The 144,179-nt window shown below is 34.2% G+C and overlaps 4 protein-coding genes and 1 long non-coding RNA gene across 10 annotated transcripts; 1 reads left to right on the top strand and 4 right to left on the bottom strand.

Moving 5' to 3' along the window:
- Positions 1–4,296: 4,296 nt before the first annotated feature.
- LOC143227992 (transcription elongation factor, mitochondrial-like) lies at positions 4,297–15,990 on the bottom strand. The gene is made up of 3 exons (XM_076459342.1): positions 15,484–15,990; positions 13,774–13,920; positions 4,297–5,163 (listed from the first exon to the last, which is right to left on the bottom strand). Exons 1-3 carry the CDS (start codon positions 15,988–15,990, stop codon positions 4,759–4,761), a joined length of 1,059 nt encoding a protein of 352 aa, XP_076315457.1. The 3' UTR covers positions 4,297–4,758.
- A 6,801-nt stretch (positions 15,991–22,791) lies between these two features.
- Positions 22,792–59,504, top strand: LOC143228861 (mechanosensory protein 2-like). Of its 6 annotated transcripts, none has more exons than XM_076460264.1 (9): positions 22,792–22,983; positions 36,028–36,141; positions 48,685–48,788; positions 49,274–49,346; positions 52,316–52,398; positions 53,988–54,247; positions 54,525–54,603; positions 55,248–55,479; positions 59,270–59,504. In XM_076460264.1, exons 1-8 carry the CDS (start codon positions 22,914–22,916, stop codon positions 55,443–55,445), a joined length of 981 nt encoding a protein of 326 aa, XP_076316379.1. In that variant the 5' UTR covers positions 22,792–22,913; the 3' UTR covers positions 55,446–55,479; positions 59,270–59,504. The 6 variants fall into 6 exon arrangements, 4 of the variants coding, with proteins under 4 accessions (XP_076316379.1, XP_076316378.1, XP_076316381.1 ...); XM_076460263.1 differs by lacking the exon at positions 59,270–59,504 and adding an exon at positions 55,700–58,874; XR_013015484.1 differs by lacking the exon at positions 59,270–59,504 and adding an exon at positions 56,677–58,874 and having other exon boundaries at positions 22,793–22,983; positions 55,248–56,609.
- Positions 42,013–46,906, bottom strand: LOC143228864 (uncharacterized). The gene is made up of 3 exons (XR_013015485.1): positions 46,211–46,906; positions 42,413–46,086; positions 42,013–42,275 (listed from the first exon to the last, which is right to left on the bottom strand). It is a non-coding gene; the product is annotated as an uncharacterized LOC143228864 (long non-coding RNA).
- A 1,891-nt stretch (positions 59,505–61,395) lies between the features above and the next one.
- Positions 61,396–65,159, bottom strand: LOC143228863 (uncharacterized). The gene is made up of 3 exons (XM_076460268.1): positions 64,846–65,159; positions 64,594–64,736; positions 61,396–62,364 (listed from the first exon to the last, which is right to left on the bottom strand). The coding sequence occupies exons 2-3, from the start codon at positions 64,675–64,677 to the stop codon at positions 62,128–62,130; spliced, it is 321 nt and encodes a 106-aa protein (XP_076316383.1). The 5' UTR covers positions 64,678–64,736; positions 64,846–65,159; the 3' UTR covers positions 61,396–62,127.
- A 3,037-nt stretch (positions 65,160–68,196) lies between these two features.
- LOC143228860 (nose resistant to fluoxetine protein 6-like) lies at positions 68,197–129,393 on the bottom strand. The gene is made up of 10 exons (XM_076460261.1): positions 128,470–129,393; positions 101,481–101,683; positions 100,673–100,787; positions 97,717–97,801; positions 96,859–96,974; positions 82,001–82,094; positions 75,125–75,217; positions 73,068–73,233; positions 68,649–69,447; positions 68,197–68,301 (listed from the first exon to the last, which is right to left on the bottom strand). Exons 1-9 carry the CDS (start codon positions 129,128–129,130, stop codon positions 69,364–69,366), a joined length of 1,617 nt encoding a protein of 538 aa, XP_076316376.1. The 5' UTR covers positions 129,131–129,393; the 3' UTR covers positions 68,197–68,301; positions 68,649–69,363.
- Between the last annotated feature and the right edge of the window lie 14,786 nt (positions 129,394–144,179).

Genomic DNA, 144,179 nt, shown 5'->3' with positions numbered 1-144,179 from the left:
TTCGAACCCACGACCCTTGGATTGCGAGTCGAGTGCCTTATCCACCTGGCCATGGCAGGGCTCGATGTGTAGGAAGTCCACTGAGTTTCCCTTCCCAATCCGAGGGTGGCGGGTTCGAATTCCCGTCGTACCAAAGATGTCAGCCCCTTCTGCCGTGAGGGCGTTATAATGTTTCGGTCAATCTCACTTTTCGTTGATAAGAGTTGCCCAAGAGTTGGTGATGGGTGGTGATGACTATTTGCCTTCCCTCTGGTCTCACACTGCGAAATTAGGAACGGCTAGCGCAGATAGCCCTCGTGTAGCCTTGCGCGAAATACCAAAAAACAAAACAAACGTAATACTAATAATAATTATAATAATCACATTGTTTTAAAACAGTAACAAATTAAATAAACATTGATAATAATTTGTCATCCAGTGGGCAAATTTATGGATTTACAGCGCGAAAATACGGAGCTCCATTCCCTAGGGTGAACAAAGCAGAAATACTTCACTGTATAGCTTTGCACCTAAATAAACAACAGGCTGAAGGAATCTTGAGATAAAATATACAAATTGTTTAATCGAGAACATAAGATGTATTTAGAATAAAATAAAAATAGGTTATTTTCATATGTTACTAAAAATAATCAAGTCAAAGGCAAAAAAAATGAAATCAATTATTTTTAACGAGAACAGTTTTACAAGTGGAAGGAGATAATAAAATGTAAAGTTTTTGAAATTCTGATGACCTATATTCATATATATTACAAACGGCAAATAATTCCAAGAAATCAATACAAAATTACATTTAGGCGAAGAAACGAAACGACAATGGCGAAGAGGAAGGGTCTCAAACGATTACTTTTACCACAGGAAAATTTATAAAATCACCTGGTCTGCAACACCCACCGCCAACTGTTGCCTGACCGAATAGTGGGAATTACCCGTCACCTTTTAAAACTCAAATTATTGACTTCTTTTCTTACCCAGTTCGGGTCTGTACTCTGGGTTATATTTAGTAATGCTACGTTGTTGTTACACCACTCGGTGAAAATAAATTACTACAAAAATCAGGTGAAATCATTAGTTCTGAACATAAGATAGATCGTAGGGGTCTCGGCAGTAATTATAAAACGGACAGTATTTTGTGCAATGGAACAACATAGTCGGTTGCCAAGTTATTAGGGGTGTCAGTACCAATGTGGTTGTTGTCTTAATTTCTGGGCATGTCACCAGTTGAGCTATCCCCAGCCCTGTTTATGTAGCTATGTCATGATCTGTTCAAAAAACCAACGGTTATGGAGTCGCATGCAATTCAACTCGTGAATGGTTGAGAAATGTGTTGGAAAACTGATACTGGGGTGAAATTAGAAAGTTATAAATGGGTGTTACTTTTATTTTTTTAAAGAAAACTATACTTAGGGAGTCAACAAGTATCCAAGGACTGTTTTTGAAATTTTCACTAAAAATGGAGATTGTTGTTACACCCTTTAAATACACAGATACGATAAGAACCACATCGGTGACTTTAGGGTTAAGAACAAATTCCAGTTTCTAGTACAAATCTGTCACTTGAAAGGTCTCAACTGATAGGCCCCGCATGGCCAAATGATGAAGGCACTTCATTCGCAATATGACGGTTGCAAACACTAATTCGTGTCATATAAATATTCTTGCCCTTTCAACCATGGGCACGTTATAATGTGATAGTGAATCACATTATTCGTTGGTAAAAGAGCAACCCAATAGTGAGCAGTGGGTGGTAATAAATAGCTGCCTTCCCTCGAGTCTTACATTCCTAAATTAGGGACGTCCAGCGTAGATAACCCTCGAGCAGCTTCGTGCGAAATTCGGAAAACAATCAAACCGCAGTGATAACACATCCAATTGTTGTAATGCGATGACAGAGCTGAGTTTCATAATAGAACATTTATGTAACTACACAAGTGAGGTGAATGGATGACATTTGATTTTAAAATATACTATTTAAAGCTAGATTTTCATGTTAACACAGCTAACCTGCCTCAATACATCTTTAAAACTATTTAGCCAAATAATGGAAGTTTTTTTTTTTAATTTCGTACAAAGCTACTCGAGGGCTATCTGCGCCAGCCGTCCCTAATTTAGCAGTGTAAGACTAGAGAGAAGGCGACTAGTCATCACCACCCACTGCCAACTCTTGGGCTACTCTTTTACCAACGCCCCCACGGCTGAAAGGGCGAACATGCTTGGTGCGAGGGGGATTCGAACTCGCGACCCTCAAATTACAAATCGAACGCCTTAACCCACATGGCAATATCGGGCCCAATAAAGGAAGTGAATATCTCGAACTGTATACCACTTACGTGATGTGTGTGTGTGTATTCTCTTCTTGAAAGTAAAATAATAATATACGTGAGATAAGAAACAGTTTACAAAATTTGGTTTAACACATTATGTTTAAACTACACACCAGGCCATCTGTTGTATACAATTAAAATACATTTGTCTTAAAATATTCTTTTTATTATTTAAATAAAAGGTCTAGCATGGCCTAATGGCTGGGTTCTGAACTCTAAATCTGTGGGATCGAGAGCCGTCGCTGAACGTACTCAACTTGTCAGTTGTGGATATTTTACAATTCTATTGTTCTTTGTTAAAGAGTAGCCCGGAAGATGGCAGTAGTTGTTTATTTGCTACCTTTTTTTCTAGTCTTGTTCACCACATTTGCACGAAATTCAACAAACAAACGATCTTTAATATACAGGGGGTGGACAAAAACACAGTGGTTCCCCTTGATAATGTTTTTCATTTGTTATACATTTTATTAGATAAAAATAAAATATACAAAACATGTTAAAATGCACTCGAGGACATCTCTTCAAACATGGTCTCAAATCATAATTTTAACTCTGGCTTTCATAAATACCTGAACTTTTCACAATTTTCGTAACATATTTTCATAAACAGTTTTGTGTACTTACTGAAGTTTCTAAAATCTTTTTATTCCAATTAGCCTAAAAAAATGACAATATACGTTTATCTGTAATTGTGGAGTCAATAAGACTGAATAACTATGTTTTGTTTTGAATTAAGCACAAAGCTACACAATGGGCTATCTGTGCTCTGCCCACCACGGGTATCGAAACCCGGTTTTTAGCGTTAAAGTCCGCAGACATACCGCTGAGCCACTGGGGGGCTAAATAATATTGTTGTTGTTGTTGTTTTGAATTAAGCACAAAGCTACACAATGGGCTATCTGTGCTCTGCCCACCACGGGTATCGAAACCCGGTTTTTAGCGTTAAAGTCCGCAGACATACCGCTGAGCCACTGGGGGGCTAAATAATATTGTTGTTGTTGTTGTTTTGAATTAAGCACAAAGCTACACAATGGGCTATCTGTGCTCTGCCCACCACAGGTATCGAAACCCCGATTTTAGCGTTAAAGTCCGCAGAAACACCGCTGAACCCCTGCGGGGCAATTATGTGTCGAGTCAAACCGATTAACAATATATCACAAACTGAACGTGGAAGATGAACTTTTTGAAGTACTCATAGAAGGATGGCAGTCAGTCAGGAATGTCTGTATAAACATATTGATAACATGTGACGTCGATATGAAGCAGTACTGAAATATCAGTGAATGTTGACTAAATATTAACTTGTGAATCTGTTTTGTGTTGTCTTGAGTTTCATTTATTACGTTAGATTATTCCACAGAATCTTGTCTGATCATTTTGTAGGTTAATTAGAATAAGATCAAAGAAACTACAGCACGTGCTCAACACTGTTTATGAGACAATGTAACTGAAACCAAATAAAACCTCAGGTGTTTACAACATCCAGTGTTAATATTAGGATTTGAGATCACGTTTAAAGAGATCTCATCCAGTGCATTTTAAAAATATATAGCATTACATATTTTTCTGTTAACTAATAAAGGATATAACAAATTAAAAACATTTTCAAGGGGGTACACTTCTTTTTGTCCACCCTATGTGTGTGTGAGATATAATTAATTTAAAAACAAAGTTTATGTGGTGTTTGTATCTATTTAGTAAAATGTTTGTTTGTTTTGAATTTCACACAAAGCTCCTTGAGGGCTATCTGCGCTAGCCGTCCCTAATTTAGCAGTGTAAGACATTAAGAGGGAAGGCAACTAGTGATCACCACCCACCGCCAACTCTTGGGCTACTCTTTTACCAACAAATAGTGGGATTGATCATCACATTATAACGCCCCCATGGCTGAAAGGGCGAGCATGTTTGGCGACGGGGATGCGAACCCGCAACCCTCAGATTACACTCTAATACAGTGAAAGTAATAAAATAACTATGGAAGCAATTTGTAGTTTTATTTAAAATCAAAAAATTCTATATTCCATTGTTTAGGATGCATTTTATAAGTGAAAGGTATATCCACTTGTTAGTTTTAACCAATCTCTGTGTGCATCTCTCTGATGTATATATTATACACATTTATGTAAAACAAAAAGTTTTATATCTATGAAAGATAGACTGATTCCATAACGTCCGTATAAATGTTGTGACTGCTGGAGAAAACATCTCGTGACCTTTCAACTTTGGTTGTTATTTACCTAGAAAGCTACAGGCTTAATAATATAGAGTTACCATTTTCCATTCTGTAATTTTTGACATTATTTATGAATTAATTATTAAATTTTTCACAAATTACAGATTAATAATAAATATGTTTATTGCTACGAATTAAACCTAGATTTATTCACAACAGTGACAGTGCTTGTACAAAATTTAAACATGTTACTGTAGGAAAAAGTTAACTGTTTACGCTAAAAATACAGTCATAAAATGCCATCCCCAGGAGAAGAACATTGCACATGTATTCTTTGTTAACTCGACTTTCTTTTCTGTAAGCTTCTTGTAGAGAATCTGATACATATATTGTGGGGTAATCACTAGAGTTGTTGAGTATTTTTTCTGCTACGTGTTGACCACTTGCACGTTCACTTCCTACCTGAAGGCTGAATAAACTTGCAACTGTCGTGTCTTTGATGCTGTAAAAATTACACTCTTGTTCTCTGTGTAACATACAAAATATCATTGATTCTATGGATGCTTGAATTAGTAGAAATGGAACATGAGATAGATGTTTGGGTCGAGAAACCTTCTGCTCAGTAACATACAGATCAGCATTAGGTAATACTTCCACAGCATATTTTGCCTAAAATTAAGAAAACAAAGTTAGGTTGTTACAATAAACTTACCTTAAATTATTACATTAAACTAAAATATTTATATGTAACACATTTGATTACACTATGTAACACAAACTTTGTTCCTGGATAGTAAGTGTTATTTATTAATTACTTATGTTGTAAAAGTACAGGAAATGGCCATTATTCCCTTCAAACTTTGCTTTTGTGGCCTGGATATTGAAATTTAGAAATTAACCTATTTTCTATGTAAAAACGGGCAAATTTGAACATTTTCATTTACATAAGGTCTGAATAAAACAACATATGAATCAAGATTTACATATATTTATACTAAAGTTTTACATAAATGTTTAGAAGTGAGTAGCTTTTCGAGATTTGCGACTGTAATGTAAATCACTTTCACGTATCAGCCCCCGAATATAATCTCCCATCATGTTTTCGTTATACGCTCCCAGGTCACAAAATCTAACTTTGAAGAGAAAAATAGGTCTTTTCCATTTACTTTAGGCATAAGCAATTGGGAAATAACACTTTCTGTCCAGGAACAAAAAAAGGTAAAAATTCTGTTACATAGTGTTATGACTATACGTAAAAATGTTTCGAAGACGTTGCAAAAAAACTGGAGAAGAAACGTACAATTAAAGATTACTAACTTTCTACTGAGTAGCTAGATTTACACACGCTTTTGTTCCTCAGTGTTGAAACGTTATCACACATTACAGTTAACTTAAGAACATTTACTGCACAGCAATTTCTAACTCTTTCATTGGTCAAGAAGAACAAAGAAAACTACAGTTTTGCTATATGAATCTTGAATACTGAAAATCACTGTTGGCAAATCTGATAGCATTTCTTTGTACTATATACATACTGTTTTATAATTACAATAAAAACAATTATTCATTTCATAAATAGCTACATGTTTTCATATTGGTATATCTATTTTTCAGATCTTTAATAAAACACCTACACAAGTCATGAAAACAGTACAGACTGTCACTTTTCACAATAAAAAAAATTCAGGTCAATATTGCTTGAAAACTCAGTTTTGAAGAGTGAAATTTAAAGCATATTAGTTTCTTTGGTCATAAAAAACAAGAACTCCAAAAAAACATTCATACTGGAAGACAGTATACCTCCTAGAACTTAAATAGTTGGTACATTAAAACATACCCACTAATAGAAAGAAATACAAAATATGTATACAGTTTCAATTAGCAATGAAACTAATGACAGATAATTACAAGGAAGTGTCTCATACAGATAGAGGGAGCAGCACAGGTTAAAGAACGTAGGTTTTCGAGCTTAGTGTTTGTAGCTGAGCACAAAGTTACACCATGGGCTATCTGTGTTCTGCCCACCACTGGTGCCACCAGAGGACAGAGTTTTGTGAACAATAAATTAGAAATACTTGTAGTAATTATATATAATAGTATAATTCTTTAGGAGAAAAGTATTTCTTTGGTACTATTAAAGTTTGCAAGCTGCTGTTTTAGTATACTGCAACAGAATTAGCTGTTTTTAGATTTTATTTGTGCAAGAATAACTAAGTTATTACATTAGATCTAGAACTGGAAGATGGTTTTTACTGATGTTACAACACCTGGGAGTTACCCAAACCATCACCTTCTTGTTAGCAAAGTTTAAATCACCATAAAATGCCAGTAAAGAGTCATTTAATTAAACATGTTAAAATGTTGTTTCAGTACATAAATATACATTTACTTCTAGTGTAACATGCATATGACAATATCTAATGTACAAATGATATATCTATGTACTGAAACAGCATTTTTAAATAATACATATAATGATATATTTAAAATAATGAAGTTCTGAAGGAAGGTGATTCTTTGATACAAGCCTCAACTATATTTATTTAACCTATCTAATCCAAAGACAAAAAAATCACTGATTTGTTAAACACAAAACATTTAGGTCAATAGTTTCCTGCATTATGAACAATAATAAATCAGAATATTTAACTTAAAAATAAATTGTATTAGAATTGTACAGATTTTTACAATATATGAAACTTTGGTATTGGAGTCTTACTGTAATTTATGTTGTTTTTTTTATAACTAATGATGATTAAACCATTACCCACAGATTACTTCTCACAAAATTATTAGTGTTAACTATTACCTAACAATTTAATTGTCTTCTTAATTTTACACTTTAAATGTGACATTTCTTTACATCACTTGTTCCTTTAAAATACTGCTAATAAAATATCAATTTTTTAAATCTAAATTTCAATTTCCTTTATATCAAAACTCATATGAACATCGTACAACCATACACACCTATCACATCAAAGGTAAACAGAACAGTACACACTCACACTAGCTAGCCTATTTTTAACCTGAACCTAAGTACCCTTTAAAATGACATGACCTTCAGGTGCAAACAATAGTGATCACATGATGCATCAAATGGTCTGTGAAGCACCATAAATGACCAGGACAAGCACATGTCCAGCCAAACAAATACAGGGGTAAGACAGATATATTACACAATTCAAAACAACCATGATTATTGGTACACAACCAGCAGATGCCTTATTGGCCAAAACAGTACTACTGGTAGGACGTCCTTAGACGTCCATCATTTGTGTTTTATCAGCAATGGAAGAAAAAGTTGAATGTCTGGTATAAATGGGAAATTTTGACTGCAAACCCATAGTGTGAGGAATTAGAGAAAGGCTGATAGATAGGATGGTAGAGTTGAACTATAAACCAACTGTCATTTGCATTCATACCTTGTAAAAACACATTGTGACAACTGGACTATAGCAGTGGAAGACCACAGCTTAAACACTCTAACTTGGTTACCAACAAAAACAAACCTTTTGAGTAGTGCTAATATATATTGGGCTAGTGAAACAGGTGCAGTACGATGAACAAAGCGTTACCATTTTTTGCACAGTTTGGAAAAATGCACAAGAATAACTCAACTTCTCTTTTGTGGTCCCAACTGTCCATGCCTGTGGTGGTGGAGTCATTGTTTTAGATACATCTTTCTAGCATACCTCAGAGCTCTTCAGCCATTTCAATAGCAGAACGTCAGAGCTTACCTCGATATTTTGGATCAAATTCGCATAAAAATGACTCATATCCATCCTGATAGGTACAGTTCCTTCTAAGGCAATAATGCTTTCACCCATTGTGCATGCATGGTTTGAGAACATAATGAAGACTTCAAATGTCTCCCATGGACCCATAAATCCCAGAATCTCAGTTCAAATAGACATCTATGGGATGAACTTGAAACACGCGTTTGCTGTTACGATTCTCTGCCTACCTCAATGAATGAACTGCATGCAGTATTAATAGATGAATGAGAAATTCTTCAGGACAATTTCCAACCGCTTGTGGATTCTATACAACATACTGAATTGCGATTGTTATGCAGGCAAAAATGTAATCTAATACGTTGTTAATTTGAGATCCTAATGAATTTGCCAGCCAACCAGAGTTTGTGTGTGTGTGTGTTTAAATAAATAGCTCTAATACTATTAATTATATTAATTGTTCATAGGTGATTAAATCAGCTCTATAAAATAATGAACTTAACATAAAATAAGTTTTACAGAAGAATTGCCATTGTCAGTCCTAGTTGTCAACTTGGTATCATAATGGATAATCCATGTGGTAATACCACCCGAACACATTTGGGAAATCCCATCTATCAAACAAAATCCTAAAGTTGATGTTAAACTAGCCAGCTATTGTGGAAAGTCAATTAAAGGTACAGAGTTGAGTGCTTACACCCTCAAGGTATTAAAACTTACTGTCTGCAGCCTGTTGGGGAACAGCAGTAACACTTGGTGTTCTTAAAGTCAAAATAAAACCTCTCTAAAATTTCTACTATGTGAAACTCTCAACCTCCACCCTTACAAAAATATATTAAATAGAACTAAGTGGCTTTAAAGATAAATAAAAACCCAATCTTAATAGTTTTTACAAACCTAAACTTTTCCATTTTTATTAATAATTTATTCAAGTGCAACTCAGGAAAAAAAAAAGAGAGAGAGAGAGAGAGAGAGAAAGACAAGTATACAATTTTAGTCTTTTTAACTAAGAAAAGAAATTAATTTACTGGAAGGGTTTCACAGCAGGGTTACTATGATGAATCCACAATATCCTACAGATAACATAAGATCACTCACTTTCTAAAGAGAAAAGGAAAGTCAGTAGTAATTTTACTAAAGTTTACAAGATTATCTGGAAGGCAAATAGGAAGGAAGCCTCCAATTTATTTGCACTATCTTCTGAAGATAAGACAAGATAATGAAAATTTAAGATATGAAAAAGCAGTCTAGACTCCAGATAAAACAGTTTTATTTTTTTAAACAGAATAACTAACTTATTTAATGGCAAAATATCAGCACTAATAGAGGTGAACACTTCTCAGAAGTTAAGAGAAACTGATCATGTCTTGAAAAGTAGAAAAAAATGATGGGTTTACATTTTTACTTTTCTCAAGTATGTGAGTGAAAGGGCAGCCTTAAGGAATCAAGTAGTCCCATAAAGTAGTCCCTAGTTGTCCACAGTTTATACTATGTTAAGAGTTGCAACCAAAATGACTGTCTAGTTATTACATCAAATATTGAAGCCCTTACTTTGCGAAGCAGTAGTGGTCAACTTTTGATTAAAGTTGACTCTGAAACTGATTAAATGTCAACAAAAAATATTTTCATTAACTAACCACCAATGAGGTCAAACTATTGCATCGTCTAACCTATATAAAAGTCAGTGGATGTCATGTCACACTTGATTTCTCAAAAGAGGAAGCACCCTGGCAGAACAGTTTGATTACTGTCTGCTCTTTACAACTTTAGAAAGGTGGTGGGAAAAGGGCCATGAAACTCTATAAGTGTAGTAAGTGTTGTTACAATGAGCCTAAAGTATAGTGTATGATCACCAAACCTTGAGCCAAGTTCATAAAATTTATCACAAAAGTAAAAATAACAATTTACTTACAAACTTAAATTGTTTCACAAGCTATTTTCTGTTGTGTAGCTAACATTTCCAATTGAAAAAAAAACTCTTTAATCAACAGAGACTGGCATATCGGAAAATCAAAAATACTCTACCAGCTTTCTTGTCAAAATATTTAATTTTTTTATTTTCAGTACATGAACAAATAACAAAATTAGATTATACTTCTATTGCTAAGCAACATGACATAAAAGCCATTCTTGGAAAACAGTGGCATCAAACTGAACTGGCTTTCCAAAATATTATAAGCTGTTCACCTAACTGATTTTTAATAACAATTCTCTGAATGCTGTATAATTTCATTTCATGAAAGATATAATACTGATCGACTCAGAAAGGAATTTACCAATGTTTGATTGTCTTGACTGCACCTTTCTGCCTCTTTGTAGATCAAGCTTGACTTTACAAAACTTATTTCAGTTAGAACGAACCCATTCCAGCTGTCTCAAGAATAAATCTTCACTTCAAGTGGGTTTCTCGTCATCATGAAATGTGGGTTTAGGGCAAACTAGGGTAATACTTGTCTGATCATTTCTGATGGACTGAGCACGAGTATTGAATACTCAAATTTATTTATAACTGGCAAAAGAATTGGATGAAATCACTGAGTTTTATGTAACATACACTTGGAACTCCAGTAGCAAATAATTGGTTTAAGAGCAATATTGATGATACTATAGTTTTAAAAAAAACTTATCTCATATATTATTATGGGCTCAGTAACCAACAACATTTACTAACAGTTTAGAAAGAGGTTTAAAATACTGATTGGTTCTTCACCTCTTTGGTACATTAAATATGGTTTAAAATACTGATTGGTTCTTAACCTCTTTGGTACATTAAATATGGTTTAAAATACTGATTGGTTCTTCACCTCTTTGGTACATTAAATATGGTTTAAAATACCGATTGCTTCTTCACCCATGTGGTACCTTAAATATGGTTTAAAATACTGACTAGTTCTTCACCCTTTTGTGTTACATTAAATAAGGTTTAAAATACTGATTGGTTCTTCACCTCTTTGGTACATTAAATATGGTTTAAAATACTGATTGGTTCTTCACCTCTTTGGTACATTAAATATGGTTTAAAATACTGACTAGTTCTTCACTCTTTTGGTTACATTAAATATGGTTTAAAATACTGATTGGTTCTTCACCCTTTTGGGTAACATTAAATATGGTTTAAAATACTGCCTCTAGCCTAAAGTGCTCAGAGAATAATCACTTGAAAGCTATAATTTCTAACATTTTCTTCAGAACTTTTCAACACAGCAATTTATGAGTAATTATTATTATAAAACAAATCTTACAATGCTTTGAAGGAGGTAATATTGTAAAAAGTAGAAAGCATAAGTCAAGGTTATAAACCTCTCCTCAGGTTATTTAAAAAAAATTATGGAGCACAAGAATTCTGTTTACTTGAGAATAAAAATCAAGCACTTAAGTTCAAAAGATAGTTTCAAGTTTGTTATTTCATAAAAGGTTACTATAAGTACTGCCTTTCATATAAATCAAGATTCAAATCTGACATTCAAGAGTTCTTTGAACTGAAAGACAGATAAAAGCTGAGAATATGGTCAAACTATACTATATTATGAACTATTATGACTGACATAAGGTGTACAGTTTATAGGAGGATCCATTGACAGATAATAGTTAGATATAAACTGATTAAAAATGTTCTTTAAAAAATTTGCTTCAAAGTTAAAGCATAATTTAATTGGGATCTTTTGTGACAGAGTAGGATAGAATGAGTTCCAGAGAATAATAACACATGTCATGCACTTATCTTTTAGGGCAACCAGTATTCTATGGTTCAACACCAAAAAAACCCAAAATACAAAGGTATCATGTCAAATACAAATAAAAGAAATATATTTTAAAAAATAGTATAATAATACTACTACAAGTTTCAATGGCTTTAGACTGGAATGGGGAAAATATGGCCCATGGATCCAGCCACGACTCCCAGTAATTGATGTTAAGATAATTTATTTACTATAGTAGAAATATGGTTTCCCTGTAATAATTACTGCCCTCCCCTGCTTTAGACCATTACAACATTAGTTGTTCAAAAATCTGAGACAACTAACAATCAGAGGAAAAATGAAACAAAAACAGAGAGGCTTTACAGAATGTATAAAAATAGTACAAGCAACCTTGTCCAACTTAAAGGTGAATTTTCAACAAATTTAATAATTGTCTTAGAAACTGTACTTTGGTCAGGTATAATTCCTGTGTGGTTGCCATATTTTTAAACACTTTAGTTTTTAAGTAAAAATGAAACAAAATATGAGAGTCCTCGAACTCAAGTTCCTCTCGGTTGTTCGGCTGTTTCCGTGACGTTTCACAACTAAGACGTAGTCGTTGCCAAACACGCTTTGTTGCGTACTGACCATTTTGTTCCTTTCAGTGCTGGTGTTTTATGTAAATCTATCAGTGCTTTTTTTGGATTACATACTTTTAATTGGTTTGACACCTTGTCGTATGAGCTACAACAAACGCACTCTCTCCGGTTGGCATCTGCTCGCATAAACCACACCTACACCTTGCACAAACATATGGAATATGTCATATAAATTATACATTTATGGTAAATATTAAATTAACTATTCAGACTGCTACATCTAGTGTGATTTTATAGACAGAATTATGACGTATAATTGAAATTCATTTTGTTACGAGTCATAAATAGATGGTACAATGATTGTGGAAGGGCCGAGTATTAGTTACCATAGTCGGCAATGTATAAACAAATAAAACCCAGTCTGCAATACCAATAATTTATAAACATCAGACAGGTTTCGAGATGCTTAAAACTGCACGTGAAATAATACAGACCATATTTGTTGTCGTGACTTAGGCTTACCATTCTTCCACTGGAGGTATGACCGACTCGCAACAGGTCTGGGCGCTATCAGTATCACTCACAGTTCCGCTGCTCTCGCTCGTGGAACTGTCCTCAACACTAGAACTTGTCAGATCTGTGTCAAAAGTAACTGTTCTAGGTTCGTTCAGAGTAGGTTTGAATTGATATGGCACTACTCGACATTGTTCAGAACACAAAGTCAAAACAGACTCCGCCTCTGTTTCTCCGTATGCACTGGCCATGTTAATTTGTTCGGCAATTATTATGTCACAGTACTTTTCCTAGCAGCAAACATAAAAACTAAAACGTTCGGATTGCCGTTCAGAAAGGGCTCTTTCTGCACCAAGTTCTATGTTTCATTTATTAGCACATATTTTTTATAAAAATTTGAACCTGCAAAATTAATCAGTATGAGTAGTTCTTTTGATTGCAAAGGTTTCTTTTTTCTGTGAAATTCACCTTTAAGATTAACAACAGTTTTATGTAACAAGCTTCAACTTGAACCCACGAGTGTCATGGCAAAAATTAAATAGATTCTACTTACTAAAACTTCTCACACAAGTCTTCAAGTGATTCACTATTGAGTTGTTGAAAACTAACATATATTACGATTATTTAATTTCACGTATCATTTCAAAGTTTTGTTTGCTTTTATAACTTACAGTAACTGAATTAAAATATTTTAAGTGTTATGCAAAAAGACATTCTTTGAACACTGTTCTCAAAAAGAATCAAACTCACCACACTGTAGCAAGATTGAAGGTTATTTTTAGGTGTCACAGTGTACAGAAGTTTCCTCTCCCACGAGTAAAGCTTCATGTTACGATCCAAGTGGAACCATGTTATGTAGGGCAGACTGACATTTAATGCCAAAATGGTATTTACAACCTACAGAATGAATAGCCACTGGTTACTCAGTGTGACATTCTAAAGTGCAAAAAGTTTAGTTTTAGAGTAATTTATATTAAGTCACTTAAAAGTATCCTTACTTACAACTAAATCATTTATGTGTCATAAGTAATTTTCACTCTATTCAGAAATATACTGTTAAACATGTTTAATAAAAACCTAAAAAGAAAAAAAGACAATCAACTGGAAGATATAAACAACAAATCTGGGCTCTGAAATTCCATCTTAATAACTGTTTAAACTTTATAGATCTGTCTTTAATTAGAACTAAGCTTATATTCAAAACACCTAGGGTTTAAAAGAGTGAAATTTAGTATACTATGAGTTAAGATACCGAACATGCAGTACATTTGTTTTACACTTATGTATTTCTGAAGTACAATAAAACTTTGAAGATTCTATAAGACAAATATATTTCAACATTTGGACTTTACACAGATACAGTCTTAAGCAAAAAGAATAAACATTTTCTTCCATTGCTAACGTAATTTTTGTTCAACACACAATCACAAATTCTGAGATCCCTCTATTTTATCAGTGTCCACATGAACACTGACACCGTTTTCAGATATCGCAAAATGCATAGTTTGTGTGACACGTTCCTCATTTTACTTTAACTGAATCTCCGTGTTGGTCAGTCGCAGTGGTCCCCAAACTTATAGATTGGGGCTCCCTTGATGTGAATAAAAATGTGAGAAACTTCCTAACATATAACTTTATCAATGTGATTGAAAAACAGTGCCATAGTAAAAACAATAACATCTCCTTTCTTAACATTGAATTAATTCAATGTAACTTTCTTATTGTTTGTGTGGAACCAAAACTAATTCAGTATCTTTGTTGTTGGATCCACAGAAAAAAATAAATAAATAAAAGTTCCAGGAGAGGAAGGGGTCATGGCTCCCACTTTGGGAAACACTCGTCTGTTGGACCAACCTGATACGTGAAAAGATACGTTGACCATAATGCTTAGTAAAATGCTTTCTTGAAGATGGATAATCCTTTCAATTGAACTTTTTTCTTGAAACGTTTGCTATCTGTCCTTCCATTGTCTAGATATTCTTACCTTAGATTTCAGGAATACATTTGATGCTGTTTCATCAAATTTTGTATATTTTTAACTAGTATTAAGTAGAATTTTAAAAGACAGTATCTAAAGAAACCATTAAAATTACTGATTACAGTTTGTTTTGTATTAATTTCACGTAAAGATACACAACTGTTATGGTAACTGATTATGTTACTACTGCTTTATAATGACACATCAACAAGAGAAAAATGTCTTCGGATTGTTTATTATGCTACTCTTATCAATTATCGGTACTTTAGTGTGTGAATTGTGTCTTTAGAAGGATTGCATATCTCATGCTTTTCCTTTGAAAGTGATGGAAAAACTACAGGTTTTTTATCAATCTTCAGTGTGTGAATTGTGTCTTTAGAAGGATTGCATATCTCATGCTTTTCCTTTGAAAGTGACGGAAAAACTACAGGTTTTTTATCAATCTTCAGTGTGTGAATTGTGTCTTTAGAAGGATTGCATACCTCATGCTTTTCCTTTAAAAGTGATGGAAAAACTACAGGTTTTCTATCAATCTTCAGTGTGTGAATTGTGTCTTTAGAAGGATTGCATACCTCATGGTTTTCCTTTGAAAGTGATGGAAAAACTACAGATTTTCTGTCAATCTTCAGTGTGTGAATTGTGTCTTTAGAAGGATTGCATACCTCATGGTTTTCCTTTGAAAGTGATGGAAAAACTACAGGTTTTCTGTCAATCTTCAGTGTGTGAATTGTGTCTTTAGAAGGATTACATACCTCATGGTTTTCCTTTGAAAGTGACAGAAAAACTACAGGTTTTTTGTCATTCTTCAGTGTGTGAATTGTGTCTTTAGAAGGATTACATACCTCATGCTTTTCCTTTGAAAGTGATGGATAAACTACAGGTTTTTTGTCAGTCTTCAGTGCTTTACATTTCTTCAAGGAACCTTGTGCTTGGATGCTATCACAGAAGTGTCGAACACTTTGTAACTTGAGTCTCTGCAACTTCATCATTTTTATAGAAAAAGGAATCTGAAAATATTAGGGCAGAATGAAAGCTCTGTTTGTTTGTGAGTAAATACATTGTTGTAAACACTAAACATGAGCAAAAAGTGATTTTACTATAAATATAGTGATCATTTTATAACTTTACTTCAATATCATTAAGAAAAAATATTTACTATAAATTGCTGGCACAGAGCTAAACAATAAGACAATAACATTACTTGTGGAAATAATAAATATGTTCACATATAAGAGTAAATTAGAATATTAACAGCTGACCAGAGCTTTAACACATGCTGATAAAAGTACATGTTACAAAACAGCAAAGCACAGTTGTTAACTACCTAAAAAATCAAGTGTTCTCCATGTGAACAATCATTACTCCAGGTTATATACATTGCTGGTTTGGTTGTTGAAAACTATAACAAAACTCCGACACTCAATTTTAATTTGAATAAAAACTACAAAATGTTTTACAAATGCAGGCTAAAAAGATTTAAAGCCTTATATTAAAAGATTATCATATTTAAATTCATAATTAACCAAGACAGTGCATATCTTACTACCAGCAACAAAAAGTACAAATGGAAATCAAAACTTTAGCCTATTAGCTTCCATCTGAAGAACTACTGCTAATTTAAGCCACCTCATATGTAACATTTCACGTAAACCATACATCCAAATAACAAGAGATTCAAATAATTTAATCTAAAAGCACCAGCGAAATCACAAGGGAAAACTTTTCACCAGTTTATAAGTAATGAAAAAGATAAGATTCTACATGCAGAATGCATCTAGGTTTCCACAGTTTAACAGTTACAAAACTCTAAACCTCTTCTCAGAATCCAAAGTAACGATTGTTAACTCATTATACAAGTTCTACTCATAGTAATAACAAATTTCGAAGATAGTGCACCTAAAGATTTTTATAAAGGAAAAATTAAAATTGTTATTATTACATGTTGCTCCATTTTTTACTATCTTACTTTAAAAATATAGCATATGGATAATAGTGTACCAATACAGATTTAAAATCTGTTCTTACACATCCACTCCTGAAGAAAACCAGTTTATATCCCATCTTTTTGTTTTTAATAATTCATCAGTTTCTCTCTTAAAATTCTATTCCATCATCCCACCTCCACCCACAGGAAAGTTTTCCACAAGCTAATTTACAAATACTCCTAAATATTTATCTCAATACTAAAAGTAAATTCTCTGACTTGAACTACAGTATACAGAACATGCTATGTACTGTAAACATCCAGAAAACTACTGATTTAAGTACATTAGTTGCTGGAATGTATCTATTAATCGTAGTAGTCCATCTCTCAGCTCTTTTCAACATGTTAATACAGGGTGTGAAATTGTACTCGCATGTAATTTCCCAAATGAAGTCTCATCAGAAACTTAAGTTTGTTTAATCCAATCATACTTGTTTGTTATTTCCTCTACAGTTAAATACTTGGAAGAGTAACTTAACATTTTACCAGACTTCTACTTTAACCACATCTTTGTTCCTGTCACACAAACCACTAGAGCATAACTTTACCATTCTGAACAATCCATCATTCTCATGTGCACACTCTATCTAGCCCAGTGTTTCTAAAGTGGTTGGTAGTGACACCACTGAGGGTTGCAAAGGAGGTTCAGAGAGGTCATGAGTCAACTTCTTTTTTGAGTCCACTAGGCGTCCAAGAGGAGCACGTGTCACCTTCATTTTGGACTATGATGAACTGCACTATGAAACACAAGTTTTTTTTCATCCGTGTAGACATAACGAGGGGTCGCAGGGATCATCTGGCAAATCTCACTGATAAGCATCATTCTAGCCCATTCAGCATGCCCAGAAATCAGCCCTTTCTAACAGGTATAGGTATAAAAACTTTAGAGAGTTTTCAAGTGTCAACAACTCTCTGTTAACCTGAAGATGACCTAAGAAGGTTAAAACATTGCTCTGTACTTTACTTTAATTAAAGTTTTAGTATCCATACCAGCCATCTTTGTATACATTCAAACTTAGAAATACCAGAACTACACGAAATAGTCATTCTTACCATTATCATAATTAATGAATAGGAAATGGCTTAAGTAATTCATTTTTCATTATCTGAGGTCAGAACTTGGGCCTTTTTACTTAACTTAAATGATACTTAAAGTGGCACTACTGATAAGTTAGTAGTTTGATGAAAGAATTAAAAATCTCGAATATTTTTAGCTGTGCTGAAGTTGCCGAGGTACTACAGAGTGACTTGAATGTTTTGTAAACAACCTTTAATAATAGAAAATGCAAGGCAAAGCATTTCTGTTATCATGATTTTGATAAAGGAAAAGAAACCTCCCATGTTTAATAAAGAACTGAACCCTCTCAGTACTGGGACTGAAGAAAAAGATTTTATCAAAGCCACTCAAAACAACAAGGCAGTGACCATTTGCTAGTATTATAGCTAATAAACTTTTAGGGTGTATTTATAGACATAAATGGTTTTGACTAACAACAGAAATAGTCATCTCTCTGTCAAAATCACTGTTTAAGCCTCACTTGGTATGAACAAAGTACAATAATAACTTATTAAAATGGGCAAAAAGTGTTTTTATTGAAGTTTGAGATCATACAAAGTGATCATTGACTCTTGTTTTCTTTATATAATTATATTTTGAATAAAGCAGAACAAAATTTAAAGATTTGGGAAAAGATGAGGTTGGCTCTAATTAGACTATTTTACTTTTCAACAAGGTTTTTAACTTATGAAATGTTCAAAATAAGAGGGCAACCAAGAAACAGATGGATTTATGAGTTTCTGGAATATAAAACTGATATATTTATATTTTTTACCATCTTTAAGGATAGATATGTAAGACCAATTGTGAAGGGCCAAGTGGTTATTAATAAAGATGGAGACTGTCAAGAAAACTCCAACTTAAGATACGAAAATATATTCTTATAAGTCATACTAAGAATAATTTATCAAATGGTAACTTCAAACTGAAAACAATTTCCCACATTAATTGACAATAAGCTTATGACTTGTCAGATTCCCTAGATCTTTTATTTCTTTTCTTCAAATAAACACAAAGATTATGTAGGCCTTTCTCTTTCAGTCATTATCAATTTTCCTAGTGTCAAGAAACTTCAGAAAGTAAGTTAGAAACGCTAGCATTTGCTAAGCTTCTTCAAAGTTTTGAGGCAAGTATCATTGTGACTAAATTTTATTTATAAGAAATCATATTTACTTTAAAAAAAAGAAATTTAAGCTCAGATGTATAATTATTAAGTTACTATCTCTTATTCAAAAATATTACTGATTTAGAAACAGTCGAAACCCATGTCACTAAAGATAAAATTAAAAAAACACCTAGAGCACAACATAAATTATAAAATAATTATGCACAGCTAATAATAACTAATAGTAATAATATTAGCAGTATTATTTCAGGGCTTTTAGAAACAGTATTAAACGTTACAAATTAACTAACGTTTGTGTTAAGTTGTCCGTCACCATTATTAATACTACAACAGAATTTCGCCAACTTCTCGAAATAAACTATCTGTTAGGGTTAAGCAAATTATATTTTAGTTTCTGCCTTCAACACCACATCGTATTATTTTAGTCATACTTTCAATCATCTAAAAACACTTGCATTTTTTAATACAAAAAACTCTACCTAACTACTTTATAATTACTAAGTTTTAATTTTTCACAATGAACGTATTCATATGTATATTCCATCCTGAGATTATTAAAATGTTTCTGAATATTCTAAGAAATAATCATAAAAATGTGAGAAAAATCTAATTATAGCCTCGAACCACAATAAAATATTAAAAGTTTTCAGGAAAGACACAACCGAGAACCTTAACAGGTATATTAATATTTCCTAAGAGCAACACCGACAGTATATATCACTTATAAATATAAAATAATTATATCTTATTATAAATGTTTTAAAATCTTCAAATCTAAATATAGTTTGAAATCTGTCAGGGAGAAAGAAGAATGAAAAATAAATTATCTAGGGTAAATAGCATTGGTGTTTCCAACCTGAATGATACCTCATGTGCTCACTGCTGCCAATTAGAGGTTTGTAGGATTCAGGTCTAGCTATCCATAATTTAGGACCGAATAAAAGGATTTACTGCCACTACTGTAATGTACCCAGTGCTGAATTTGTGGAGCGCATTCAGAGGCATAATGGCACATACCTTGATTGTACTGGCCTAGCACTTGGGAATGCCAAGTTCCTAAAGTAACTGACTAATTGTATTTTGTTTGTTTGTTTTGAATTTTGCACAAAGCTACTCGAGGCCTATCTGTGCTAGCTGTCCCTAATTTAGCAGTGTAAGATTAGAGGGAAAGCAGCTAGTCATCCCCACCCACCGCCAACTCTTGGGCTACTCTTTTACCAACGAATAGTGGGATTGATCGTCACTTTATAACGTCCCACGGCTGAAAGGGCGAGCATGTTTGGCGCGAAGGGGATGCGAACTCGCTACTCGCATATTACGAGTCGCACACCTTAATACGCTTGGCCATGTCGGGCCTAACTAATTGTAACTTCATTATAAATTAATAATAACTCAATCAATTTTATATTTTTACTTTTCATATAAAATCAAAACATTGATCATTAACTATAAAATATTTATTCACTTTATCTCTCTGTCGGAAACGCGTCCACGATCCGTTTTTTGTTTTTTTTTGATAATGCTCAAGAATATAATACATCGTAATTTATCAACAAAACGATCAACTGATTCTTCGTAGGCCAACTATGGTAATTATGTTGACTGATCAATATTCATATTGATTCATTATAATGTTTTGTGTTATTCCTTGTTCTTTATACTTTCGGTGATATAACTGCAAAACAGTTTAATTAAAATTTTATATGATGTTGAGTTGTAGCCAAAAACAAAATACAATTTATCATATAGTGTTTCAGCTAAGCCTTACGTTATGAATTAAATTAAACTACAAATAAGTCTATTATTACTAAAGTTATAGAGTCGGTGTTTTAAAAATTTGAAGTGGTGAATAAATATTTATAAATATTATTTTGGTGCTTAAACACTTACATAATCTTACTGGCCTTAAAGCATAAAGAAAAATAAATGTTTAATACTGCCGAATATCTTTTATCCTTTGGGCAGTCTAAAGAGTTGAAATTTGGTGCTGAAATATCCACACTATGTTTTCTATTTCCTGATCCCTCGTGGCCTGGCATGGCCAGATGGTAAGGGCGCTCAACTCGTAATCTAAGGGTCAGTGTTCGAATCCCCATCACACCAAACGTGCTCGCTCTTTCAGCCGTGGGGGCGTTATAATGTGACGGTCAATTCCACTATTCATTGGTAAAGGAGTAACCCAGAAGTTGGCGGTTGGTGGAGATGACCAGCTGCCTTCTCTCTAGTCGTTCATGACTAAATTAGGGACGATTAGCGCAAATAGCCCTCATGTAGCTTTGCGCGAAATTCAAACTAAACAAAACCAATCCTGAGCTAGAATATAGTGAAAAGACTCAATAGGGCTATTTAAGTCTCTTTCAGAGTGCACATTTACTTTTGGTTGCAATAACATTTCATTTTTCTACGTAGTTTTATACCAAAAATGTGGTGATTAAAAAGAATTATTTCGAGACTGATGAAATAAGTGAAAAGTAAGCGCATTTTGGAGGTACAGACAAATTCGCTTTAGTTAAATTCTATACTTTTTTGTTAATGGTTAAACAATGGTTTCCCATCATATTTGCCAGTCTCTTACAGTACTTCATCGATAAGGTTCTTAAAGGTATCGTGCTTTTAACTTAACTCAAAAATGTCGTTTACACTCACAACTAGGCTTGACATTTCGGAAAAAAAATTATACAAATTATTCAGGTCTTGTTGGAAAAATAATGTAAGCCCAATATGTAAAATATTTTATTAGATTTTCATGGTAATTTTGTGGTATAAAACTATCGAAGTGTGAGTAAAGTCCAGTTTTTGTTGGTTTATGATAAACTTTAAGTTCAAACTTCCATGTTTATTGTACACAAGTGTGCCAATAAACGGTGTTTTTTCCGCCAACATCCAGCATTTAAAACCGTACTTTTAGTATTACACTGACTATATTAATAACATTTCAGAGTATGTGTGTGTTTACTCATAACAAAGACACATTAGGCTATTTGCCGTGTCCACTAAGGGGAATCGAACCCCTGATTTTAGTATTATAAATCCGAAGACTTAGCGCTGTTCCACTGGAGGACATATTTCAGAGCAACTTTTATTTCTCTTTGTCGGCTCAATTAATGTGTTGCGCTGTTTATTAATGGCCTTTCTTTGTGAAGACAAAGGAAAAAAACAACCTAAAAGTTATATTTACATATCTCTATTATGGAAGTCGAAAAGAACAAATAAGAGGAACATGGTAGCAGCAAAAAGAGACATACTTAAAAAAAGGAAGAAAATTATGCGGAGCCGTCAAGATTAAGAATGTTATAAATAAAATAATACGCTTACATATTGTCATCGAAAACACTGAAGATCCGTACGAAACACCTTCACTCAAATGACATAAGAAACGTTTTATGAAAACAAGAAATATTTTCTTTACTTAAAACTGTTTGGTTAATTATGCTCTTGAATTCAGTTCACTGAATGATAAACTAATTTAGTTTTGTGTAAAAAAGGATCTCAACTTATCATTTTTAATTAATAGGTCGTTGTTGTTGTTTTTACAAAACCGTCGTTTCAGGTTTTACTGCAAACCAAGTTCGAAAAAGGAAAAACAAAACAAAAAACGACTCAGGCGTGCAATCCTTGTTTTGTTTACGTGTTGATCGTCAACGACCAGGATATTTCAGTTTCTAGGCAACAGGAGTAAACGGTCTTAAGTCAATGAAGTTGCCGATCTTGATCTAAGTGGAAAACCAGTTCTCTAAGACAAGAAATGTCAGGAAACCCACAAGATATTAAAGAGAGTGGATATGAAATATGTGAATATAGTGGCTCCCATGCTGGTAAGCGAAACAAATACTTTATATATCTATATATGAACCTCTACATTGTTTAATAAATTGCTCTGTACCAAGAGCGACTGTCCTCTCTCTCTCTTTTTTTTTAAATATATAGTATCAATCCAAGGCTATCACAGTAGCTCTTAATTATCAAAAGTTTGTTGTAATCTACTCAAAAATTATAAATAATTATTGCTGTTTTATTTTGCTTTTCATATTATTACCTTTACGAATCAAATGCATTTCCGATAACTTGTGTTTACTCAGCTGAAGGAACGGTAATAAAGTAACAGAACGTACATTTTGAATTTTTAAAATATAAATTAGCCATTATTTGTACTCGTATCTTTGATTACAAAGGCTAGAGTTGATCAGTTACACTTCACCATAATAACATGACCATTTGAAACATGCGTTTAAAGACATTTGCGGCAAGATAGAAAGATTTCGCTTCGCGTTACTTATTAATTAATAAATCAATATTCTTCCTTCGCCGACAAAATTGAGTACTTGTGAAACTGTCGGTCAGTGATCAATAATCTGTCGTTTTGTTTTGTGTAACACTATTAAAAACATTAGCGGTATTAACTTTAATTATAATGATCTCTACGTGTGTTTGTTATGCAATAACATCATTACATAAATCATTTTTACATAGCTATTGAGGTTACAGTAAATTTAACGAAGTTTTTGAAAATTATCTGGCTCGTTTGTTTTGTTTTTTCTGAAGTTGTTTATTTTCTGAATATGTGCAAGTTTGTGTTTGAAGAGCAGACCTTTTTTCTCTGTTTTTGTTCGGCCGACATGGCCAGGTGGTTAAAGCACTTGATTTGTAATCTGAGGGTCGCGGATTTGAATCTCTGTCACACCAAACATGCCTGCTCTTTCAGCCGTGAGGGCATTATAATATGAAGGTCAATCCCACTATTCGTTGGTAAAAGAGTAGCCCAAGAGTTAACGGTGGGCAGTGATGACTAGCTGCTTTCTTTCTAGTCTTACACTGCTAAATTAGGGACGGCTAGCGCAGATAGCCTTCGAGTAACTTGGCGCGAAATACCAAAAAACAAACAAGCAAAACAAACCAACCCTGTTTATGTTCCAATTGTAATATATAAAACTGAAGAAAAAATTCTTTATTAATTCATTTTGTAACTTTCTACGAATAAATATAAATACAGCTAGCTAGCTTTTCCCACAGTAAGACGATGCTTGTCACCTGGAGATGACCTTATTTATATGGGATGCACGTGGAGTTAAACGTTCCATTAAGTTGGTTGTCCAATATGTGGATAATCTAAGAATAAGCTTCCAGAATTACTTTGCTGAAGTCGAAGTTGATATCGAAGTTTGCTTTCCAAGATCATTGTGGATTCTGGGAGTGCCATGTTTAGCTTTGTATGTATCTTTACATCTTTGTCGAGTTACGTCCTCTCCCACGTTTGGAAGTAGGAGGACCAAACTTGGCAGATGGACTCGAGGTGAGTCGAGGGAGTTCCTCATCTATATGGCGTAACCACCATACCGCAGGGGGCTAAAATCCGCCCCAGAAAGTTAATGAATCGTTTATCATTTTTCTTTTTCCAGATTATCGAAACAAGTGAGAAAATATTAAAGCAGAACTCCCTAGAGTGAACTAATCAAATTTCGAAATGGATTTTTTTTTTTTCAGTGCAAGGTTGTTGCAAGATAACGTGCTAAACAATTATTTATATATAACAGAAATACGAGTACTGCAAACCGAAAAAAAAATATCTGTACTCTATCCATCGCAGGAAATCGAATCCCGGATTTTATTGTTGTAAGTCCGTGAAAATACTCCTGAATTACTGGGAAAGGTAGAAGGGATAAAAATAAGAAACAACATGATATGAGCAGAGATAATTATTTTGAAAAAAGAATCCAAGAAAGATAAAATGAAACAAAGGATATTATTATTTGAAATTTTAAAATACTAAGTGGCATGTATGTTTCGTTAGTTGTTTAATTGAGAGATTTTGATTGGCAGTATTCGATATTGTATGTATAGTTTTGGTAGCTAATAGAAAACTGCACAAATGTCTTCCGCTGGGACAGTGGGAAGTCTTCGGAGTTACAATACTAAAATCAGGGGTTCGATTCCTTTTCGGTGGACACAACAGACAGACCGATGTGGTTTTGCTATAAGATAAACGCGCGCACACACACACATAATTGCACAAGCTATAACACTAAATTTATCAAATAATATCATACCTAAGAGGCATTCACTGGTTGTGTGGGCGGTTGTCACTACTAATGACGTATATCATTTACTAATTACTTAAAGTGCCAGTAGCACCTGCCAGGGTATGTTCTAACCAGTTGATACAGAGAATAAGATGACATAGGTAAGTTTTTGAATATCATATTAATCTCTGTGTTATGTGATAGTTTGTAGGAGTCGAGGCTTTTTCGCAATCTTGTGCTAGGTTATGCGACTTTCGGTACTAGGTTAGGCTTTCATGCAGTCTTGTTGTAGTTTACATAACTTTTAGAACTAGCCTAACTTTTGTTAAACTATTGTCATAAGTTAAGAGCCTGTCAGGACTAGTCTGAGGTTTGTTTGTTTTTGAATTTCGTGCGAAGCTACATGAGGGTTATCTGCGCTAGCTGTCACTAGTTTTGCAGCGTAAGACTAGAAGGAAGGCAGCTAGTCATTACAACCCACCGCTAACTTTTGGGATACTCTTTTACCAACTAATAATGGGATTGACCTTCACATTATAACACCTTCACGGGTGAAAGAGTGAGCATGTTTGGTGTGACGGAGATTCGAACCCGCGACCCTCGGATTATGAGTTGAACGTCTTAACCCACCTGGCCATGCAGAACCCAGTCTCGGTTTTAATACACTTTTGTGATAAGAGACTGCCAGCACTAGTCTGAGTTTTAATACATTCCTATGATAAGAGACTGTCAGGACTAGTCTGAGTTTTAATACATTCCTGTGATAAGAGACTGTAAGGACTAGTCTGGGTGTCAATACACTCCTGTGATAAGACACTGTCAGGACTAGTTTGGGTTTTAATATATTCCAGTGATAAAAGACTGTCAGCACTAGTCTGGGTTTTTATACAATTCTGTGATAAGAGACTGTCAGGACTAGTCTGGATTTTAACACACTCCTGTGATAAGAGACTGTCAGGACTAGTCTGAGTTTTAATACACTTCTGTGATAGGAGAGTGTCAGGACTAATCTGGGTTTTAATACATTCCTATGATAAGAGACTGTCAGGAGTAGTCTGAGTTTTAATACATTCCTGTGATACGAGACTGTCAGGACTAGTCTGAGTTTTACTACATTCCTATGATAAGAGACTGTCAGGACTAGTCTGAGTTTTAATACATTCCTGTGATAAGAGACTGTTAGGACTAATCTGGGTTTTAATACATTCCTGTGATAAGAGACTGTCAGGACTAATCTGGGTTTTAATACATTCCTGTGATAAGAGACTGTCAGCACTAGTCTGAGTTTTAATACACTTCTGTGATAGGAGACTGTCAGGACTAATCTGGGTTTTAGTACATTTTTGCCATTGGTTAGGAAACTAGCAGTACTGGTCTAGATTTTGATACACCCTTGTGATTTGTTTGGAGACCTACAGAACGACTTCTAGAATTTATTACACCCTTATGATTGGTTAAGAGACTGTCAGTACAAGTCCAAATTTTAATACTGCCTTGTGATTGGTTAAGAGACAGGGCGTTCACTGTAGTTGCCCGAAGGAACTCGATGATCACTGAGTAAATAACTTTTTTTTTTTTAATTGAGATGAACTTGCGAACATTCCAAACTTTTTGGAACATACCTCGGATATTATGTAAAGGATTTTTTTTGTACACATTTAAAAAGTTGATGAGTTTTATATAGTTTTTCCAAACTATTCAGCTTTGTAGTTTATCTGTACCTGTTCAGTAATTTGCAATTATTAGAACCTGCGTTTAGTTTTGTGTTTGGTTTGCTTTTTCTAATTTCGCGCAAAGCTACACTAGGGTATCTGCGCTAGCTGTTTCTAATTTTGCCGTGTAAGACTAGAGAAGGGCAACTAGTCATCACCACCCACCGTCAACTGTTGGGCTACTCTTTTATCAACGAATAGTGGGATTGACCGTAACACTATAACACTCTCACGGCTGAAAGGGCGAGCATGTTTGGTGTGACGGGGCTTCGAACCCGCGACCCCCAGATTACGAATCGAATGCCTTAACTCACCTGGCCATGGCGGGCCCCTGCGTTTAGTCAAACACTCAAATTGTATGTGGATGGAACAGAATCTCAGGAGTTTTTTTTTATAATTCTTTACCCACCACTAATGGCTTGGCATGTCTAGGTGGTTAAAGCATTTGACTCGTAATCTGAAGGTCGTGGGTTCGAATCCACGTCACATCAAACATGCTCGCTCTTTTAGCCGTGGGAATGTTATCATGTAGTGTGACCACTCTTCGTTGGTAAAAGAGTAGCCAAAGAGTTGGCGGTGAGTGGTGATGACTAGCTGCCTTCCCTCTAGTCTTACACTGCAAAATTAGGGACGGCTAGCGCAGATAGCTCTCGTGTAGCTTTGCACGAAATTCAAAACAAACCAAACCCACCATTAACAACATAAAATACTTTATACAACACGTGACACATCACAGTAGTTGATTATTGGTGAGTGAAATAATAGGTTAGGCCTCTTTGTTGTGTTTTTTTCTTTCTTTCTCTGTAATTCCCGTTTGGATGAATTCCCTATAAGACAATTAATAAATAAATAAATTGCCAGGCTGTTATTTCCTGCACATCAGCATCGTGTTCGTCTTGTCTTTATACGCGCACGTGCATTAAACAGCAACTGTGAAAACATTTAACGGGCCCAATTAAGAGATAACATTCTGTCGTTTGGAATGAAGTTTATTTTTTTTACAAAAACGACTCCATTTTCCTGTCCTTTGTTTTTACGAGCGTCAACCATTTCCGTTTTACCCCGTTGTTTCGAGAATCAGCAAGCAGTTAGAGTTGTTTTTCTACCAGAATGAAAACAATTAAGATTTCAAAACAGAGATGACACCACGAATGGTCAGGAATGTTAGTGTTAGCAAAAATAACATTAGCCGGCTGGGTATGTTATTTCAACGTTCATCATTCAGCAACTGAAGTTTTAAAAACACTCAGAAAAGTTAATTCTTATACTCTCACACGTGATTATAAAACCTGCTAGTCCGTCATTCACAACGTCCAGCAACAGTGTTATTTATAATATAATAAAGTTACAACAATTGCATTATAAATAACGTAACTGTATTACAAATATACGAAAGGTTTAAACCTCGATGATCGTACTATGCAGTTACGAGAGAAAATGTTCGTACCTCTGCGTCGAAAGTAGTTTTTTCCTCAAAGTTTAAAAAGTATCACGATTAGGATAATGAAAGTAAAGTATAATATAAATATTATACTATCACACATCTACATAAATTTTTATGTAAATTGAACGACAAATAAACTGTTTATGTACAAATAACCAAACATAGGAGGGGCAGAAAGTGTTCGTGTGTCTACTTTAATGGTCAGTTGTGTAGCCTTTCAGGTGAATTACTTGGCGCAATCTCTCCTCATAGCCCTCCATGATCGTTTGACAGTACTCGACTAGTATTTTCTTCCATTCTTCTTTACAGAAGGTCTCCAACTCTTGCAAGTTTTTCGGATGATGCTGATGAACCCTGGTCTTCAACTCATGTCAAACGTTTTCAATTGGGTTGAGATCGGGTGACTGCGATGGACACTCCAGAACGTTTATATGGTTCCTCTGCAACCAGAATTGCACATATTTCGATATGTGCTTAGGGTCATTGTTGTGCTGGAAGATCCAACGACGCCCAAGCCGCACGTTCTTTTTTTATGATTCCGTTGACGCGGTGAAGGCTGCCTACAAGAAGAGCTGAAGGAACCTCATAGCATGATTGAGCCATCTCCGTGTTTAACTGTAGGGACGGTGTTCTTTGGAAGATTTCGTTCCCCCTTCTTACGGAAAATATAGAGAACATCATTGTAGCCGAAAAGCTCGATTTTAGTCTCGTCTGACCAAAGAATACTCTTCCAATAGGTAAAGGGTTTATCTACATGCTTTCTTGCATACCTCAATCGTGCTTTTAAAAGAGCAGGCTTTAAATATAGAGTTCTACGAGGACGGCATGCTTTGAACCCAGAAGAGCGTAAAATGTTCGTAACTGTAGAGGTGCTTACTTCAACCCCAGTTTTCCCTACCAGTTTCTGTATGTCATTATGTGTTAAACGAGGGTTCCTACTAACTTCTCTGAGAACCTTCCTCTTGGTTCTCTCTGGAATTTTGGTTGGGCGTCCACAACGAGGGAGGTTAGCAGTTGATCCTGTAAGCTTAAACTTGGCAATTATGCTTTGAACAGTATATTTCAGCACATTAAGTTGTGTAGCAATACCGGAAACACACGAGACACACGAGACTTGCATTTTACAATAATTCGTTTTTTAAATCACTGGATAGTTGTTTCCTGTTCGTCATGATGACCAAGCAGATAATGACGGAGACGGCGCTAAATTGCCGGAAGTACATTTTTTGCTGGCTAAATTCCAATAATTATGAACCCAGTGTCTAGTTTTGGAGTGGTATAATGTAGTTTATTCGCCAAACTAAACAAAATATTTACGGGAATATCAGTTTTTTTCACACGTTCTGAACTGTACGAACACTTTCTGCTACTCCTATTTTTGATTATTTGTTTATAAACAGTTTATTTGTTGTTTAATTTACATAAAAATTTATGTAGATGTGTGTTAGTATAATATTTATAATATAGCATACGTCTATTAGTCTAATCGTGATACTTTTTAAGTTATGAACAAAAAACCATTCGGGACCCAGGGGTACAAACACTGTCGTAACTGTAAATTACGTCACAGGACAATAATTTGATAAATCGAATCTTGACGACACTTATGTCTCCGTAAAAATAGACATAATTTTTTCGTTTTTTTTCTTCTTATTTCTATCTATCTCTTTTCATTGGACTGTCATTTCTTCATTTCTTGTTGGGTTGGCCTGGTTGTTTTATATCTTATTCCAATACGTTCAGAAACCTTTCAACTTTTTATATATCTTTTGATTTAGGCCTATTTAAGTAATGTATGGGATCGAAGGTCAGAGAACTAAAATGTACATGTTTGGCTCATGTGCGATCATATTTACACCAGTCGTGATGAAAATTGGTACAAATATAAATATTCATGCGCCTAACACACTGAAATACAATTTGTTTGTTTGTTTGTTTTTAGAATTTCGCACAAAGCTACTCGAGGGCTATCTGTGCTAGCCGTCCCTAATTTAGCAGTGTAAGACTAGAGGGAAGGCAGCTAGTCATCACCACCCACCGCCAACTCTTGGACTACTCTTTTACCAACGAATAGTGGGATTGACCGTCACATTATACGCCCCCACAGCTGGGAGGGCGAGCATGTTTAGCGCGACGCGGGCGCGAACCCGCGACCCTCGGATTACGAGTCGCACGCCTTACGCGCTTGGCCATGCCAGGCCCCTGAAATACAAAGAATGCTGGATTTGCTCATTTGAAGTCTCGCTATACGGGTAAGAGGTCGCAGTAAACACAATTTTGGTCTTTTCAGTCAGCTACTCCTCGACCATATTTTGACCAACTTCGTAATTGAGGGTCGCGGATTCGAAACCTCGTGACAGTAAACATGCCCACCACTTCAGCCGTAGGGGCGTTATAATGTACGGTCAGTTCTACTGTGTATGTGTGTGTTTTACTATAGCAAAGCCACATCGGGCTATCTGCTCAGCCCACCGAGGGGAATCGAACCCCTGTTCTTAGCGTTGTAAATCCGTTGACATGCATCTGTACTAGCGGGGAGGGGCAGTTCTACTATTTGTCGTTAAAAGAGTAGCCCAAGAATTGGCGGTGGGATATGATGATTAGCTGATTTTTTCTCTAGTCTTTCACTGCTAAATTTGGGATGGCTAGTGCAAATAGTATTCGTGTAGCTTTGCGCAAAATTCAAAACAAACCAAAGAAATCTGCTGGTTACGGACATCTGAAAACATTTAATTTTAACCTACGTGTTCTTCAAAACAATTTAAATGAATATCTTTTTTTTTTAAATAAAAACTTTATATTTTATCTGTTATTTCCACTACCCAATGTTAATGCGGAAACCTGTATGGACACTTGACCTGGAATGGGTCGGAGCAAGTGTGGTTTACTTATGAGGATCATTACAAAAATTCACTTGTAAGCAAAACAGTAGTACAGACAGGACGAAGAGATTCAAGTGAACCTGTTCCTTATTGGTCTGTAAGGCCAAAATCCATTCAATTAGAAAAAGGTCCGGGACATTGAGCAATCAGTGTGAAGAACCTGTCCACTGTTATTAATCACAGGAGGGTCAAGATAAACCTAGGGTTACTTGAGAATTACTTTACGGTATTTCGTCCAATTTACATGGGATTTGGACAAAGATATCTTCTAGCAGGTTCCAAGCAATGATGTAGACAGTTTTGATTTTTCTATGTTTTTCAAGATATTTCTGGTGTCAAAATTGACCATTTTTTGAGCTTGTGTGACAGAGACGTTGTATTCGTCCGCAAATGTTAGCCTGTTTAATTCAATGATTTTTATCCAATAAGCAAAGAGAATATGTGAAGTGTTCACAGATTTTTATTGGTTATGAGAATAATACAATCTCAACGTGCAGTTTGGATTGGTTTGAATTTCGCGCAAAGCTACACGAAGGCTATCTGCGCTAGCCGTCTTTAATTTAACAACGTAACGCTAAAGGGAAGGTAGCTAGTCATCACCACCCACCGCTAACTCTTGGGCTACTCTTTTACTAACGAATAGTGGGATTGACCGTCACATTATAACACCCCCCCACACACAGCTGAAAGAGCGAGCATGTTTGGTGTGACAGAGATTCGAAGCCGTGACCCTCGGATTACGAGTCGAGTGCCTTAACCACATGGCCTCCTCACCGGATGTACACGTCATGATAATCCAGGTAGTGGACAAGAACAGAAAATACCTTATCTTATTTGCATTCGTGTGTCATATTTCGCTGTTCGTTAAAATTCCTAAAAACAATATATGCAACGTTCTGTGACTATAAATCAATAGTCAAATTAGCATAAATTCCCGTTTGTTTGTTTTTTGCACATTTTTTAATATCACGAGGAAAAATTATGTATTTTATTAAAAATCAAAATCCTCCAATATACATTCTAAATAAAATTATTAGTGTTTTAACTTTGGTTGCTTATAATTAATGCAGAGATAGAATTATAATTAATTACTAACAATGTAAGTAATAACTGGGACGCGCAGATAGCCTACTTGCTTTGCGCCATAAAACACCAATAACTAGAACTTCAAAATCTGTGGACGCTTCATGTTAAGTAATCAATCGTGAACATGCTGGATTTTGTATATATGAAATGCGTGAAATATTCGATACAAATACCGTCCAGACCGAATTCATTTTATCAAATTTATTATACACGCTGATGTATTTAATGATGTGTATGTGTGTAATATTTAAATACATTAAATACATCAGTATTAGTCTTATTGTATCCTCCCACCGGAACACGAAATGTTTCTTTGTTTTTTAAATTTCGCGCAAAGCTACTCGAGGCTATCTACGCTAGTCGTCCCTAATTTAGCAGTGTAAGACTAGAGGGAAGGCAGCTAGTCATCACCACCCACCGCCAACTCTTGGGCTACTCTTTTACCAACAAACAGGGAGATTGACCGCCACATTATAACGCCTCCACGGCTGAAAGGGCGAGCATGTTTGGCGCGACGGGGATTCGAACCCATGACCTTCAGATTGCGAGTCGAACGTTTTAACCCACCAGGCCATGCCGGCCCTGGAACACGAGATAACACGGCAAAATCGAACTCAATGAACTGTTTGTTGTGTTTTAGCCACTATGACTTCAAAATAGTGGTAGCTGAGAATTGAAGTTAGGATGGAGGAAGAGGACTTTTTGCACCTGACCCTCATGGGTATAAAATTTTCAACAAATCCAAATACACATAAAGAAGAACGATAAAGAAGTTTTAGCCAGGTTAACAGAAACAATCATCAAACGTTTCAATAAACACCAATTCATTGTCACGTGTTTTCTCCATGTAGAGAAGGCACTTAACGTTATACAGGGTGTTCGGAAAGTCACTGTGCAGTTTTGTAATCATATTTTATTCAGTCTATTTCAAGCCAGAAACTGATAGCGGTGTTTAGAAACAAAATAAGAAGGATTCAGGCCTATATTGATGTCAACGGGGGTCACTTTCAACATTGTTTATAATTGTCATTCATATTTACCTCCTTTATTCTATATTGAAACATGTCTGTTAATAAATATATAAGTGTACAGTGACTTTCTGAACACCCTGTATAAAAGAATGGTCTTAGGTCCCGAACGTATCAGCTGGATCTACCACGAGACATTATTTGCTGGCTATCTAACATTTTGGACAATGGAACATGCAGAATTATTTTAAGATACAGAACACTGTAATGAAAATAAAATTATTTGTTAAGCACCTAATATCGATAAATGTAAAATAAAAAAAAGCCGTTTTAATACAGAATTATTGTGGGGGTACTTACTCAGAATACTTTACTCCAGAAGCAGGTGTTCCCAGGTAAAAGTGCTTCACCCCATTTTATTCATCGTGTATGTAAGCGACATGCCATTTAACAGACGCAAATTTCTGCTTCCGTTTGCAATTTGGAAGAGGCCCGGCATGGCCAAACATGCTCGCCATTTCAGCCGTGGGGCGTTATAATGTGACGGTCAATCCCAATATTCGTTGGTAAAAGAGTAGCCCAAGAGTTGGTGGTGGGTGGTGATGACTAGCTGCCTTCCCTCTAGTCTTACACCGCTAAATTAGGGACGGCTAGCGCAGATAGCCCTCGAGTAACTTTGTGCGAAATTCAAAACAAACAAACAATTTTGAAGAGCTCCCAAAACACCGTCCATGGCAGCCACAAACCTACAATCTGTATTAAATCAAATAGCAGAGTATTGTCAAAAACAGAATTAAAATTAACGTTACCTAAAACATAAACAGTCTTATTTACGAAAATAACAAAACTACTCGGATATTGAAGTTAAGCACAAAGCTGTACAATGATCCGCTTACCACGGGTATTGTAACCCCATTTCTAGCACTATGAGTTCCCAGGCATACCGCTATGCCACTGAGGACTGCGCTGAGAAAATACAATAAAATGTATACAAATTAAACTCTTCCAGAGATCACCACGTCACTTAGATTTCCAGCTGTCATGTATCATCTAAAGTAAGGCCCGGTAGAGCCAGGTAGTTAAGGCACTTCACTCGTAATCTGAGGGTCGCGGGTTCGAATCCCTGTCGTACCAAACATGCTCGCCCTTTTAGCGGTGGAGGCATTATAATATGGCGGTCAATCCCACTATTCGTTGATTAAAGAGTTGGCGGTGGGTGGTGATGACTAGTTACCTTCCTTCCTATACTACTGAATTACGGACGGCTAGCGCAGATAGCCCTCGTGTATCTTTGCGCGAAATTAAAAAAAAACAAACAAACATTCTCTAAACTAAATTAGAAAACCCATATTAACTAGCTTCAAACCAAAATTTGAAGACCCACAAGTTATGTCTAGAACCTGATATCTGGGACATCACCACAGAACGATATTAAAACATACAAAATAATCAAATACATCAGTCCAGCATGGATGGACATTTCACCAAGTTTAATCAGAAGACAATTACAACTAATACATCATACATCACTGGATACTCCCTGCACTATACAAAGATACCTAGAAAAACAAGTTTAACTTTTCTGTATAGATATATAGACAGTAAACTACAGGTTCTTATATTCATCAAATTATTATCTTAAAAGAACGCTGAATGAGAACTAATTGCTGACTTCACTGTATCATACATGGTGGAATTATGCCTCAATGTCTCTACCCATTAAATATATACTTTAAGAGTAGCAACAGGTCACGCAATGCTAGACTTTAAATATAAGTATTAGTTAACTAGTTTATAATAAATGTATTATTTAGGGTATTTATATCTAATACTCTTGTCATAAATTAGTGAAATGAATGTGTTGTGATATACGGAACGATTCGTCATCCAAATAGTGAAATGTTTACTCCTGTTCAAGATGCTACACGCGGTGTATGGCTTTGAAAGGGATTCTTATAAGTAAAGACTGTAAACACTGTACAACCCTCGCGTGTCATTCATTGATTTGGTATTTAGCAGACACGATGGTATATTTTTCACGACAGTTACAAGAAGCATGCTAGAATGAGGAAGATGTCCGTATAAGCATCTGACCCTACCAGGTCCTGATTAAAAGTTTGCTTAATTAATTAAAAAAGCTACACGATCAGGAATCAAACCCTTAATTATAACATTATGAGCTATATTTCGCACTTGCTTGTGATAAATATAAATTTCCGATCCGATTAAGCTACGAAAGTGGTTAAAGAAGGAATGGTGTGACTTTTGAGAACTGAGACAGTACAATAATGTAACTGAGGGGGCACACAACATAAAATAAGTCGTATTACATGACTGAAACTCTGACCTGGATCCTCTGGAGCCATGCCAGTGTGACATGATTATAGAAGTTTCAGTAATTTGCTCCGTGAGTGCTAGTCCCACTTAGCATTATTTCTATGTGTTCAACCAGAGTTCACCAAGTTTCTTACTGATGTACTTTATATTAACGTTAAAACCCGAATTATATGCTTTATACTGCCAACTTCATAGTGTAAGTCATAAACTAAAGTCCAGCTGTTTTTAAATCCAAGTTCTTTACTCGAGCCCTCAGCAACAATTTTAAGACTCAAACTAGTTTCTTTAGGGCTTCATAGCAACTTAAAAACCTGGATTATCTTCTGAACTATTTTTCACACAAGTAATTTTACTATAGTAACATTGTAATCTTTAAATAACCACGTTTTTAATATAATATTTATTTTTCCCAGGGTGCTCTTCGACAGACCAAGAGTGTTCTGCTGTATCTTTGCTCCACTCGGCCCCAGGTAACGCCGCCATTTATAAAGGTGCTCAACACGAAAATATTTTACGTTTTACAAGAGGTAAGCAGAAAGACCTGACTGGGAGTATTCACAAATACAGATTTATGATCGGACAACATGTCCAGACATGTATAAAACCACTGCCATTAAGAATATAAAAACATATTTTTAAACCTCGGATTGCGAGTTCGAATCCCCGTTACACCAAACATGCTCGCCCTTTCAGCCGTATGGGCGTTATAATGGTACGGTCAATCACACTATTCTCTGGTAAAAGAGTAGTCCAAGAGTTGGCGGTGGGTGGTGATGACTAGCTGCCTTCCCTCTAGTCTTACACTGCTAAATTAGGACGGTTAGTGCAGATAGCCCTCAAGTAGCTTTGCGCGATGGACTTTGCAGTTAGGACAACTAATGATAAGACAGTGCGTGGTGTAAAAGGAACAACCAGAAACTCTATGACATCAGTAAAATCGAAGAAAAACAAAGACTCGCTATTAGTTACTTCTAGTTAGTAGTAGCTGTGGATCAGGTTTCTATAACAAAAGTAATGTAGTTAATTAACTGACGTAAAAGATGTTGAAGACCAGAAAGGTTAATAATTTGCTTTTGAATAGAGGAAGTCAGGGTTAACAATACTGGAAAAAGAAAAAAAAAAACATGGCCAAGGGTGTGAGGTAAAGAAATGACCCGGTTACGAAAATTACTTATCTTCGAATAGCCATCAGGACAAAATACAAAAACACCAAAAATAAGTCTGTAATCAAATTCAGTTTGTACGTGCTTGCATGTGCCCAAACGTAACATTCCTGTAGAACGCGATCCATACTACTTGCAGGTTGTAGTTAATGTAGGAATCCTCGAGGTTGAACAAACCTTCAGCTGGAATCTCCTAGGTCGTCAAACTAGTCTAGATCTAGCTTGTAAACTGTGTTCCCCGCACTAACATCTAGTTGTTGAACCAACATAACTTTGGTTTAATAGTAAAGAATTGTGAGAGTTAGCACACACTATCGACTGATATGTATGAAACATGGATGACTATCGGCTGATATGTTTGGAACACTAGTTGGATGACTATCGACTGATATGTATGGAACACTAGCTGGATGACTATCGACTGATATGTATAGAACACCAGTTGGATGACTATCGACTGATATGTATAGAACACCAGTTGGATGACTATCGACTGATATGTATGAAACATGGATGACAATCGACTGATATGTATGAAACATGGATGACTATCGACTGATATGTATGGAACACCAGTTGGATGACTATCGACTGATATGTATGGAACACCAGTTGGATGACTATCGACTGATATGTATGGAACACCAGTTGGATGACTATCGACTGATATGTATAGAACACCAGTTGGATGACTATCGACTGATATGTATGGAACACCAGCTGGATGACTATCGACTGATATGTTTGGAACACCAGTTGGATGACTATCGACTGATATGTTTGGAACACTAGTTGGATGACTATCGACTGATATGTATGGAACACCAGCTGGATGACTATCGACTGATATGTATGGAACACCAGTTGGATGACTATCGACTGATATGTATGGAACACCAGTTGGATGACTATCGACTGATATGTATGGAACACCAGTTGGATGACTATCGACTGATATGTTTGGAACACCAGTTGGATGACTATCGACTGATATGTATGGAACACCAGTTGGATGACTATCGACTGATATGTATGGAACACCAGTTGAATGACTATCGACTGATATGTTTGGAACACTAGTTGGATGACTGTCGACTGATATGTATGGAACACCAGTTGGATGACTATCGACTGATATGTATGGAACACCAGTTGAATGACTATCGACTGATATGTTTGGAACACCAGTTGGATGACTATCGACTGATATGTATGGAACACCAGTTGAATGACTATCGACTGATATGTATGGAACACCAGTTGGATGACTGTCGACTGATATGTATGGAACACTAGCTGGATGACTATCGACTGATATGTATGGGACGCCAGTTGAATGACTATCGACTGATATGTTTGGAACACCAGTTGGATGACTATCGACTGATATGTATGGAACACTAGCTGGATGACTATCGACTGATATGTATGGGACGCCAGTTGAATGACTATCGACTGATATGTTTGGAACACCAGTTGGATGACTATCGACTGATATGTTTGGAACACTAGCTGGATGACTATCGACTGATATGTTTGGAACACTAGCTGGATGACTATCGACTGTTGTACATGTTGTGTAAAAGTTATGAATGACTCTGTATTCTCCGTTGTATTCTAGTTGGCTTGAAACGCCTCATCAGAAATGACTGCAAGTAATATACTGTGGTTGAAATAGTGTTATTATACACTTTTTTATCTGTCGAAAATCTCTGATGTCCGAGGTAAAGAATGTAGTGTTAAAACATAATTGGATTAACACTGAATATTTCACACCATAACTCATTTCGTTTCCTTGTTCAATATGCATTAGATTAGATTATTCTCTTAAGAACATTTGTAACTGATCAAGCGAATATTTTGCTTTATATTATACATTTAGCAAGTTCTAACACCTTTTGAAAAACAAAACAAAAAAATTAAACTTAAAAATGACAGCTCTTTTCGATTGCAGTTTTAAAATATAGATGTCAGCAGCGAAGGATTTCTGGAAAACACAGTCAGAACCTGAGCGAATAGCATTGATGGTTTTTGAAAAGATATAATTTTATTTTATGATTTTTTAGTTAATATACAGCCTTCCTCACTCGTTTTGTTATAGAAAATAAGAATAAAAACAAATAGACAGGTGAAAAAAATTCATCAGATTCAGCATGGCCTGGTGGTAAGGGCGTTCGACTCGCATTCTGAAGCTCACGGTTTCGAATCTCCGTCACACCAAGCATGCTAGTTCTTTCAGCCGTGGAGGAGGCGTTATAAAGTGAGGTGAATTCCTCTATTCGCTGGTAAAAGAGTAGCCCAAAATGTGGCGGTGGGTGGTGATGGTTATCTGCCTTTCCTCCTGTCTTAAACTGCTAAATTAAGAACGACTAGCACAGATAGCTTTCGTACAGCTTTACGCAAAATTGAAAAAAAAAAAAAACATAAATATTCGGTCTAATAGAGCAATAAAATAGTTTCATAGGGGAGACCAAAATCTCGAGCGCTTTGGAAGAGTTTACTGTTCTTTTTCACGAAAATAAAGGGTTATGGTTAATAAATATGATGAAATATATAGGTACGTATGTCGATGTCATGTAAACCGGATGTTTAAAATGAGGTGGCCTTGAGAACTAGCCAATCATAACCTGCAGTTCTTGATGTCAAGTTTAGTTTGTGCCATAGATGCTTGTATAGTATACATAAGACTTAAGTGTGATAACAGTTATAAGAAATATTAACTAATCTTTATGTAGATAAAATTGAAAATAAAAATTAGATCAAACTGAAATAACAACGAAAGATGGTGGAAATAATAATGTAGTGTTTTGTTTGTTTTTGAATTTCGCGCAAAGTTACACGAGGGCTATCTGTGCTAGCCGTTTCTAATCTAGCAGTGTAAGACTAGAGGGAAGGTAGCTAGTCATCACCATCCACCGCCAACTCTTGGGGTACTTTTTTACCAACGAATAGTGGGATTGACCGTGACATTATAACGCCCCCACGGCTGAAAGGGAGAGCATGTTTGGCGCGACTGGGATGCGAACCCACGACCCTCAGATTACGAATCGCACGCCTTAACACGCTTGGCCGTGCCGGGCCATCTTGTTCAAAACTAACAAATGATATTCAAACAGTATCTTAAAGCATTATAATTCAGTTCGTCTAATTTGGAACTCAAATTTGACGGCCAAAAGGTCAACCGCATGCATATCAGGTTGTAAAATGTATTTAGGTTTCTTAAAGCGTTTTAACACGGTCAGTAAATAACGTAACCATGTTTTTTTGTTTGTTTGCTTGTAAGTTATTTCTTAAAATTGCAATTCTCTTTCTCAAATAATTTCGAATTCAGGTAGATTTGGCAGTTTGCATTCGAATTTTTCTTCTTCAGAACATTCCAGAATAACAGAGCGCAAGTCTTGTCGTTGTTGGTTGGGAGGGTGTTGAGTGTTATAAATAGACATTCACAGTTTAGTATAATGTTAGTCTTGGAAACCGGCCACGATGTCATTCGCCGAAGAGCAACTGTAAGTGGGCTCAAGTGCTACGAGCATTGACAACTGTACCATCCTCAGAAATGAAAGAGTGTCCTCCGATCCCCACTAGGGGGTTTAGTTCAGCTGATTACTTCTGGCAACTTTCCCAACCCCAATACACACACACACACAAACTTGGAAAGATATCGCGTATCATAACAAATGTGGTTTTCTTTTTCCAAATTTGTACGTTACAAAGAAAATATGTAATGTTCCAGTTAGAACGTGGACCGAAATCAAGTGAGTTCTGTCATCATAGTTGAGGCCCATCCTGTCGATACTGATGTAATATTAAATATGTACGTAGTTTCCAAAGTGACTTATGTTTAAAAAATGTTTTATTCCATATAAGACAGAATAATTCAATAAACCTAATTATGAGACTTTCCTTTTTTATATTTATCAGGTTTTTCCAAAAAGAGTACTTAGAAATGTTGATTATGAGTATGAAGTATCGGAAACAAGTTTACTGTTTGACCACAGAAACAATACGCGGCCCGGAATGGCCAGGTGCTTAAGGTACTCGATTCGTAATCCGAGGGTCCCGGGTTCGAATCCCCTTCACACCAAACATATTCACCCTTTCAGCCGTGGGGGGTTATAATGTTACGGTCAGTCCCACCATTCGTTCGTAAAAGAGTAGCCCAAGAGTTGGCGGTGGGTGCTGATGACTAGCTGCCTTCCCTCTAGTCTTACACTGCTAAATTAGGGACGGCTAGCACAGATAGCCCTCGTGTAGCCTTACGTGAAATTCAGAAACCAAAAACCACACAAACGAAAATTCTAGCATTGTTAGGACTAATTTTATGATTCCAGTGTGAGAAAATATATAAACTTTCCCTCGAGGTAGCTTCTTATCCACTGAGAGAGCGCCAAGCTCCCGCCTGTCCTTTCTATCAAAGTTAACGACTTTCAAGTAATGTAAAAAAAAGAGAAAATGTGAGGAAAATTCAGATAATATGACCTTTGACCCTGGGGAGATGGGTTATTGAGTTATTCTAAAGCAGCTCAAACTATTATTGGAAAATCAAAAATATTCTTTTCCACACAACACAAAAATGTGCCCGTTTTCTTGGCTGTGGTTTCGCTTGACCTTGGCTATCAATTTCTAATATGTATTTGAACTAAGTAATTTTAATATAAAGTTTTAACGTTTTACGATTCAAGCTGTTATGTGAAATTTGGCCTAAGGCTGTCGTTACTGACAAGTAACTAATAAAGCTCAAGGTTACTTAATAGTAGCGTCAGGCTTCGAGGCAGAAACTTTCTTACCTTAGTCTTAAGACTTCAACGAATATACGTTTTACTTCTGACTTGATAAGTTATTTAAAAGAGATAAAGCGAGTGAGACTTCACTGGCAGTTTATCTGTGTTCCATGTTTGATAAAGTAATAATATTTAACAAGTTGACACACTTAGTGTACTTAATATGAAACTCTTGGAATATGGAAATATGTAGAGATTATTACGAAACTCTGGTTCTTGGGAACGTGTAGAGCTTGCTAGAAAACTGTGGAACTTGGAAATGCGTAGAGTGCGTTACGAAACCGTGAGACATGGAAATCTGTAGAATGTGATATGAAACCGTGGAACATGGAAATCTATAGTGTGATGGGAGATTCGGAGTATATGGGATAATACTGTTGCGTCAGTTTTGACATTAGATCGAATTTAAAAAATCTTTTCGAAAACTCGGAAATCATCTCGATAAATGTGCATCTTTCAGGCAATCAAAAAATATAGTTTTTACCAGAATTGTTAAATATTTAAATACAAACAAAAACAATCTTACATTCACATTAAAATTAAACACATGAAAAGCTGGTTGCACGCTTTTGTTAAACACCTTTGCCTTCCAAAAACATCCTGTTTATGTGTTTGTTTGTTTTTAAAACAAAGCCACATTGGGCCATATGCTGTGTCCACCACGGAGAATTGAGCAGCGGATTTTGGATTTGTTAAGTCCGGACGTTCACTTTTGTCCTATGGGAAAGAATACTTTGTATTAGAGATAAATAAATCAAAAATGAAATAAAATACACACACACACAAGCGGAAGTTAAAGCCTGAGTAAATATAATTATAAATGTACTTCGTCATAAAACAGAAAGTTAGCGTACACATTGTCTGAAGAAAAATGTTTACAGTGTTGCCAAGTGACTATAGCTGTTTTCCCGCAGATATACACAAACTCTGCACGTGCTTGTTTGCACTAGGAAAACGAAACCGCAGATTAAATTACACGATGGGAGCTAAGGGACCCGAAGTAACATATATGTCAGCTAGTACAAAGGTCTGTAGTTTCGTTGGGCGAAAAAAAAAAAAGAAAAGAATTTTCCCTTCTGCTGTGAACAGTTCGGTGTCACGTGATTTACATTTAACACTCTCTCATGTGACAGAGGCACGTGATTAAAAAACAAAACAAAAACAGATAACCTTGTAGAAGTACGCCTAGTAACGACGTAGCGTAGTTGTGACTTGACCAAAGAAATATATTTTAGAGCTTTTAGAATATCACGAAGATATTCTTGACGTTTGTTCGTGCTAAGACAAGACGAGGTGGAACTACTCTCCGTTATTACATAAATAACTATTAATGATAAAGGCGTTTACCATTCGTTCTTATCCTACGATAAACTATTTTCCTAAGATAATTTCGAATTACCGTCAGTCTTCACGTGCTTAGAATTACCGTCTATCTTCACGAGCTTAGAATATCGCTTTCAGTTGACAACAGAAAACGCAGCCAGGTGGCTGTACTAGTTGGGAGAACAGGTGCGTCTGTTTATCTTTAACGTCGTGTAATTTACCAAACCGTACCCTTACGTGGTTCATGACATACGTTGGAACACTCGCTTTAGAGAAAGTTGTCTTGTTATCGTTATTGCGAAAGTATGTTCATCTGTTGACTCGGTTTAACTGACAGAATTCCACGTACTGATCTGGTTGTTTTCAGTTAGAACGAGAAATTTTGACATGGAAAACTTCGATAAAGATTCTCGAAGACATCAGAACCCTAGCGGATACAGCTTGAGTGGTGAAGTATTTGCTTTAAAAATATATAATTATATAGAAATGTTTAACTATTTCGGAATTTCAATTTCTTAATAATTTTATGCGACTCGAAGCTGAAATAATAAAATAAATACTTTAAAAAGTCATTTCCATTTTGTGTTGTCGGTCATCGAAAGCTGGTGACGCATTTTTGTCTGTTTGTTTGTTTTTAATTTCGCGTAAAGCTACACGAGCCCTATCTAGTATTTAAAAATAATAGAGTTAACATTCGCGATAAAATCCACGTTTGATTGTCAACCTTTCTCAGCTCGTCCATGAATGATTTAAAATTAGGTCGTTCGGCTCAACTGGCGAGTTTTGGTACTGAACGAAACACCTTCTGGACAGTTGCTATTAATGTCTCTATGCATTGGTGCTCACGGTTGATATTTATGCATTTTGACCCCAAATTTATTTAATTTCTACTGATATGTCCAGAGTTTTTATTGGTAGTTTCATACAGAAAAGGCTGATATATTTTGAGCGTACAACAGTGTTTCTATCTGTATTTAACTCGTATATATGTATCGTTAAGTGATAAATAAACAGAATAGAGAGTATAAGTTAATATCAAGTAATTTAACAATAATTGTCAAAGCCTGTTATTAACGATGGGTAGAACTGGTCAGGGTGCACACAACTTTATACATTCTACATCTTTATCACTTAACGAAAAGAGAAAAAAAATGTTTGTTGAATTTCGATTAAAGCCACTCGAGGGCTATCTGCGCCTATTCGTTCCTAATTTAAAAGTGATAGGCTAGAGGAAAGGCACCTATCTAGTCAACACCATGCATTACCAACGCTCGGGCTACTCTTTTACTAACTAAAAGTACAATTGATCGGAACTTTATAAAGCCCCCACAGCTGAAAGGGCGAACATGTTCGGTGACGAGATTTGAACGCCATATTTTTGTATCTAATTGTGTACGCTTCTCTTTTCTTTGTACACTTGTATCATGTGTATGTATGATTGAAAAGGTTTAGAATATTGTTTCTTCACTTTAACACAAGATTTAGTATTTTGTATTCGCTATAGAACCAAATGCTTGACTCTCGATCGTATATATATATATATATATATACAAAACACCATACACCGTTCATATAAAAAAATTCAACACAGTCCTTTGGTTAACAACGAAGAGAAGTTTCCGGTATTCCTGGTATTTCATTCATGACGTATTCACACAGTTTTTACAGTCAACTTTGTACATTAATACCTCTACTTATTGTTCTGCCTAAAACTGTATGTATTTAGTATTTACAAAATATTTGATAACTCAGGGATTATAATCACTGTATTTTCTGTTCATATTAATGCGCAAATAAACTAAAGACGTTAAGCAGTGATACTGTTATTTCAACTCTCACCACAAGAGGCCCCGGTATGGCCAGGTGGTTAGGGTGCTCGACTTGTAATCTGAGGGTTACGGGTTCGAATCCCCATCACAAAACCCTTTCATACGTGGGTACGCTAGCCGTCCCGAATTTAGCAGTGTAAGACTAGATGGAAGGCAGATAGTCATCACCACCCACCGCCAACTCTTGGGCTACTCTTTTACCAACGAAGAGTGGGATTGACCGTCACATTATGACGCTCCCACGGCTGAAAGGGCGAGAATGTTTGGTGCGACGGGGATTCGAACCCGCGACCACAGGATTACGAGTCGAACGCCTTAACACGGGTGGCCATGCCGGGCCACACACACACCAAATGAACTAATGACAACTCAGTTTATATAATAAATAAATAAAATGACAGCGACAACTATCCACTCTGTCGAATCAAACTGAATTGAAATATAATTTGGTATTTCCCAATATTCGCACGTGAAGCACAATAGAGACCAGGATTAATTCGAACGCAGTACGTTTAAAATGTAATTATCCACGGGTAGTACGAAATACTTCCACCAGGGATTTTAAAAGAAAGGAAGATTTCCAAAGCTTTCGCTTCTATAAGTATTTCTAATTCAGATATTAATAATATTCGAAATTAATCCAACATCAAAAAAAAAAAAAAGATTTGATAACACGCCGCGTGTATGAGTTGTCTAATTTAACTGTGTTTTTAAGCACATATTTTAATGTAGTACCCAATATTAGTGTGAAAACCGCGATGTTAGGCTTAACATTATGCTTTGTTATGGGACTGAGGGACAGTGAGTAATACTAAAACTGTATAATGCGCTGACCCGGAAAGAGTAAAAAGAAGGACAACCAGAAGAAGTACCAGAATGAATAACATGCAAGGACAATAAAATATATATGTACAGAATTTGCTCTGGAACCAGAAAATTATTTGTTGAGGTTTAAGTGAAGCACTTATTTACAGAAGGAGTTAGAGGCGTATAGAACACATTGATAAATCGTCTTGGTCAGATGCTTGTCTGGACATGAATAACGTGGACTCTTGTTTGTAACTTTACTTACCGAAACGAGGACACACTTTTATATATGTTTAAGGACAGCTTTTCCCTAATAAACCTCTCTGAAGTGTGAGAAACACTCTGAGGGTTTGTCAAATAAACTTTGATAGACAGTTAATAAAGACTTTAGAGTGGCTTGTAGAATCAGGTTACGTGTTTGTCACCTACAAGCCTAATCAACATAGGATATATTAGCCTTCCATAGCATAGTATACACCTCTATACGCGGGAAAGTTCTTCTCAAACCAGAGCCAGTTTAATGCCACATACGAAACAAAGAATTTCTGAAACCAAAACCTCTTCAATACCTCTACAAGCGCCCCCCAGTGGCACAGTGGTATGTTCAATAAAAACCGGGTTTCGATACCCGTGGTGGGCAGAGCACAGATAGCCCATTGAGTAGCTTTGTGCTTAATTCTAAACAAACAAAACCTCTACAAGCAAGACAGCTTTTCGGAAACCGAAGTTTTTTTAACACCTTCATGTCTAAGAAAGATTTCCTGAGATTAAAACCACTTCTGAGAGAACTTTATTAAGCTGTTTATTACTTTTATCTCGTTCTTACGTTTTGCATGATATCATAGCAACTTGCTTGTCTCTCTTTTGATATTTTCCCAAAGCTACTTAAGGGCTATTCACGCTGTTTCTAATTTTGAGTTGATAGCCTAGAAGGAAGGCAGCTAGTGAATATCGCCTACCGCTAACCGTTGTTTCATCGAATAGTGGGATTTGACCTTAACTCCTCTTGTTTTTGTTTTGTTTTTTGTGGTAATGGGAAGCCAGTGAAGGACCTAGAAGTCTAACGTCCGTCCCATTAACCACTAAGCCACGCCTAACCCTGAAGAAAGAGTATTATGCATTTCAATCTATGCAATGGACATTACATACCCCTCACTAGCTCGGCATGGCCAGACGCTCGACTCGTATGTTGAGGGTTGAGGTTTATCCTTTTATCCGTGGGGGTGTTATAATGTAACCATCAATCGCACTATTCATTTGTTAAAGATCAGCCCAAGAGTTAGTGGGTAGTGTCTTCCCTCTAGTCTTACACTCTTAAATTAGGGACAGCTAGCGTTGATAGCCGTCTTGTCGCTTTGCGCGAAATTTAGAAACAAACAAGCAAAACAAATATCCATGGCTGTGCTTGCCACTTAGGGCTAACGAATGTTTCTAAGGCTCTTAACGAATGGCCAAGCGTGTTAAGGCGTTTGGCTCGTAGTAATCCGAGGGTCGCGGGTTCGAATCCCGGTCGCACCAAACATGGCCGCCCTTTCAGCCGTAGGGGCGTTATAATGTGACGGTCAATCCCACTATTCGTTGGTAAAAGAGTAGCCCAAGAGTTGGCGGTGGGTGGTGATGATTAGCTGCCTTTCCTCTAGTCTTACACTGCTGAATTAGGGACGGCTAGCGCAGATAGCCCTCGAGTAGCTTTGCGAGAAATTCACAACAAAGAAACTAAATTTTTTTTACGATCAGCGTAAAACAGCGTGAAATTGTAAAAAAACAACGAACAAATATTGTTTATATATTATGTTAGAATATATTCTAAATAATTATAGGATTATCGCGATATCTGGTTATTCAGAAATCTTTATTTGTATGTCGGGTCTTGGACTAACAATCCCCATGTAGTACACAACCGTATTGCCGATGCCTGGTAATAGCGTAAATTCCCCAAACACAAAATAATTAACACACCTTATTCCATTAAGGGCGGTATAAATTGTGGGAAATCAATTCTATATTTTTGGTCGGAGTTTCTCGGAACATTGTAGATTACGAGTTGAGTTCTTTAACCCTAACACGATGCCAAGCCTGCCTCTGAACAATAATATTTGTGTAATATATATATGTGAATTTCCTGCAAGTTTGTTTTAAGTTTTTAGGTTTGTTTGTTTGCAGTTTCGTGCGAAGCTACATATTGTTTATCTGCGCTAACAGTTTCTAAATTAACAATTAAAGAGTAGAGTGAGGCTAGCTAATCTCCACCACCTACCGCCATCTCTTGGGCTACTCTTTTAACCAGGAATAGTGGGATTAGTTGATACATTATAACGCCCTTACGGCATAAGATCTGCAGTGCAACATTGACCATTTTCACCTATTAAAAAAAAGCCTAAAATATTAATGGAAGTCAATTTTGTGTACAGACTTAACTGTGCGCAACAAAAATCCATTATGAGTGTTTCTTTTTTTTTTTTTTTTGGACTGAATTTTGCAGAACAAAACAGGATCTCTCTTGAAAACAAATCTTATTCTCAGTGGTAATGGAAAAGTATATAAGTTTGGTTTCCCAAATTTGTAAATTTACCATTCTGTATTAGTTTTCTATAACATAAAAGGCGCCTCTATTATTTACATATTAAATCTTTTTTTTATGCAACTGGCGTTGCAAGAAGTAGACTGCACCGTATCTTTGAAACATTTCCAGCAATAAAATTCTCCCCCCCCTTTGGCATAGCGATGTGTCTGCGGACTCACGCAGCTAGAAACTGGGTTTCGATACCCGTGACGGGCATAGTACAGATATTCCATTGTGTAGCCTTGCGCTTAACTTCAAACAAACAAACATTTGCTGCAATAAAATGTTAAAATTCGATGTTCGATTCCCCGCGGTGAATAGAATGCAGATAGCGTATTGTGTAGCTTTGCGCTAAAATAACAATGCGATGTTAACTTTCAGTTTCTGGTTCAAGGTTTTTCTCAGTACCTATATATATATATATATATGTTTATTTTTTTTTGGAAGTTGTGTTTTTTATTTTATACGTTTATGCTCATGTTTAATGGTATAATTTATCACTGGCCGTTTATATTATAATTTTAGGTTTTATAACGAACTGTTTAAAACGAACAACGAATGATAAGGATTATTAATTACGAAATAATAATTAATTTTCTCACAGCTGAATCTGGCGAAAGCCCGGGAATTTGCGCCTACCTTTTGACAGGAGTGTCGGTGTTACTTATAATTGTCACTTTTCCATTTTCCTTCTTATTCTGTATCAAGGTAAGACATTCTTGAACTTACCAGGCATAGCAATCATAGCTTCATATTTATAGACCCGTGCTTATGTGTTTCCACAATAATTGCATTATTTAACCCAGCAGATGATATAAAATGAATAACCGCATTCATTAAAAACAGTCGTAAGAGCAATCTTTAACTGTACAATAAATGCAACGTTTATGAATGTTTTTAGAATAGTAATAACAGGTTTCGTAAATTTAAATAATATAATTACGGATCTTCAGGAATCAGATGTTATTAATACGTTCGAATTATCTAGAACTTTCAATGTATAACAAATACAAAACAAGTACTCGTCCATCTTGGTGCTATAAAAACTGCACTACCCCGCATCTTTGAAATACTTCCTTCAATAAAACGTTAAAATTCGGGGTTCGATTCCCCTCTGTGGAGTTTAGGTGTCTCTGATTACGGTGCTTTAAGGATGAACTTTCTTCATTTTTCATTCCTTTCTTAACTGGTAGGTTGTCCAGGAATACGAGAGAGCTGTGATATTTCGTCTGGGTAGACTTCTCAGGGGTGGAGCCAAAGGTCCGGGTAAGTGTTCAGTAATTTACAATAGGTCCTAAACTTTTCGTAGTGTTAGTGACTAGTACTTGTAATACCAAATCTAAGGTTTGGTTTGAATTTCGCGCAAAGCTACACGAGGGCTATCTGCGCTAGGCGTCCCTAATTTAGCAGCGTAAGACTGAAGGAAAGGCACCTAGTAATAATCACCCACCGCCAACCATCGGGCTACTCTTTTTATCAATGAATAACGGGATTGACTGAAATATTATAAAGCCTCAACAGCTGAAAGGGCGAGCATGTTTGGTGTGACGAAGATTCGAACCCGTGACCCTCAGATTGCGAATCAAACGCCTGAACCATTAGGTCATGCCGGGCCAGTTTATTTGTATTTAAGCATAAATCTATACAATGGATTATCTGTGCTGTGCTTAACACGAGTTTCGAAACGTGGTTTCTATCATTGTTAGTCCGCAGGCATCCTCTGTGCCATTGGGGCAAAGGGGACAAATGTTCTTTATAACATATAATGGGGGACTAATGTACAAACACAGCGATGAACCTAATTTGCTGAATTATTCGAGCGTTACGGACGATTGTTTTTCTCATAGCGAAGTGATATATAAGTGAAAGTACTCACACTGCTGAATAAAAATCATAAAAGGAACGAAATATGTAACGATATATTCGTGACCAAGCATAATAATATTTCTTTTTGTGTTACCATAACTCCTAGCGCAGCCTGGTGGTTAGGGTGCTAACTCGTAATCTGAGTGAGGGTAAGGAGCTCGAATTCTCGTCACCGAACTCGTTCAACGTAGCAACGTCAGATGTGACGTAAATCTCACTATTCGTTGGTGAAAAAGAGTAGATCGTGAGTTGGCGGCGGATGGTGTTGACCTGTTGCCTTACTTCTAGTCTATCACTGCTAAATTAGAGACGGCTAGCGCAGATAGCCCAGACGCAGCTTTTTGTAGAATTCAAAACAACCCAAACTAGGGTTACATAATGATTTTCAATATTTTATTTCTATTTTAGTTGTTGTTGTTTTTCCACAAGAGGGATTTAACATTCACAACGTGATTACGGTCTTCTGGTCACCTGATACGTTTTTGCTTTGCTTAACAAGTATTTTAGTAGAGTTTGTGGTTGTATTCATTTAATTCAGCTGCATGCTTTTGGATAAGTGTTTGTTGTATTTTAAGTAATAGAGGCTTTGCGTTTAGTGAAAACAGGACACTTGTCACGTGATTTCTTACAAAATTTGGCACCATGCCTAAAAGAATTACGAAACATTTCTTGTGAGAGTTAGGTCACGAGCGTGCCTGTGGTCTTTCACAGTGTACTGGAGTTACAATTAACTATATTGTTGGACACGGGCATGTGTTGCAGGATTTATTAACACGTAGAGGTTCACAAGGTTAAAGTTCACTGACATAAAATATACTTTCTATGAGGAAAGTTGGCTTCGTGGAGGTGCTTGGCACAAGAGCTGGTAGATGTGATACAGAAATAAAGGTCCGTTATATTCCCCATGTTAAGGGACGATTAAATTAAAACTTTGGCCTAAAGTGAGTCAAGGAACAGATCGAATGACGATTGCACCATTTGTCACATGACTAAAATGATTGGCTAAAAGTCGTTTATATTTGTTGTATTTTTTTTATAGGATACAAAGAAAAACTAACAATCACATTATTCTAGTTTTTTTCATAAGGTTACAAAGCTCAATATTTGAAAGGGAAGGTCGTGGTTAAGGCACTTGACTCGTAATCCGAGGTTCACGGGTTCGAATCCTCCTCACACCAAACATGCTCGCCCTTTCAGCCGTGGGGCGTTATAATGTTTTGGTTAATTCCACTATTCGTTGTTAAAAGCGTAGCCCAAGAGTTAGCGGTAGGTGGTGATGACTAGCTGCCTTCCCTCTAGTCTTACACTGCTAAATTAGGGACGGCTAGCACAGATAGCCCTCGAGTAGCTTTGTGCGAAATTCCAAAACAAACAAACATCACTGACGTCACACTTAATTCAAGAAGTCTCTGCCATGAAGATATGTTTACCGTAAGCATTAATTATTTACATCTAGTTTGCTATGTTGCTTTAATAATAATAATGTTATTATTCTATATCTTAAGACGTTATTACCAGTTTCAGTATAAATAACACAATGGTTATACGTAATATTAGTGGGATAGTTCAATTAAATAACTCAATGTATGTATTTAGTTTCATTCGTCTGGTTTCGCGTGTAACTCAATGTCTTTATTTAATAACACATGGCATTAAATAATTCAATGTGTGTATTTAGTTTCATTGACCTGGTTTCGCGTGTAACTCAATGTCTTTATTTAATAACACATGACATTAAATAATTCAATGTGTGTATTTAGTTTCATTCACCAGGTTTCACATGTAACTCAATGTCTTTATTTAATAACACCTGACATTAAATAACTCAATGTGTGTATTTAGTTTCATCGACCTGGTTTCGCATGTAACTCAATGTCTGTGTTTAGTTTCATTAACCTGGTTTCACCAAACACCTCAGTGGTTATAATTAGCATTTTATATCTATTCACCATCCGTTTGGTGGCACTAAATAATTTAGGTTTTCTACACAGTATCAAAGATGTCTATACATCAAGTAGTGCAATGATTATACTGAAGTCTCATCGACTTTACTTTAAGCAGTTTTAGGGCCCGCTCTCTTAAAGTACAACTATTCTGAACTCAGAACAGCTGTTTATGATTTTACACTTGTTATGTTTTCTCAACTAACATTCTCTTAATAACAATAACACTATAAAAGTATCATAAGGTAGACACGTACAATATCAAAATTCTTTATAGATAATACTGAACTGTATAAAAGCATGAGGTCATCCTATGGTTTTAGCTTTTCATTACGTTATGTTTTTAATTCTTCTCCGAGGGTCGCATTGCCCGAGGATCGATACTTTAGAAAAAAAAAGTTTTTATTTATTTATATTTATTTTCAGGAATTTTTTTCATTATTCCCTGCATCGACACGTATTGTAAAGTTGACCTCAGAACAGTGTCCTTCGATGTCCCACCACAGGAGGTGTGTAGGTCATAGGAATCTTTTTAATCTTGTCTTAATGTACTAAAATATATCAAATTACACGACATAGAAACTAGCGATATACTGGTTTCAGTTTTGTGTTTATACGTATAAGTAGTCTTAACTGTGCCAAATTACACGACATAGAAACTAGATATGTGCTGGTTATAGTTCTGTGTTATAAAACTAATTATGTGCCTGTTATAGGACTGTTTTATATATTTTGGTAAACTACAATCTGTGCAGGCTTTCGGTTTGTTCGATTACTAATGAATTTAAATGTTAGCCTTAGGCTGTTTTATGTTTTTCTTCGATTTGTATTTTAGACTCTTGGAGTAGGGTTTAGGCATGGCCAGGTAGTTAAGGTACTCGACTCGTAACCTGATGGTCGTGGGTTCGAATCTCCTTCGCACCATACATGCTCGCCCTTTCAGCTGTGGAGGCGTTATAATGTGACGGCCAATCCCACTACTCGTTGGTAAAAGAGTAGCCCAAGAGTTGACGATGGGTGGTGATGACTAGCTCCCTTCTCTCTAGTCTTACACTGTTAAATTAGGAACGGCTAGCGCAGATAGCCCTCGTGTAGCTTTGCGCGAAATTCTAAAACAAACAAAACATTTTATATAGCGAGTGGTTTAGGAAGTTGAGTTAGATTTGGTATAACTTTTAGACTAATATTTAAGTGTCACAAGCTCTTGGACATTTGAAACAGAGTAATTAACAAAATCATAACGCTTGTTTGAATTTCAGGAGTCCATTACTCTTTAAGAAATATATTAACTTAGCAAAACGTTAATTATAAAATCTGATGTACTTGGCATGGTATTATCCATAACACCTGGTATTCTTGGTAGAACATTATTCACAAAACAGGTACTCTTGGCATGGTATTATCCATAACACCTGGTATTCTTGGTAGAACGTTATTCACAAAACAGGTACTCTTGGCATGGTATTATCCATAACACCTGGTATTCTTGGTAGAACATTATTCACAAAACAGGTACTCTTGGCATGGTATTATCCATAACACCTGGTATTCTTGGTAGAACGTTATTCACAAAACAGGTACTCTTGGCATGGTATTATCCATAACACCTGGTATTCTTGGTAGAACATTATTCACAAAACAGGTACTCTTGGCATGGTATTATCCATAACACCTGGTATTCTTGGTAGAACATTATTCACAAAACAGGTACTCTTGGCATGACATTATCTATAACACCTGGTATTCTTGGAACATTATCCAGGTGTTCTTGGCATTAGGTTATCTATAACACCTGGTATTCTTGGTAGAACATTATCCAGGTGTTCTTGGCATTAGGTTATCTATAACACCTGGTATTCTTGGTAGAACATTATCCAGGTATTCTTGGCATTAGGTTATATATAACACCTGGCATTCTTGGTACACTATTATCCAGGTGTTCTTGGCATTAGGTTATCTATAACACCTGGTATTCTTGGTAGAACATTATCCAGGTGTTCTTGACATTAGGTTACGTATAACAGGCTATTAAATTGTAAATTGTAAGTTTAATATTTGGCTCAGAATTTATTTATTTTTTACCAATGTGTTTGTGCAGATTTTGTCGAAGGACTCTGTTACCGTAGCAGTCGATGCTGTCGTGTACTATCGTATTAGTAACGCTACTATATCTGTTACAAATGTTGAAGATTATGGTCGTTCAACACGCCTTCTAGCGGCAACTACACTTCGAAATGTTTTGGGAACAAAGAATTTGTCTGACATTCTTTCCGAAAGAGAGAGCATTAGTCACATAATGCAGGCTAGTCTGGACGAAGGTACTGACCCCTGGGGAGTAAAAGTTGAAAGAGTGGAAATGTGAGTAGTTCTTATGTACTGAATGCTTAAAACCAGAAATGTAACATTTACATAGCTAAAATATATGTAGTTGAACATTATTTTAATATATTAACAATAGTGTACACTAGATGGCAGGAATAATAGCATAACGATAGAAATGATATCCACAAATTACAAAATATTTCATCGAGAAATAAACAGGTTGCTCATTCGGCACGCTGATGTTTGTGAAAATCCATGTGTGTGTATCCAATATTTTATCCACAAAATCTGTCCTGTTTACATTCTTATACAGAAAAGACGTGCGCCTACCGGTGCAGCTACAACGAGCAATGGCCGCGGAAGCAGAAGCATCGAGAGAAGCGCGTGCCAAGGTAAGTTCAAGACGTGATTGGCTCTCGACTTTATGTTTTTTCCTGAAGCTTCAAGATGCTAGACTATTTTATTTTTCCTGGTAAGAGTAGCTTTCCTAATTCAATTCTTTGTTTATATATATATATGTAAAGATCAATACATGTCTGTGTTTATCTGTTCCTTATACGTTTTCACAATTCTTGATCAGTCAGCAGTAAACTTCATACAGTTATGTACGATGATATGAGAAATGGGGGATCCCATCTCATTTCATACCGAATTTCGAAATAACAACCCGTCAATCGTCACGACTTGATACAGTGATTCAGGATTTCACGAGGGAAGTTAGGAGGGGGAGAGGTCTCCCGCTGATACAGCGGCAAGTCTACGGATTTACAACCCTAAAATTAGGGGTTCGATTCCCCTCGGTGGACTCAGCAGATAGTCCAGTGTGGCTTTGCTATAAGAAAAACGCACACACGTGCGGGTGGTTCGATCCCCAACGTAATTATTGCACAATAATAGATTTCTTGAAAATAGTATGTTTTTCTTTTTAGTATTGGTACCTTTACGTATTTTTATTGCACATTTAATGATCATAAATATATATTGGTACAAGATTAATCGCGATTATTGACTGAAGCGAAACTGTTAACGTTTCTAGCTGATTGCTGCCGAGGGAGAACAGAAGGCATCGAGGGCTTTACGAGAAGCCTCCGAAGTAATTGCCGATTCGCCCTCTGCCCTTCAGCTTCGTTATCTCCAAACCCTGAACTCCATAGCTGCTGAAAAGAACTCCACTATTGTGTTCCCCATACCGCTGGAACTCTTCAAAGGTTTCTCCAAGAGAATGGAACACTAGTGTCATCGTGTGGAAGACGGGAATATTGTGATGTGTAAGTATATCAAATTCGAACTTCACATCACCAAGTTGATTGAACGTTATAAGTTTTTCTGTTGTAAATATTTCTTCAAAGGTTTTCTGTTTCTTATTACGATTCGTATTCTCTTCTTGTATGAACTGTTTCTATTGTATTCCTAAGTTTATTGACTTTTACACGATTTTTATATTTCTATTGTATGAAGGTGAATTTTCTTTCCTTTTCTATTTTTGAGGTGGTGAAAGTTGATGTTATAAGTATATTATGGCTTTGACGGTGAAGTTAACCAAACATTCATCCAAATGGATATCACTATAGATAACGAAGTACTTGTAATTTATTAAAATAAGGATGAAGCGAGCCAAACATTGATCCAAATCAATAGCACATAGATAATAAAGTACTTGTTACAGTAAGGATGAAACGAGCCAAACACTGATCCAAATCAATAGCACATAGATAATAAAGTACTTGTTACAGTAAGGATGAAACGAGCCAAACACTGATCCAAATCGATAGCACCATAGATGATGAAGTGCTTGTTACAGTAAGGAAGAAGCGAGCCAAACACTGATCCAAATCAATAGCACCATAGATGATGATGTACTTGTTATAGTAAGGATGAAGCGAGCCAAACATTAATTCAAATTAATAACATCACAGGTAATGAAGTATTTGTTACAGTAAGGATGAAACGAGCCAAACACTGATCCAAATCGATAGCACCATAGATGATGAAGTACTTGTTACAGTAAGGAAGAAGCGAGCCAAACACTGATCCAAATCAATAGCACCATAGATGATGATGTACTTGTTAGAGTAAGGAAGAAGCGAGCCAAACATTGATCCAAATCGATAGCACATAGATAATAAAGTACTTGTTACAGTAAGGATGAAGCGAGTCAAACATTGATCCAAATCGATAACACCATAGATCATGAAGTACTTGTATTTTATTAGAGTAAGACTAAAGAGAGCCAAACACTGATCCAAATCGATAGCACCATAGATGATGAAGTACTTGTTACAGTAAGGAAGAAGCGAGCCAAACACTGATCCAAATCAATAGCACCATAGATGATGATGTACTTGTTATAGTAAGGATGAAGCGAGCCAAACATTAATTCAAATTAATAACATCACAGGTAATGAAGTATTTGTTAGAGTAAGGAAGAAGCGAGCCAAACATTGATCCAAATCGATAGCACATAGATAATAAAGTACTTGTTACAGTAAGGAAGAAGCGAGCCAAACATTGATCCAAATCGATAACACCATAGGTTATGAAGTACTTGTATTTTATTAGAGTAAGACTAAAGAGAGCCAAACATTGATTCAAATAGATAGCACCATAGATGGTGAAGTACTTGTTACAGTAAGGATGAAACGAGCCAAACACTGATCCAAATCAATAGCACATAGATAATAAAGTACTTGTTACAGTAAGGATGAAGCGAGTCAAACATTGATCCAAATCGATAACACCATAGATCATGAAGTACTTGTATTTTATTAGAGTAAGACTAAAGGGAGCCAAACATTGATCGAAGTCGATAGCACCGTAGATAATGAAGTACCTTTCTGGAAACAGACCTTTAAGATACCCTATATATTCGATGAAACGACTCCAAAATGTTACAAGTTTTTTGTGTTTTTTTTTTAACTTCCGTTATAAGACGCCATACAAGAGTAACACCTAAATTTTTAGTTTTCATTAATTATTTTTTATTGATCTTTAACGACATCATTTTGGGTTGACTCAGTTCTCAGATGATCATTATAAGAACTATTACTTTTTGTGGTTACGTCGACAATGAAAAAAAGAGAGAACGTTCTGAAGAGGAGAGTTCATCTAATTGTCAGTTAGGTAAAGAGAAGAGTGCCTCTGGTTGTCACTTTAATTAAACGTTTCTGAGAGAAGAGTTCGTCTCATTGTCAGTTAGGTAAAGAGAAGAGTGCCTTTGGTTGTCACTTTAATTAAATGTTTCTGAGAGAAGAGTTCATCTAATTGTCAGTTAGGTAAAGAGAAGAGTGCCTCTGGTTGTCACTTTAATTAAATGTTTCTGAGAGAAGAGTTCATCTAATTGTCAGTTAGGTAAAGAGAAGAGTGTCTCTGGTTGTCACTTTAACTAAACGTTTCTGAGAGAAGAGTTCATCTAATTGTCAGTTAGGTAAAGAGAAGAGTGCCTCTGGTTGTCACTTTAATTAAATGTTTCTGAGAGAAGAGTCCATCTAATTGTCAGTTAGGTAAAGAGAAGAGTGCCTCTGGTTGTCACTTTAATTAAATGTTTCTGAGAGAAGAGTTCGTCTCATTGTCAGTTAGGTAAAGAGAAGAGTGCCTCTGGTTGTCACTTTAATTAAATGTTTCTGAGAGAAGAGTTCATCTAATTGTCAGTTAGGTAAAGAGAAGAGTGCCTCTGGTTGTCACTTTAATTAAATGTTTCTGAGAGAAGAGTTCATCTAATTGTCAGTTAGGTAAAGAGAAGAGTGCCTCTGGTTGTCACTTTAATTAAATGTTTCTGAGAGAAGAGTTCGTCTCATTGTCAGTTAGGTAAAGAGAAGAGTGCCTCTGGTTGTCACTTTAATTAAACGCTTCTGAGAGAAGAATTCATCTAATTGTCAGTTAGGTAAAGAGAAGAGTCTTCTGGTTGTCACTTTAATTAAATGTTTCTGAGAGAAGAGTTCATCTACTTGTCAGTTAGGTAAATACAAGAGTGCCTCTGGTTGTCACTTTAATTAAATGTTTCTGAGAGAAGAGTTCATCTAATTGTCAGTTAGTTAGAGAGAAGAGTGCCTTTGGTTGTCACTTTAATTAAAATTAACGTTTCTGAGTGAAGAGTTCATCTAATTGTCAGTTAGGTAAAGAGAAGAGTGCCTCTGATTGTTACTTTAATTAAACGTTTCTGAGAGAAGAGTTCGTCTAATTGTCAGTTAGGTAAAGAGAAGAGTGCCTCTGATTGTTACTTTAATTAAATGTTTCTGAGAGAAGAGTTCATCTAATTGTCAGTTAGTTTAATCGTTTTGGAGCAGAATGCATCGGTTTTTACATGTGTGACAAATAATATTTTTCTGTTTAATATATTTTATTTTTATTAACTTTACGTTGTTGGTACCAAGAGACTAATTTAGTTTCAAGCAACGACTTTTTAATTTTGATTAATAAGCCTTGCCATCATTCACAAGGAAATGAGGAGCGTAACGGGTTTACTACGTTTGTTCCAATTCAAAACAAACTAATTTCTGTTGATAAGCCTTTCTAAACAGAATGATTTTATTGTTAATATATCAGAACAAAGTTACTCTTTTATATGTGGTGAATAAAAAAACATATTTTTGTAAATTGCATTTCGTGTTTGTAAAACGTCTTTATATATAGGAAATAAAACAACCGACCACAAAGTTAGCCATAACTTGTGTTATCAAATACATTTTTATATAATAAAATAAAACAAACCGACCACGAGGTTAGCCATGATAACTTGTGTTACCATATACATTTTTATATAATAAAATAAAACAAACCGACCACGAGGTTAGCCATGATAACTTATGTTACCAAATACATTTTTATATATAATAAAATAAAACAAACCGACCTCAAGGTTAGCCATGGTAATTTGTGTTACCATATACATTTTGTATATAATAAAATAAAACAAACCGACCTCAAGGTTAGCCATGGTAACTTGTGTTACCATATACATCTTTTTCCATTTGGTATTTCTGATCAACTTAGACTATATCGTGGACAAGGTCATTGAAAACTATCCTGGAGATTTTACAGGTTCACACTTTTCTTTGATAGATTGTTTAGGCACAGCATTCATGATGAAACTTTGTGGAATACACGACAACTGTCTGTTGTGGAGACGCAAGTGCAGAAGACGAAAAGCGGAAGATTTTCGAAACATCGTCCTCCACACTTCATCAACTTCATACTTTATTAATAAGTTTCTTTAAAATCATCAAATATTTTATCTTTGACTTTTCTGAAGTAAAAGTGTACAATTAGATATTAAACGCAAGCGTAAATTATCGTGTTCTTCTATTTCAGTTTAATATTTATTGGTGATTGTGTAATCAGCATACAGCATAAATTCATTGTTTTGTTGAGTATTTTTAGTTAAAAAGTGACATCTAGCGTGGTGAATCATTGAGTGACAACATAGGGAACGAATGGGAATTTTGTTTTTATTGGAAATACGACTCTGAGAACGAGAGTGAGTATTTTGTAAATTATTTTTTGTATTGAATTACATTCCTGAGTAAAAAAAAAATATTTTTCAATAAATTAGGTCGGTAACAAGTATGAATTACCCTGCCGTAAAAAAATGAAATATATTTACATGCACCGTAAAGTGTTTGTTTGTTGGTAAACGCAAAGCTACACAGTTGCCCGTCTGTGCTGTGCCCACCACGAGTATCGAGACCAAATTTTTAGGAGTATGAATCCTCAGACTTACCACTGATCTACCAAGGAGGGGCAAGCATAGTAAAAAGAAAATGTCTTCCCTCGTTCTCATGTGAATTAGCTTTCGTTATATTTTTGTATCAAGAACCAATATAGTGTTTACAAAGTTTCTACTTTGCAGATCGATTGAGCACAAAATTGGGCCAAATAATAATTTACGAAAATGTGTGTGTGTCAAACTGAAACCGGTTTTCCTATTAAATAATGAAGCATCTTGCAAATTAAAACTTTGACAGACAAATCAAATGTATTGTTACATATTGTTACACGAATACATATTATCAAGTCTACTTCTTGCTATCGGTTTCCGTCATCCACGACATGTCAGGTTTTACAACTTTAAATGTAAACGCTTTAGCATCGTGTGTTGCAATACTGAATGTGTACTCTATATGTACAAGTAGGGTAAAAAGTGACCATACGGTTGAATTTCTAATGTCCTACTCTGAAACAAACAACAGTTAAATTGCTGTAAAATGGTTTCGTAATAATTTCTTTAATATCAGTTCTATATTAATTTTAACCCCACCGTGCAAATACATATATGGTATGTAGGTACAAAAAACGCATACGTTAGTGTAAGAAGAAAAACATGTACTCTGAAACTTAACTGTATGCTTTGGTATTCATACAAGTATGATATAGTTTAAACTAACTAATATTAACATATTTGTCATAGCAGTTTTTCTTGAAGTTTTTATTTCACAAATTTATTAAGTTGTTTTTGATTAATCGTGTGTTTTATGAGACGTTCCCAGATACGCATAACGTTCAGGTTACAAGTGGTATATAAAGTTCTGATGACATTGGATTTAGATACTGTGGACTGCGGGTTTGGGAGCTAGGTATGTTTGATCTTTGAACTTTAAGATCAGAAGTTACATTATTTATTTATCAGGATGGCGACCTTTCAGAGTTAGACACGTTGATTCGTGGCTATAGCGAGTATCTACATCAAAGATGGAACCATTCAGTGTTAGACATGTTGATTCGTGGCTATATTGGGTCTTGACATCAAAGATGGCGCTTTTCAGTCGCTATATTGAGCGACCGCATTAACAATACTACATATATAATCTAATTAATCACCATCTAGAAGCTTCAGTTTCGCGTTATTATGGCATAAAACACCTTTAGTATATGTGGAGCTTTCAAACGACCACTTGTAACCGTAATGCTCTCAAGCAGAGGAACAAGTCCTCCCAACCTGGTTTTACGACTGACTAATCAGCTTTATGAGTTTATTACTTACCTTAAACAATCTCCACACGTGGAGACGAGTGGAAAGGTCCTCACTCCCTCATACGAACTGCACTACACAATGAATCGGTAAAGAACCATCCCTGACTCTCAGACAAGCGAGTGTATAGATACACTGCCGTGTCAAGATATAGTACACTGGTATAATAATAATATCTATGAGAGCTACTCCAGGTGATCGCCAGATTAAAGACAAAATATAAACTGTCCCCAAGTTTATTTGACGAGACTTTTGCTTGCATCAAGGACATTCAATACATGTCTTTTTTCTTGTGTCTGCTTTGATCTATAGGGCAACCAATGGTATATACATATTTAATATAGTATTTTTATGAGTTATTTATTTCTTAATGAAGGAATATTAATCCTAAATTCTATAAAGTGATTATATTTTAAAGTCTCTCCAGTATTCACTTCGAAACATGCCTGAAGCTAATGTTAAGGTTATACGAGAGTTTTATCCAAAATCACCCTAACATCTTACACTTCCCATTCAGTTATAAAAATGCATTAATTAATATATTTATAACCTAAAAGAACTGTTATATAATGGTTGAATATTTATCAGACATTTTACATTGTACTTTGGAATAACCTATCTTAACTGAAGGATTGGCATGCTATTGGTAGAATAATCTTTCCTAACTGACATACTATTGGTTGAATCATCTTTCATAACTGACATACTATTGGTTGAATCATCTTTCATAACTGACATACTATTGGTTGAATCGTCTTTCCTAACTGATTGACTGATATGCTATTGGTAGGATCATCTTTTCTAATTCACTGACTCACATGTTATTGGTAGGGGACATCTTACCCATATGTAAAGAAAACTGAATGAGGCAATATTTCATTTTGTGATGCCAAGCAGGTGTTCTAACAGCAAATTTTGATACATTTACCAAAATTGCAAATTTTATAAATCTTCATAACTTTGAGACAATTTCAACATCGCTAGAACGTCGGTTTTCAGTGATTGGTGCTAAATCATTTCCGTTGAGTTCACTAACTTGTTTAACCAATGAGCCGTTTGAAACGGGTTTCGAAGGTTTCGGCTGTGGAAGAATGAAACGTTCCAGTTTGGTGAAAGGAATTTCCAGAATAAGGTGGCCAATAAAAGCAAGTCCCATTGATATCACGAGGTAGACCAGAAACTTGCAGGCCTAAAGAAAAACATATTACAAAATAATTTACTTTAAAGGTAGCATTACACCAGAACACTACACTTCATGTCATTAAAAACGTTTTCGGAACAAACTGTTGTGACATCGTTAAGGTATGAAAAGATGCTATTACACTTTTGCTATTTATAATTAAATTAGTTATCTGATGTATATCTGTTTGTTGTTGAATAGGGATCTACACAATGGGCTATCTGTGCTGTGCCCACTACGGGTAATAAAATATGATTTTTGTGTTACAAACATTCAGTTTAGAGGGCATGGATATGATACGTTCCTTAGTGTTCTTACATTATCGAGTCCACTAATATAAAAGTTATGCCTGTGAGTAAACATACGACATTCTTTTGTTCTCGTAATGAACAAACCACGTATTAACTATTTGTAAACACTACTATTTTTATCTATTTAATACTTTCTTAGCACTAATTTTTCACCTAGAACTGTGACTCCTCTCTGGTTGTGTTGATTCAAATATGAAACGTTCAATCAGAATTATGTGAAACAAAGACATTAACTCATATCTGAAAACTACGGTTTGAATTTGAATAAGTTCTTCGAAAGTTTGGTTTCTCAGAATTTTCCTGTAGACCTAAGCATAGTTGAGCATAACCCACCCTAATTTCGATACTGTTGAGCTTATGGACTAGAGGTAAGGCACCCACTGGCACCCCTAGAACAGTAAGATTTGATCGTTTTTTTATATGCGTGTCCGACCCCAAGGTGCTATGAATACTCGGATTCACCAGGCCACGCTCGGACCTTTTTTAAAATATTTCATGGAATAAAGTTTACTCATTTAGTTACGTGTTAGAGCCGGTAGGTAGGGCACTCGACTAGCAATCTGAAGGTCGTGAATTCGAATCCCCGTCACACCAAACATGCTAACCTTTTCAGCCACGGATGCGTTATAATTTTATGGTCAATACCATTGTCCGTTTGTTAAAGAGTAGCATAAGAATTGGCGGTGGGTGGTGATGACTGGCTGCCTTCCCTATAGTCTTACACTGATAAATTAGGTGTTATATTTGAAAACGGCTGGTATGGGTAGAGAAGGCACTAATAGAGAAGCGAACAACGTTTCGATCTTCTTAGGTCATTGTGAACCTGACGATGACCGAAGAAGGTCGAAACGTTGTTCGCTTCTCTATTAGTGCTCTCTCTACCCATACCAGCCGATTTTAAATATATAATTTTCTCTACAAGTGGGTTTTCTCGTCATCACGGATTGATAAATTAGGGACGTCTAGCGCAGATAGCCCTCCCTCGATCTTCAGATTGCGAGTCGGGCGTCGTAACCAACTGGCCATGCTGGGTCTGCTGTCGATTACCTATATTTCTTCAAGTGTGTCTTTCAAAATTAGTGATGGCTACACAGTTAGATCTGTGTTGGATTTGCGCGAAATTTAATAAACAAACAATCTTATTTGGAATAGACATCTACTTTCCTTAAAACAAGAGTAGAAAACATAGGGCTAAAAACGTAACACTGGGCTAGAATTTGTGTATGTGTCATGACAGGCCATTTCGTGTGAAATTTTTACGATTATCAAATATTTTGATCTTCAAATCTAATTGCATATTTGACGTTGAGTTGTAAGATATTTGTGTTGTTCTACCGAAACCTAAACCACAATATTGTTCACTAAACCAACGGATTCTATGTGTTGTTGCTCACTTTTCGTTTCCGAGTAATATCTGCTTTGTCCACTGCGAGAATCGAACCTTAGCATTTTAAGTCCGTACGTTTTCTGCCGTCCAATACTGTGTTCTATGACATTCCTTAAGTGACTAGAATCTGTATAAATAAACATTTAATATTTGTGAAAATAAACTCGAATTACTCAAGACGTGTGAAAAACATCTCAAATGTTCTCACCAAGTAAAGAAAATATTTTTGATATCAGTCAGGCTGAATATTTTACGTGAATTTAGTGTGTTTGTTTTAGCGCAAAGTCACACTGGGGTATTTGCTTTGTACACTGTGAGAATGGAACTTTAGCATTGTAAGTCCTTAAACGTACCTCTGACACAAGGTACCGTTAAGTTAGATTTTAAAACAGATTATATTAAATGTCCTAAGATTTAGCGCTATAAGCCCTCAGACTTACTGCTGAGCCACCAGGGGGCGGGGTGCAGCTTTGAGTCATTTGTTAAGATAACATGTTCTAAATCTTTGAAGGTAATTTATTTAATATAATTGCTTCTTACCTGTTCAAACTGACTAAATAGCTGCCTTTCTTTCCACGAACCTACAACGACGAATATTACCAAAAGGTGCAGTAAATAAGTCATATAGGTAAGTCGGCCAAGGACTACAAAAGGTTTCCACGATAAGAAGGCGTTCACAGGACCTGATAAAATATCAATTATGCATGACTAATACACAGATTCGGCTAATAAACACATATAATTCAAACTCAGAGGAACGGTAAAACTATTTCATTCGATATCTTCAGTTACCTGCGTACTTTAGTGTTGTTTGCAGTATTGTAGATAGCAAGTAATGAGAATACCGGTTATTGCTGTTGAAAATGTAATACACCACTCTCCGGATGTTTGAGACTACCAATCAGAGAAATGCGTTTTTAATTTTCTGTCGAGCCCTAGAAACCAACAAGCACAAACTCTGAGAAAATTTCAAGGCGTTATTTTTACACGAAAACACTAATTCCTGTATTCATCGACACAAACAACTGACTTTGTTGCCATAGCCTTTAACTGGCAAGATGTTACAAGATTCAACAACACATTTGTAGAATCGTTAGAAAAAAAAAAAAAAGTGTAGTAACAATATTATATCGTTTAAAGCGCCATCTAACGGAAATATAGTACTTTTTAATAAATATTTAAGTTATCAGTAAAATATTGATACATAATTTGAGAGAAATATAATATCATAAAAACATGTGCATGTAATTAAACAAATAAACTGCAAATTTTGATGTGCACCCAGGCTATATATCAAGAGTACCGATATCAGTGTTGTGCTTGGTGCGACAGGTGAAATGGTTGAACCTATAAAATATTTTTTTAAGGGATGAATAATACGCTTCAAACAGTAAACTCCACTTAGGTAGCTTTGGCAGTAAGATTTTTAGTAAATCTCTAAAAGTAATAATTAAACATTGTTTAAACCTAACTCGCATAGGGGTGAGGAACCTTGTAAAAAGAGAAGTTGATAGAGTAGCGAGGGAATCGAGAAAATCGGGAAAAGGACATTCGGAGCGAAACATGTTAAATAATAGTTTCAAAGACAACTCTGTCAGATTTAAAGAACCAATAACCAATTTAGTTGCTACAATTCTAATGTTAAAAGTATCAGAAACAGAACGGATAACCACAAATGAGGATATGGTTGCTGGAACTGGAGAAGATAAACAGTTTGTATTATTTTGAACACAGAGCTACACAATGGACTATTTTTACTTTGTCCACTACGAGTATTGAAACTAGATTTTTTTACGACAGTAAGTCTGTGTAGGCAATATTAATTGTTGCAGAAATATGTTTTATGTTCTGCTACATGCTGAGAAGTAATATTTTAGTTCCGTATATTCTGAAAGTCATTTAGTGAATTGATATAACGAGTCAATAGATGATGTGGAAACAAATTAAAACACCTTGTTTTTAATTCGAGATAGACATGTTTCTAAAAAAGAAAACAACAACAACAGAGAATACAAAACCTAACTGATATTATTAAATACATAGAGAAGAAAACTAGTGACAAATGTCTTATGTTTAAGTTTACAGACAGGATGGAAATTTGCAGTTACATAGTAGCAGCAATGATTTGAGTAAGAAAATAAATTATGAAATTCGAAATGGCTTACGAAGAGCCTATTGGTAACACTAATAGAAGAATATATTCAAAATTACAACCGTACGCTCTATGTACTAGCTTGTATTTTTGTTTTCTTCAATTGGTAAATTCCAAGCATAATTTAACGAGACCAGTCCATTGTTCTGAATTATATATGAAGGTCTGATATTGAATGGTAATTACTAAGTCAAAGTAACACAGTGAGATGTCTGTAAATGTGTGCCCTGCCCTTAACGGGCATCGCAACTCGAGTTTTAGCGTTGTAAGCTGGTGACTGACCGCTGAGCCAATAGGGGCTATACACGAAAGACGATTATATTTCTTTGCTATTATGTTAATTAGCTTTCCTCAGTGAGTCTCCGGTTGTATTTAAGTTCCAAGTTCTTAAGTGACTTTATTTTCTGTTTTCACTTATATTCGATTTATTTAGAAACAAAATTCGACGATCACTTATTCACATTTCATTATTTTTGTCAATATTCCATAAACGCTGCTTTCCTTTTTTTAAATTATGGACATTAAATTATGTATGCTTTTATGTTTATTTGTTTGAGGTAAATATAGGTTACTGCACTTCAATCAATCCGATATAATTTGACTAAGTCACACAGATAAATCTAAAGCAAATTACTCCGTTAGTGTAATGTTTTAATACGTGGGTGTATTTTTCATATTAAAATATTCAAATAAATATTGATATGACAAAAGACAAAAATTACAGACACGGTATCTAATGCAGGTGTAAGAGACGTATTAGTGTTTCACGTACCTCCATAGCCGTTCACAGAAGCAAAGGTTATCCAAGCCAAGCCTAAGGCGAATACAGATCTATGAACAGATGCGTAAAGAAGTCCAATAACTACATTTGGTGTAACACCGTTTATCCAGTCATAAGCTCAAATATCACTGCTGCGCATGAAATCGTAGTGACTATCCATCCCATAATGACAGTAGCCTAAGGAAAATAATTGTTAGTGCTGAAAACTTGTCTTTAATATATGATGTTTAATCGTGAATACGTAATCTAAAGACGGCCTGTATGGGTATTAGCACTTTAATTAAAATAAGGTCTAAACACTGTTCTGTACCTTAAAAATATATTTTTATTTCAAGAGGGTTTCTCGTCATTACCAGCTGTATTGGTAGACTGCGTAACGTCTATGTTCTTATACAAAGACTTCAGTGCTTTTCGGGGACATAAGAAAAAAAAATGTTTATGGCTGTGTGATGCATAACAAAAACATTTCAACTAATTTACAACATTTTACTAATAGAATATTTTTACCTCTTTGTTATCGTTTCATTGTTAGTTAAAAGTTTATTCTAATATACTTTTTCGTTTTCCATGACCAGCAACTACAAAGTTTCAAATATGAAATGAATAATTTTAATTTTCAATCTGCATCTCTCTCTACGTTTAACTACGCCATAGACAAATAAGCATCTTAGTTACCTGTTTATTCAGCATTTGAGAACAGATATTTAGATTTTGGAATACATGTTAAACCCTGTTGAGGGTATAAACATTATTCTATCTCATTGTGAGGGAAGTAATTTTCATTATTGTACTTTTCCATTCATTTCTGAATCATATCAAGGAGTACAAATGAATAATACAGAAAAACGAGCGACCAGACAGATCGAGCTATAAACATGGATCTTCTAATTCGTATTGCATGAGTTTTGTAACTCTTGCCTTCAGATTCATTACTTTTACTAATTAAACCCAAGTCTACACATTTTAAGTAGCATCAAGATTAAGCCTAAGTCATTACACTGTTAACTTGCGTCAACATTAAGCCTAAGTCGATACACTTTAACTAGCGTCAACATTAAGCCTAAGTCGATACGCTTATAACTAGCATCAATATTAAGCCTAAGTCGACACACTTTTAAATAACATCAAGATTAAGCCTAAATTACATATTTTTAAATAGCATGAATTCTAAGTCTAACTTTTTAATTTACTCACGGGTTTCATCTTGACATTTTTATATTTCAGCAATATATAGCCCATAGTCAATCCAATACAGTATGGACTCAAATGGATGTAAGGCATATAATGAATGTAGTCGTTCATATCTCTTACTCTTCTGAAATCGTCAGAGAAGAATTATTAATTTTAAACAAAAGTGATATATCATTTTAAAGGTTTTTATAAGTTGCAAACTTTATAAGAATCGAAAGTCATTAGGTTTTAGCTGTTAAATTATATTTATGGCATTTCATACGCTTTTCTGGTCGGTCTTAAAAACGAAACAAATTAAAGCTAATTTAAACCTACAGCTTCAATACTTCACTGCTACTTTGTTTTAAAAACTTACATTAAAATATAACAGATTATTCAGTTATGCCTGTTATATTTTTAAGTGCTGAAAAAAGTAGAAACTTTGGAAATGGCATAAAACTATTCATAAATTGAATTACAGCTGAATCTTACTCAACGTCGAAAAACACTATCGATGGGGTAAAGTCCATCCAGTATGTGACTGCTCCAACACTAATACAAGATGCTAATACACCGAATATAGTAAGGCACATTCCAATTCGAGGCCACCTGTAAGTAATATACAAATAACTGGCTTCATTAGTAAAACTTTACACTGCAAGTTTCTCCAAACATGTTTTGCATAAATTTTATGAATCGGGAAATATATGACAAGCGTTGTCTGGCATATCGTTCGCACGTAGATTATTGTGGACTTATTAATCTGTTTAGTCACAAATAACGAAATAGAAGACAAGTGTTGTCTAGCGTTTCGTTCACATATACATTATTATAATTCATAAATGTATTTAATCACAGTTTCAAAAATAATACGAATAATAACCACCGATATACATAAAAATATAAACTTATATAAGTAGTAAAAAGTAACAATATTTATATTTATAATTTATTGTTTAATATCATACTCTCATTAAACGTCTTACACTGTTGTTGTTCTTGGATTTAGACTAAAGCTACACTAGGCTATCTGTTATGTACATCGCAGGGAATCGAACCTCGATATTTACTGCCGACCCTCTTGGGGAACAAATGTCCTGAGATAATACTTGTATTACAACGTTATTCTAATATTATAAATACGTATAACCACTTTTTATTAAACCGCACCTTGTATGAAAGATGCATGATCACACACAGACATATCTCACCTGTAGAAAGAAACAAGAACGATTGGTGATATCAGATATAGTTGCATATCAGCTGCCAGATACCAATATGGTGTAATACACTGAAATAAAAATTAAATATCATTAGATAAGCTTAATGCATATCAATGTTCAGAATGATACATGACACATGATTCTAATTTATTCAAATACAAATAATATATTTCTCTGACTGCCTTAAATTATCGAATGTAGTATTGTCATTTTATTTTTACCTGCTGGATGACTCTTTCTTTCTTTTTTTTCTCGTCACTATAACTTATTGTAAATATTGTATCAAATATTGGCATTTTCGAATGGATGCTCTAAGGCCAATAAAAGCTACTTCGTAAAATATGGAAACCATATTGATAGTTAACCAATCTCTCAACCGAAGAAACAACAGAACCGCAATTAAATAATACTTTAACTTTATTAATACGTTAATAGGTTGGTTTCATTGAAAATATATCACTAGATAAAATCGGAAACCATAATTATCTCCAAATCCATAGTGGGCTGACCCCATTTAGCCGAAAAGACATTCATCAGAGAGTAAGGATTCCTCTGACATGAATAAAGTAGGTAAAGATATGATGGATCCGATCCAGTTCTCCAGGCATTTGAACAACTAGCTTTCTAGCATTGGAGAGTTGGGTAGGATGTTGGAGTGAATGGGTGAAGATGTTATGGATCCGATTCATTTTCTCAGGCAGTTAAGCATCAAGTTTTCTAACATCACTTAGTGGATTAAGTTGTTGATGCACATGGGTAAAATATGATTGACTCTATCCTATTCCTTGGTCAGTTCAAGGAATTGTTTTTTAACATGGTGTGGTATGTTAATAATTTGATGAACATGGCTTTCAAGGGCATGTTAGTGGTATGTTAATAATTATATATTGTGATTTCTTATTGGTGGAAACATTAAACCTACTAAGTACAGAAAGAGGAAATACACACAGGTAATTCTGATTAAAAAAACATTTAAACGAGCTTTGCGATATGTGACAAAATTCAAAACTGAATCAGGTCCACCAAAATTGTGTTCTTGATATCATCCCTGATAATCGTTCCACCTGTGGTACTATAATTCATACTAAAGTCCACGCGCAGTAGACGTAGCAAACCTAATGATTTCACTGTTCAGGAACACAACGAAGCACAGCTTGACCTTTACGATATAGTTAGAAAACACAGAGAACATAGCTTAACCTCTACGATTTATTTATAGAACACAATGAAACATAGCTTAACCTTTACGATATAATTAGATAACACAAAAAAGCATAGCTTAACCTCTACGATCTATTTAGAGAACACAAAGAAACATAGCTTGACCTCTGCGATCTATTTATAGAACACAACGAAGCATAGCTTAATCTTTAAGATATAATTAGAGAACACAACGAAGCATAGCTTAACCTCTAAGATCTAGTTAGAGAACACAAAGAATAATAGCTTGACCTCTACAATCTAGTTCACTTATTCAATGTGCAGACGAGATACATTATGGACCTTAACACACATAAACTGAGTTGTCCACCTGGTTTTTCGTGTTTGGGAAGTTTCCAATACTTTGAAAGGACAAACTTCATTTAGTTAAAATGCTCGTCCGTCCTTTCAAAGTATTGGAAACTTCCCAAACACGAAAAACCAGTTGGACAACTCAGTTTATGTGTGTTAAGGTCCATAATGTATCTCGTCTGCACATTGAATAAATGAACTAGATTGTAGAGATCAAGCTATTGTCTTTATATTGTTTTTTATCAGGAAGAACAGCATGTGTAAAATGTGCCAAAACGTTCGTCGTATTTTCTCAAACAAGATACGTGAAACGGGCCCGTAATTGATAATAAATATACTAATTATGTTCAGGCCTGGCATGGCCTAGCGCGTTAAGGCGTGCGCTTCGTAATCTGAGGGTCGCGGGTTCGCGCCCGACTCGCGCCAAACATGCTCACCCTCCCAGCCGTGGGGGCGTTATAATGTTTCGGTCAATCCCACTTTTCGTTGGTAAAAGAGTAGCCCAAGAGTTGGCGGTGGGTGGTGATGACTAGCTGCCTTCCCTCTAGTCTTACACTGCTAAATTAGGGACGGCTAGCACAGATAGCCCTCAAGTAGCTTTGTGCGAAATTCCAAAAAAAAAAAAAAATTATGTTCAACTGTGCATATCATACGCATCCTATACATAACGTCACAAACTTCTGGTGAGAGAAATGTAATTCCATTTTGGATGGAAAATCATAACATGCAAAGCGTGCTGATAATTATCCATTTTTTTCAGAAGAAGATGATGAATAGCATCTGTACAATTAACTGCCACTATAACAATGTTAAACCACCAAATCCGTCCTTTTATAAAATATCTGCAGGCCCAGTTGATTCGGGCCCGGCATGGCCAGGTAGTTAAGGAACTCCACTCGTAATCCGAGGGTCGCGGGTTCGAATCCCCGTCACATCAAACATGCTTGCCATCTAAGCCTTGGGGAGCATTATAATATTACGGTCACTCCCACTATTCATTGGTAAAAGAGTAGACCAAGAGTTGGCGATGGGTAGTAATGACTAGCTGCCTTCTCTCCAGTCTTACACTGCTAAATTACGGACGGCTAGCGTAGAGATCCCTCGTGTAGTTTAGCGCGAAATCCATACCAAACTTAGTTGACTCACAAACGATCAAGGGTTCATAGCTATTACGTCGAAAGGGCTTGTTTGTTATTTTTTTCTGTTAGATAAATAAAACTAAACAGTCATATAACTAAAGGATATTAATTACTTTATATACAATGTACTTTTCTGTCTTATAATCGAGTACAATAAATACAGAAAATATGATCATCAGAGAATCACTCTCGGTAATTTAACTCCTTGTAAATTCACTTCTTGTAATAGTCACAAAGTATATCTTGGCACTCCAAAATTTAACGTAACCTAAGTTCGTTTTTGCTAGATATAGTCCGGAAAATAAGATGAGTTTTTTACTCATAACTTCCATCACTTCTAATTATTGATTGTTAGTCGACGTTAATAAATTATTTCAGGGAGCGAATTTACAAGAAGTGAAAACAGTAGTAGTCAAAGTACCAGTCATCAGATAATATAACATTTCATTATTAAACATATATTAGTTATCATAATATGTACATTACTGTACATATTATGTTGTTATCAGGGATACAGAATCTGTGTTTATTTCTCAAGGAAACAGTTATTATGTAAATATTTAAATCTGTAAATTGTAGTATTATATATATACATAATGTATTTTTTAAGCCTCTTATAAGCTTTGAAATATAATCTAATGTGAAATTTATCAGACAGTCGTAAATGTTTGAGTGCTCTATGTTCGGTTATGCTAGTCCTAGGTAGCTCTCAAGTCTTTTAATATTGTTTTAGGGATCAAATATAGGTCATTTATTTCTATCAGAGGAAAGTTTTTAAGTAGATAGCCTTACAAACATTTGATAGCCTTTACAATACATCACGTGATCTATTATAGTTGAAAACTGTGGATTTATTGGATGTTCCATTGCTAGTTGTACTTGTTGAAAGTTAATTATCAGTGTGATTATGTTATTAATTTCAAGTAACTCAAACCACGTGCTTTCATAAGGCTTTCATAATCTTTTAAAGTTTTGTGTGTTATAAGAAGGACATTAGAAAATGTACCTATACAGGAAGAATAATAAATATTCCTTACCTGTTTTTCTGATCCGATGAAGTTAGTAAAATAAAACATGTTTGCCCACCAGGTGTCTCTACAGTTTTGTATTTGCGGTTCTACAAACTTAGTCCAAAACGGCCCAGAAGATATCAGTGGAAGCAGGAACATAAATGATATGACTAGCATCAGTGGCGGAGTTAACCTAAAATATACAGTAACTCAGATTGAAAGAGACAAAAATATAACAAGATAAAGCTTCGCGTTTCATTTTCTTAATGACTCCAAATATCAGGAAATTATATTTAAAAAAATTCGCGATAGATTTTTACAAACAAAGTAATAAATTATGTCTAGTTTGTCAAAAGTTGTTTTCGACTATCATATTGTTATGTTGTGTAGTATATATTCTTTGTAAACTGTAAAAGTAGTTGGTAATTACAAAACATTATATTCATTTGTGAAATGAACACCGTTGAAACATTTAAAGAATGGAAAAACAGTTTCAAAAAATTCAGTGATGTCGAGAAAACCGACTTATAGAGAAATATATATGTAAAAACGGCTGGTATGGATAGAGAAAACACTATGTAGAGGAGCGAACAACGTTTCGACTTTCTTCGGTCATCGTCAGGTTCACAAAGAAACCAGCCGTCTTTACATATATAGTTTCAAAAAAGGGTCTCACCACAGAGTCCACAGTTTTGTAGCATGTGTGTTAACAGTTAGGAACTTTGTTTTAAACTACTACCAATGGCTATACTTTTATTATCATATCCCAAATGTGAAGTATAACCAAATAATTTATTGCCCTATCCTAAATTAATTATATCACAGTTTGAGCTTCATTACTACACTCTAAATCAACCATATAGAGTTTTATTACTACATCCTAAACCAATCATATAATCAGTATTATCATAAGTGAAGTGTAATCTGAGAGTTCACAGTAGAAACACTTAAAAACGTCACACTTATCACAGAGATTAGTAATCACACATGTTAAAAAGATAAGTAATAATACCTATTAAAATGATAAGTAATCACACATGTTAAACAGATTACTCTTTACATCTGTTAAAGATATCCCTAATACCATATGTTAAAACGATCAGTAATCACACCTGTTAAAATGTGACATTTACTATGAGCCAATCATATTTACCTTTAGTAACTTAATGACTTACTATGAACCAATCACATTTACATCTACTAACATAATGACTTACTGTGAGCCAATTACATTTACCTTTAGGAACGTAACAACTTATTATGAACCGATCACATTTACACACATTAAAAAGACCACGTTTAATGTCGATAACATTAGATACAATCACGTTTACTTCCATTAATGTTAAACACTACGAAAAATTGTTTGTCCTGCATTTCGCGCAAAGCTATACGAGGGCTATCTGCGCTAGCCGTTCTTTAGTTAGCAGTGTAAGACTAGAGGGAAGGCAGCTAGTCATCACCACCCACCACCAACTCTTGGGCTACTCTTTAACTAACAGATAGTGAGATTGACCGTCACTTTATAACGCCTCCACAGCTGATACGACGAGCGTATTTGGTGTGACGGAGATTACGAGTCAAACGGTCTAACCACCTGGCCATATCGGGTCACTACAAAAAATATATAACCCGAGAACTTTCGAACTTTTTCTCCAGGAGCAAATGGTGATAAATCCTTTAAACATTCGGTATTTCACAATAATCACATTTACCTTTATCAAAAGTATGTTTTATTTCAGAAACGTTATATTTTTTTGTCATTAAGGATAAACTACCCAACAGATATATTCCTGTTACCCGTAGTAACTGCATGGGTTATGACGCCATCAGTAACAGTAAACGTCTTTATCATCAGTAACAGTATATACCTAAGTATGGACGGTGACATATTTAAAAAAAAAACACAAAAACTTTAGTAATAATAAGACACATTCTCTACGAGACACGTTTTAACTACAGCAATAAATGCTTCCTAACGGATAAGTCACTTTATCTGCGCTTTCTTTAACTTCCAATAACACTAGCCTCACTACTTACAGTCAACACTTGCCTCAGTAACACCTCGATAGGAACGGACTTACCTCCAGTAACGGTGTACTACATATCTCACAAGATCCAAACGGCCATTAGTTCTTTCCAGCTTTCTTAGCGTTGTGTAAGTCAGGGTCACTCCACTAAAAATAAAAATTTAATCTTACTTTCAAAAAATATAAATAAGTTAAATAGCGACGTTTTATCTTACGTGCCTTATAAAAGGATGAAACATGAAAACAATCGAATTACCAGCACGATAACTCAATCTCGTGTCTTAAAATTATTTTATTTGAGAAACCAGTATACTTAAATGAAATTATTATAATTTTTACATGTTAATTACTTTCATACAACGATAAAGAGACGTTAATTGACTGGATGTATAATAAAGTTTGGTGACGGTTTGAACGGATAATGAAATAAACGTTATTACAACTGGTAATTACATGAAGTTTTGACAAGCTTCTGTCGTCATCAGGTACGATTATTCGCAATAAATGTTTTCACGATACCAATTCCAGTCATTTACAGACTTTATTCTCCAAAAGTAGGTTGTTTGTCATCACTGTAGGTGGGTTTATATTTATTTGGAAAAGGGAAAGGCCTACAACTTGATTTTTTCCAAGTCAGTTCCCTTGTTTGTGATTTGGCCAGCTAGCTAGGACGCTCGACTCACAATATTAGGATCGAGGGTTTGAATCCCCATCACACCAAACATGCTTGCTCTTTCAGCCGTGGGGGCATTATAATGGTACAGTCAATCCCACTATTATCTGATAAAAGAGTAGTCCAAGAGTTGGCGGTTGGTAGTGATGACTAGCTGCCTTCGCTCTAGTCTCACACTGCTAAATTAGGGATTGCTAGCACAGATAGCCCTCGTGTAACGTTGTGCAAAATTAAAAAACAAAGAAATAAAAGTGTCATCGCCAAAGTTTTGCTTTATCTTAAAACAAATTTTAGACCACAAGAATCCTCAACTGTTACTAATCCTCTGCTAGACTAGCTGTCAGAGGGTTGTCACTAAATTTTCATTCAGTTGAAAAATGTTTTTAATTTTTTAATGAATCCTTAGGTAAAGTCATCATATTCCTCACGATCAGGACACGCACGTTTGTTGATTCTAGTGTTATGCTGTAGAATTAGCTATCTGTGTTCTGTCCACCTTTAATAGTAGAGATGACAAGTTATTCGTCATTTTTAGATATCATGTTCTTAAAATGAAAAATACTTTGTAGCGAAGCACAGATACAATTTCTTTTAATATACTTTGTCTGGGATTGATAATGACTTTCATTTAATCTACTGTAACTGTTGAATCTTACATGGAACACTATCAGCATTGAATTACCTAAAAGGTGCGCGAATGCTGCCTGGAGGAAACACCTGTTTTAACCACTCGCAGTAGGGTGTTGCCTGTCGGTCAGTTAGTAGATATTAAAATGACATCGCGTAATGGACGCTTAATGTTGCATTTTGTACTGTCGTGACGTTAATGAAATTTGCGTATGCCATGAATCACGAGAATAATTATGCACTCTGCAGGCTACAACACAGCATGACATACGAACTCCAAAAAAATTGTTGCTCTTAATTTTGGTTGTATTTAATTTCGAACTAGAACACTTTGGGGGACCCTGCAGAGGTACATCTAGTTACTTAGGCAGGTCAAACATAGAGAACTGCAGGGGTGGTCAGTGTAGCAGTTAACCTTTTATTGATACTACAGCAGTATGTTATTAAACTATACGTATCAAAAGTAGTTTGGTACTACATCTTACAACTAAGTACAAATTGTTAAAGTTTTGTAACCACGATTAACAAAAAAATTCAAATAACTTTCCTTTAAGTGATCATAAACTTTTGAAATCTATTACTATTAATTTGTTTATTGCTAAGATACTCAATGGGCTACCTATGCTATGCCCACTACGGGTATCAAAACCCGTTTAATTATTGCAATAAATATTCGGACTTATCGCCGAGCCGCGGTGGTTGGGTGGAAAGCATCAATATTTAAACAACTTCGTTAATTAACTTCCAAATAATATAGTAAAATAACAAAATGGATTTTTACTCATGTGAAACAGCAAGTTTTATTCATTTGTGCTTGTTAAACAAACATTTCAAAAACTCGGTCACTGATCTAGTGACTGAATATTACAGGTCGTCTACACACCTGTTATAAAACAGTGGTTCTGAGTCTGTACGACTTTCTATATCCAACATCTTGCATAAGACCACAAAATCCCCGTCGCATCAAACATGCTCGCCTTTTCAGCCTTGGGAACGTTATAAAGTGACGCTTAATCCCACTATTTGTTGGTAAAAAAGTAGCCCAAGAGTTGGTGGTGATGACTAGCTGCCTTCCCTCTGGTCTTACACTACTAAATTAGGTATGGCTAACGCAGATAGCCCTCGAGTAGCTTTGCGCGAAATTCAAACAAAATCAAGACCACAAAAATAACTTGTCCCAAGCAGGAGCATACCTTGATTCAGTTTTAACTCCACCACCTTGACCATTTACGGTTAGAAGTATCAATATTTGAAACTAATGGTCTTATATGGACACCAAATGTATTAGTTTTAAACAAAAATAACAATACTCCCTCATGAGAAACAACCAGTCTAATGTATTTATTAATTTACATTTTTTTAGATATAAGCTTATGTTTCTTCTTTCGTAATAAATACCTCTCTAGTTTCGTTTCCCTTGTAAATGTTTAAAAAAAATATTATTCTGTGTCTCCTCATACTTGTGAAAATTTTGATGTAATTTTTGTAAGTGTGTGAGTGTGTGTTTTTCTTATAGCAAAGCCACATCAGGCTATCTGCTGAGCCTACCGAGGGGAATCGAGCCCTGAATTTAGCGTTGTATATCCGTAGACATACCGTTTTTTGTAAGTAAAATTCTGAAAAAAATCTTATAACACATATGGCTAAGTATGTTATAGAATTTTTACCAAAACGAATTCAACTACTCTTAGCCCGGCGTGGCCAAGTGGTCACGGCGTTCGACTCGTGATCTGAGGAAGCGTTATAATGTGACGGTCAATCCCGCTATTCGTTGGTAAAAGAGTATTCCAAGAGTTGGCGGTGAGTGATGATGACTAACTGCCTTCCTTCTGGTGTTACACTACTAAATTATGGACAACTAGCGCAGATAGCTCGCGAGTAGCTTAGTGCGAAAATTCAAAACAAACCAATCAACTGCTCTATTAACAGCATTGTCTTGTTTTTGGGTCAACAGTTATTGGAAAAGGAATAAACGTGTGTGAACTACCGAACTTGTACGTTTCAACACACAGCCAATACTTTTGGAAAGATGCTCAAAACTACGCCTAGTGTGAATCTGTATCAATGGAAAGCATGTTTCAAACGTTAAACATTTGATGGGAGAGAAAAAACATGTACAGAAAGAAAGCGCAAGAACTGTGCTAAAACGTTGGAGGTAGTTATTGTTAGTACAGACTCGCATCATTAGTGTGCTGGTACTTGGATCTATAACTAGTCACTAATGTAAAAAAAAAACAAAAAAACAAATAAGTTTGTTTCAGTCCTGACTGGAAAATATGTAACGCTAGAAATTAGATGTTTGAATTTATTGTAAATTTTTTGTCCATTTGAAGATCGTAGGATAGCGGTAAGTTTACGGACATACAACCCTAAAATGGGACGGACACAGCAAACAGCCCAATGTGGTTTTGCTCCAAGACAAACAAACAAGAATGTGAGAAATAATTTGCCATCAACGAATTTACATGATTTAACTGTTTGGAAGAATATGTAGGGGCTCTGTTCTTATAAAATAACTTGTGCTTGACTCGTAACATGAGGGTCGCAGGTTCGAATTCTATCTATCTCAGTCGTGGAGGCATTATGATGTGACGTTCAATCCCACTATCCGTTGGTAAAAAAGTTGCCCATGAATTGGAGGTAGGTGGTGATGATTAGCTGCCTTCCCTCTAGTCTTTCATTGCTAAATCTTAAACGGCTAGCTCAGATAGCCGTAGTGTAGTCTCGCGCGAAGCTCAAACCGAACCAAAAGAACTTGGTCTCAGAAAATCTAGAAATCGTTGAAGTTCCTCCCGACAAGTTTCAAACGTAATACTCTGTCCTTAATAATAAACTTTCTGCTGGTTTATCAAGTTGAAGTTGAAGACTTACTTGTTTGTTTCGCGCAGAGATACACAAGGACCATCTGTGCTAACCGTCACCGATTTTAGACCGACAGACTGGAAGATGGTAGATAGTCAATAGCAATCTTTACTAAGGCTTAGATCCCTCCAATCAAATAATGGAATCCCACCTTCACTCGTTTGGAATTAACACTGGCCCCACAATGTTTAACACAATTTTTGTGTGTTAACTGGATGCGATTGTTTTTTTGTGATCTTTCTACCACAAGTATAGAAACCGGTTTTTTGCATTGTAATTCCGCAAATATAACGCGATGCCACCGGTGGGCATCTTGATGCGAACCATTTATCCTTGGATTCACAGTACGGAACGTTAAACTATAGGTCACGCCTGGCTCAAATAACGTAAAGAGTTCGAGAATTCACGAGATTTAGAAAACCGCGAACCTGAAACGAAGTCTGAATGAACAATATTAAACATATTCAATGCACACTCTAAATAATTAACTGTTCTAAACCAACAGAAGATCATTATGTGAAAGATACATAATGAAGTTACGATACTCCTAACAGGGTGTGTAAATGGATACAAGTGTAAATGCTTTATAGATTCTTCAAACACAGAAGTATCAAATTATCAGATATTATGAAAATTCTAATAACATTCAAAAACTGAGAACACCAAATGCATTCTGCTTTTTTATATGGCTTTGTTAACTTCAGTTCTTATACCTTACAATATATTTTCAACAATATTTTACTGATACATTGATCGATATACAATATATTTTCAACAATATTTTACTGATACATTGATCGATATACAATATAGTTTCAACAATATTTTACTGATACATTGATCGATATACAATATAGTTTCAACAATATGTTACTGATACATTGATCGATATACAATATAGTTTCAAGTACATCTTAAGAACGATTGTGTTTTTTTTCATTACTGAAAAATTGGTATTACGAATGTGTACGAGTTTTTGTTAGCACCAATAATATAGTGGACGTGAAGGACATTTTGTTGAAACAATAAAACTATATATGTGTGTGACTTTGTGTTGATACCCATAATATAGAGGATGTGAAGAACCTTTACTTTCCTCCTGGCCCGGCATGGCCAAGCGTGTTAAGGCGTGCGACTCGTAATCTGAGGGTCGTGGGTTCGCATCCCCGTCACGCCAAACATGCTCGCCCTTTCAGTCGTGGGGCGTTATAATGTGACGGTCAATCCCACTATTCGTTAGTACAAGAGTAGCCCAAGAGTTGGCGGTGGGTGGTGATGACTAGCTGCCTTCCCTCTAGTCTTACACTGCTAAATTAGGGACGGCTAGCACAGATAGCCCTTCAGTAGCTTTGTGCGAAATTCAGAAACAAACAAACTTTCCTTCTATTTGGAATCAAATAATCTAAAATGTACGCATCAAAGCACAGAACATTCACTGCACAACAATCGCGGCCTTGACACATAAACGTCATCAACAGGATTCCGCCACGTGCTACCTTACTTACAACACCAGTAGTTTCGGTTCTACCTAACTGAGACAAGACTACATTTTTTTAAAAACAAGATTGAATACGTCACACTGCTTCAACTTTCCATGAATATATGATTCGAATTAAACTAGGATTAAAAAACAAAACAAGCAACAACAACACCTGGATTGTGTTTTATTTGATGTATTTTTGTTTATACCCTTTCTTCGACGTGCGATGAATAAAGAGAAAAAAAAACAGGATTTTTTCTCCATCTGGATTATTGGACTATTGTGTTTTTTATTGCAAATAATTAAGTTCATTAGAAGTTCCTCTACAGGAAAATAATCAGATAAGGAAAAATACAGGAAAATAATTATTTATATTGTGGAGTGACGTGTTCTAAGCCTACGCTATGACAAGATCATTGAAGTCACGGGGATCAACACTAAGGTCATGCCTTTCGAGAAACATCTGTGAATAGGTATCATACATCAAAATTGTAGCCAATAAGAAATTAAGCATTTTAAACCAAAACAACTACCAAAGGCGCCACAAAATAACAAAAGAACTATTTCAAGTGGAAAACATGATTATAAATAATTAATTGTCATAAGACGTTAGTGTTAAGCCTATTGCACTGTACTGAACATATAATTCCTTAGGAATTTTCAAAATTATATATAACATTACTATTATATGTCTGTAAGTGGGCATGGATATGATTAACATGGTGTGGTCGAATACTATCATCATACACTTTTAATTATTGAAAATTCCAATTGGACTATATAATAAAATGCAGTTAACACTATAATAGGCCTAATGTCTGTGGACAGGAAAATTAATGTTTGTTTTTTTTTATTTCGCACAAAGCTACTCGAGGGCTATCTGTGCCAGCTGTCCCTAATTTAGCAGTGTAAGACTAGAGGGAAGGCAGCTAGTCATCACCACCCATCACCAACTCTTGGGCTACTCTTTTACAAACGAATAGTGGGATTGACCGTCACATTATAACGCACCTACGGCTGAAAGGGTGAGTATGTTTGGTGCGAAGGTGATTCGAACCCGCAACCCTTGATTACGAGTCGAACGCCTTAACACGCTTGGTCATGCCGAGCCTCGGTAAATATCTGAAACACGGTCATGTCGTTTGTAGTTAAACAAATACTGTTTATATTTGAATTTCTAAATTAAAAGTCTGTCAAAAATTAAGTTTTTATTTATCGTTAAGTTTAGGTGTCTGCTGTGCTTTAAACGACAGCATTTGAAACAACAATAATAGAATTTAATACTCACGTGATGAAGAAGAAAGTATCAACTTGCAGCCATGAATTCCACACAACCAGAAAAGAAATGTTCTTCCCAGCGTCACGAAAGTCGGTAAGTCGGCCTGAAAGAATTCGTTACGTCTGATCAACAAACGTTTTAAAAGGAACAGTTTGTTTTTGAATTTCGCACAAAGCTACTCGAGGGCTATCTGTGCTAGCCGTCCCTAATTTAGCAGTGTAAGACTACAGGAAAGGCAGCTAGTCATCACCACCCACCGCCAACTCTTGGGCTACTCTTTTACCAACGAATAGTGGGATTAACCGTCACATTATAACGTCCCCACGGCTGAAAGGGCGAGCATGTTTGGCGCGACGGGGATGCGAACCCGCGACCCTCAGATTACGAGTCGCACGCCTTAACGCGCTTGGCCGTGCCGGGCCTATATCCGATTCGAATAATTCACTCATCAGGATCTCTACCAGCTACTTCCAAAAGTTATACTTCTGATTATTAAACCAGTTAATAGAGAGCTCCTAGCTTTATAACCAACTAAATTAAAACTGTATGTGAATTATAAGATAACACAATATCATAGAACGGTTTAAGTTATGCCTAATTCATTATATTTTTTTTTCTAATGAAGGAACTTCCCCTTTTGTTGGCCTGATGGTTGGCTAGATACATTCGACGCGCAACCTGCGGGTTATAGTCTCGAATCCCGTCACCAAACACACTCATTTTTCCTGTGGTGTGGATATTATAATAATGATAAATCCTAGACTATATGGTAAGGAGCAACGCAACAATTGGTGGTGGGTGTAGATGGCTAACTACCATCCCTCTAATCTATTACTTTAAAATTAGAGCCCTGTTATCCCAGATAGCCTTCGAGTTGTTAAGCCACTGGACTCGTAATTCAAGGGTCGCGGGTTCGAATCCCCGTCACACCAAACATTCTCGCCCTTTGAACCGTGGGGGCATTATAATTCGACGGTCCATCCAACTATTCGTTGGTAAAAGAGTAACCCAAGAGTTGGCGGGAGGTGGTGATCACTAGCTGCCTTCCCTCTGGTCTTACACTGCTAAATTAGGGACGGCTAGCACAGATAGCCTTCGAGTAGCTTTGTACGAAATACAAAACAAAGAAAAACACGGAGAGCCACGTAACGACGCGCTCGTTTACTGTTGGGCTATCTGTGCCGTACCAACCAGAGGTGACGAAATCTTAGTTTTAACCTCATTAACCTTCAGACTTACCTCTGAGCCATTGACAGGAGGAAAGAGGGCAATTATTATGTATAATTAAGAAACATAACTTTTACTATCTTGATTTTGTAATTCTGGTATAATAAACAACGATTTCCACAAATAATGATATTAATTTGTAGACGTAAGAACTCAATATCCTGTCAAAACCATTGAAAACATTCTCTCAGCTTTATTCCTATATAAAATACTTTTATCAAATAGTTAAATATTATTATTACAGTGGACACATAAAGAACCGAGTAACATTATTTCAAATTTTAAAAAAGCTGAACGTTTCTCTAAATTACATAATAATAATAATAAGGTTTAGTTCCCGGTGGACAGAGCACAGATAGTTGTTTCTCTAAATTACATAATAATAATAACAAGGTTTAGTTCCCGGTGGACAGAGCACAGGTAGTTGTTTCTCTAAATTACATAATAATAATAACAAGGTTTAGTTCCCGGTGGACAGAGCACAGATAGTTGTTTCTTAAATTACATAATAATAATAACAAGGTTTAGTTCCCGGTGGACAGAGCACAGATAGTTGTTTCTCTAAATTACATAATAATAATAACAAGGTTTAGTTCCCGGTGGACAGAGCACAGATAGTTGTTTCTCTAAATTACATAATAATAATAACAAGGTTTAGTTCCCGGTGGACAGAGCACAGATAGTTGTTTCTCTAAATTACATAATAATAATAACAAGGTTTAGTTCCCGGTGGACAGAGCACAGATAGTTGTTTCCTTAAATTACATAATAATAATAACAAGGTTTAGTTCCCGGTGGACAGAGCACAGATAGTTGTTTCTCTAAATTACATAATAATAATAACAAGGTTTAGTTCCCGGTGGACAGAGCACAGATAGTTGTTTCTCTAAATTACATAATAATAATAACAAGGTTTAGTTCCCGGTGGACAGAGCACAGATAGTTGTTTCTCTAAATTACATAATAATAATAACAAGGTTTAGTTCCCGGTGGACAGAGCACAGATAGTTGTTTCTCTAAATTACATAATAATAATAACAAGGTTTAGTTCCCGGTGGACAGAGCACAGGTAGTTGTTTCTCTAAATTACATAATAATAATAACAAGGTTTAGTTCCCGGTGGACAGAGCACAGATAGTTGTTTCTCTAAATTACACAATAATAATAACAAGGTTTAGTTCCCGGTGGACAGAGCACAGATAGTTGTTTCTCTAAATTACATAATAATAATAACAAGGTTTAGTTCCCGGTGGACAGAGCACAGATAGTTGTTTCTCTAAATTACATAATAATAATAACAAGGTTTAGTTCCCGGTGGGCAGAGCACAGATAGTTGTTTCTCTAAATTACATAATAATAATAACAAGGTTGAGTTCCCGGTGGACAGAGCACAGGTAGTTGTTTCTCTAAATTACATAATAATAATAACAAGGTTTAGTTCCCAGTGGACAGAGCACAGATAGTCGTTTCTCTAAATTATATAATAATAATAATAACAAGGTTTAGTTCCCGGTGGACAGAGCACAGATAGTTGTTTCTCTAAATTACATAATAATAATAACAAGGTTTAGTTCCCGGTGGACAGAACACAGATGGTATATATATGATTATATATACACTTATATTTTTCGTTCTAAATAAATAAACTTATTTATTGTTACATTTTACTGTAACAACTATCATGTCAACTATTTCTGACGTAGTAGGAAAGTAAGTAAAATGACAAGATTAATTTGTCATACGATACTCTGTTAGTCCATTAAGTTAGTGTTAATCCTAATTCTTTGAAAGTAAATGTTAGTCCTAATTCTTTGAAATAAATTAAAGACATTTGTTGACGAAATTTACAGTAAAAGTAATATTTATAAGTTATTGTTACTGGGTGAAAAAGTTAGCACTACAATATTTAAACCCTTAAAATATCACGAATTCTAAAAAAATTCAAAACACTTCCAAACTACCAAATTTATTTAACTTTTTCACGCTAAAAGGCTCGAAGAAAATGTTGTTAATCCATCGACATATAAACTATATGCTCAAAGAGTAGACTGAAACTGTTAGAGTACCTACATAGTGGCCCTCCAGTTGCTCGGGGTATGTCTGCGGACTTACAACGCTAAAACCGGGTTTCGATACCTGTGGTGGGCAGAGCACAGATAGCCCATTGTGTAGCTTTGTGCTTAAATCAAAACAACAACAACCTACATAGTGCTTACTAGCGCCACAGCGGAGTGTCTAAGAACTTCCAACAGGAGAAACATGTTTACGACCCGCGAGGTGGGCAGACTACAGATAACTCTTTCCGTAGTTTTACGCATAGTCTCAAATAAACCTAAACTGTATCTCTCGTCTTTTAACAAAACAGAAAATCTTAAAACACCATTTCCAAAAAACATAATTTTACAGCTTGTAATAAATAGTTGCAATTAAAACGATTGAAACAAAACAAAATACCAGATTTTATTTATCACCATTTTATAAGAAGAAACCAGCTGGCTATCTAAAAAAAAACAACAAAAATCAACCACCTTGAGGAGAAAAAAAAATTAAACACACGTATAATTTTTTTTCGTATTTTTTACTTAAGTGGCCTTCATTGTTTCTCAGAAGGCCTCTAGCTTTGAACACGAGAGTTTTTGATTGGTTTACTTTCACCAATGTTTGAAGCCGAAAGTGGTTAAATTTGAATGCGATTAACCCATTTACTCGTAAAGAACCAGGATCACGTTTTGCTTTTTGTATAAACAAATTTACAAGAACCATCTAATAAATGATCTTACAGTTTGATATCATACAAACTATATATCTATATAAAAGTATCAGTTCTAGATATAGATGACAAGCATATAACATATATCGATGTCTCTTATCCCTTTAAAAGATGTTTAGTGACTTCATACATTTTAAAGATAAATCAGTTAAATATTCTGAGTTCAGTTCTGAACACCACGTATTACGTGTATTTTCTACGTTCTACAAACTAGAACTGACGCAAAGTGAACAGAGGTTTGTCAGAACAGAGGTTTGTCAGACAAATTTATCTTGTATTCTACTCATACGCAGTTTATATTAATTAAATATTTCATCCGTATCCAGATAATAGTATTAAAAATTTCATCCGTATCCAGATGATAATAATTAGATATTTCATCCGTATCCAGATGATAATAATTAAATATTCCATCCATATCCAGATGATAGTAATTAAATATTTCATCCGTATCTAGATAATAGTAATTAAATATTTCATCCGTATCAAGATGATAATAATTAGATATTTCATCCGTATCTAGATAATAGTAATTAAATATTTCATCCGTATCCAGATGATAATAATTAGATATTTCATCCGTATCTAGATAATAGTAATTAAATATTTCATCCGTATCCAGATGATAATAATTAGATATTTCATCCGTATCCAGATAATAGTAATTAAATATTTCATCCGTATCCAGATGATAGTAATTAAATATTTCATCCGTATCCAGATGATAGTAATTAAATATTTCATCCGTATCCAGATGATAATAATTAAATATTTCATCCATATCCAGATGATAGTAATTAAATATTTCATCCGTATCTAGATAATAGTAATTAAATATTTCATCCGTATCCAGATGATAATAATTAGATATTTCATCCGTATCCAGATAATAGTAATTCAATATTTCATCCGTATCCAGATGATAGTAATTAAATATTTCATCTGTATCCAGATGACAGTAATTAAATATTTCATCCGTATCCGGATGATAATAATTAAATATTTCATCCGTATTTAGATAATAGTAATTAAATATTTCATCCGTATCCAGATGATAGTAATTAAATATTTCATCCGTATCCAGATAATAGTAATTCAATATTTCATCTGTATCCAGATGATAGTAATTAAATATTTCATTTTTATCCAGATGATAGTAATTAAATATTTCATCCTTATCCGATCATAGTAGTTAAATATAGTAATAACCATTTCCAGAAAAAACATAATTTTACAGCATAAATAGTTGCAGATGATGAAACAAAACAAATTAAATATTTCATCCATTTTATAAGCAGAGCTGGCTATAGTACCATTGAGGAGAAAAAAATATTTCGTATAATTTTTTTTTCGTATATTTTAATTAAATGGCCTTCATTGTATCTCAGAAGGCCTCTAGCTTTGAACACGAGTATTTTGATTGGTTTCAATATTTCACCAATGTTTGAAGCCGAAAGTGGTTAAATTTGAATGCGATTAACCCATTTACTCGTAAAGAACCAGGATCACGTTTTGCTTTTTGTATATAAACAAATTTACAAGAACCATCTAATAAATGATCTTACAGTTTGATATCATACAAACTATATATATCTATATAAAAGTATCAGTTCTAGATATAGATGACAAGCATATAACATAATATTTCATCCTTTAAAAGATGTTTAGTGACTTCATACATTTTAAAGATAAATCAGTTAAATATTTCATCAGTTCTGAACATGATACGTATTACGTGTATTTCATACGTATCCACAAACTAGAACTGACGCAATATGAACAGAGGTATGTCAGATGAAATTTATCTTGTATTTCTACTCCATACGCAGATGATAGTAATTAAATATTTCATCCGTATCCAGATAATAGTATTAAATATTTCATCCGTATCCAGATGATAATAATTAGATATTTCATCCGTATCCAGATGATAATAATTAAATATTTCATCCATATCCAGATGATAGTAATTAAATATTTCATCCGTATCCAGATGATAGTAATTAAATATTTCATCCGTATCCAGATGATAGTAATTAGATATTTCATCCGTATCTAGATGATAGTAATTAAATATTTCATCCGTATCCAGATGATAGTAATTAAATATTTCATCCGTATCCAGATGATAGTAATTAAATATTTCATCCGTATCCAGATGATAATAATTAAATATTTCATCCGTATCTAGATAATAGTAATTAAATATTTCATCCGTATCCAGATGATAATAATTAAGATATTTCATCCGTATCCAGATAATAGTAATTAAATATTTCATCCGTATCCAGATGATAATAATTAAATATTTCATCCGTATCCAGATGATAGTAATTCAATATTTCATCCGTATCCAGATGATAGTAATTAAATATTTCATCCGTATCCAGATGATAATAATTAAGATATTTCATCCGTATCTAGATAATAGTAATTAAATATTTCATCCGTATCCAGATGATAATAATTAAGATATTTCATCCGTATCCAGATAATAGTAATTAAATATTTCATCCGTATATTCAGATGATAGTATATTTCATATTTCATCCGTATCCGTATCAGATGATAGTAATTAAATATTTCATCCGTATCCAGATGATAGTAATTAAATATTTCATCCGTATATCAGATAATAGTAATTAAATATTTTCCGTATCCAGATGATAATAATTAGATATTTCATCCGTATCCAGATAATAGTAATTAAATATTTCAGATCCAGATGATAGTAATTAAATATTTCATCCGTATCCAGAGATGTAATTAAATATAGTATCCAGATGATAGTAATTAAATATTTCATCCGTATCCAGATAATAGTAATTAAATATTTCATCCGTATCCAGATGATAGTAATTAAATATTTCATCCGTATCCAGATGATAGTAATTAAATATTTCCATCCGTATCCAGATAATAGTAATTAAATATTTCATCCGTATCCAGATGATAGTAATTAAATATTTCATCCGTATCCAGATGATATAATTAAATATTTCATCCGTATCCAGATGATAGTAATTAAATATTTCATCCGTATCCAGATGATAGTAATTAAATATTTCATCCGTATCCAGATAATAGTAATTAAATATTTCATCCGTATCCAGATGATAGTAATTAGATATTTCATCCGTATCTAGATAATAGTAATTAAATATTTCATCCGTATCCAGATGATAATAATTAGATATTTCATCCGTATCCAGATAATAGTAATTCAATATTTCATCCGTATCCAGATGATAGTAATTAAATATTTCATCCGTATCCAGATGATAGTAATTAAATATTTCATCCGTATCCAGATTAAATATTTCATCCGTATCCGGATGATATAATTAGATATTTCATCCGTATCCAGATAATAGTAATTCAATATTTCATCCGTATCCAGATGATAGTAATTAAATATTTCATCCGTATCCAGATGATAGTAATTAAATATTTCATCCGTATCCGGATGATAATAATTAAATATTTCATCCGTATCCAGATAATAGTAATTAAATATTTCATCCGTATCTAGATGATAGTAATTAAATATTTCATCCGTATCCAGATGATAGTAATTAATATATTTCATCAGATAATAGTAATTAAATATTTCATCCGTATCCAGATGATAGTAATTAAATATTTCATCCGTATCCAGATGATAATAATTAAATATTTCATCCGTATCCAGATGATAGTAATTAAATATTTCATCCGTATCCAGATGATAGTAATTAAATATTTCATCCGTATCCAGATGATAGTAATTAAATATTTCATCCGTATCCAGATGATAGTAATTAAATATTTCATCCGTATCCAGATGATAATATTAGATATTTCATCCGTATCCAGATAATAGTAATTCAATATTTCATCCGTATCCAGATGATAGTAATTAAATATTTCATCCGTATCCAGATGATAGTAATTAAATATTTCATCCGTATCCAGATGATAGTAATTAAATATTTCATCCGTATCCAGATGATAGTAATTAAATATTTCATCCGTATCCAGATGATAGTAATTAAATATTTCATCCGTATCCAGATGATAGTAATTAAATATTTCATCCGTATCCAGATGATAGTAATTAAATATTTCATCCGTATCCAGATGATAGTAATTAAATATTTCATCCGTATCCAGATGATAGTAATTAAATATTTCATCCGTATCCAGATGATAGTAATTAAATATTTCATCCGTATCTAGATGATAGTAATTAAATATTTCATCCGTATCCAGATGATAGTAATTAAATATTTCATCCGTATCCAGATGATAGTAATTAAATATTTCATCCGTATCCAGATGATAGTAATTAAATATTTCATCCGTATCCAGATGATAGTAATTAAATATTTCATCCATATCCAGATGATAGTAATTAAATATTTCATCCGTATCCAGATGATAGTAATTAGATATTTCATCCGTATCCAGATGATAGTAATTAAATATTTCATCCGTATCCAGATGATAGTAATTAAATATTTCATCCGTATCCAGATGATAGTAATTAAATATTTCATCCGTATCCAGATGATAATAATTAAATATTTCATCCGTATCCAGATGATAATAATTAAATATTTCATCCGTATCCAGATAATAGTAATTAAATATTTCATCCGTATCCAGATGATAGTAATTAGATATTTCATCCGTATCCAGATAATAGTAATTAAATATTTCATCCGTATCCAGATGATAGTAATTAAATATTTCATCCGTATCCAGATGATAGTAATTCAATATTTCATCCGTATCCAGATGATAGTAATTAAATATTTCATCCGTATCCAGATGATAATAATTAAATATTTCATCCGTATCTAGATAATAGTAATTAAATATTTCATCCGTATCCAGATGATAATAATTAGATATTTCATCCGTATCCAGATAATAGTAATTCAATATTTCATCTGTATCCAGATGATAGTAATTAAATATTTCATCCGTATCCAGATGATAGTAATTAAATATTTCATCCGTATCCAGATGATAATAATTAGATATTTCATCCGTATCCAGATAATAGTATTCAATATTTCATCCGTATCCAGATGATAGTAATTAAATATTTCATCCGTATCCAGATGATAGTAATTAAATATTTCATCCGTATCCGATGATAATAATTAAATATTTCATCTGTATCTAGATAATAGTAATTAAATATTTCATCCGTATCCAGATGATAGTAATTCAATATTTCATCCGTATCCAGATAATAGTAATTAAATATTTCATCCGTATCCAGATGATAATAATTAAATATTTCATCCGTATCCAGATGATAGTAATTAAATATTTCATCCAGTATCCAGATGATAATAATTAAATATTTCATCCGTATCCAGATGATAGTAATTAAATATTTCATCCGTATCCAGATGATAGTAATTAAATATTTCATCCGTATCTGAGATAATAGTAATTAAATATTTCATCCGTATCCAGATGATAATAATTAGATATTTCATCCGTATCCAGATGATATAATTAGATATTTCATCCGTATCCAGATAATAGTAATTCAATATTTCATCCGTATCCAGATGATAGTAATTAAATATTTCATCCGTATCCAGATGATAGTAATTAAATATTTCATCCGTATCCAGATGATAATAATTAAATATTTCATCCGTATCTAGATAATAGTAATTAAATATTTCATCCGTATCCAGATGATAATAATTAGATATTTCATCCGTATCCAGATAATAGTAATTCAATATTTCATCTGTATCCAGATGATAGTAATTAAATATTTCATCCGTATCCAGATGATAGTAATTAAATATTTCATCCGTATCCAGATGATAGTAATTAAATATTTCATCCGTATCCAGATGATAGTAATTAAATATTTCATCCGTATCCAGATGATAGTAATTAAATATTTCATCCGTATCCAGATAATAGTATTAAATATTTCATCCATATCCAGATGATAGTAATTAGATATTTCATTTTTATCCAGATAATAGTAAGTTAAATATTTCATCCGTATCCGAGATGATAATAATTAAATATTTCATCCGTATCCAGATAATAATAGTAATTCAATATTTCATCTGTATCCAGATGATAGTAATTAAATATTTCATCCGTATCCAGATGATAGTAATTAAATATTTCATCCGTATCCAGATGATAGTATTAAATATTTCATCCGTATCCAGATGATAGTAATTAAATATTTCATCCGTATCCAGATAATAGTAATTAAATATTTCATCCGTATCCAGATGATAGTAATTAAATATTTCATCCGTATCCAGATGATAGTAATTAAATATTTCATCCGTATCCAGATGATACATAATTAAATATTCCATCCGTATCCAGATGATAATAATTAAATATTTCATCCGTATGCAGATGATAGTAATTAAATATTTCATCCCGTATCTAGATAATAGTAATTAAATATTTCATCCCAATCCAGATGATAATAATTAGATATTTCATCCGTATCCAGATAATAGTAATTCAATATTTCATCCGTATCCAGATGATAGTAATTCAATATTTCATCCGTATCCAGATGATAGTAATTAAATATTTCATCCGTATCCAGATGATAGTAATTAAATATTTCATCCGTATCCGATGATAATAATTAAATATTTCATCTGTATCAGATAATAGTACAAATATTTCATCCGTATCCAGATAATAGTAATTAAATATTTCATCTGTATCCAGATGATAGTAATTAAATATTTCATCCGTATCCAGATGATAATAATTAAATATTTCATCCGTATCCGGATGATAATAATTAAATATTCATCCGTATCCAGATGATAGTATTAAATATTTCATCCGTATCCAGATGATAGTAATTAAATATTTCATCCGTATCCAGATGATAATAATTAGATATTTCATCTGTATCCAGATAATAGTAATTCAATATTTCATCCGTATCCAGATGATAGTAATTAAATATTTCATCCGTATCCAGATGATAGTAATTAAATATTTCATCCGTATCCAGATATAATAATAATTAAATATTTCATCCGTATCCGTATTCAGATAGATATAGTAATTAAATATTTCATCCGTATCCAGATGATAATAATTAGATATTTCATCCGTATCCAGATAATAGTAATTCAATATTTCATCCGTATCCAGATGATAGTACTTAAATATTTCATCCGTATCCAGATGATAGTAATTAAATATTTCATCCGTATCCAGATGATAGTAATTAAATATTTCATCCGTATCCAGATGATAATAATTAAATATTTCATCCGTATCCAGATAATAGTATTAAATATTTCATCCGTATCCAGATGATAATAATTAGATATTTCATCCGTATCCAGATAATAGTAATTCAATATTTCATCTGTATCCAGATGATAGTAATTAAATATTTCATCCCGTATCCAGATGATAGTAATTAAATATTTCATCCGTATCCAGATGATAATAATTAAATATTTCATCCGTATCCAGATAATATAATTAAATATTTCATCCGTATGCAGATGATAGTAATTAAATATTTCATCCGTATCCAGATGATAGTAATTAAATATTTCATCCGTATCCAGATGATAGTAATTAAGATATTTCATCCGTATTCAGATGATAGTAATTAAATATTTCATCCGTATCCAGATGATATTAAATATATCCGTATCCAGATTAGTAATATATTTCATCCGTATCCAGATGATAATAATTAAATATCATCCGTATCCGGATGATAGTAATTAAATATTTCATCCAGATAATGTATCATCCGTATCCAGATGATAGTAATTAAATATTTCATCCGTATCCAGATGATAGTATTAAATATTTCATCCGTATCCGGATGATGTACAATTAAATATTTCATCCGTATCCAGATAATAGTAATTAAATATTTCATCCGTATCCAGATGATAGTAATTAAATATTTCATCCGTATCCAGATGATAGTAATTAAATATTTCATCCGTATCCAGATGATAGTAATTAAATATTTCATCCGTATCCAGATAATAGTAATTAAATATTTCATCCGTATCCAGATGATAGTAATTAAATATTTCATCCGTATCTAGATAATAGTAATTAAATATTTCATCCGTATCCAGATGATAATAATTAGATATTTCATCCATCTCCAGATAATAGTAGGTAAATATTTCATCCGTATCCAGATGATAGTAATTAAATATTTCATCCGTATCCAGATGATAGTAATTAAATATTTCATCCGTATCCAGATGATAATAATTAAATATTTCATCCGTATCCAGATAATAGTAATTAAATATTTCATCTGTATCCAGATGATAATTATTAAATATTTCATCCGTATCCGTGATAATAGTAATTAAATATTTCATCCGTATCCAGATGATAGTACAAATATTTCATCCGTATCAGATGATAGTAATAATTTTCAAATATTTCATCCTGTATCCAGATGATATTAGATATTTCATCCGTATCCAGATAATAGTAATTCAATATTTCATCCGTATCCAGATGATAGTAATTCAATATTTCATCCGTATCCAGATGATACAATGGTAATTAAATATTTCATCCGTATCCGGATGATAATACCAAATATTTCATCCGTATCTAGATAATAGTAATTAAATATTTCATCCGTATCCATAGATGATAATAATTAGATATTTCATCCGTATCCAGATGATAAAATATCAGTAAGATTCAATATTTCTTCTGTATCCAGATGATAGTAATAAAATATTTCATCCGTATCCAGATGATAGTAATTAAATATTTCATCCGTATCCGGATGATAATAATTAAATATTCCATCCATATCCAGATGATAGTAATTAAATATTTCATCCGTATGCAGATGATAAGTATTTAAATATTTCATCCATCCAGATAATAGTAATTAAATATTTCATCCGTATCCAGATGATATAATTAAATATTTCAATGGTAACGAAAATACAAACAAGAATTTGGGTTCATAATCGTCTTTGAAAGTTCATCTGTGGTAAAATACAAACAAGGATTTGGGTTCATAATCGTCTTTTGAAAGTTCATCTGTGGTGAAAATACAAACAAGAATTTGGGTTCATAATCGTCTTTTGAAAGTTCATCTGTGGTGAAAATACAAACAAGGATTTGGGTTCATAATCGTCTTTTGAAAGTTCATCTGTGGTGAAAATACAAACAAGGATTTGGGTTTATAATCGTCTTTTGAAAGTTCATCTGTGGTGAAAATACAAACAAGGATTTGGGCCATATTTGTACCAACTTTAAACTTAAGAACAAGGATTTGGTTTATATTTATTTGAATTTTCAACTCAAGAATAGAGGTTCAGTTTTTAATACTGTTTTAATTCCCTTGTTGCAGGAGGCATATCGCTATTTTGGTAAAGGTACAAAAATGGGACACTTGATGGATTCGTGGAGTACTGCTGGTAGTTGTAATTTCCTTCCCTCTATACTTATATTGCTAAACTAGGGACGGCTAGCGCAGATAGCCCTCGAGTAGCTTTATGCGAAATTCAAAAACAAACAAATAATATATATATACTTATGGACATAACAAGATATATTTAAATGTGCTTAAAACCAAATTGAAGTGAAAGTTATTTAATAATGAAGTTTTATGTTTATACTTGTTTCGGATGATGGATGACCTCGATGGACCTAAAGGTCGTTTGTCACCTTTGGTATTTTATGTTATTATTTTAGATGCAAAGATGAAATAATAATATAATGTATCAATTTTTCATTTATTAAAACATGTTTCCCACACAATAATTCAATTTTAGGAAACGTCGACCATTTCCATTAAAGCTACTAATTCTAAACTTAGTCACTGAGAGAGACTTTGTAGTAATGTATTATCAATTTCTAATATTTCGTGACCAATTATATATGTTATAACATTAGCATTACTTATGTCGTGTTACATGACTTACTACATATATCATAACATTAGCATAACTTAAGTTGTGTTACGTACATATTACATATAAGATTAGCATGACTTACGTTATGTTATGTGACTTACTACATGTGGTATAAAATTAGTATTATTCATGGTGCCATACGTGTATGACTAGACATGTTGTAATGTAAGAATATACCACGTTACGTGATTCTCTCTTTATATGTTATAAAAGCATTAGCTTACTTGGTTACTTATGTTGCGTCACGTGACTCACTAGATATGTTACAACATTAGCATTACGTATATTGCGTCACGTGACTCACTATACATGTTATAACATTAGCATTACTTGTGTTGCGTTACGTGACTTTCTACGTATGTTATATCATTAGCATTATTTATGTTGTTTAATATTAGCTGTTGCAACATTGCACGTGTTATAAGGTAATTGTTATTTATGTTGCTTTATCTGTGTCTGAGGATCATGTTAATGTGATAAAATTATTTTTGTCAAGCTGAGAGTCGAGAGAAACGAAAGATCAGAATACTTCATTAACGTTGGATATGACTCTTGTCCTGTGTTCCCCATCACTCTTGTCCTGTTTTCCTCATCACTCTTGTTCTGTGTTCCCCATATACAGACATATTTGAGAGTCCCGTACTAGCTGTAAAGTGTTACTTTTAAGGGTTATTTAACCCACCACTTTCTACCTTAAAGAAAACCTCCACACCTTTAATACGCTCTCTCCTTCTTCCACTCAATTACTTACCCATCGTTGTCTTTGTATTAAAGACATAACAAGACTTTTCATTGCTCCACGTGTCTCTGTTAACCAAAGGTATTCTGATATCAATGTATAATATCGATTTCGGATCAGTGAATAAACTCAATATTTTGAGACGTAACATTTAATATACTTTTTTCTTAACTTTCCATAAACTACTAACCTTTCCACGGTTTGGATGTTTTTGACTCATTTGTATTTTTCTTCGGTTGATATTGTTTCCACAAGTCAAGAGTTGTTCCTATGATCACCAGTAATATAAGCGTTCCATGTATGGATCTGTTTATAAAAATGTTCAAAATAATAGACAACAATATATATTATTATCTTTAGAATTATGAATTATTTTAATAACTGTTTCGAGCCACAAAATAAATCCATGAGCAAACAAAGTTAAATGATTGTATCTTTAAACAAAAAAAGTAAAATAATTGTCTTTCGTCTGCGACAAGAAACAATGAACAGCTGAACGACAAGAAACAATGGACAGCTGAACGATAAGAAACGATGGACAGCTGAACGATAAAAAACAATGGGCAGCTGAACGACAAGAAACAATAGACAGCTGAACGATAAGAAACAATAGACAGCTGAACGACAAGAAACAATGGACAGCTGAACGACAAGAAACAATGGACAGCTGAACGATAAGAAACAATGGACAGCTGAAGAAAGTCAAATTTCTGTCACTGAATGGATGTCAAATCGTTAGAAATAAAATTTAAAAAATGACAATAAGACAGCAAATGCTCAATTTGTTAGATTATTTTTACTCGAAATCGAGTTGTTATATTGACACTTCTAAAATTTTGTGTCGACCTTCGTGATGAGACTTTCTTCAGAACCTAGTGAAAACATTTACAAAGATGTAAGGTTATACATCTCCAAACTCTATGAAAATGATAGTCATATAACACTGAACAACAAGATAGCTACAAATAACTGCCGTGCAATAATGTTTGTTTGTTTTTCTATTAGTGAGAAAACCTTGTTTTTAAAAATTTAACCGAAAATAGCTTACAAGACTCCAATCTGCTCTGCATTTAGTTTAGTTTCGGTTTTAATCTCACAGTGAGGTACTGCCACCTGTACTATGTCTTGAAGAGCTACAAGACAGAAGGAAGATAAAAAATATTAAATTACAGTAAACATATGCTAGTTTGATCTATTATAAAACTTACACAATTTTTCACATAAAATACGCTACAGCTTTAATTTTCGATTTTATCTGCATACACTATAGGGCGGATTTTCTATAGTTTACTTTGCTGCAATTTTGAAAAAAAAAGATATATTTAAACAATAGAAACAACAAATTAAATTGTTTTTAAAGAGGGTATTATTTTACAAATTCAAGATTACAGTTTTCTGCTTATCATTTCCTGGTTATTTGATATGACAAGAGAATGAAACGAAAGGGCCTGGCATGGCCTAGCGCGTTAAGGCGTGCACTTCGTAATCTGAGGGTCGCGAGTTCGCGCCCGAGTCGCGCCTAACATGCTCGCCCTCCCAGCCGTGGGGGCGTTATAATGTTACGGTCAATCCCACTATTCGTTGGTAAAAGAGTAGCCCAAGAGTTGGCGGTGGGTGGTGATGACTAGCTGCCTTCCCTCTGGTCTTACACTGCTAAATTAGGGACGGCTAGCACAGATAGCCCTCGAGTAGCTTTGTGCGAAATTCCAAAACAATGAAACGAAAGCAGTGTTTTACAGTAATTAGGCGTAAGTTTAATGTCGCCACGCTCAAATTCGGAGTTACGTAGCAAAACAGGTCGTCTCACTGCCAACCACATATCTTCAAATACGAGTTGTTTGTTGTCTTAATTTTAGTGTTGGAAAAATACAGGTCCGATAACTTAACAAAGAAACTAATGTAATTTGTACTTTCGTTCAGGGCCGGCATGGCCAGGTGGGTTAAAGCGTTCGACTCGTAATCCGAGAGTCGCGGGTTCGAATCCCGGTCGCACCAAACATGCTCGCCTTTCAGCCTTGAGGGCGTTATAATGCGACAGTTAATCCCACTATTCGTTGGTAAAAGAGTAGCCCAAGAGTTGGCGGTGGGTGGTAATGACTAACTGCTAAATTAGGGACGGCTAGCGCAGATAACCCTCGAGTAGCTTTGCACGAAATTCAAAAACAAACAAACAAACAAACTTGCGTTTAATGTAAAGATTTGTATTTTATCACGGCGCTGAACAAAAGATTATTTCGTGAAAAAAAATCGTTAGTGTAAAAGAATACAGTGATAAGGATCCAACTTACCCCAAAATGTAAACACTAATTGAAAGTCGCTATCTTCTATTTCATGAAAAAATCCAGCATATATCGTATAATTAGTCACTTTCACTCAAACTGTCACTTAGTTACGTTGACCAAAACGATGTCTAAAGTGTCACTTGGTTACGTTGACCAAGACGAGGAATAAAATGTCACTTAGTCACGTTGACCAAGACGAGGCATAAAGTGTCACTTAGTCACGTTGACCAAGACGAGGTATAAAGTGTCACTTAGTCACGTTGACCAAGACGAGGCATAAAGTGTCACTTAGTCACGTTAACCAAGACGAGGTATCAGTTTCCATTTTTGTTTCTTTGGTTTTGAAAATAGTCCAAAAGACTTATTTAGTTATTGTTTTTTGAACTTCGCGTAAAGATACACAAAGGTCATCTGTGTTAGCCGTCCCTAATATAGCAGCGTAACACTAGAGGGAAGGCAGCTAATCATCACTACCCACCGCCAACTCTTGGGCTACTCTTTTACCAACGGATAGTTGGATTGACCGACACATTATAACGCTCCCACGGCTGAAAGGGCGAGCATGTTTAGTGCGACGGGGATTCGAGCCCGCGAACCTCGGATTACGAGTCGAACGCCTTATGCCGGGCCTATTTATTTATTAATTGCATGACTGCATTTCTGGAGTTTAAATAACCGAAGAAAATCTACTTAAATAAATTGTAGTTGTTGTTTTGTTTTTAAATCTGACGAAAGTTTTAAATCTGTAACATGACAAGTAGATAAAAGACATTTTAAATCATTTTAATAATTGTAATTTCGATTTATAAAAATAATTAGATAATTTATAAGAACATCATCTATTGATCTAAACATACATATTAATCTAGAATGAGAGAGTTATTGAGTATATATTTTAGAAAGTAGGTCAAGCTGTTTGGTTTTGTTTTGAATTTCGCGCAAAGCTGCACAAGGGCTATCTGCACTAGCCGTCCCTAATTTAGCAGGCTAAGACTAGAGGGAAGACAACTAGTAATCACCACCCACTGTCAATTCTTGGGTTACTCTTTTACCAACAAATAGTGGGATTGATCTTCACATTATAACGCCCTCACGGCTGAAAGGGCGAGCATGTTTGGCGTGACGGGGATTCGAACCTGTAACCATTGGATTACGAGTCAACTGCCTCAACCACCTGGACATGTAGGGCCGTCTAGCTTTTTAGCAACTTAAATATATTCATATAGATTTATTAGATAAAATATAAGCGTGGTACTTTAACTTATGAGCTCTATGTTCTTTTAACAAACACGAGTTTAGTACAATTATCCTCAGATAAAAAGGCAAATTAGGTAATATTAAACAGAGATTTTTTTCCAGTTCTTAGATAGCCTGAATAACTTTCAAACATCTGGTCTCTACTAAACCTAGTGGTAGAAACTGAGACGCAAAGGGAAAGCGTGGCTTAGATTAGTATATACTCTAAATGTCTCTCATACGTTATGTGTCTTAAAATTCTAATACTTTTCTTACTCGAAATTAAAGCCCCCCCCCAGTTGGCTCAGCGGTATGGCTGCGGACTTACAACGCTAAAAACCGAGTTTCGACACCCGTGATGGGCAGAGAACAGATAGCCCATTGCGTAACTTTGTATTTACTTCAAAACAAGAACCACATCATCGAAATTTAAAAAAAATATATTTTTGCTTACGTAAGCATGTATACCTATACATTGCATCATACCTGCTTTGGCTAATTTTTCAGCATCTTCTGTTGAGCATGTTGACGGGATACATAGACCAACAAAATAATTTAAGGAAGATAAAAAAGTCAGCGCTTCCTTTATCTCACCAAACACCTAAAAATATAAAGTTATAAAAATAAAAAAAATCGACACTTTTTGTTCCATAGTGTGTGTGTGTTTCTCGCCACATCGGGCTATAATAAATACATGCTGAGTCCATCGAGGGGTATCGAATTTTTCCATAGAAAACGAAAACGTTTTAATAAAATGAAACAGTTACTGTAAAGATGTTGTATCTACAATTAACGAGTTTTATCTGTAACATTCATTTCTTTTGTTTCTTTATATTTTCTTACAACACATTTCATTTTAGACATTATAAGACATTTTGTTGAAAAACAAAGACTACACTTTGTTTTTACACGTCATGTCTCTTGTAGGTAAAAGTATATTTGATAGATATATTTATTTATGGTACAGTGGTAAGTCTACGGACTTACAACCCTAAAATCAGGAATTCGATTACTCTCGGTGAATTCAGCAGATAGCCCGATGTGGCTTTGTTATTAGAAAACACACACACCTTCTGCTGGTGTAACTATTTGTAATCTTCCCCCCTTTTGTTTGTTTTTACTTTGTTTATACTGAGGTTAACAACAATGGAAAATGTTTATATGTGGATTCATTACCTGACACGTATAACCGAACATAAAGTAGGCCTAAGTTAAAATAAACCCACTTGTGCAACTTAATACGTCGCAAAGATTTGTTAATTTATGTTCTCCAAATAACATCAGTAAAGCCAACCGTATCGTGTAGTCTAGGGTCCAGCGGGGCTGAAGGTGCAGGGAAATTTGGGTTGATTTTCATCGTGCAATACTTTCCACGGAAATCCTCTTTCTTAGATCTCTTGTTGAGCACGATAATGTTGAGACACTGTTCATAAGCTCCAAAATCGGTCGTTACACCGTCCAAAATTCCAGACCCAAACTTCGCTGATGCATCCAACACTAAAGCACAAAGAGAAGTCACACTAGTTGAAACAGAAGTAAACAATGGTTACAGACAAGTTGAGTACATATCATGGAATGTACAACAGTAGAGTTGTTAGAATTGTTACTGATAGTCTAATTACTAAAACTAGTTTTTAAATATATCTTTAGAAATGATATTAACCATTTTGATATTACACAAACATTTAATACATGATTGAGGGAAAAGGTGTTAAATTATAATTAGATGTTAAATACTTTAACTTTAAAAGTTATTTGTAATGTTGGAAGTAGATTAACACAGAAGTAACCTAATATGTGTCGTTCGTGTCTGATGTAAAGATGTGAAGTACAGATTAACATAACAGTGGCCTAAATATGTTTGTTCTGTTTTGTTTTTGTTTTTTTCGCAAAGCTACTCGAGGTCTATCTGCACTCGTCGTCCCTAATTTAGCAGTGTAAGACTAGAGGGAAGGCAGCAAGTCATCACCACTCACCGCTAACTCTTGGTCTACTCTTTTACCAACGAATAGTGGGATTGACCGTTACTTTATAACGCCCCCACGACTGAAAGGACGAGCATGTTCGGTGCGATGGGAATACGAACCCGTGACCTTACATTACGAGTCGAACCCCTTAACCCACCTAACCATGCCGGGCCATTCCTAAATAGGTTACGTTCATGTCTACTGTAAAGATGTTATTTAGTTTCTGAAAGGCATAATAATGTATAAAAGACATATTAATTATAAAAATAGAAAACCTTGTAACACACCAACATTTATTTGATAGAAGACCATGTAACACCAACTTATATTTGATAGAAGATCTTGTAACACCAACTTTTATTTGATAGAAGACCATGTAACACCAACTCTTATTTGATAGAAGACCATGTAATGCCAACTTTTATTTGATAGAAGATCTTCTAACACCAACTTTTATTAGATAGAAGACGATGTAACACCAAATTTTATTTGAAAAAACACAATGTAACACCAACTTTCATTTGATAGAAGACCATTTAACACCAACTTTTATTTGACAGAAGATCTTGTAACACCAACTTTCATTTGATAGAAAACAATGTAACACCAACTTTTATATGATAGAATATCTTGTAACACCAACTTTTATTTCAAAGAAGACCATGTAACACCAACTTTTATTTGATAGAAGACCATGCAACACCAACTTTTATTTGATAGAAGACCATTTAACACCAACTTTTATGTGACAGAAGACCATGTAATACGAACTTTTCCTTCAAAGAAGACCATGTAACACCAACTTTTATTTGATAGAAGACCATGTAACACCAACTTTTATTTGGTAGAAGACCATGTAACACCAACTATTTGATAGAAGACCTTGTAACGCCAACTTTTATTTGAAAGAAGACCTTGTAACACCAAATTTCATTTGATAAAAGACCATTTAACACGAACTTTTATTTGATAGAAGACATTGTAGCACCAACTTTTTTGATAGAAGACCATGTAACACCAACTTTTATTTGATAGAAAATCTAGTAACACCAACTTTTATTTGATAAAAGACCATTTAACACGAACTTTTATTTGATAGAAGACCATTTAAAACAAACTTTTATGTGATACAAAATCATGTAATACCAACTTTTATTTGAAAGAAGACCTTGTAACACCAAATTTTATTTGATAGAATACAATGTAACACCAACTTTTATTTGAAAGAAGACCTTGTAACACCAAATTTTATTTGATGGAATACCATGTAACACCAACATTTATTTGATAGAAGACCATGTTACACCAACTCTTATTAGATAGAAGACCATGTAACACCAACTTTTATTAGATAGAAGACCATGTAACACCAAATTTATTTGATAAAAGTTCATGTAATACCAACTTTTATTTCATAGAAGACCACGTAATACCTACTTTTATTTGATAGAAGACCACGTAATACCTACTTTTATTTGATAGAAGACCTTGTAACACCAACTTTTACTTGATAGAAAATCTTGTAACACCAAATTTTATTTGATAGATGACCATGTAACACCAACTTTTATTTGATAGAAAACCATTTAACGCCAAATTTTATTTGATAGAAGATCATGTAACACCAACTTTTGTTTGACAGAAGACCATATAACACCAACTTTTATTTCAATGAAGTCCTTGTAATACCAACTTTTATTTGACAGAAGACCATGTAACAACAACTTTTAATCGAATGAAGACAATGCAACACAAACTTTTATTTGATAGAAGACCAGGCAACACCAACTTTTTTGATAGAAGATTTTGTAACACCAACTTTTATTTGAAACAAAACCCTATAACACCAACTTTTATTTGACAGACCATTTAACAGCAACTTTTATTTCATAGAAAATCTTGTAACACCTCTTTTATTAGACAGAAGACCATTTAAAGCCAACTTTTATTTCATAGAAGACCATGTCACACCAATATTTTTTGAGAGAAGACCATGTAACATCAAATGTATTTTATAGAAGACATTATAACACCAACTTTTATTTGATAGAAGACCTTGTAACACCAACCTCTATTTGAAAGAAGACCTTGTAACATCAAATTTTATTTGATAAAAAACCATGCAATACCAAATTTATTTGATAGAAGACCATTTAAAACTAACTTTTTTATAGAAGACCTTCTAACACCAACTTTTATTTGAAAGAATACCACGTAACACCAACTCTTATTAGATAGAAAACTACGTAACACCAACTTTTATTTGATAGAAGACCATGTAACACCAAATTTATTTGATAAAAGATCATGTAACATCAACTTTTATTTGATAGAAAACCACGTAATACCTACTTTTATTTGATAGAATACCTTCTAACACCAAATTTTTTTTGATAGAAGACCTTGTAACACCAACTTTCATTTGGTAGAAGACCATGTAACACCAACTTCTATTTGATAGAAGACTTTGTAGCACCAACTTTTTTGATAGAAGACCATGTAACACCAACTTTTATTTGATAGAAGATCTAGTAACACCAACTTTTATTTGGTAGAAGACCATGTAACACCAACTTTTTGATAAAAGACCTTGTAACACCATCTTTTATTTGAAAGAAGACCTTGTAACATCAAATTTCATTTGATAAAAGACCATTTAACACGAACTTCTATTTGATAGAAGACTTTGTAGCACCAACTTTTTTGATAGAAGACCATGTAACACCAACTTTTATTTTGTAGAAGATCTAGTAACACCAACTTTTATTTGAAAGAAGACCATGCAACACCTAATTTTATTTGATAGAAGACCATTTAAAACAAACTTTTATGTGATACAAAATCATGTAATACCAACTTTTATTTGAAAGAAGACCTTGTAACACCAAATTTTATTTGATAGAATACCATGCAACACCAACTTTTTTGATAGAAGATTTTGTAACACCAACTTTTATTTGAAACAAGACCTTATAACACCAACTTTTATTTGACAGACCATTTAACAGCAACTTTATTTCATAGAAAATCTTGTAATACCTCTTTTATAAGACAGAAGACCATTTAAAGCCAACTTTATTTGATAGAAGACCATGTCACACCAATATTTATTTGATAGAAGACCATATAACACCAAATGTATTTTATAGAAGACATAGTAACACCAACTTTTATTTGATAGAAGACCTTGTAACACCAACCTTTATTTGAAAGAAGACCTTGTAACATTAAATTTTATTTGATAAAACCATGCAACACCAACTTTTATTTGATAGAAGACCATTTAAAACCAACTTTTATGTAATACAAGATCATGTAACACCAACTTTTTTGATAGAAGACCTTGTAATAACAACTTTTATTTGAAAGAATACCACGTAAACCAACTTTTATTTGATAGAAGACAATGTAAAACCAACTTTTATTACATAGAAGACCATGTTACACCAACTCTTATTAGATAGAAAACTATGTAACACCAACTTTATTTGATAGAAGAACATGTAACACCAAATTTATTTGATAAAATTCATTCTAACACCTAATTTTATTTGATAGAAGACCATTTAAAACAAACTTTTATGTGATACAAAATCATGTAATACCAACTTTTATTTGAAAGAAGACCTTGTAACACCAAATTTTATTTGATAGAATACCATATAACACCAACTTTTATTTGATAGAAGATCTAGTAACACCAACTTTTATTTGGTAGAAGACCATGTAACACCAAATTTTTGATAGAAGACCTTGTAACACCAACTTTTGTTTCAAAGAAGACTTTGTAACATCAAATTTCTTTTGATAAAAGACCATTTAACACGAACTTTTATTTGATAGAAGACTTTGTAGCACCAACTTTTTTGATAGAAGACCATGTAACACCAACTTTTATTTGATAAAAGATCTAGTAACACCAACTTTTATTTGAAAGAAGACCATGCAACACCTAATTTTATTTGATAGAAGACCATTTGACACCATGTTTTATTTGAAAGAAGACCTTGTAACTCCAACTTTCATTTGAAAGACCTTGTAACACCACCTTTTTTGATAAAAGGCAATTTAACACCAACTTTTATTTGATAGAAGACCATGTGACACCAAATTTATTTTACAGAAAACATTGTAACACCAACTTTTATTTGATAGAAGACAATTTAACACCAACTTTTATTTGATAGAAGACCATGCAACACCAACTTTTATTTGACAGATGACCGTATAACACCAACTTTTATTTCAATGAAGTCCTTGTAATACAAACTTTTATTTGACAGAAGACCATGTAACACCAACTTTTGATCGAATGAAGGCCATGCAACACAAACTTTAATTTGATAGAAGACCAGGCAACACCAACTTTTTTGATAGAAGATTTTGTAACACCAACTTTTATTTGAAACAAGACCTTATAACACTAACTTTTATTTGACAGACCATTTAAAGCCAACTTTTATTTGATAGAAGACCATGTCACACCAATATTTATTTGATAGAAGACCATGTGACACCAATATTTATTTGATAGATGACCATGTAACACCAAATGTATTTTATAGAAGACATTGTAACACCAACTTTTATTTCATAGAAGATCTTGTAACACCAACTTTTATTTGATAGAAGACCATTTAAAACCATCTTTCATGTAATACAAGATTATGTAACACCATTTTTATTTGGTAGAATACCATGTAACACCAACTTTTTTGATAGAAGACCTTGTAACACCAACTTTTATTTGAGAGAATACCACGTAACACCAACTTTTATTTGATAGAAGACCATGTGACACCAACTTTTATTTGATAGAAGACTATCTAACACCAAATTTCTTTGATAAAAGATCATGTAACATCAACTTTTATTTGATAGAACACCACGTAATACCTACTTTTATTTGAAGGAAGATTATGTAATACCAACTTTTATTTGATTGAAAATAATTTAACACCAACTCCTATGTGATGGAAGACCATGTGACACCAAGTTTTATTAGATAAAAGACCATGTAACACCAAACTTATTTGATGAAAGATCATGTAACACCAACTTTTATTTGTAAGAGACCACGTGATACCTACTTTTATTTGATAGAAGACCACGTAATACCTGCTTTTATTTGATAGAAGACCTTGTAACACAAACTTTAATTTGACAGAAGATCTTGTAACACCAACTTTTGTTTGACAGAAGACCATTTAACACCAACTTTTATGTGATAGAAGACCCTGCAATAGCAACTTTTATTTGAAAGAAGACCTTGAAACACCAAATTTTATTTGAGAGAAGACCATGTAACATCAACTTTTATTTGATAGAAGGACTTTTAATACCAACTTTCATTTGGTAGAAGACCACGTAACACCAAATTTTATTTGAAAGACCTTGTAACACCACCTTTATTTGATAGAACACAATTTAACACCAACTTTTATTTGAAAGACCTTGTAACACCACCTTTTATTTGATAGAAGACAATTTAACACCAACTTTTATTTGATAGAAGACCATGTGACACCAACTTTTATTTGATAGTAGACCATGCAACAACAACTTTTAATCGAATGAAGACCTTATAACACTAACTTTCATTTGATAGGCTATTTAAAGCCAACTTTTATTTGATAGAAGACCATGTCACACCAATATTTATTTGATAGAAGACCATGTAACACCAAATGTATTTTATAGAAGACATTGTAACACCAACTTTTATTTGATAGAAGACATTGTAACACCAACTTTATTTGATAGACGACATTGTAACACCAACCTTTATTTGAAAGAAGTCCTTGTAACATCAAATTTTATTTGATAAAAACCATGCAACACCAACTTTTATTTGATATAAGACCATTTAAAACCATCTTTTATGTAATACAAGATCATGTAACATCAACTTTTTTGATAGAAGACCTTGTAACACCAACTTTTATTTGAAAGAATACCACGTAACACCAACTTTTATTTGATAGAAGACCATGTGACACCAACTCTTATTAGATAGAAAACTATGTAATACCAACTTTTATTTGATAGAAGACCATGTAACACCAAATGTATTTGATAAAAGATCATGTAACATCAACTTCTATTTGATAGAAGACCACGTAATACCTACTTTTATTTGAAGGAAGATTATGTAATACCAACTTTTATTTAATTGAAAAGAATTTAACACCAACTGCTATGTGATGGAAGACCATATAACACCAACTTTTATTTGATAGAAGACCATGTAACACCAACTTTTATTAGATAGAAGACCATGTAACACCAACTCTCATTAGATAGAAGACCATGTAACACCAAATTTATTTGATAAAAGACCATGTAACACCAACTCTCATTAGATAGAAGACCATGTAAAGCAAACTTTTATTAGATAGAAGACCATGTAACACCAAATTCATTTGATAAAAGATCATGTAACACAACTTTTATTTGTAAGAGACCACGTAATACCTACTTTTATTTGATAGAAGACCACGTAATACCTACTTTTATTTGATAGAAGACCTCGTAATACGTACTTTTATTTGATAGAAGACCTTGTAACACCAACTTTTATTTGACAGAAGACCTTGTAACACCAAATTTTATTTGATAGAAAACCATGTAATACCAAATATTATTTTATAGAAGACATTGTAACACTAACTTTTATTTGATAGAAGACCATGTAACACCAACTTTTATTAGATAAAATACCATGTAACACCAACTCTCATTAGATAGAAGACCTTGTAACACCAACTTTTATTTGATAAGAGACCACGTAATACCTACTTTTATTTGATAGAAGATTATGCAACACAAACTTTTATTTGATAAAAAACCATGCAACACCAACTTTTTTGATAGAAGATTTTGTAACACCAACTTTTATTTGAAACAAGACCTTATAACACTAACTTTTATTTGACAGACCATTTAAAGCCAACTTTTATTTGATAGAAGACCATGTCACACCAATATTTTTTTGATAGAAGACCATGTAACAACAAATGTATTTTATAGAAGACATTGTAACACCAACTTTTATTTGAAAGAAGTCCTTGTAACACCAACTTTTATTTGATATAAGACCATTTAAAACCATCTTTTATGTAATACAAGATCATGTAACATCAACTTTTTTGATAGAAGACCTTGTAACACCAACTTTTATTTGAAAGAATACCACGTAACACCAACTTTTATTTGATAGAAGACCATGTGACACCAACTCTTATTAGATAGAAAACTATGTAATACCAACTTTTATTTGATAGAAGATCACGTAATACCTACTTTTATTTGAAGGAAGATTATGTAATACGAACTTTTTTGATTGAAAAGAATTTATCACCAACTCCTATGTGATGGAAGACCATATAACACCAACTTTTATTTGATAGAAGGACCATTTAATACCAACTTTCATTTGGTAGAAGACCACGTAACACCAAATTTTATTTGAAAGACCTTGTAACACCACCTTTTATTTTATTTAAGACAAGTTAAGACCAACTTTTATTTGGAGACCTTGCAACACCAACTTTTATTTGATAAAAGACAATTTAACACCAACTTTTTTTGGTAGAATACCATGTAACACCAACTTTTCTGTGATAGAAGACCATCTAACACCAACTCTTATTAGATAGAAAACTATGTAACACCAACTTTTATTTGAAGGAAGATTATGTAATACTAACTTTTATTTGATTGAAAAGAATTTAATACCAGCTCCTATGTGATGGAAGACCATGTAACACCAACATTTATTTGATAGAATACCATGTAACACCAACTTTTATGAGATAGAATACCATGTAACTCCAACTCTCATTAGATAGAAGACCATGTAAAACCAACTTTTATTTGATAAGAGACAACGTAATACCTACTTTTATTTGATAGAAGACCTTATAACACCAACTTTTATTTGACAGAAGATCTTGTAACACCAATTTTATTTGACAGAAGACCATTTAACACCAACTTTTATGTGATAGAAGACCATATAATACCAACTTTTATTTGAAAGAAGGCCTTGTAACACCAAATTTTATTTGATAGAAGGACCATTTAATACCAACTTTCATTTGGTAGAAGACCACGTAACACCAAATTTTATTTGAAGGACCTTGTAACACCAACTTTTAATCGATAGAAGACCATGTAACACCAAATTTATTTTATAGAAGACATTGCAACACCAACTTTTATTTGATAGAAGACCTTGTAACACCAACCTTTATTTGAAAGAAGACTTTGTAACATCAAATTTCATTTGATAAAAGACCATGCAACACCAACTTTTATTTGATAGAAGACCATTTAAAACTAACTTTTATGTAATACAAGATCATGTAACACCAACATTTATTTCGTAGAATACCATGTAACACCAACTTTTTTGATAGAAGACCTTGTAACACCAATATTTATTTGATAGAAGACCATGTAACACCAAATGTATTTTATAGAAGACATTGTAACACCAACTGTTATTTGATAGAAGACCTTGTAACACCAACCTTTATTTGAAAGAAGACCTTGTAACATCTAATTTTATTTGATAAAAAACCATGCAACACCAACTTTTATTTGATAGAAGACCATATAACACCAACTTTTATTTCAATGAAGTTCTTGTAATAGCAACTTTTATTTGACAGAAGACCATGTAACACCAACTTTAATCGAATGAAGACCATGCAACACAAACTTTTATTTGATAGAAGACCATGCAACACCAACTTTTTTGATAGAAGATTTTGTAACACCAACTTTTATTTGAAACAAGACCTTATAACACCAACTTTTATTTGACAGACCATTTAACAGCTACTTTTATTTCATAGAAAATCTTGTAACACCTCTTTTATTAGATAGAAGACCATTTAAAGCCAACTTATATTTGATAGAAAACCATGTCACACCAATATTTATTTGATAGAAGACCATGTAACACCAAATGTATTTTATAGAAGACATTGTAACACCAACCTTTATTTGAAGAAGACCTTGTAACATCTAATTTTATTTGATAAAAAACCATGCAACACCAACTTTTATTTGATAGAAGACCATTTAAAACCAACTTTTATGTAATTCAAGATCATGTAACACCAACTTTTGTTTGGTAAAATACCATGTAACACCAACTTTTATGTGATAGAAGACCATCTAACACCAACTCTTATTACATAGAAAACTATGTAACACCAACTTTTATTTGAAGGAAGATTATGTAATACCAACTTTTATTTGATTGAAAAGAATTTAACACCAACTCCTATGTGATGGAAGACCATGTAACACCAACATTTATTTTATAGAATACCATGTAACACCAACTTTTATTAGATAGAATACCATGTAACACCAACTCTCATTAGATAGAAGACCATGTAACACCAACTTTTATTAGATAGAAGACCATGTAACACCAAATTTATTTTATAGAAGACATTGTAACACCAACTTTTATTTGATAGAAGACCATGTAACACCAACTTTTTTGATAGAAGACTTTGTAACACCAACTTTTATTTGATATAAGACCATTTAAAACCATCTTTTATGTAATACAAGATCATGTAACATCAACTTTTTTGATAGAAGACCTTGTAACACCAACTTTTATTTGAAAGAATACCACGTAACACCAACTTTTATTTGATAGAAGACCATGTGACACCAACTCTTATTAGATAGAAAACTATGTAATACCAACTTTTATTTGATAGAAGATCACGTAATACCTACTTTTATTTGAAGGAAGATTATGTAATACGAACTTTTTTGATTGAAAAGAATTTATCACCAACTCCTATGTGATGGAAGACCATATAACACCAACTTTTATTTGATAGAAGACCTTGTAACACCAACTTTTATTTGACAGAATATCTTGTAACACCAACTTTTATTTGACAGAAGACCATTTAACACCAACCTTTATGTGATAGAAGACCATGTAATACCAACTTTTATTTGAAAGAAAGTCTTGTAACACCAAATTTTTTTTGATAGAAGACCATATAACACCAACTTTTATTTGATAGAAGGACCATTTAATACCAACTTTCATTTGGTAGAAGACCACGTAACACCAAATTTTATTTGAAAGACCTTGTAACACCACCTTTTATTTTATTTAAGACAAGTTAAGACCAACTTTTATTTGGAGACCTTGCAACACCAACTTTTATTTGATAAAAGACAATTTAACACCAACTTTTTTTGGTAGAATACCATGTAACACCAACTTTTCTGTGATAGAAGACCATCTAACACCAACTCTTATTAGATAGAAAACTATGTAACACCAACTTTTATTTGAAGGAAGATTATGTAATACTAACTTTTATTTGATTGAAAAGAATTTAATACCAGCTCCTATGTGATGGAAGACCATGTAACACCAACATTTATTTGATAGAATACCATGTAACACCAACATTTATTTGATAGAATACCATGTAACACCAACTTTTATGAGATAGAATACCATGTAACTCCAACTCTCATTAGATAGAAGACCATGTAAAACCAACTTTTATTTGATAAGAGACAACGTAATACCTACTTTTATTTGATAGAAGACCTTATAACACCAACTTTTATTTGACAGAAGATCTTGTAACACCAATTTTATTTGACAGAAGACCATTTAACACCAACTTTTATGTGATAGAAGACCATATAATACCAACTTTTATTTGAAAGAAGGCCTTGTAACACCAAATTTTATTTGATAGAAGGACCATTTAATACCAACTTTCATTTGGTAGAAGACCACGTAACACCAAATTTTATTTGAAGGACCTTGTAACACCAACTTTTAATCGATAGAAGACCATGTAACACCAAATTTATTTTATAGAAGACATTGCAACACCAACTTTTATTTGATAGAAGACCTTGTAACACCAACCTTTATTTGAAAGAAGACTTTGTAACATCAAATTTCATTTGATAAAAGACCATGCAACACCAACTTTTATTTGATAGAAGACCATTTAAAACTAACTTTTATGTAATACAAGATCATGTAACACCAACATTTATTTCGTAGAATACCATGTAACACCAACTTTTTTGATAGAAGACCTTGTAACACCAATATTTATTTGATAGAAGACCATGTAACACCAAATGTATTTTATAGAAGACATTGCAACACCAACTTTATTTGATAGAAGACCTTGTAACACCAACCTTTATTTGAAAGAAGACTTTGTAACATCAAATTTCATTTGATTAAAGACCATGCAACACCAACTTTTATTTGATAGAAGACCATTTAAAACTAACTTTTATGTAATACAAGATCATGTAACACCAACATTTATTTCGTAGAATACCATGTAACACCAACTTTTGATAGAAGACCTTGTAACACCAATATTTATTTGATAGAAGACCATGTAACACGAAATGTATTTTATAGAAGACATTGTAACACCAACTGTTATTTGATAGAAGACCTTGTAACACCAACCTTTATTTGAAAGAAGACCTTGTAACATCTAATTTTATTTGATAAAAAACCATGCAACACCAACTTTTATTTGATAGAAGACCATATAACACCAACTTTTATTTCAATGAAGTTCTTGTAATACCAACTTTTATTTGACAGAAGACCATGTAACACCAACTTTAATCGAATGAAGACCATGCAACACAAACTTTTATTTGATAGAAGACCATGCAACACCAACTTTTTTGATAGAAGATTTTGTAACACCAACTTTTATTTGAAACAAGACCTTATAACACCAACTTTTATTTGACAGACCATTTAACAGCTACTTTTATTTCATAGAAAATCTTGTAACACCTCTTTTATTAGATAGAAGACCATTTAAAGCCAACTTATATTTGATAGAAAACCATGTCACACCAATATTTATTTGATAGAAGACCATGTAACACCAAATGTATTTTATAGAAGACATTGTAACACCAACTGTTATTTGATAGAAGACCTTGTAACACCAACCTTTATTTGAAGAAGACCTTGTAACATCTAATTTTATTTGATAAAAAACCATGCAACACCAACTTTTATTTGATAGAAGACCATTTAAAACCAACTTTATGTAATTCAAGATCATGTAACACCAACTTTTGTTTGGTAAAATACCATGTAACACCAACTTTTATGTGATAGAAGACCATCTAACACCAACTCTTATTACATAGAAAACTATGTAACACCAACTTTTATTTGAAGGAAGATTATGTAATACCAACTTTATTTGATTGAAAAGAATTTAACACCAACTCCTATGTGATGGAAGACCATGTAACACCAACATTTATTTTATAGAATACCATGTAACACCAACTTTTATTAGATAGAATACCATGTAACACCAACTCTCATTAGATAGAAGACCATGTAACACCAACTTTTATTAGATAGAAGACCATGTAACACCAAATTTATTTTATAGAAGACATTGTAACACCAACTTTTATTTGATAGAAGACCATGTAACACCAACTTTTTGATAGAAGACTTTGTAACACCAACTTTTATTTGATATAAGACCATTTAAAACCATCTTTTATGTAATACAAGATCATGTAACATCAACTTTTTTGATAGAAGACCTTGTAACACCAACTTTTATTTGAAAGAATACCACGTAACACCAACTTTTATTTGATAGAAGACCATGTGACACCAACTCTTATTAGATAGAAAACTATGTAATACCAACTTTTATTTGATAGAAGATCACGTAATACCTACTTTTATTTGAAGGAAGATTATGTAATACGAACTTTTTTGATTGAAAAGAATTTATCACCAACTCCTATGTGATGGAAGACCATATAACACCAACTTTTATTTGATAGAAGACCTTGTAACACCAACTTTTATTTGACAGAATATCTTGTAACACCAACTTTTATTTGACAGAAGACCATTTAACACCAACTTTTATGTGATAGAAGACCATTTAATACCAACTTTTATTTGAAAGAAAGTCTTGTAACACCAAATTTTTTTTGATAGAAGACCATATAACACCAACTTTTATTTGATAGAAGGACCATTTAATACCAACTTTCATTTGGTAGAAGACCACGTAACACCAAATTTTATTTGAAAGACCTTGTAACACCACCTTTTATTTTATTTAAGACAAGTTAAGACCAACTTTTATTTGGAGACCTTGCAACACCAACTTTTATTTGATAAAAGACAATTTAACACCAACTTTTTTTGGTAGAATACCATGTAACACCAACTTTTCTGTGATAGAAGACCATCTAACACCAACTCTTATTAGATAGAAAACTATGTAACACCAACTTTTATTTGAAGGAAGATTATGTAATACTAACTTTTATTTGATTGAAAAGAATTTAATACCAGCTCCTATGTGATGGAAGACCATGTAACACCAACATTTATTTGATAGAATACCATGTAACACCAACTTTTATGAGATAGAATACCATCTAACACCAACTCTTATTAGATAGAAAACTATGTAACACCAACTTTTATTTGAAGGAAGATTATGTAATACTAACTTTTATTTGATTGAAAAGAATTTAATACCAGCTCCTATGTGATGGAAGACCATGTAACACCAACATTTATTTGATAGAATACCATGTAACACCAACATTTATTTGATAGAATACCATGTAACACCAACTTTTATGAGATAGAATACCATGTAACTCCAACTCTCATTAGATAGAAGACCATGTAAAACCAACTTTTATTTGATAAGAGACAACGTAATACCTACTTTTATTTGATAGAAGACCTTATAACACCAACTTTTATTTGACAGAAGATCTTGTAACACCAATTTTTTATTTGACAGAAGACCATTTAACACCAACTTTTATGTGATAGAAGACCATATAATACCAACTTTTATTTGAAAGAAGGCCTTGTAACACCAAATTTTATTTGATAGAAGGACCATTTAATACCAACTTTCATTTGGTAGAAGACCACGTAACACCAAATTTTATTTGAAGGACCTTGTAACACCAACTTTTAATCGATAGAAGACCATGTAACACCAAATTTATTTTATAGAAGACATTGCAACACCAACTTTTATTTGATAGAAGACCTTGTAACACCAACCTTTATTTGAAAGAAGACTTTGTAACATCAAATTTCATTTGATAAAAGACCATGCAACACCAACTTTTATTTGATAGAAGACCATTTAAAACTAACTTTTATGTAATACAAGATCATGTAACACCAACATTTATTTCGTAGAATACCATGTAACACCAACTTTTTTGATAGAAGACCTTGTAACACCAATATTTATTTGATAGAAGACCATGTAACACCAAATGTATTTTATAGAAGACATTGCAACACCAACTTTTATTTGATAGAAGACCTTGTAACACCAACCTTTATTTGAAAGAAGACTTTGTAACATCAAATTTCATTTGATTAAAGACCATGCAACACCAACTTTTATTTGATAGAAGACCATTTAAAACTAACTTTTATGTAATACAAGATCATGTAACACCAACATTTATTTCGTAGAATACCATGTAACACCAACTTTTTTGATAGAAGACCTTGTAACACCAATATTTATTTGATAGAAGACCATGTAACACGAAATGTATTTTATAGAAGACATTGTAACACCAACTGTTATTTGATAGAAGACCTTGTAACACCAACCTTTATTTGAAAGAAGACCTTGTAACATCTAATTTTATTTGATAAAAAACCATGCAACACCAACTTTTATTTGATAGAAGACCATATAACACCAACTTTATTTCAATGAAGTTCTTGTAATACCAACTTTTATTTGACAGAAGACCATGTAACACCAACTTTAATCGAATGAAGACCATGCAACACAAACTTTTATTTGATAGAAGACCATGCAACACCAACTTTTTTGATAGAAGATTTTGTAACACCAACTTTTATTTGAAACAAGACCTTATAACACCAACTTTTATTTGACAGACCATTTAACAGCTACTTTTATTTCATAGAAAATCTTGTAACACCTCTTTTATTAGATAGAAGACCATTTAAAGCCAACTTATATTTGATAGAAAACCATGTCACACCAATATTTATTTGATAGAAGACCATGTAACACCAAATGTATTTTATAGAAGACATTGTAACACCAACTGTTATTTGATAGAAGACCTTGTAACACCAACCTTTATTTGAAGAAGACCTTGTAACATCTAATTTTATTTGATAAAAAACCATGCAACACCAACTTTTATTTGATAGAAGACCATTTAAAACCAACTTTTATGTAATTCAAGATCATGTAACACCAACTTTTGTTTGGTAAAATACCATGTAACACCAACTTTTATGTGATAGAAGACCATCTAACACCAACTCTTATTACATAGAAAACTATGTAACACCAACTTTTATTTGAAGGAAGATTATGTAATACCAACTTTTATTTGATTGAAAAGAATTTAACACCAACTCCTATGTGATGGAAGACCATGTAACACCAACATTTATTTTATAGAATACCATGTAACACCAACTTTTATTAGATAGAATACCATGTAACACCAACTCTCATTAGATAGAAGACCATGTAACACCAACTTTTATTAGATAGAAGACCATGTAACACCAAATTTATTTTATAGAAGACATTGTAACACCAACTTTTATTTGATAGAAGACCATGTAACACCAACTTTTTTTGATAGAAGACTTTGTAACACCAACTTTTATTTGATATAAGACCATTTAAAACCATCTTTTATGTAATACAAGATCATGTAACATCAACTTTTGATAGAAGACCTTGTAACACCAACTTTTATTTGAAAGAATACCACGTAACACCAACTTTTATTTGATAGAAGACCATGTGACACCAACTCTTATTAGATAGAAAACTATGTAATACCAACTTTTATTTGATAGAAGATCACGTAATACCTACTTTTATTTGAAGGAAGATTATGTAATACGAACTTTTTTTGATTGAAAAGAATTTATCACCAACTCCTATGTGATGGAAGACCATATAACACCAACTTTTATTTGATAGAAGACCTTGTAACACCAACTTTTATTTGACAGAATATCTTGTAACACCAACTTTTATTTGACAGAAGACCATTTAACACCAACTTTTATGTGATAGAAGACCATGTAATACCAACTTTTATTTGAAAGAAAGTCTTGTAACACCAAATTTTTTTTGATAGAAGACCATATAACACCAACTTTTATTTGATAGAAGGACCATTTAATACCAACTTTCATTTGGTAGAAGACCACGTAACACCAAATTTTATTTGAAAGACCTTGTAACACCACCTTTTATTTTATTTAAGACAAGTTAAGACCAACTTTTATTTGGAGACCTTGCAACACCAACTTTTATTTGATAAAAGACAATTTAACACCAACTTTTTTTGGTAGAATACCATGTAACACCAACTTTTCTGTGATAGAAGACCATCTAACACCAACTCTTATTAGATAGAAAACTATGTAACACCAACTTTTATTTGAAGGAAGATTATGTAATACTAACTTTTATTTGATTGAAAAGAATTTAATACCAGCTCCTATGTGATGGAAGACCATGTAACACCAACATTTATTTGATAGAATACCATGTAACACCAACATTTATTTGATAGAATACCATGTAACACCAACTTTTATGAGATAGAATACCATGTAACTCCAACTCTCATTAGATAGAAGACCATGTAAAACCAACTTTTATTTGATAAGAGACAACGTAATACCTACTTTTATTTGATAGAAGACCTTATAACACCAACTTTTATTTGACAGAAGATCTTGTAACACCAATTTTTATTTGACAGAAGACCATTTAACACCAACTTTATGTGATAGAAGACCATATAATACCAACTTTTATTTGAAAGAAGGCCTTGTAACACCAAATTTTATTTGATAGAAGGACCATTTAATACCAACTTTCATTTGGTAGAAGACCACGTAACACCAAATTTTATTTGAAGGACCTTGTAACACCAACTTTTAATCGATAGAAGACCATGTAACACCAAATTTATTTTATAGAAGACATTGTAACACCAACTTTTATTTGATAGAAGACCTTGTAGCACCAACCTTTATTTGAAAGAAGACTTTGTAACATCAAATTTCATTTGATAAAAGACCATGCAACACCAACTGTTATTTGATAGAAGACCATTTAAAACTAACTTTTATGTAATACAAGATCATGTAACACCAACATTTATTTCGTAGAATACCATGTAACACCAACTTTTTTGATAGAAGACCTTGTAACACCAATATTTATTTGATAGAAGACCATGTAACACCAAATGTATTTTATAGAAGACATTGTAACACCAACTGTTATTTGATAGAAGACCTTGTAACACCAACCTTTATTTGAAAGAAGACCTTGTAACATCTAATTTTATTTGATAAAAAACCATGCAACACTAACTTTTATTTGATAGAAGACCATATAACACCAACTTTTATTTCAATGAAGTTCTTGTAATACCAACTTTTATTTGACAGAAGACCATGTAACACCAACTTTAATCGAATGAAGACCATGCAACACAAACTTTCATTTGATAGAAGACCATGCAACACCAACTTTTTTGATAGAAGATTTTGTAACACCAACTTTTATTTGAAACAAGACCTTATAACACCAACTTTTATTTGACAGACCATTTAACAGCTACTTTTATTTCATAGAAAATCTTGTAACACCTCTTTTATTAGATAGAAGACCATTTAAAGCCAACTTATATTTGATAGAAAACCATGTCACACCAATATTTATTTGATAGAAGACCATGTAACACCAAATGTATTTTATAGAAGACATTGTAACACCAACTGTTATTTGATAGAAGACCTTGTAACACCAACCTTTATTTGAAGAAGACCTTGTAACATCTAATTTTATTTGATAAAAAACCATGCAACACCAACTTTTATTTGATAGAAGACCATTTAAAACCAACTTTTATGTAATTCAAGATCATGTAACACCAACTTTTGTTTGGTAAAATACCATGTAACACCAGCTTTTATGTGATAGAAGACCATCTAACACCAACTCTTATTACATAGAAAACTATGTAACACCAACTTTTATTTGAAGGAAGATTATGTAATACCAACTTTTATTTGATTGAAAAGAATTTAACACCAACTCCTATGTGATGGAAGACCATGTAACACCAACATTTATTTTATAGAATACCATGTAACACCAACTTTTATTAGATAGAATACCATGTAACACCAACTCTCATTAGATAGAAGACCATGTAACACCAACTTTTATTAGATAGAAGACCATGTAACACCAAATTTATTTTATAGAAGACATTGTAACACCATCTTTTATTTGATAGAAGACCATGTAACACCAACTTTTTTGATAGAAGACTTTGTAACACCAACTTTTATTTGATATAAGACCATTTAAAACCATCTTTTATGTAATACAAGATCATGTAACATCAACTTTTTTGATAGAAGACCTTGTAACACCAACTTTTATTTGAAAGAATACCACGTAACACCAACTTTTATTTGATAGAAGACCATGTGACACCAACTCTTATTAGATAGAAAACTATGTAATACCAACTTTTATTTGAAAGAAGATCACGTAATACCTACTTTTATTTGAAGGAAGATTATGTAATACGAACTTTTTTGATTGAAAAGAATTTATCACCAACTCCTATGTGATGGAAGACCATATAACACCAACTTTTATTTGATAGAAGACCTTGTAACACCAACTTTTATTTGACAGAATATCTTGTAACACCAACTTTTATTTGACAGAAGACCATTTAACACCAACTTTTATGTGATAGAAGACCATGTAATACCAACTTTTATTTGAAAGAAAGTCTTGTAACACCAAATTTTTTTTGATAGAAGACCATATAACACCAACTTTTATTTGATAGAAGGACCATTTAATACCAACTTTCATTTGGTAGAAGACCACGTAACACCAAATTTTATTTGAAAGACCTTGTAACACCACCTTTTATTTTATTTAAGACAAGTTAAGACCAACTTTTATTTGGAGACCTTGCAACACCAACTTTTATTTGATAAAAGACAATTTAACACCAACTTTTTTTGGTAGAATACCATGTAACACCAACTTTTGTGTGATAGAAGACCATCTAACACCAACTCTTATTAGATAGAAAACTATGTAACACCAACTTTTATTTGAAGGAAGATTATGTAATACTAACTTTTATTTGATTGAAAAGAATATAATACCAGCTCCAATGTGATGGGAGACCATGTAACACCAACATTTATTTGATAGAATACCATGTAACACCAACATTTATTTGATAGAATACCATGTAACACCAACTTTTATGAGATAGAATACCATGTAACTCTAACTCTCATTATATAGAAGACCATGTAAAACCAACTTTTATTTGATAAGAGACAACGTAATACCTACTTTTATTTGATAGAAGACCTTATAACACCAACTTTTATTTGACAGAAGATCTTGTAACACCAATTTTTATTTGACAGAAGACCATTTAACACCAACTTTTATGTGATAGAAGACCATATAATACCAACTTTTATTTGAAAGAAGGCCTTGTAACACCAAATTTTATTTGATAGAAGGACCATTTAATACCAACTTTCATTTGGTAGAAGACCACGTAACACCAAATTTTATTTGAAGGACCTTGTAACACCAACTTTTAATCGATAGAAGACCATGTAACACCAAATTTATTTTATAGAAGACATTGTAACACCAACTTTTATTTGATAGAAGACCTTGTAACACCAACCTTTATTTGAAAGAAGACTTTGTAACATCAAATTTCATTTGATAAAAGACCATGCAACACCAACTGTTATTTGATAGAAGACCATTTAAAACTAACTTTTATGTAATACAAGATCATGTAACACCAACATTTATTTCGTAGAATACCATGTAACACCAACTTTTTTGATAGAAGACCTTGTAACACCAATATTTATTTGATAGAAGACCATGTAACACCAAATGTATTTTATAGAAGACATTGTAACACCAACTGTTATTTGATAGAAGACCTTGTAACACCAACCTTTATTTGAAAGAAGACCTTGTAACATCTAATTTTATTTGATAAAACCATGCAACACTAACTTTTATTTGATAGAAGACCATATAACACCAACTTTTATTTCAATGAAGTTCTTGTAATACCAACTTTTATTTGACAGAAGACCATGTAACACCAACTTTAATCGAATGAAGACCATGCAACACAAACTTTTATTTGATAGAAGACCATGCAACACCAACTTTTTTGATAGAAGATTTTGTAACACCAACTTTTATTTGAAACAAGACCTTATAACACCAACTTTTATTTGACAGACCATTTAACAGCTACTTTTATTTCATAGAAAATCTTGTAACACCTCTTTTATTAGATAGAAGACCATTTAAAGCCAACTTATATTTGATAGAAAACCATGTCACACCAATATTTATTTGATAGAAGACCATGTAACACCAAATGTATTTTATAGAAGACATTGTAACACCAACTGTTATTTGATAGAAGACCTTGTAACACCAACCTTTATTTGAAGAAGACCTTGTAACATCTAATTTTATTTGATAAAAAACCATGCAACACCAACTTTTATTTGATAGAAGACCATTTAAAACCAACTTTTATGTAATTCAAGATCATGTAACACCAACTTTTGTTTGGTAAAATACCATTTAACACCAACTTTTATGTGATAGAAGACCATCTAATACCAACTCTTATTACATAGAAAACTATGTAACACCAACTTTTATTTGAAGGAAGATTATGTAATACCAACTTTTATTTGATTGAAAAGAATTTAACACCAACTCCTATGTGATGGAAGACCATGTAACACCAACATTTATTTTATAGAATACCATGTAACACCAACTTTTATTAGATAGAATACCATGTAACACCAAATTTATTTTATAGAAGACATTGTAACACCAACTTTTATTTGATAGAAGACCATGTAACACCAACTTTTTTGATAGAAGACAATGTAACAACAACTTTTATTTGAAAGAAAACAATTTAACACCAACTCTTATGTGATGGAAGACCATGTGACACCAAGTTTTATTTGATAGAAGACCATGCAACACCAACTTTTATTTGACAGAAGACCATATAACACCAACTTTTATTTCAATGAAGTTCTTATAACACCAACTTTTATTTGACAGACCATTTAACAGCTACTTTTATTTCATAGAAAATCTTGTAACACCTCTTTTATTAGATAGAAGACCATTTAAAGCCAACTTTTATTTGATAGAAGACCATGTCACACCAATATTTATTGGATTGAAGACCATGTAACACCAAATGTATTTTATAGAAGACATTGTAACACCAACTTTTATTTGACAGAAGACCTTGTAACACCAACCTTTATTTGAAAGAAGACCTTGTAACATCAACTTTTATTTGATAGAAGACAATGTAACATCAACTTTTATTAGATAGAAGACCATGTTACACCAACTCTTATAAGATAGAAAACTATTTAACACCAACTTTTATTTGATAGAAGACCATGTAACACCAACTTTTTTGATAGAAGACAATGTAACAACAACTTTTATTTGAAAGAAAACAATTTAACACCAACTCTTATGTGATGGAAGACCATGTGACACCAAGTTTTATTTGATAGAAGACCATGCAACACCAACTTTTATTTGACAGAAGACCATATAACACCAACTTTTATTTCAATGAAGTTCTTATAACACCAACTTTTATTTGACAGACCATTTAACAGCTACTTTTATTTCATAGAAAATCTTGTAACACCTCTTTTATTAGATAGAAGACCATTTAAAGCCAACTTTTATTTGATAGAAGACCATGTCACACCAATATTTATTGGATTGAAGACCATGTAACACCAAATGTATTTTATAGAAGACATTGTAACACCAACTTTTATTTGACAGAAGACCTTGTAACACCAACCTTTATTTGAAAGAAGACCTTGTAACATCAACTTTTATTTGATAGAAGACAATGTAACATCAACTTTTATTAGATAGAAGACCATGTTACACCAACTCTTATAAGATAGAAAACTATTTAACACCAACTGTTATTTGATAGAAGACCATGTAACACCAAATGTATTTGATAAAAGACCGTGCAACACCAACTTTTATTTGATAGAAGACCATTTAAAACCAACTTTTATGTAATACAAGATCATGTAACACCAACTTTTATTTGGTAGAATACCATGTAACACCAACTTTTTGATAGAAGACCTTGTAACACCAACTTTTATTTGAAAGAAGACCACGTAACACCAACTTTTATTTGATAGAAGACAATGTAACATCAACTTTTATTAGATAGAAGACCATGTTACACCAACTCTTATAAGATAGAAAACTATTTAACACCAAATGTATTTGATAAAAGATAATGTAACACCAACTTTTTTATAGAATACTTTGTAACACCAACTTTTATTTTAAAGAAGACCATGTAAGACCAACTTTTATTTGATAGAAGACAATGTAACACCAATTTTTATTTGATAGAAGACCATGTGACACCAAGTTGTATTTGATAGAAGACCATTCAACACCAACTTTTATTTGACAGAAGACCATATAACACCAACTTTTATTTGACAGAAGACCATATAACACCAACTTTTATTTCAGTGAAGTTCTTATAACACTAACTTTTATTTGACAGACCATTTAACAGCTACTTTTATTTCAAAGAAAATCTTGTAACACCTCTTTTATTAGATAGAAGACCATTTAAAGCCAATTTTTTTTTGATAGAAGACCATGTCACACTAATATTTATTTGAAAAAAGACCTTGTAACATCAAATTTTATTTGATAAAAAACCATGCAACACCAACTTTTATTTGATAGAAGACCATGTCACACCAATATTTATTTGAAAGAAGACCTTGTAACATCAAATTTTATTTGATAAAAAACCATGCAACACCAACTTTTATTTGATTGAAGACCATGTCACACCAATATTTATTTGATGGAAGACCATGTAACACCAAATGTATTTTATAGAAGACATTGTAACACCAACTTTTATTTGATAGAAGACCTTGTAACACCAATCTTTATTTGAAAGAAGACCTTGTAACATCAAATTTTATTTGATAAAAACCATGTAACACCAACTTTTATTTGATAGAAAACCATTTAAAACTAACTTTTATGTAATACAAGACCACGTAACACCAAATTTTATTTGATAGAAGACTATGTAACACCAACTTTTATTAGATAGAAGACCATGTTATACCAACTCTTATTAGATAGAAAACTATGTGACACTAACTATTATTTGATAGAAGACCATGTAACTCTAACTTTTATTTGTTAGAGGTCCATATAATACCAACTTTATTTCAAAGAAGTCCTTGTAATACCAACTTTTATTTGGCAGAAGACCATGTAACACCAACTTTGATTTGATAGAAGACCATGTGACACCAAATTCTATTTGATAGATCTTGTAACACCAACTTTTATTTGATAGAAGACATTGTAACACCAACTTTTATTTGATTGTTCTTAATTTCATTCTCAACGTTTCGCTTTCCAAGTTCTTCAGGTTTTCGTTTAGAGAAACGCTCCTGAAGAAACTGTGATGCGATAAGTTGAATGTTTCATTCAATAGAAAACAACTCAGAACTTTCATTTACGAAATTAATGTTAGGGTATTATAACGAAAAATTTCGAACAACTGATTTTCTCAAGTTTCTTTTAGAACTGTGTATTATGTTTGGTTTTGTGACCTTCAAAAGTTGTTCACTTTTTCCTATTCTTCCACCTCATTTGTTTTTGTCAGTGACGCTAACATTATGAAATAAAACCTTGAACCTACCTTGTTTTTTTAACTCATGTTAAAAATTGTGCCATGATGCATGGGGCCTCTAATGTAGGGATCTAGCTAGCACTTGTAACTGAGTCCGCGCCATAAGAAATGACAACAAAAAAAACTAGTTAGATCATCTGAACTGGTGTACCGACTTTGGTCAAGCCAATTTTAAACGGGGATATAAATGAAGTTTCGAATACGGTGATCTTATGACCCCGTTAGTACAGCGGTATATCTATGGATTTACAACGCTAAAATTAGGGGTTCGATTCCCTCGGTGGGGTCAGTAGATAGCTTGATATGGCTTTGCTAGAAGAAAACACACACGTTCTGAGGATCAGCGATACAAAATCCGATGTCAGATTCAAGTTAAGCGATCTAGCAAATCTACTTCTAATATTTTCATTACACCTGAGTGACATTCTGGACGATTTTAGCTCCATTGGTAAGCTCTTTGATTTGAGCTAAGGTAAAAAAAAAAACACAACTACAAGAAAAAACCTGTCTGTTAACATGGGGACCAATTTGCCACAGTATTTTCGTTCTATAAATCAATCAAACTTGGTCGGAATTTGATGATAATTGATGGATCTATGTAGAATATTATTACTCGTTGTTCTGCCAGAAATGGTTTGTGTCTGCCGATAGCGACGGATATATGGACAATTTTTGAGAGCCGAATACATTCAACGCTGCCTGTCGAAGGTACGAGCTCTACTGAATGTCCCTCTAGTTTAATGACAAAGAAACACAAATAAATTTCCCCAGAACGTGAAGTAATACAGTATATTATCGATGTATCGACAGTTATGTATGTAGTATGTTTCCAGTTTGTCCGTGATAAAAGAAATGTTTCGAAAGCGCTCAGATTATGGGGTCTTTTAATATGGTACGTTTTCTGATTATTGCGAAAAATGCATAATCCAACGATAGAGTATAACCATAGATTTATGTATAAGTAAGCAGATGTAAACATATTGTGAAATTTCAGTGAAGGTTTAACAGGTATGTCGTAATTTTGTAGGGATGCTGTTAAGCACAAATCTTAATCCTGGGTTTTTTGTGCTCTACTCACTACGGGTATTGAAACCAGAATTTCAGCGTTATAAGCCTGGAGGCTTATCGCTGAACCACTGAAATGCTTGAAATATATATATTTCACTATTTAATTTACATCTTACTACTAGAAATAAACGACCAAATACCACTCTTTTTATTTTTATTTTAATTATACACTCAAACTTTCGATTAAAAGTTTCTGAGGAACGTTCCTGAAACAAAGCTGTAAAGCGAAACGTTGAGTGTATAATTAGAAACAGAAACAAATATAATGTTGGAAGTTTGTTTATTAGTAATATGAAGACGTGTATGTTGCCCGGCATGGCTAGGTGGGTTAAGGCATTCAACTCGTAATCTGAGGGTCGCGGGTTCGAATCCCCGTCGAACCCAACATGTTCGTCCTTTCAGCCGTGGGGGCGTTGTAATGTGGTGGGCAATCCCACTATTCGTTGCTAAAAGAATAAGCAAAGAGTTGGAGGTGGGTGGTGATAATTAGCTGCCTTCCTTCTAGTCTTACACTGCTAAATTAGGGACGGATAACGCACATAGCCCTTGTATAGCTTTGCGAAAAATTAAAAATAAACAAATTAAGATGTGTTTTATACACTAATATGCGCCAAAGAAGCGAAATAAGGTTTAGTTTACATTATTTGATGGTTTTATTTTGCTACAAATGTGATGTGTTTATATTGCACTTGTACTTTCAATATCGACTCTAGAACATAGGAAAAGTAAATGTATTTCTACCTAAATAATATTTGTTTGTTTATTTGTCGCTAATCACAGAACTACAAAATGAGCTCTCTGTGCTTTGCTCATCACAAGCATTGAAACTTTGGTTCTTATCAGATTCACTGCTGATCTTGGTTTGTTTGAATGTGAGCACAAGCTACACAATGTGTGCTCTGACCACCACGGGTATCGAAACCAAGTTTCTAGTAGTTGTAACTCCGTAGACATGCCGCTGTGCCATTGAGGGGCACCGCTGATCCACTGGTGGAGGTACGTATCATAAATTAATGAAAATATAAGTATGCGAATAGTTAGGTATGCTATAATAGAAATATTTTGAATTTGCAAATTAGTAAATCACGTGTCATTAGAATGGTTTATTTTTTTGCAATCTTGAGCATAAGTGATTTTGAAAATATGTTTTATTAGATAACTTGATTGCCCTAATAATCCCTAAATACTTCAAAACATTATTGGTAAATAAATTAATTTTATCTTTTGTAGCTCTCCGCGTGAATATAACAAAGTTTTGTGAAACATACTTACTTCTAAATGCCCAGGCTTTCAAACTTCGCACACCTAACAACATTTTCAGCATATTAGAGTAACAGGAGCCCGATAGGTTAGCACTGGAAGTTGTACGTATCATATTTGGTAATAGCTGTTTCAGAGCGGTGCTAATTAAGTTTTTGACGTTTTTCTCTATGTCTGACCACTGTGGTCCAGGGTATTTCGTAGTTGTTTCAATTGCTTTTTCTGTGACGGTTGTAGATTTTCTTGTTGGGTTTGTACCGTAGAATAGATCCGTCGTTGTCGCGTTAAGTTGTTTGGTTGTTGGGGTTGTAGCGTAGAAAAGATCCGTTGTTGTTTCGTTAAGTTGTTTGGTTGTTGTTGGGATTGTATCGTTGAAAAGATTTGCCGATGTCTCGTTAAGTTGTTTGGTCGTTGATGGGGTTGTAACGTAGGAATGATCCGGAGTTGTAATGTAGGAATGATCCGTCGTCATGTACTGAAGTGGTTCGATCCTGCGGCTCGATAAATTTACGTTTTCATTGTCAGACGATACTTCTTTTCCAACATCAACTTCTGTCGTGCCTAACGTTGACTGTGTATTCTCTAACTCGTTAATTTTACCCCCAGATAAAACCTGAGCGCTAAAGAACACCACAGCAAAGTTAACGATAGCCACTCTTATACGACGATGCATGTTTTTGTATGACTGTAAAAGTTAACTCTCACCAACACTGCTCGCTTCTTATGTTCAATATACAAAGAACAACTGAATGATGCCTCTTCTCAACGCAGACTCAGTACTTAGTTCACAAACCAATCGCAAGGATTTGTTTCACTTCCAAAGTCCTTGAACGTACTTTTTAATTCAAATTAAAATTTGTATAAGAAAGTAGGCCCGACCTCGCTTCTATTATCTGCCAGAACATGTTTTTACCTAACAAGTGAATAAACTGGAAACGTAATAGTTCTGCGGTTGCTCTGAAGGAAATATTTACCCTATTATTTTAAAAATAAAAAAACATGAGCGATAGATGGAGCTGTGGTTCATGACAACTTTACTCTCGCTGTTTTGCAATTAATAAAAATGTGTTAAAACATATATATATATACATATATCTACGTATTAAAAATAAATTAGGCCTACGTGAACAACTTTTGGACTATACTGGAGATTCGTGGAACATAATTACATGTGCTATGCTTCCGTATTCGAAAGCTATGTCAGAAAATGTTTATAAGCAATGATAAGTAGCGAAAAAACTGAAAGTAAACTATTGTTACGCTAATCACATTACAAATGAAACCACAGTTGGGTTGTGTAACAGGATGAAGAAACAGTTTCAGATATAAATGTGTTTGTTTGTATATCTTTGTTAAGCAGCGTATTGCTGTGATAACTGCGGGTTGATGAAATATAGTCCTAAAGTGAACTTAGCAACTAATACATGAGTTATTTGAAGTGAATGAATTGAATAGAGATGTAAGTAAACGTCTTGTGTACATTCAAACTATCGGTTCACGTAATGCAGATTTAGATGGATTTATAAAATGGTTTGATATGAATATATAACCAATAGAAATATTTGTGAAACCTGATAAGGGCAGTAGTTACGAATACATGTAAGACTCTACATAACTTCAAATGACGCATACTTTTACTGTATCGACTGTCTCAACCTCTGAATCTTATTTCGAATTAAGTAATAAATATTTGGTAAAACGTCTCTCTTGACCTACTTATTTTCCAAATCTTTAATTTGGTCAGTTTAATGAAGAGCATTTTAAAGGTTACGAAACTGATTAACAACATATTGTCTCGAAAGCTCACTAAGTGACATTAGGTCTCAAGTCGACTACGTCCTGATGTTTGAGCCAATCACTCATTGTACTCCTAAGTGACACTAGGTACTCAAGCACACTACGTCCTGACGTTTGAGTCAATCACTCATTGTACTCTTAAGTGACACTAGGTACACAAGCACACTACGTCCTGACGTTTGAGCCAATCACTCATTGTACTCCTAAGTGACACTAGGTACACAAGCACACTACGTCCTGACGTTTGAGTCAATCACTCATTGTACTCTTAAGTGACACTAGGTACACAAGCACACTACGTCCTGACGTTTGAGCCAATCACTCATTGTACTCCTAAGTGACACTAGGTACACAAGCACACTACGTCCTGATGTTTGAGCCAATCGCTCATTGCACTCCTAAGTGACACTTGGTACACAAGCACACTACGTCCTGATGTTTGAGCCAATCGCTCATTGTACTCCTAAGTGACACTAGGTACACAAGCACACTACGTCCTGATGTTTGAGCCAATCGCTCATTGCACTCCTAAGTGACACTAGGTACACAAGCACACTACGTCCTGATGTTTGAGCCAATCGCTCATTGCACTCCTAAGTGACACTAGGTACACAAGCACACTACGTCCTGATGTGAGTTATTCTCATACTGTGTTTGTGGGAAGACAATTTTTTATGAACGTTTGTTACAACGTTTGAAAGGAAAACGAAAAAGAAAGCAATCGAACCTCCTTTTCAATTAATAAGATACTAATTAGGCCTACGAAGAAAGAGGCTGAATGTATTTTTAATTACGAGGGAGCAAGTTTTCAGAAATTGAGATTAGTTTAGAAGGAGGTACTAGTCCATTAAATGAAACTTCCAAACGCTTTCTTTAAAAGTAAGAAATGATGAACATGACTGCTACAACCAACACTACACGAACATTTTCAGACATTATTATTATAATCACTTGCTCTATCAGACAATAGCAACATACTGGACAAAGATCCATTACGAAATCGATCTCACATATCACAAATCAACTTCCCACAATTTCAGTTAATTGTTTTGTTTGTAATTAAGCACAACTACACATTGGGCTATTTTTGTTATCACGGGTATCGAGATCAGATTCTTAGCGTCGGGAGCCTGTTGACTTACAGCTGCGCCACTGAGTGGGAGAGGTGAATCTATTTGGAACAGCCTCGAATTGATCAAATCATATTTATTTGGATGACGTTTACCACTTTATGTTGGAAACCAAGGTTCCATCGCCATTTCCTTCTCCCCCGATGATGAGATCCCAGAGAGCCTATTGTGTGATTTTGCGTCAAAGTAAACGACAAACTGAAAGGTATTTTCAATTAGATTATAATGTTACAGAAAACAACAACGGACTTATTAGACCTAAAGTATAATACGAAGACTAGATAATTAGAGAATTAATAATTTATGCTGTTGAGGGCCTAGTTTTGGGTTATATAAGGAAATTGAAAGAGAAACTTGTTTTTGTTTTTTTGTTGTTTTTGGAATTTCGCACAAAGCTACTCGAGGGCTATCTGTGCTAGCCGTCCCTAATTTAGCAGTGTAAGACTAGAGGGAAGGCAGCTAGTCATCACCACCCACCGCCAACTCTTGGGCTACTCTTTTACCAACGAATAGTGGAATTGACCGTCACATTATAACGCCCCCACGGCTGGGAGGGCGAGCATGTTTGGCACGACTCGGGCGCGAACCCGCGACCCTCAGATTACGAAGCGCACGCCTTAACGCGCTAGGCCATGCCAGGCCAAAAGAGAAACCTAGGAAAGTTGAGAACATTCAGAAAAATTGGCCATTTCTGAACATAATTAGTCATTAATTGCCCTCTATATCATAGAATAATTGCTTACATGATACTGAAAAAAGCCTTTTATTACGCGATGTGCAACCCCAGTTGCGCGAAATTTGTGTCCTGTGTACATGTAAATTTGCAATAGGGGGTCACGATTTTACGTTTCGCCTCCCTTTCCCGTCACGAAGAATTTTTTCTCTATTCTCTGTGTACAGATATAACTTTATGAATGTGTTTCATGCGGATCTGATGCACTGACGCTATGCATATAAATATAATAGTACTGTCTGTTGTATGTGCATTTAAAACTTCCTGTTTTGCCCATCTTTATCGTTCTTTACCAAATTTGGCATGAAGGTTTGTTGGGTCACAATTTACAAATTTACAGTTTCACATTTTGTGTTTCGCTGGTTTTATGGGCATTTTGTGTGTTTGCTTTTTAATTATGTACAATAGAAACAACTACTCACCGAAGGTGTCTAAACTCGATTTCTAGCGTTGTAAGTCCGTAGACATACGCTTATATTTACCTGTCTGTGGTTTCTGCCATTTCATCCTCGTGTAAGGTCATACTCTGTTTAATGGATGGTACAGAAACTCGTACAATTTGGTATAATTTACAGATTTATTTTCCATGAACATCGTTAAGAAAAATTATCATAGGCGTAGGTATTCTAAGGATTGTGGGATACCGCACTAGGACCTTGAATTGACATTAAAATTTTTTATCTTTAATAATCTGGCTACTCTTTTGTACTGTGCAGAAATTTTGCTTTCTACCTGCTATCTTACCCCAGATGATAATAAAAGTTTCAATTTTTTGAACGCAAAAATTGTCCGACAAGATAAGATCTACATTTATTTTGATTTTTTTTCTTCAATACAAAGCTACACAATACGCTATGACAGCCTAACCATTACAAGGACTTAGTCCAAGGTATCAGCACGCCAAATCCCTCAATTTTACCGCTCAGTTACCAAGCGTTTGCTAACAAACATCATGTTTATTTGTTTTTTTTTCCTTATTTTCTTCTTTTCAAAATTATCTGCTGAAGTTTTCCCGGACATGCATTTTATGGCAGTTGTAACTATCTACAGAATTTTAGTGTGTTTTTAATACTGAAAGTTACTGAGGAAAAACGTGTTTTCTGTGAGGACGAGAAACCCAAATGAAGTAAAAATGTATTCTCAAGACGGGTGGTGCGGGTATTAAAACTTTTAATTAAAATAAAGTGCAGGACAAAGTTTCGACCTTCTTAGGTCATCTTCAGGTTAACAAGATTATGTTTTCTTTTTTATAATTACTCCAGTAGGTCACAACAAATTGAACCCAACTTAAAAGTCTGAGGAAGAAAAATAACTTTCGTCCAATAGTTATCAAGGTCATAAAATACAAGGAAATGTCGGATAAAATAGAACTTATAAAACCTGTTATACATCAGCTAAATACAAAGGTGGAATATTACATAGGGAAAATAGTTCAAGAGAACAAGTGCAGTAATGTTTTGGTTTTGAGCTACAGTGATATTACACAGACAGTTACAAATTATGTTTACAAGTTATGTACATTTGATGATTTCAGTCACGTATACGGAGCGTCAGGAAAAACCATATATGTATGCTCTCGGTATTTACACAAAACCAGCTTGAATGATTTCAAGAAGAAAATGTATTGTTTTGTTTAAAAGTGGGGAAAATCACTTCAGTTACGTAACATGTAGATAAATAAGACGTTCGAGGACATTCTATCGGTTATTTGACGTTACGACTACATCCACAATTCAGTTTCCAGTAAGCACGTGACTTTCTCGTTTCGCTGAATTATGGCTTTCCAAGACTAATTTAAAAATTCTTCCGAACTCGCTAATTAGGCAAAATACGACAGCGATATTAAACTGCAAGTCCAATTTATTATCCCAGAGAGGTTCTGTTATTTTGTTTAAATAAATAAAAAAGATTTGTTTGTTCTGCATTTCGCGCAAAGCTATACGAAGGCTATCTGCGCTAGTTGTTTGTTTGTTTTGAATTTCGCGTAAAGCTACTCGAGGGCTATCTGCGCTAGCCGTCCCTAATTTAGCAGTGTAAGACTAGAGGGAAGGCAGCTAGTCATCACCACCCACCGTCAACTCTTTGGCTACTCTTTTACCAACGAATAGTGGGATGGACCGCATCATTATAACGCCCCCACGGCTAAAAGGGCGACCGCGTTTGGTACGACGGGTATTGGAACTTTAAACCCTCTGATTACAAGTCGAACGCCTTAACGCACCTGGCCATGCCAGGCCCAAATAAAAAAGAAAATAGAAGAGCTTGGGATTTATATTTCTGTTCACTTCCCAGGAGTGCAACAGTTTCTCTGCTAACGTATACCACTAAAACCGGGTTTTGATACCTGTGGTAAGCAGAACCCAGATGTCCTTTTGTGTATTTGATTTTAATAAAAACAACAATATTTACGTGATCAGAATTTGACCTTGAAAGCAACGTCCTAACATAATCCTCGATGACTCACCTTTTCATTTTTTAATGGTGCATACATTACGCTATCAAATAAGTATACCGGTTTGGTTTGTTTTGAACTTCGTGCAAAGCTACACGAGGGGGATCTGCGCTAGCCGTCCTTAATTTAGCAGTGCAAGACTAGAGAGAAATCAGCTGGTCATCACCACCCACCGCTAACTCTTGGGCTACTCTTTTACCAACGAATAGTGGAATCGACCATCACATTATAACGCTATAGAAGAAAGGACGAGCATGTTTGGTGAGACGGGGATTCGATCCCGCGACCCTCAGATTACGAGTCGAGAGCCTTAACCACCTGACCATGCCAAGCCTATTACTGAAATACGAAATTTAATTATTAGCAAAATATAATCCACAGATATTGTATAGAACACGGCCCGGCATGGCCAAGTGTGTTAAGGCGTGTGTTTTAGCCGTAGGGGCGTTATAATGTGACGGTTAATCCCACTATTCGTTGGTAATAGAGTAGCCCAAGAGTTGGCGGTGGGTGGTGATGACTAGCTGCCTTCCCTCTAGTCTTACACTGCTAAATTAGGGACGGCTAGCACAGATAGCCCTCGAGTAGCTTTGTGCGAATTTCCAAAAACCAACCAACTAGATACAGGAACAGGTTTCACACTACTTCTTTACTTTTGTTCTAATGATGGAGGAGTACCATTTTGTGTCTAAAATGACACAGAACGAATTATCTGATAAGATAATTAATGGTAAGAATGAAAGGACTAAAAGACACTAATATAAACTTTGGCAGGGTATGAGCCCTTTTCAGCTAAGACAGTTTTAGTTTCCTATCAGGGTGATTGGCCCCTGGAATGGGTTGTCTTCGTATATTGTGAAGATCGTAAATTTAAGTAAGTTTATGAGAAAAAAAGATAACCTTTTGAGCGATAAGGGATGGATTTGAGTTTTTTAATACTTGTAGTTGAGCTTAGAGGGTAGGACTGTCTAGATGTACCAATTGGTTCCCTGATTTCTCTATACATTATATTATGTTAGATAAAAGTACGTATTTTATTAACGGGAGTCTATTATCTACGGCTAGTGACCAAATTATATTCTAATTTTGCTTGCCTGGAAACAGTAAAAGTATATTATATTATATTATATTATATTATATTATATTATATTATATTATATTATATTATATTATATTATATTATATAAACGTTTTATGTATTTGTAAATCCTTCTTTGCTCTTTTGCTTTTACGAACCCTTTTATTGTCCACTATATTTAAATAGTGCTTTTATAGTCCACTATGTGCATTACATAGCTTTATTGGTTTACATAGATAGTGCTTTTATAGTCCACTATGTCCATTACATGGCCTTATTGTCTGACATAATTGTTTTTGCCTAATTCTTCTCGTGATTCTTGGCATGTGCACGTTTTACGGACGTCACGACAATACAAACTGCAACGTTAAGTGTCTCTTATGTGACGTCGCTCTAGTGTCTACTGACTGACTGGCAGTGAACACACTACTGTACAGTGGTTCGAGTGGTTAAAACAATGTGACTTTTCCAGGCGACCTTTGGTCCCTTTCGAGGAGCTAAAATAAGATATCTTTTTTATTCAAATGTTTACAAAAGCGTTTTGTATTTTAAGCAAAATATACAAAGCTTATCTCGCTTGCACATATGAACATGTGCTGTTGTTTCGAATTGAAAATCTAATATATGCATATGTGTATCTGTATGCGACGTCATATAGAAAGCAAGTACGTAACAGTACAGCAATGACGTTGATTCTCCTAAATAAGGAAGGACGTTTATTTATTTTCTATTTATTCATATGAATATTACACAATTAACAATTTTTTCTTGAGAAGCCTGGCTTATTTTTACGGTTTAAAATGCTCAAATTTGTTTCCTTTATGTTTTTCATTTATTACTAGTTTTAAGAGTATCTTACATATTTAATTATGTGCACACATTTGCCAATATTGTATAACTTGATTATCTTATGAGAAAATGTAATAGTGGATAAATTGAACTTAGCGCTAGCACAACATGGCTGCTCGCGTTTCGTGATAAATTCCCCATCAAATCTATTACAGAAAGATGCTTCATAATGCCACCAAGTTATGAAGAAATTATTACACGGTTATACTGTTATACTGGTAATTTTCGTTGAGGAATCGTCCTTTCAATTTCTAAAGGACTAAAGGTTCCTTTATATCTAATGTCTCTCCTTCGGACTAAGGAACGATGGTTGCTTAGAATTTCCATAAACTTCTTACTCGAAAAGTGTTCGTCTTCCCTCCCAATACCCCTGAAAACCACATATCTCCTTTTGTTTTCATTATTTTCAGAAACACTTCATTCGGCAGTCTAATGTTTACCTGGGGTTAAGTCTGTGCTGGGTAAACAATTTTATGAATTTATGTTTCTTTGTTAGGATCAGGCTTAGTTATGGTTACTTTATTTAGTTTAAAACGACTATACAGTAGGATATTGAGTGGTTTAGAAACCGTATATAAGATGGACTAGCACAGACTTCGTCACACGTGCACTCAGATTTTCTTGTATCTGTAGAACCGGTTGATTTGTTGGCAACAGTGTAGAATATTTATTTTAATTTAATTCGTGGCATAATGCCTCCAGTACTCCAGCTCGCGTCGAGTTTCCTTAATTATATAATCTCTTTGACACAGCTGGAAACAAAAATGTTTCCTTGTTTCTTTTTTAAGTTCGCCTTCTATAAAGAACAAATCAGCAAGTATATCTTTAGTTATGCAGTCTATCTCACAACGTGGCCGTCATTTAGCGATCTAGTTCTTGTGTCTTTCAAAACTTTTTCCATCACAGTAGGTTTCAGTTTCAGTTTTGTAATGACATGATACATTTTTCCGCGGAAATTTCGTAATTACAAACTGGGGCGCCATCTAGAGACTGAAAACTTGCTATAGGGCTAAAAATTTAAATCTTGCGTTATTTTCATTCTTCTTTTCACTATCAACGAACAGAAACAACAAGGGGAAACATGGTGTTAAAATGTTCATGTTCTCAATACATCTAAATATATCCCTTTTACATCAAAAGAGGTCGCTCGAAAATAAATGTTAAATATACACTTAATATGCAAGAACAGTTATATAGACTATTTCTCCCAAAATAGAAAAAAAACAACACCCACCTTGAAATCAAACAATACGAAGAGAACGTATACGTATACACAATCACACACACGTCTTTTATTTTATATTAATAAGTATTTTTCAAAGAAGTTTGCAAATGTAATAGTAAAAAAAATACAGTTTGCATTTGAACCCAAAGTTGCAAAATGGGCTATCTGTGCTTTCCTCATCACGTATATCGAAAACCAGTTTCTAGAGTTGTAAGTCCGTAAACATACTGCTGTGCCACTAAAGGTGGATGGCAAAAACATGATAAAACTAATTACAGATATTATTTACAGCCAGTATTGCCAATAATATTACACATGTAAATACTGGAATAATATGTAGGTATTTGTGTCTTAACATCACAGTTACATGCAAGACTAGACTTTGGCGAGTGTTTAACAGATCGTGTATTTCTTGAAATCTATATATATATATACAGTATATAATATGTCTAATTCTCGAAATTTTTGTCCGCTGACCACCTGACCTTTTCATTATGTATTTCGGTGGTCCATCAATCGATTTACACACCGGCTGCCTCTTCCTTTCCATAACTATGCAACCTTCTTACATATATCCTGAAGAAATTTGCCCTGAATACTCTTTAAGAAGCATAGGTTTAAAGGACGAACACCTCCCAATAGCACAGCGGTATGTCTAAGAACTTATGATGATAGAAACCCTGGTTCAATACCCATGGCGAGCAGCGCACAGATAGCTAAACACACAAGAATGGTAATGGTATGTGACTGTCTTTGTAGAGAACAGACAAGAATGATGATAATATATGGCTGTATTTGTAGAGAACAGACACGGATGGTGATGATATATGGCTGCGTTTGTGGAGAACAGACAAGGATGGTGATGATATATGGCTGCGTTTGTAGAGAACAGACAAGGATGGTGATGATATATGGATGTGTTTGTGGAGAACAGACAAAGATGATGATGATATATGACTATTTGTAGAGAACAGACAAGGATGGTGATGATATATGGCTGCGTTTGTGGAGAACAGACAAAGATGGTGATGATATATGACTATTTGTAGAGAACAGACAAGGATGGTGATGATATATGGATGTGTTTGTGGAGAACAGACAAGGATGGTGATGATATATGGATGTGTTTGTAGAGAACAGACAAGGATGGTGATGATATATGGCTGCGTTTGTAGAGAACAGACAAGGATGGTGATGATATATGGATGTGTTTGTAGAGAACAGACAAGGATGGTGATGATATATGGCTGCGTTTGTAGAGAACAGACAAGGATGGTGATGATATATGGATGTGTTTGTGGAGAACAGACAAAGATGGTGATGATATATGACTATTGTAGAGAGAACAGACAAGGATGGTGATGATATATGGCTGCGTTGTGGAGAACAGACAAAGATGGTGATGATATATGACTATTTGTAGAGAACAGACAAGGATGGTGATGATATATGGATGTGTTTGTGGAGAACAGACAAGGATGGTGATGATATATGGATGTGTTTGTAGAGAACAGACAAGAATGGTGATGATATATGGCTGCGTTTGTAGAGAACAGACAAAGATGGTGATGATATATGGATGTGTTTGTAGAGAAACAGAACAAGGATGAGTGATGATATATGGATGTGTTTGTAGAGAACAGACAAGGATGGTGATGATATATGGCTGCGTTTGTAGAGAACAGACAAGGATGGTGATGATATATGGATGTGTTTGTGGAGAACAGACAAGGATGGTGATGATATATGGATGTGTTTGTAGTAGAACAGACAAGGATGGTGATGATATATATGGATGTGTTTGTGGAGAAACAGACAAGGATGGTGATGATATATGGATGTGTTTGTAGAAACAGACAAGGATGGTGATGATATATAGCTGCGTTTGTAGAAGAAACAGACAAGAGATGGTGATGATATATGGATGTGTTTGTGAAGAACAACAGACAAAGATGGTGATGATATATGACTATTTGTAGAGAACGAACAAGAGATGGTGATGATATATAGCTGCGTTTGTGGAGAACAGACAAAGATGGTGATGATATATGACTATTTGCAAAAGAAAACAGACAAGGATAGTGATGATATATGGATGTGTTTGTGGAGAACAGAACAAGGATGGTGATGATATATGGATGTATTTGTAGAGAACAGACAAGGATGGTGATAATATAGCTGCGTTTGTAGAAAGAACAGACAAGGATGGTGATGATATATGGATGTGTTTGTGGAGAACAGACAAGGATGGTGATGATATATGGATGTGTTTGTAGAGAACAGACAAGGATGGTGATGATATATGGCTGCGTTTGTGGAGAAACAGACAAAAGATGGTGATGATATATGACTATTTGTAGAGAACAGAACAAGGATAGTGATGATATATGGATGTGTTTGTAGAGAAACGAACAAGGATGGTGATGATATATGGATGTGTTTGTAAGAGAACAGACAAGGATGGTGATAATATATAGCTGCGTTGTAGAGAACAGACAAGGATGGTGATGATATATGGATGTGTTTGAGAGAACAGACAAGGATGGTGATGATATAGCTGCGTTTGTAGAGAACAGACAAGGATGGTGATGATATATGGATGTGTTTGTGAGAGAACAGACAAAGATGATGATGATATATGACTATTTGTAGAGAAACAGACAAGGATGGTGATGATATATAGCTGCGTTTGTGAGAGAACAGACAAAAGATGGTGATGATATATGACTATTTGTAGAAACAGAACAAGGATAGTGATGATATATGGATGTGTTTGTGGAGAACAGACAAGGATGGTGATGATATATGGCTGCGTTTGTGGAGAACAGACAAGGATGGTGATGATATATGGCTGCGTTTGTGGAGAACCGACAAGGATGGTGATGATATATGGCTATTTGTAGAGAACAGACAAGGATGGTGATGATATATGGCTGCGTTTGTGGAGAACAGACAAGGATGGTGATGATATATGGATGTGTTTGTGGAGAACAGACAAGGATGGTGATGATATATGGATGTGTTTGTAGAGAACAGACAAGGATGGTGATGATATATGGATGTGTTTGTGGAGAACAGACAAGGATGGTGATGATATATGGATGTGTTTGTAGAGAACAGACAAGGATGGTGATGATATATGGCTGCATTTGTAGAGAAGACAAGGATAGTGATGATATATATGGATGTGTTTGTAGAGAACAGACAAGGATGGTGATGATATATGACTATTTGTAGAGAACAGACAAGGATGGTGATGATATATGGCTGCGTTTGTAGAGAACAGACAAAGATGGTGATTCTATATGAATGTGTTTGTGGAGAACAGACAAAGATGGTGATTCTATATGAATGTGTTTGTGGAGAACAGACAAGGATGGTGATGATATATGGCTGCGTTTGTGGAGAACAGACAAGGATGGTGATGATATATGGCTATTTGTAGAGAACAGACAAGAATGGTGATGATATATGGCTGCGTTTGTGAAGAACAGACAAGGATGGTGATGATATATGGATGTGTTTGTAGAGAACAGACAAGGATGGTGATGATATATGGATGTGTTTGTAGAGAACAGACAAGGATGGTGATGATATATGGATGTGTTTGTAGAGAACAGACAAGGATGGTGATGATATATGGATGTGTTTGTAGAGAACAGACAAGGATGGTGATGATATATGGATGTGTTTGTAGAGAACAGACAAGGATGGTGATGATATATGGATGTGTTTGTAGAGAACAGACAAGGATGGTGATAATATATGGCTGCGTTTGTAGAGAACAGACAAGGATGGTGATGATATATGACTGCGTTGATAGGAAACTGAGGAAGCTTATTCAGACTGGATGAAAACGGTGAAGGTATTAGAACAGCAACATTAGTTTTAAAAGGGTTTTGTTTAGTGTGACGTCTCTCAGTGTTGTAATTAATAATCGTGTTATTTGTTTCTAAACATAGTTTTAATATATATACATATTAAAATATATAATCAACAGCTACTGATAAGAAAAAAGATACGCGTAGTTATTAGAAGTTCATAAGAGTTACCTACGTAGAGCCATCTTGAAATAGAAGTAATGACTGGAGGGAAAGATGATCAAAAACCCCAAAACCATCAGCTCCTAAGCTGTTACAGTGCAACCACAGTGCAACAACACCGTGAGAGTGTTATAGCTATACAGGGACGCGGAAAACGAACACTCAGTGTCACCGCTTGGTCACTCTAACCATTTAACAATGCTCAGTAAAAGATCATTATCGTCAAACACGAAACAATCGGTGGGAAGAAAGAGATTCATAACTGTTGACCATCACGTAGTATTTTATACTCGCCATCTTGTGTAACTTTTAGTGTCTTTGTTGTAACATGATGACCCTCTGTTCACTGTGATATGATGTGTAATTGTGTAACATGATGACCCTCTGTTCACTGTGATATGATGTGTAATTGTGTAACATGGTGACCCTCTATTCACTGTGATATGATGTGTAATTGTGTAACATGGTGACCCTCTGTTCACTGTGATATGATGTGTAATTGTGTAACATGGTGACCCTCTATTCATTGTAACATGATGTGTAATTGTGTAACATGATGACCCTCTGTTCACTGTGGTATGTTGTGTAATTGTGTAACATGATGAACCTAAGTTCACTGTGATATGATGTGTAATTGTGTAACATGATGAACCTCTATTCATTGTAACATGATGACCCTCTGTTCACTGTGGTATGTTGTGTAATTGTGTAACATGATGAACCTCTATTCACTGTGATATGATGTGTAATTGTGTAACATGATGAACCTCTGTTCACTGTGATATGATGTGTAATTGTGTAACATGATGAACCTCTATTCATTGTAACATGATGTGTAATTGTGTAACATGATGACCCTCTGTTCACTGTGGTATGTTGTGTAATTGTGTAACATGATGAACCTCTGTTCACTGTGATATGATGTGTAATTGTGTAACATGATGAACCTCTATTCATTGTAACATGATGTGTAATTGTGTACCATGATGACCCTCTGTTCACTGTGATATGATGTGTAATTGTGTAACATGATGACCCTCTGTTCACTGTGATATGATGTGTAATTGTGTAACATGGTGACCCTCTATTCACTGTGATATGATGTGTAATTGTGTAACATGATGACCCTCTATTCACTGTGATATGATGTGTAATTGTGTAACATGATGACCCTCTATTCACTGTGATATGATGTGTAATTGTGTAACATGATGAACCTCTGTTCACCTATTCACTGTGACATGTTGTATAATTGTGTAACATGATGACCCTCTATTCACTGTGACATGATGTGTAATTGTGTAACATGCTGTGTAATTGTGTAACATGATGACCCTCTATTCACTGTGACATGATGTGTAATTGTGTAACATGATGAACCTCTATTCACTGTGATATGATGTGTAATTGTGTAACATGATGACCCTCTATTCACTGTGAAATGATGTGTAATTGTGTAACATGATGAACCTCTATTCACTGTGACATGTTGTGTAATTGTGTAACATGATGACCCTCTATTCACTGTGACATGATGTGTAATTGTGAAACATGATGACCCTCTATTCACTGTGACATGATGTGTAATTGTGTAACATGATGAACCTCTATTCACTGTGATATGATGTGTAATTGTGTAACATGATGACCCTCTATTCACTGTGAAATGATGTGTAATTGTGTAACATGATGAACCTCTATTCACTGTGACATGTTGTGTAATTGTGTAACATGATGACCCTCTATTCACTGTGACATGATGTGTAATTGTGTAACATGATGACCCTCTGTTCACTGTGACATGATGTGTAATTGTGTAACATGATGACCCTCTGTTCACTGTGACATGATGTGTAATTGTGTAACATGATGAACCTCTGTTCACTGTGACATGATGTGTAATTGTGTAACATGATGACCCTCTGTTCACTGTGACATGATGTGTAATTGTGTAACATGATGACCCTCTGTTCACTGTGACATGATGTGTAATTGTGTAACATGATGACCCTCTATTCACTGTGACATGATGTGTAATTGTGTAACATGATGAACCTCTGTTCACTGTGACATGATGTGTAATTGTGTAACATGGTGACCCTCTGTTCACTGTGAAATGATGTGTAATTGTGTAACATGATGAACCTCTATTCACTGTGACATGTTGTGTAATTGTGTAACATGATGACCCTCTATTCACTGTGACATGATGTGTAATTGTGTAACATGATGACCCTCTGTATCTCAGAACGGCTGGTATGGGTATCAATACTTTTATTGATAAGCGGAGAACAACGTTTTGACCTTCCTAGGTCATCTTTCTTCAGGTTTACTTATCAAAAAAAGTGTTAATACCCATATCAGCCGTTGTGAGATACATTTTTATTTCAATTGGTTTCTCGTCATCAAGAATGA

The sequence above is a fragment of the Tachypleus tridentatus genome, chromosome 10, assembly GCF_004210375.1.
Source record: "Tachypleus tridentatus isolate NWPU-2018 chromosome 10, ASM421037v1, whole genome shotgun sequence".
NCBI lineage: Eukaryota > Metazoa > Arthropoda > Merostomata > Xiphosura > Limulidae > Tachypleus > Tachypleus tridentatus.
This window is presented reverse-complemented; position numbering and strand designations above follow the sequence as displayed.

Excerpts from the sequence above, each read along its gene's own strand:
- LOC143228863 (XM_076460268.1), bottom strand. The coding sequence starts at position 64,677 with ATGACTTATTTACTGCACCTTTTGGTAATATTCGTCGTTGTAGGTTCG. Across the intron at positions 62,365-64,593 it reads TATTTAGTCAGTTTGAACAG|GCCTGCAAGTTTCTGGTCTA; the intron begins GTAAGAAGCAAT and ends GTTTTTCTTTAG.
- LOC143228860 (XM_076460261.1), bottom strand. The coding sequence starts at position 129,130 with ATGCATCGTCGTATAAGAGTGGCTATCGTTAACTTTGCTGTGGTGTTC. Across the intron at positions 96,975-97,716 it reads GCAGAGCAGATTGGAGTCTT|ATCCATACATGGAACGCTTA; the intron begins GTAAGCTATTTT and ends TTTTATAAACAG. Across the intron at positions 69,448-73,067 it reads TCATCGGATCAGAAAAACAG|TGTATTACACCATATTGGTA; the intron begins GTAAGGAATATT and ends TTTTTATTTCAG.
- LOC143227992 (XM_076459342.1), bottom strand. The coding sequence starts at position 15,990 with ATGATGAAGTTGCAGAGACTCAAGTTACAAAGTGTTCGACACTTCTGT. Across the intron at positions 13,921-15,483 it reads TTTTAAAGGAAAAGCATGAG|GTTGTAAATACCATTTTGGC; the intron begins GTATGCAATCCT and ends TTCATTCTGTAG. Across the intron at positions 5,164-13,773 it reads TTCAATCTTGCTACAGTGTG|GCAAAATATGCTGTGGAAGT; the intron begins GTGAGTTTGATT and ends TCTTAATTTTAG.
- LOC143228861 (XM_076460264.1), top strand. The coding sequence starts at position 22,914 with ATGTCAGGAAACCCACAAGATATTAAAGAGAGTGGATATGAAATATGT. Across the intron at positions 52,399-53,987 it reads TCGATGTCCCACCACAGGAG|ATTTTGTCGAAGGACTCTGT; the intron begins GTGTGTAGGTCA and ends GTGTTTGTGCAG. Across the intron at positions 54,248-54,524 it reads AAAGTTGAAAGAGTGGAAAT|AAAAGACGTGCGCCTACCGG; the intron begins GTGAGTAGTTCT and ends ATTCTTATACAG.